This window comes from Lethenteron reissneri, chromosome 10, assembly GCF_015708825.2.
Source record: "Lethenteron reissneri isolate LAM-NWPU_2019-01 chromosome 10, ASM1570882v1, whole genome shotgun sequence".
In the NCBI taxonomy this organism is placed as follows: Eukaryota; Metazoa; Chordata; class Hyperoartia; order Petromyzontiformes; family Petromyzontidae; genus Lethenteron; species Lethenteron reissneri.
In genome coordinates, this window is record NC_083788.1 from 1,847,472 (window position 1) to 1,991,650 (window position 144,179).

General features: G+C 49.7%; 4 protein-coding genes across 9 annotated transcripts in view; 2 read left to right on the top strand and 2 right to left on the bottom strand.

Moving 5' to 3' along the window:
* The first annotated feature begins 15,839 nt into the window (after positions 1-15,839).
* Positions 15,840-67,703, top strand: LOC133340803 (serine/threonine-protein kinase Sgk2-like). Its single transcript, XM_061549211.1, is given in 17 exon segments — positions 15,840-15,857; positions 15,859-16,020; positions 22,011-22,094; positions 23,513-23,585; positions 32,067-32,142; positions 37,143-37,230; positions 39,782-39,828; positions 42,478-42,535; positions 43,429-43,512; positions 47,574-47,705; positions 50,186-50,298; positions 51,548-51,584; positions 53,531-53,617; positions 57,055-57,150; positions 60,036-60,191; positions 61,414-61,503; positions 63,214-67,703. Coding segments are annotated over 17 exon segments (1,572 nt in total). The 3' UTR covers positions 63,385-67,703.
* A 4,691-nt stretch (positions 67,704-72,394) lies between these two features.
* LOC133340804 (endoplasmic reticulum-Golgi intermediate compartment protein 3-like) lies at positions 72,395-91,730 on the top strand. The gene is made up of 13 exons (XM_061549212.1): positions 72,395-72,609; positions 74,977-75,047; positions 77,242-77,329; positions 79,023-79,142; positions 80,549-80,651; positions 81,385-81,550; positions 82,778-82,835; positions 84,152-84,183; positions 84,973-85,069; positions 88,657-88,721; positions 89,172-89,308; positions 89,557-89,612; positions 90,936-91,730. The coding sequence occupies exons 1-13, from the start codon at positions 72,528-72,530 to the stop codon at positions 91,013-91,015; spliced, it is 1,155 nt and encodes a 384-aa protein (XP_061405196.1). The 5' UTR covers positions 72,395-72,527; the 3' UTR covers positions 91,016-91,730.
* Positions 91,731-91,987: 257 nt separating this feature from the next.
* LOC133340805 (fatty acid-binding protein, heart-like) lies at positions 91,988-101,989 on the bottom strand. Its single transcript, XM_061549213.1, has 4 exons — positions 101,835-101,989; positions 96,790-96,962; positions 93,781-93,885; positions 91,988-92,969 (listed from the first exon to the last, which is right to left on the bottom strand). The coding sequence occupies exons 1-4, from the start codon at positions 101,905-101,907 to the stop codon at positions 92,916-92,918; spliced, it is 405 nt and encodes a 134-aa protein (XP_061405197.1). The 5' UTR covers positions 101,908-101,989; the 3' UTR covers positions 91,988-92,915.
* An 11,275-nt stretch (positions 101,990-113,264) lies between these two features.
* The window catches only part of LOC133340807 (zinc finger and BTB domain-containing protein 46-like), a 134,718-nt gene continuing 103,803 nt past the window's right edge, over positions 113,265-144,179 (bottom strand). For 2 of the 6 annotated variants that reach the window (XM_061549215.1, XM_061549216.1), the window contains exons 2-9: positions 137,831-138,101; positions 135,446-135,706; positions 133,538-133,793; positions 131,282-131,398; positions 129,233-129,715; positions 128,760-128,920; positions 128,571-128,672; positions 113,265-120,036 (exon numbers count right to left, since the gene is read on the bottom strand). In XM_061549215.1, coding sequence (XP_061405199.1) covers positions 119,539-120,036; positions 128,571-128,672; positions 128,760-128,920; positions 129,233-129,715; positions 131,282-131,398; positions 133,538-133,793; positions 135,446-135,706; positions 137,831-137,947 — 1,995 coding nt within the window. In that variant the 5' untranslated portion in view covers positions 137,948-138,101 and the 3' untranslated portion in view covers positions 113,265-119,538. Of the gene's footprint in view, positions 120,037-128,570; positions 128,673-128,759; positions 128,921-129,232; positions 129,716-131,281; positions 131,399-133,537; positions 133,794-135,445; positions 135,707-137,830; positions 138,102-140,603; positions 140,859-144,179 lie in introns of those variants that run through there. The other 4 variants (XM_061549214.1, XM_061549218.1, XM_061549217.1 and 1 more) reach the window with 4 other exon arrangements.

The following is a 144,179-nucleotide window of genomic DNA, read 5'->3' on the forward strand; positions in this document are numbered from 1 at the left end:
TCGTTCCAATTTGGTCGGGACCAGATGGTGCCAAAACCATCGATGTGCCCACCCACCCACCCGTTTGCCGGCCCCCGCATGCCCGCATACCTGCGCCCAGTCAGACGGCCAGCAGCGCCAGCATGCGCGTGACGCTCAAGAGCGCTGCGTTGACCTCTGCCGCGTGCGAATTGGTCTCAGCTGGTTTTTTTGCTTAATGGGACACGGATTCCGTTCTTAATACAGTAAGTCGACCCCCCCTCCCCACCCCCATGTCGCCCTCGTGATCTTCGTGAGAGGCTGTAGAGATGCGACATATTCAGCGGAGGCCCTGCGGCAATTCAAGGAGAAATCCGGCAGGGCGCAAAGTTAGCACGGTTGGTCACGTACGGTGCGAAAGAAGTTCAACATAGAAGGGAAATAATAAAATAATAAAAATAAAACATAATAAAATTATTCTCACGACGTTTCGGCCACAACGCAAGCAGCCGTCCTCAGGTGAAGACCAGGTCTGTTGTGACTTTACCGAAAGAACCAAGAAGATGAATCCCTGCAGTCACGAAAGCTTTAAATCGAAATTTAAGTTCAACATACACTGTACATATGAAGTATGGGAATTGACGGCAGGAACTTCTTGACGGGTAACACACTTTTATTAAATCCTTTAGGTATCACAATACAACGTGTGGTCTCTCTTCTTCCTCCGACACACTCCACTAATCTCGTGTAAGCTCTAGGCCTCTGGCTACACCCGATACCCTTGACTCGTGTAGACCCTATGCCTCTGGCTACACACAATATACTCGACTCGTGTAAGCCCTATGCCTCTGGCTATACACAATATACTCGACTCGTGTAAGCCCTATGCCCTGGCTACACATAGTACATTCGGCTCGTGTAGACCTATGGCTACACCCACTACACTCGCCTCTGGGTTACACAGAGTCCCGGTCCCCTTAGGACAGCGGGGCTAGGTACCGCAGGGCTCTAGGTCTTCATCCCCGTCTTCCTTCTTCGCTGGTTACACACTGCCCTTACGCCTGTGTGCATCCCCTTTTATAGCCCCTGCTCACGAGGGACGGAGCTGATGCGGCGTCGACGTGAGCGTCGTTCCTTAATGACCCAATCACGACGCACTCTCTCTACGATCCGCTTTCCCCAGCGCGTGTTAACATTACTCCACCAATCACACTGCGCTGCCACCTGATCACTCCCTCTCAGCGCGTCACCGCCCACAGCCAATCGGTACCCCGTAACCCACGACCCCGCGCTGACCCCTGATCCTCCACCGTCAGCGCGCGTCACCACCTACACAGCCAATCATCACGCACTGTGCCTACGATCCTTAATCCCCGCGCGTATCACCTCTACATCACCCCCTCCCACATAGCTTGCAGCCGGCCCGGCTGTTAACCTACAACACAACATAACGCAACGCAGTAATAAAGAACTCCACATCCCAGTGTGCCCCGTAACACAACAACAATAACATAACACAACCTTAAATATGAAGCAATATACAGCCCGACGAACAACACAATAAAAGCGAACACCGTTAAACGAACGCGCCAAGTGTCACTGTGACCCACGCAGTGCCGAGGCGCTCCGGCTGCCTCGACTCCGCACGTGGTAGGTTACACAAAGTAGCGCGACCTAGCGCGAGTCCGTCTGGCCGGTCCGTCGTATGGAACGGGACGTTGGCGACCGTCCGGTGTCTCCGGCAGCTCTAGACGGCACGGGTCTGGCCTGGAAGGACCGGCCCCGCCGTGAAGATCCGGCCGCCGGTGGTCGGCAGCAGTCAGTTCCGAGACACCTGGGAGCGGATCAGGCGGAGACATGTGAGGAGCAGGCAAGGACAATTCCCCCTCAGGGTCGTCGGTCACGTCACATGCTCGGCCCTCACGACACAAGGGGAGGCCATACGGAGGCGAGAACGGTTTCAGTCGGGAGGGGTGGACGTACCAACGGCGTTTCCCCCATTTTATCTGAACGCACTGGGGGCGTGCCACCCGCACGACCTCCACGGGTCCCCGCCACGGCTTCAACAATTTAGGCGACGTGGCCAAAGGTGCCTGAGGGCAATGCAGCCAGGCCTTGTCACCTGGTTCCCAATTGTGCACGGACACCTTCCGTGCCCGCAACCGCTCGTTCGCAATTTGGCGAGCCCGCGAATTAAGCCGTGCGGCCTCCCTTGCCTCTGTCAATTTATGAATATTAAATTTAATATGCTCTGCCAATTTAGAATTAGTTCGTGGTGCGGGCAGACCCAGCTGCGTTTCCATGGGCGGGTCGGCTTCCCGACCGTACATTAGAAAAAACGGGGAAAACCCCGTAGCTGCATGGGGGGCCATTCTATACGCGGCAAGGACCCCAGGGACCTGCAGGTCCCAATCAACATGCGACTCACACACCTGCTGGCACAGCATAGAGGTCAATGTCCTGTTAAGCCTCTCCACTATCCCGTCCGTCTGCGGGTGGTACGGGGAGGTACGCACCTTTTTGGTACCCAACAGGTCGCACACCTCCTGCAGTAATTTACTCGAAAAATTTTTCCCTTGGTCAGTCAGCAAGCGTTCGGGAGCCCCCTTGTCCAGGACGTAGCCCTGGACAAAGGCGTCCGTCACAGCCGCCGCCGACTGGTTGGCGAGTGGCCACGCCATAGGCCACCGGGTAAAATATTCGACCCCCACCAACAGGTACTTATTACCCCTAGGCGTGACCGGAAAGGGCCCCAGAATATCGAGTGCAACGAGCTCGTTAGTGCGCGAGACCTGAATAGATTGCAGCGGTGGATTAGCTGCCACGGGCGGTGGTTTCCGTCTGGCGCACTCAACACAACCCTTCAGAATATTCACCACGTCACCCCCCATTCCCGGCCAATAATAGTCACGCTGAAGCAGGGCAAGCGTTTTGTTAACCCCCAAATGCAAGAGGCGTTCGTGTGCGGCCAAGACAACCTTCCCCCTCACAGCAGAAGGCACCACAATCGCATGCCGCCGGGACAAACTGTCCCATCTCATCAACAGGCCCTGCTTAAGCTCGTAGGAGCCAGTTCGGTCGTGGCTACCTTCGGAACCCTCCGTCTTTCGGCGCAATGCCAGCAGGGAGCTGTCCGCCATTTGGAGACGGCCCCACTCAATCAACGACAGTGAGAGCAGCGAGTCCTGACCCCCTGGGGTAGCGGGACCATCCCCAATTGGTGTGCTCGCGGTCGCAACCAACGCCTCCCTACCTTCCGTAACCGGGGGTTTACAGCGCGCCGATCCCGATAAGCACGCACATTTGTGACAAGGCAACAACCGCGACAGGGCATCGGCATTCGTGTGTCGCAACCCTTTACGGTACGTAGTCGTGAACTGATAGTCCTGGAGGACTTCCAACCACCGCGACAATTGGCCCGAGGGCTGGGCAACCCGTAATGAATACTGGAGCGCCGCATGGTCCGTCCGGACCGTGAAATGACGACCATAGAGATATGGCCTGAATTGTTGTACAAAAAAAACAATGGCAAGTAGTTCACGACGGGTGACGCAGTAGCGCTGCTCTGCCGGCGACAACACCCTGCTACCATAGGCGACCACCCGTTCGACCCCTCCAACGACTTGGGACAGCACTCCCCCAATGCCCGTGTTGCTAGCATCCGTGTCTAGCAAGAAGGGACTCTCAAAGTCCGGATAGCACAAGGGTGGGGCCCTTACCAAGGCGTCCCGGAGGGAGCAGAATGCAGCCTCCTCCTCCGGTCCCCACCGGAACTTCACTCCTTTTGCCGTTAAAGCGTGCAAGGGCTTTGCAATGGTGGCGAAGTGCTCAACGAATCGGCGATAATACGAAGCAAAACCGATGAAACTGCGCACGTCTGACACTGACGTGGGCGTCGGCCACGAACTGACACAGTCCGTCTTCGCAGGATCGGTAGAAATCCCCGAAGAGTCGACAATGTGACCCAAGTACCTCACGGATTTACGAAAAAGATGGCATTTGGCCGGTTTAAACTTTAATTTAGCCGATCGCATTCGCAAGAACACCCCTCTCAATCGCTGGAGGTGTTCTTCGAACGTTTTACCGAAAACAATGACATCGTCAAGGTAAATGAGGCACGTCTCCCACTGCAAGCCCGACAAAACCAATTCCATAAGACGCTGAAACGTCGCAGGAGAGGAGTGAAGTCCCATGGGTAACCGGTTAAACTGAAACAGGCCCCCTGGAGTCCGGAATGCAGTCTTAGGCTTAGACTCCTCGTCGAGTGGCAACTGCCAAAATCCGGACAATAAATCAAGAGTCGAAAAGTATCGCGCACCGGACAATGCATCGAGAGACTCGTCCATCCTGGGGAGCGGATACGCGTCGGCCACCGAGATCTTATTCAGGCGGCGGAAATCGACGCAAAATCGCAGGGACCCGTCCTGCTTTTTAACGAGCACAATAGGTGCTCCCCAAGGACTGGAAGAAGGCGAAATAATGTCGGCTTCCAGCATATCGTTAACTGCCGACTGAACATGTTCCTTCTCAGCAGGACTCAGTCGGAAGGGATTTTGCCTGACCGGTGCCGCATCGCCCGTTTCCATGTGGTGGCGTAGCAGGTCCGTGCATCCGATATCATACTTATGTTTACTGAAGACATCTGAAAATTCAATCAGCAACCCGCGCAACGCACCCAACTGTAGCGCTGACAAATCGTCAGAGTCCGCGCACAGCATATCAATCCAATCTAGGTCCTCCTTTGATGGTACGCTATTCGTGGGGCTCGGATCAGCCTGCGCAACCAGCCTCTCCTCCGCAGGGACCCGTGCCGCGTGAGCCAGCACGGTGCCCTGCTGAATGACGGCCGGCCGCGCCCCAGCGTTTAAAACCATGACAAACGGATCCCTGTCTGCCCCAACCAAAGTGTGAGCCACCGATAAATCGAGACCTCCAACAGCCCTATTAGAAGGACCCAAAAGCATGGCCTGTTCCGAGGCCTCCTTCCCCCATGGCTTCCGTAACCGGAGGGGAATCAACATTTGTGAACCCGGGGGCACGTGCACGGTCTGTGTTGCTAACGCCTGAATGGTAGCGCACGCCGTCCGAATTACATTAGGGCTCGTCAAAAATGAAATACGGCGACCCGATGGTAGTTCAATGCAACGCTGATCAATGAGAATTTTGATGGGCATTTTCGCCAAAAAATCAGTGCCCAATAGGCAAGGAACCGCCAGGGAAGATGAAACGAAAACGGGTCCCGACAATTTGATATCACCAATGCAAATGGACGCCCTAATCTGACCGATAATGCCCAACGATCCCCCGTTAGCGGCGTAAAATGGCACATCCACCGGAAGAAGCGGACGACATTGTACCGGGAGAATATTATAAATGAGATCCGAAATAATAGTCGCCGATGCCCCCGTGTCCACTAACACCCTGACCTCGACCCCATCAATCGATCCGGTAACGACGGATGAACCCGCTGAGGCAGCCACTATTCTGTGCCCCAATTCCGACCATTTAATGTCTCCCCGGTCCCGGCCGAACCCCCCTCTCCGAACCGAATCCCCGAACTCTACTCGGCTCTCCCTCGTCGCAACGCGACGACCCATACGTGTCGAGTATGCGGGCCAAGCATGTGAGGTGCCGCGACTTGCCGGGGTTTGCAGTGATGACTTGGGGCCTTGGTCGTCGTCCAGCCGAGGTCCCATGGCGCGCTGACGTGGGGCGCGGCAACCGGAGGCCACGTGGCCACGAAGGCCGCAGTTATAGCAGGTGATGACAGTAGTCGGAGATCTCGGTTGCTCCAGCTTGCGGGCCGCTCGCAGAGGCGAACGACCCCCCGACCTCCAGTCCCCCGCTCGTCCCGAGATGAACGCGTCCTCTCGTGGGCTGACGACTTGGGGCACGGTGTCAACCGGACCCGGAGTTGAGGCCACGGCAGCGTTGCAGACGACCCCCTGCTTTCGTTGAAGGACCTCGTGCGCTTGCATGCTCGTGGCGACCCGTAATGAAGAAATATCGGTGTCGTCGGCCGTGTTGATGGGGACCCCCAGGTCCTGCGCCAACTTGAGCAGCTGCTCCAAAACCATCGCATCTTGGCCCTCCTCGTCCATACGAGGGAACGCGGCGTCAGCGAGAGCGAGCAACGCCGTGCGGTAGGCGAGCACGGTCTCCGTGTCCGCCTTCCGTCTTGCGTAGAAATGATGGCGGCACGCCGAGGGAGGACCGTAGACTTTGGCCATGAGAGCCAGCGCATCCTTGAGCGTGGAGCGGTCCGACCTGCGTGCGGACGTGAAGGCCGCGAGCGCGTTGTCGTCCAGCATGGCAGGCAGTGCCCGCAGTGCCGTAGCGTCGGACCAGGCGGACATCTCTTGATGCGCCAAAAATCTGCGCTGAAATTGGCTCCAATCCCCGCCTTCCGCCTTGAATGCTGACAACGTGGGAAGGCGCTGCTGAAAGATAAAGTCGTCCTCCTCCTCGTGCTTCCTCTCTGTTCCCCCGTCGGTGTGTAAGATGGCGGCCCCAGTGGCGGGTGTGTGATGGCGGTCCGCCGCGCGCGTTGGTGACGTCAGCGGCCGCGCATGGAGAACCGCTGCCACGTGGTGATGGCCGTTCCCGCCAAAAGTTGGAGCGGATGAAATGGCGGGAATCGCCAAATCGTTTTGGCGGGAATCTGCAGGGCGACCCTGTAGCACGTCGGCCGCCGTCCCCGCTCCTCCCGACGAGCTGATCTCCGCCAAGATGGACGCGGCGGCGAGCAGCAGCTCCCCCAGACGGGAGTGTGCCTCGCGAAGCACGGTGTCAGTCCCCCGTCGCTCGACCGGCGCCGTCGGTGGATCCTGCCCCGTGGGCAGCTCCTCTTCCTCACCCCCTGATGCCCGCTGGCCCGCGTCGTCGAGGTTGTCCTCGTGGTCAATCCCGTGGGTCCGACGGTTCCTCCTTGTATCCATGCTTGGAGGACCGTTTCACTTCTGACGCCAGTTGAAGTATGGGAATTGACGGCAGGAACTTCTTGACGGGTAACACACTTTTATTAAATCCTTTAGGTATCACAATACAACGTGTGGTCTCTCTTCTTCCTCCGACACACTCCACTAATCTCGTGTAAGCTCTAGGCCTCTGGCTACACCCGATACCCTTGACTCGTGTAGACCCTATGCCTCTGGCTACACACAATATACTCGACTCGTGTAAGCCCTATGCCTCTGGCTACACACAATATACTCGACTCGTGTAAGCCCTATGCCCTGGCTACACATAGTACATTCGGCTCGTGTAGACCTATGGCTACACCCACTACACTCGCCTCTGGGTTACACAGAGTCCCGGTCCCCTTAGGACAGCGGGGCTAGGTACCGCAGGGCTCTAGGTCTTCATCCCCGTCTTCCTTCTTCGCTGGTTACACACTGCCCTTACGCCTGTGTGCATCCCCTTTTATAGCCCCTGCTCACGAGGGACGGAGCTGATGCGGCGTCGACGTGAGCGTCGTTCCTTAATGACCCAATCACGACGCACTCTCTCTACGATCCGCTTTCCCCAGCGCGTGTTAACATTACTCCACCAATCACACTGCGCTGCCACCTGATCACTCCCTCTCAGCGCGTCACCGCCCACAGCCAATCGGTACCCCGTAACCCACGACCCCGCGCTGACCCCTGATCCTCCACCGTCAGCGCGCGTCACCACCTACACAGCCAATCATCACGCACTGTGCCTACGATCCTTAATCCCCGCGCGTATCACCTCTACACATACATAGGTTATGTGATAGGGAGACACCGTTGGTTTCGGTTCGCACGCCGCTGGAATCGTGATCCTGAGTTCGATGTCTGGATTTGGCCGTAGTAACAATCAACACGATTCTCAACGGGAACGTTTCTTAAATGGGTACACCAGGAGTGGCATAAGGAGTGTGGGCAGACAGGGGGTGCCTTGCCAAAGCTACAAGTTGGGACCCCTTGTCAACCACCATAAGAGATGCTTTCAACAACAGTGTAAAAGAAAAAAACGTATTTAAGACGCGGTTATTAATTTATTTGTATGAAAATGCTTAATAATGTGATTAGGGAAGAGAAGCCGCGATATATAATAGACCAGGTGCGGCCGTGCGAGACAAATCAAAAATTGGGGCCCCACCTGACCTAGTGCCGTACCTCCTGAGCTGATAATGTCGTCACTACGCCAATGGCGGTACACTTCGTGAAGTCGATCGGCCGGCCGTGTGTGGTGGGGTAATGTGTGGGTACGCCCACCGCTTCCAACACGTCTGGTCAGCGTGAAAGAGTAGAGCAAAACTACTCTGGAGCTCGAGAATAGCGAAACGTACGTGTCTCTCCAGGAAGTGGCAATCTGGCAGTGCCAATATACAATAATCTTGCTCGGAGATTGTGTGTTTTGCTGACCGTACAGCTCACGGATAATAAAGTTCGCTAAGTTTAGCTCCAATAAAAACCATTACAAGCCTTGCAGCAAAGGTATGTTTTATAGGCGCAAGCCAATCTCGTTTATGATCTTCAAATCACCTTGACACTTTAATTATTCAAAAGCCACTAAATTTATGAGATCAAATGCTGAGGTTTTTTTTCTGGGCAAGCAAAAAATGTCTTACCTAATGACGCTTTTATAGGCCCCATAGAGGAGCTCGCTTAGCCAACGTCTTGCTCAACCTCCATAGCTATCGGCCCTGCTGTGTGCCCAAATCCGCATTTACAATCTCTTTGCCAAGGCCGTGGCATGCTATGCAGAGGTAGTATATAGCCACGCGGTTCATGACCCAGCTTTCATTTTTCACACAGTTGTGGGGGCGGGGGGCCCCCCAAATCTTCATCCTCTGGCATGGCTCCTGGTGGCACTACCCACCCACCCACCCACAGGCCCCATGAGCGACACCCCATCTGCCCAGGTACCTGAGAGCTTTGGACCCACTCGGCTGATGAGAGAATACAAATACGTTGGCGTGATTGACACTGAAAATTTTGCACAGGATCAACAGGCAATCGTCGTGCGTAATTTGACACTTGTAACGCGGGTGTTTAAGACTCGGTGACATCACAACCGACGTGATTCATGTGCAAAGGAGATGCTAAAACAATAACGTGATGTAATTTCAGATAATTTTCTCCAGAGTGGGATATTTCGTGAGTATGGAACCTCGTTGAATAGCCTGGCTGTAGGTTTGAGCCGTCAGATACTGGAATCATGATGAAGAGCCGACACCTCGAGATTGTGCAGACTTAAATTTCGATTTGAAGCTTTCGTGACTGCATGGATTCATCTTCTTGGTTCTTTCGGTAAAGTCACGTAGAAGGGAAATAATAAAATAATAAAATAATTAAACATAATCAAATAAAATTCTCACGACGTTTCGGCCACAACGCAAGCAGCCGTCTTCAGGTGAAGAACAGGTCTGTCGGAAAGACAGACTTCAAAACACGCAGGGAGGTGTGCTGCCCAAAAATGGCAGGAAGTCCCGACTCCATTCTGCCTCGCATGCGTGTCATGTGACCACCGCATGACATGTGCAGATCAGTGTCGTGCGGTGAGGTCAATGGCTGGAGAGGCACTGGCTCGTGTCAGAGCCAGATTCACACACTGAGGGGGCGTGGCCTCGCTGAGGGGGCGTGGCCTCACTGAGGGGGGCGTGGCCTCGCTGAGGGGGCGTGGCCTCGCTGAGGGGGCGTGGCCTCACTGAGGGGGCGTGGCCTCACTGAGGGGGCGTGGCCTCACTGAGGGGGCGTGGCCTCACTGAGGGGGCGTATCCTCACTGAGAAGGGCGTGGCCTCACTGAGGGGGGCGTGGCCTCACTGAGGGGCGTGGCCTCACTGAGGGGCGTGGTCTCGCTGAGGGGGCGTGGTCTCACTGAAGGGGCGTGTCCTCACTGAGGGGGCGTGTCCTCGCTGAGGGGGCGTGTCCTCACTGAAGGGGCGTGTCCTCACTGAGGGGGCGTGGCCTCACTGAGGGGGCGTGTCCTCACTGAGGGGGCGTGGCCTCACTGAAGGGGCGTGTCCTCACTGAGGGGGCGTGTCCTCACTGAGGGGGCGTGGCCTCGCTGAGGGGGCGTGTCCTCACTGAGGGGGCGTGGCCTCACTGAGGAGGCGTGGCCTCACTGAAGGGGCGTGTCCTCACTGAAGGGGCGTGTCCTCACTGAGGGGGCGTGGCCTCACTGAGGGGGCGTGTCCTCACTGAGGGGGCGTGGCCTCACTGAAGGGGCGTGTCCTCACTGATGGGGCGTGGCCTCACTGAAGGGGGCGTGTCCTCACTGAGGGGGCGTGTCCTCACTGAGGGGGCGTGGCCTCACTGAAGGGGCGTGTCCTCACTGAGGGGGCGTGGCCTCACAGAGGGGACGTGACCTCACTGAGGGGGCGTGGCCTCACTGAGGGGGCGTGGCCTCACTGAGGGGGCGTGTCCTCACTGAGGGGGCGTGTCCTCACTGAGGGGGCGTGACCTCACTGAGGGGGCGTGTCTTCACTGAGGGGGCGTGTCCTCACTGAGGGGGCGTGGCCTCACTGAGGGGGCGTGTTAGACACGTCCCCCTCAGTGAGGCAGATGTGATAGCTGCCTCCCCTGGTGCTTTTGCATTGCAGTTTCATGACGAGACCAGCGAGCCTAAATATCTTTATACACATACGTGAAATAAGTTACCTGGAGTATGGAAGGCGAGGACTTGAAATGAAGGGGTCTACAAACATTACATTGGTGACATACTGAGATAGTAACAGGCACGCGCTTATTGCCCGCGCTCCATCCAGTTACTGAGGGGTTGCGCAATCAGAGGGGAGGCTGAGCTCGTCGCTGCCTCACCACTCGTCTCTTCCTGTATTTGCAGCGGAGCTCCGCAAATTTGGCGATTTTGACTATAAAAATGATTGTAATCGTACAGCAATGACATTTATAACACAGATCAGTGGGAAAATCGTAATATTTATTTAATTTGATTATTCTTTTTTTTCGTAACAGCTATTTTCATTGGAGTATGACAGGCGAGGTTCTGCCTCCCCTGCCTCCCCTGACCGCACGTCCCTGATGTACAGGCAATCCTCAACTTACGCACCTTTGTGGTACGCCATTTAGGAATGACACGCGATTTGTATTTAGACCTTTTGTTGACATACGCGAGGCAATTTTGGGAATAACATCATCCGCAGCGTGACACATGCCACCTTAGCCTGGCACCGCGTCTCAATGGCGTTGCCAGCAGCCAGTGCGGTACGATAACTCGTGTGCTATGCTGAACAACATTTTTTCCCTTTGTCTCGCGTCTCTCATTGTGATCGTGTGCTGTAAAGTTGTCTTGTATTGTTGTGTACATGTCCACGTGTTGCGTGTGTGTGTACACGTGTTCCTTGTGCGTGTGTGTACACGTTTTATCTGTGCGTGTACACATGTACACACACGCAGAACATGTGTACACACACGCACGGAACATGTACACACACGTGTGTTCATAGAGGCTAGGTGAATATAGGCAATTATATCTGCGAGTGTGAATGAAACCCCCTAACCCCCTCCTTTACCATTATTTCTTATGGGAAAATTGCTTTTGACGTCACGCAATTTTGAGATACAAGCACTTTTTCAGGAACGCATCTATCGCTTATGTCGAGGAGTGCCTGTGCAATGTTCTCAGCCTTGTCCAGAACACCAACTCAATGGAGCTGTACGAGTGGCCCGTCTTGTTGTTTAAGGCCACCAGATAAAAACAGAGTTGAAAATGTGGCCGTTCCCACAAGCAGCAGTGCAACAGACAACCGTAGACTTAGTTTTACAATCATTAGGCCTCATCACATCACTGCCACTCTGTGCCTATTGAGAGCCCATACATGGAGAGGGCTTACCTCGGACACCCTATAGGAACCCCCCTTAGCACTTATCCAATAGGCAACACTTTCCGCAAATGATGAGAAACTCATGAACACAGGATCACCTCACCCAGCAGTGCCGAGAAATCCCGTAACTCTTTCCGAAGCCGCTCAGCGAGCACACAGCGAGCAGCCCAGGTGGAGCCTGGAACTTCGGAAACTCACTGCTGTGCATTGTCCGAGGCAAAGTTGCTGGAGACTGGCAATTACATGCCCGTGTGTTCCACTGCTTGGATAGTTCACCTTGATAGTGCGGGACCCTGCTTGGCAACACATTCATGCACGTGCATTCTTTACTGGCAGGAACCTCCTGGTTCCACTAGCCCACAGGGGATTATTGTGTCCGTCCCTCCGTCGTGCAGGGAGGGGCTGGGTGGGGAGGGGAGGGTGAGGAGGGGCTGGGTGGGGAGGGTGGGGCTCGGTGGAGAAGGGAGGGTGTGGAGGGGCTGGGTGGGGAGGTGAGGGTGGGGAGGGGCTGGGTGGGGAGAGTGGAGCTGGGTGGGGAGGGGAGGATGGGGAGGGGCTGGGTGGGAAGGGTGGGGCTGGGTGGCGGGTGGGAGTGGTGGGGCTGGGTGGGGAGGGGCTGGTCACCCCGTGGTGCCCTTATAAAACTCAACGTTTAACCTACTCACGCCGGCTTGTGCCCGCCCTCACAGTCGGGCATATTTGCGGAATACACCACGCCGCCGTTGACCCTGCAGGCCATTGACCGAGCAACCCAACGTTCGTACCAGCTCCCTCCGCAGGAATGTGTTTACGAGAGTGGGCTTGTGTGTGTGTGTGTGCTTGGTTTCACCAGGCTGGATTGTGTGAGGAGCTCAAAGGTCCTTGAAATATCTGTAAACTGTCTCTCATCGGTGAGCTCCTCTGACAAGTGAGGCTGCGTTGGCTGGGTCATGTAGCCCGCATGCCCAGCCACCGCATGCCCAAGCAGCATCTGATTGGTCAGATTGAGGGAGCTAAACAGGTGCGGCACGATCTACAGAAGAGGTGGGCTTAAGTGGTACAGAAGGATGTGGAGATGAGTGAACTTGCCGAAGACTGGTACCAGCGGTGTCAAGATCAGCCTTCATGGATATGGAGGCAGTCGCCCTCTAACGACAGCGGAGGGAAGAGTGCTCACAACAACGAGCGGAGCCCTGGGTGTCTAAAGTGCAGCTAATTGTCACAGTAGGGGGCACAGCTGGTGCATCTGCCAATCATCTCAGTCAGTCAATCCATAGGACCTGGGTCTGTCCCATTCCTCTAAATTGAAGATGTAATTCTTTGGAACTGATTTTTTATCTTTAGTTTGTTGTCCTTCCCCCCCCACCTCCGATGAGCATGGTTGGCTACGTACGGTGCTAAAGAAGTTCAACATACGTACGTACATTATCTCCAACGAGCAAGCCTTTTACATCATGGGACCTCCTTTGCCAGTACCAAAATATGAGAATAGGTTTTCACCTCTTTGCTGGCAACAAAACAGGTGTTAAGATGTTAAAACACCAAACTGAAACCTTTTACAAGGAATCATGTCCGCATTAACCACAATACTTGTGGTCAGAATGCAAACCAAAAACATACTCTGATAATATATGCATTGTCTTTGAAACTGATCGGCCCACGCCAACCTATTGAGACAGACTGAGCAAAACCTGGCACATTCATGGGCCAATAATCCAAACAGGGTGACCTTTGAATTTAGAGAGAAATAAAAAAGAACACGTGACAAAGTCTGTCTCCGTGCCGGCGTGAACCCACGGCTGCGCGTGCGCTGTAGAACGCAGCGTTTTCTGTAGTCAGCAAATTCTCTCGCATCTGCGGTGGATTCCTGTGGCCCTGGAAACCCCATTTGACCCTTTGGGCTTGCCCACTCTGAAAAATGTTTTGGATGTTTTTCACCAATGATATCCTAACCGTGTCATCATCGTGATGAGAACAAATACATGTCCTAAAACTCGGCAGAGCATCGCACCATATCAGGGAATGGTCTCGGAAAATAACAACACAGTCTCACCGAACATCTGTTACTTAATGCTAGATGGCATTCCTTTACGTTTTGAAGAGTGAATGTCCATACATTGTTTTATGTGGAAGGAAATCTCTCACATTCTTTTTCGTGACTTGCTATCCACGATTATGTCCTCTGCACATGAGCACCTTTCAGTTATCCATGATGTTGTGGATAATAGGGAAAAGCAAATTGAGTTTTGGGCAGGTGCCAAATTAATCTCAAGATTAGACTTTGCGCCGACCGTGAGATCTAGCAGAACGAAGTAAGTGATGGCGAGAGGTGTGATCTCATTTCATTTCAGTTTTCATCTATTTGGTATCGCCCTGTGAACATTTCGGCTCTTGAATCGGGTGCAACCGCAACAAACAAAAAACAAAAACATGAACAAAAAACATCTTAAAGTGACTCTGTGACTATGTGCAAACAGAAAATCCAAGAAAAGACAGCAAAATATTGCAGGAAAAGCACCGTACACCAACGTTGTGTGCAAAAATCCCACAGCATTAGCTGTGATGACCTCAGTGGTTAAACTCGCCCCCTGCCATAGCAATGTGGAATTGCCACCGCTGGCTCAGAGCTGAAAATATGATATGAGCACTGCCCCAGTGCTCACTGGAACAGAAAACAACTTGGACTCTTGGTGCGCTTTGTGAAGGTGCACCGATGCGCAGGAGCTGAAGCTGGTGGATCACCCTTTCATGAAGGTGAATAACAATCATCCTCATTAAAGGCACCATCTTATTTAAAGATAATTTCTATGAAATGCATTTTAAACAAAGTTTACATAGGGCACATTTATTTCTCTTGTCGGGTAAATGGTTCCAATGACAATATTGAGGTCGATAATGGTTACGATGAAATAAAATGTTGATGACAATGCATACTTGCTGTACTGACAAACCCATACGCACACACACAACAACAACAGCAACAACAACCAGTATTTTCCACTGAGTGGCAGTGATGTCACCACAGTGCTTGTGCTAGTATAGTGGTGTCAAGCATAAAGTAGAGAGGACATTATATCCTGAAGCCTCATAAGGATGACAGCAGATCCCATGAGCACGTTTGCCAGGTGTGGAAACTCCTCCAACCTTCTTTACACTGCCGAATGACTCATGGAGAGTTGAGGAGACGGGGTGTTTGACGACACAAAGTACCCAAGTAGGTGCTTTGTTGTAATCGTGTTGACGGCAAGGCACCAACTCTTCTACATTCAGATGCAGAGGCTCCAGCGCCTCAGAGTGAGCAGCAATTACCAGGTTATCAGCGTACGTAACATGGCTGTCCAGTAAGGAGCCGTAACGTTGCCGCACTCGGCACATAAACTGGCCACGCATTTTATCAATCTACGATGGAATTCACTTGTAAATCCTTGTTACGCTTTTCAAACTACGTAATAAAAAAGCCGAATAAGGCTAGGGACAGAGAACACCCCTGTCCCACCACGATGTGAACAGGTATTTCCTTGAATGCTGTGCCCATGTAACTTTACCGAGGTTTGCCCACTATCATGAAGGTCTTTCTTGACCGTGAGCAGTGCACAGGGATTCTGAGAGCGTGAGTAAAAATGCAAGGTTCAGGCATCTGGATGTCCAGGTCAATGAGACAGTCGAGGCGTCCCTAGCAGACAGAGAAGCTAACGGAGGAGTGACAACCAAAGAAAGAAGCGTGCTTGAGAGGACATCGACAACAGAGATGGAGCAGTGAAATCTGCTCATGTGCAGGAGCTAAATGGATTGTTTGTGAGACCGCGAGGGTTGGCGTCGGCTTTGGGAGGCCTTCATCCCGCAGCGGATAGATCACGGCTCACGACACTGGAGGTGGCGCATCGCAATCAACGTGACGTCGAGAGTTTGTTTTACTGTTGTCAATTCCGTATCAAGTTCAGCAGCAAGTTTTACATAAAAGAGATGGGCGGGCGCCATGGAGAGCGGGCGGAGCACGCCGCACGCTCACCGATAAGGCAACGGTTTGGCTACCTCGGCCGGCCAAAGGTCGCTCCTCAACAACACCATGGGGGGGGGGGGGGCGGGTGAATGACAGAGCGGCCCCTTTTGCACCTGCGACCCACCGCCACCTCCTCCACGACCTCGGGGAGGCGGGTCGACACCACGGCGCACACCACCGCCGCCGGCCGCCGCGACAACAAGCGCCATGGGCCTCGCTGCCGAAATCCACAGCACAGAGGAGGTGTGCGAAGGCAGCAAGCGCTACACGGTAGGTCCCCGTGGGGTCTCACTGACTGGCGTCGGCGCTTGAGATGATGATGATGCGAGGTGAGGTGAGGTGAGCCGCGTTGGTTTCCACGCTCCTTGTTTCACAGCTCAGATTTCTCACCAAGTGTATTAGGTTTTTTCGGTAAAGTCACGTAGGTATTTTTACCTACGTGACTTTACCGAAAAAACCTAAGAGTATGAATTCTTGCTGTCACGAAAGCTTCAAATCTAGAATTAAGTGTATTTTGGGCTGCCGGTTGGCTGGAGTGGGCACGTGACCAGCAACCACAGCCACAGCAAAAGGTATACTGGATGTGGTGTGGTGGTGGTGTGCCGGGCGTGGGAATGTTTTACGGGTTGCTGATCCGGGACAGACACGGCTGAAAAGTTGGCCCTGACTTGTCTTCTCGAAAGGTGGCTGTGACCTGTGTCATATATTTGTGGGTTTGCATGCAGTGAGTGAAAAAAAAACCCTCTTACGTATGTTTGTTTGTTGAACTTCGTTTGCACCGTACGCTAATCGGAGTCGGTTTAATGCTTATGGATGTGTCGTTACGCGAATGAGGTTAACATGCTGATCCTTTCATTCATATGTTTGACCCAATAATTTGCCTAGTTGAGCTCATCGGCCCAAGTGCTGGCTTGCTTATCTGCTTTTTTCTATTGACAATAGCTCAGCACGTGTCATACGATGGATGGGTCTCGCATAGATGGGGGGGGGTGATTACATGCATGTGAGCACCGCTCTGGCTGAAACCCAGCACACACATCATTGATTTTCATTCACCTAAGATTTTGGCAGAAAGGGCCCTCGAAGTAAATTGATGGTCGTTAAATCCCCAAACCTCAACGGCGCTCGTCATATTGAATGTTCTTGTGAATGTTGGCCGAATCGGAGGCCGTGAATCCCCAGCACTGTGCTTGGGCCCAACGAGATCCTGCAATGTGACCCAGGTTTGAGTCCATCTCTGACAACGCAAGATGCTCGACCATGTCAGCCCCGTCATCACTATATGCGTACTCAATAACCACCGCGTTAATGCCACGTGTTTAACTTAATTCAATCTTGCCCTACTCACCCTACAGAGCACGATTGAGCAATTGCCGAGGTGGGTAATAAAATATCACAATAATTGTAACATTTAATAATAGTAACATAACGTAATTTACAACCATCTGTCAATCTATTGCTGGATGAATGCCTCCCCCACACTCTGTCATTCATGGCCGTTTGACCATACTTCACCACGCTGGTTCATGCAGGTTGGTGATGGGCGGGGGGAGTTTTGGGAAGCCCAGGACCAGTTCAGGTATCACCACTGATGTTTAGCCGTGGGTTCAAAGTACGGTGATCTAACCACTGCCCCACTGCTTACCTCCTCAAAACAAGGTCATAATCATCCGACAACTTGCAATTCGCAAGATCATAACAGCAGGCCGCCAGAATGACCCAGGGTATATCATTTACGCTTGTTCTGCCTTTGACCGAGCTGACTCTAAACAACGTAACTTGTGTGTAACCACAAACATTCCTTCGTGCGAAGCCGCACACTCTTGTCTGCCGTGGGTGACCGCGGGCACGAGGTCGATGTTTTGTTGGGCTCGGCAACTCTAAATGCCAAGAGTTCAAAGTGCCACGTCTCGAGGCAGGCCAAGAATTAGGTTCAGTTACCTAGTCAGCAACCCACCGATAATCAATTAGCTGTCTCATGCAGAACTGCAACATTGCCAATTATTTACATTACACAACTTTAGCACACTTAAATGTATGAAATAAAAATTATAGCAGACTAAAAATGCAAACGTCATAAACATTTTAGCATTCACAATTCACGGGCTGATTTCAAATCAAGTGAGAGGCCACCAATAAAAAATATTATTTGAATAGATTTGGTGTTCGTGCTGTTCTCATAGATAGACCAAGGCGATCATCATTGTCGGCAGCCGTCACACAGCAATGCATTCCCTACCGAGTAATTGCAGCTCATTGTTCAAACGTGGACCATGACGCTGGCACAAAAATGGCCTTCTCCCTTTTGAACCACATCGCAGGATCTGTTAACACCCACTGTGAGGCAGCCGGCGTGTATCTTCCTGCTCGTGAACGTGCAAATAATAACCAGGGAGGCCTGCCGGCTTTGAACTGGGAACCTCTGCAGCAATCAGCGAATGCGCTTTTCCTGGGTCATTTAGCGTTGAAATGAAGAGTCCGCTGACGATGATTTCATTGCCTGTATCGACTGTTTGACGAGAGAGTTTAGCCAAATGGGTGGAAATACACTTCAACAATTCAGATGCAGAAATAGCCCCCCCCCCCCCCCCGGTTTACGGTCAGGGATGCATTCTAAAAAGGTGCGAAGACGAATATCGAAACGCCGTCAATCAAAGCAATCACCAAAATACTGCACGTCAATAAGATATTGTACTCTACGTCACGGTGTATTTCTTCGTGCGCGATACGGAGTAGTTTGTGTACATGGAGGGGCTTGGGGGTGAAGGCTGAGAGACGACGGGTGACGGCGTGGGGGTCGAGGCGACACAAATCGTGTGGCGGTGTCAATAACAAAGTGACGCCGCATCTGCGAAATGCCTTCTTGGTGTTCTCTGGTCTGACACCGGTGAGACGAGGCCCTAGGGAAGGCCGCTGCCTCTGGTGTAGGAACAATCAGGTTCAAAGACAATGCAATTTAGTATCAGGGCATGTTTGATTTGCATGCTCACCACAAGTACGTGTGGTTAATGCCAACCCTGATATCTATTTGGTGCTTGCACATCATAACACCGGAAAGGGTAAATCTGTTCTTATTTTTACACGCTTTCTATTAACTCACTCTGGCTGTTGTTGTCGTATCCTCAAATCTTGTAACTCAATTTTAACCCACTTCCCAATGTGGTATCGACTGCACACTTGGTATACTTGTGTCATACTGATGACAATACTATATTCTATCATAAAAAATTTTAACAATCTTTTTTACGTGTTATGTTTCGGCTTGGGTCTAATTGTCCACGCTCAACTGACGTTGGCTGTAAATCACCACGTGCCCCCTTACGTTGTGGCAAGCTTCGGGGCCACTTCCTGGAGTCGTGGAGTTCGTCCATTACTAGTACGGTACATTTCATTAAAGCGTGTTTTAAAAAAAGGTTTTTTAAATATTACTTATTTCATACTTTGATACTGGCAAAAATGGTCCCATTATTGAGATAAACATTATTTTTCAACAGTCACCCTCTTTGATAATTGGTTTTTTACCCTTTAATCTGGAAGCAAAAATGACACCTTTATACAAGGAGTCATGTTTGCATAGACCACAATACCTGCAGTCGTAATGCAAACAAAAAACATAACTCTGATAATGTATGCACTGTCCTTGAAGTTGATTGGTCCACACCCGAGACAGCTTTCCTTAGAGCCTAGTCTCACATGGTGTTGGACCAGATGACGCCAAAAGGCGCACAACTCAAAGACAATGTACCATCAATGCAATCCTCATAATGATCTTGCAGCTTTTGGATTCCCTCACAGGATGCAACTTTTGTTTCAATGCTGTCCACGCAAACTTCCCCTTCAATGCAGGGCACGGGTTTGAAAGTGGCTGGGTGCCAGCATCTGGAGAATGGGCAGGACGCAGCGACGGCTCCTCACAGTGGCGGCACTCGACGACAATTGGGGCCCTTGGCGACTTGTGCAGTGCACGAGGCCTTGGTGGGGGTGGGGGGGCATTGTCATGCAGGAGCTGGTTGCCGCTCTCCGCCGATTGACCCGTGGAGCCGTAATAGAGGTTTCTTTGGGGTTAAATCACGTAAATATAAATGTGTCGTGAGAACCCGTCACCACCCGGCACAGCCAATTCGTAGGGCTTGTCACGTACGTAAACAAAACATGGCAATTCGTTACTAGTACAGCACACCGGTGTGTTGGAGAGTAAACCCACAACTTTTACAATTTTAGTACCGCGACGTTTCACCGGTAATTACAAGCAGTCGTATCAGGCGACATCCATATTTGTGGAGACATCCCCCTATCTTGGTCTTAAATAGAGGGACTAAGCGAGCCTGCGACATGGAGCTGCCACCATCCCCTTGCGTAGCATGAAGTAACCACGTGTGTGTGTGTGTGGCTAAAGCACAGCAAGTTGGCACAGTAGGGGGCATAGGTGGTGCATCAGCCAGTCATCTCGGTCATCTCGGTCAGTCGACCCGTGGCACCTGGGTCTGCCCCGTGACCTCCTGCCAGCGGGCGTTCGACACTTCACGTGGCCTCGAGATGCACATGGCCTGGCACAAGCGTCGTGGTGACGTCACCGCCACTTAGTGGCGAATGGCGGTTGTTGTTGTTGTGGGTGTGTGCGCGTGGCCACTAAACTGTCCCCTTCGTGAGCTCTGCGAGACTATTGACGCTGTAAACGTGGCGGAGGGCGGCCGTAAATCTTTGCCATGGGCCCGATCTGGGCCCTGGGTCTTCGTGACACCGTGAAAGCTCCTGGCGGCAGGAACTTGAGCTTCTATTCGTGCGGTTAAGTTGCCATTACAGCCACTCACTGGGTGAGACGGTGTACATCGATTCATATTTGCCAGGCGGTAATTACCACAGCACTCCGCCCACCTTAAGTGCTTGTGCGAGTTGCAAAACCTCGTGACATTGGAAGTTTCCCAGGCGCTGCAGTGAAAATGAATGTGGAGCGGCACTTCAGCATTCACGACGGGGGTGTATGTTAAAGGGATCTATGTATAAAAGGGAGATTTGTGATTATGTGTGTCTGTTCAAAATGTTTAGCGTACTTCCCGACATGCAACAAACTTGAAAATTGCCATGTGGGTACTTTGCAGACTGTACACCATGCAAACATTATAAAAATAGACTTTCGTATTTGGGGGGGGGGGGCGCAATAATGCATTTATTTTGCACGGCAAGTGAGCTGTGACGTCACATCTGTCATGTGACCCGCGTGCGAGCGAGGTCTTGCGATACGAGTAGTACGTGTAGACGCTTTGTCTGCCGAGCGTCACGTGATCACAACTGATATACGAGTGCTTTGGATTACAAACACATTTCCGGAATGAATTATGCTCGCAATCCAAGGTTTTACTGTAACTGGTGCGGTGTGTGAACATCGCCACTGGGGAGACAAAGGCGGCCGGGCGTGGTGAATCCAAGTCCCGGGCGAAGCCGGGTAGTAAAGCTCGTTTGTTATAATTATTTTTCAACTTGTGTTACCCGAGTTGCATTCCTGGCCTTTAGACATTGTCAACGTTGGCATCTGGGACTTAAAACCTTGCGTGCATGTGGATGGGGTGGGATGGTGTTGGCCTGATCCGTCGCGATGTGGACCATGCTATCGGGCGAGAGCTGTAGAAACTGCACGTGTGTGTGGTGCGTGCGTGCACACGTTCATGTGTGTGTGTGGTGCGTGTGTGTGTGTGGTCCGTGTGTGTGGTGCGTGCGTGCGTGCACACGTTCGTGTGTGTGTGTGGTGCGTGTGTGTGTGTGTGTTGCGTGTGTGTGTTGCGTTCGTGTGTGTGTGTGGTGCGTGTGTGTGGTGCGTGTGTGTGTGTGGTGCGTGTGTGTGGTGCGTGTGTGCACACGTTCATGTGTGTGTGTGTTGCATGTGTGTGTGTGTTGCGTGTGTGTGTTGCGTTCGTGTGTGTGTGTGTGGGGAGCGGTAGTGTAATGGTTAGCGCTGCGCTACGAACCCAGGGATGCGAAAACAATTCGCTTATCGTGGTGATTCCCACTCACGGTCAATACCAATAACGATTATCTGAACTGGTCCTGGACCTTCCCTGGGTCGACTGCCTCAAATGAGTAATTGTTGCGGTGTGTAAGCCTCGCCGCTGGGGAGACAAAGGCAGCTGGGCGTGGTGCTGACCACCCACCCCCTCGTGTGCCGTGCCGGCCTTCATAGGTGCTACTCGCTAACAGCACTTGCCCCAACAGTCTGTTAAGGCTACACGGGGGATCTTTGTCTTTGCGTGTGCGTGTGGCGGCAGGCGTTCAAAGTGGTGGTGACACAAGAGGGCTCCTCCTGGTCCGTCCTCCACAAGCACACGGAGTTCAGCCACCTCCACACCGTGGTACGCGCCGCACCGCCCTACACGATAGCGGTGTCCAGAGAGTCTGGCTTTGAATGGCATTGGAAGACAGCGACAGGGCCGTGGGTGGTGCCGCAGGTCATAAAGGTTGTTCAAGCTTAAATAAAAGCAGGCCTGGGGCAGGGTATGCGTTGGCTATCATAAAGGGATGATGACGATGGTAAGTACAAAAAAATTCGGAGTTGCAGCCGTTGAATGGAAGACGTCGAAGGGGGCGTACACTGAGGAGACGGAGCGATTCAATAATTTAATGTGCGGGTGGATTATTGAGGGTTGTTGGCGGTCACTTGCTAGTTTCAGTTTCATTCATTTGGTAAAGCCCTGTGAGCCATTCGGCTCTTGAATCGGGTGCAACCGCAACAAACAAAAAACAAAAACATTAACAAGAAAACATCTTAAAGTAAATATGTGACTATGTGCAAACAGAAAAATCCAGGAAAAAACTGCAAAATAATATTCCAGAAAAAGCACCGTACACCAACGCTGTGTACAAAAATCCCAGTGGGATGCAAGTCAAACAGCAACAACAACAACCACAAGACAACTTAGATTAAAGGATCATTGCTAGGCCTTCATCCATCAGCGGATTGCTCATGGCTGATGATAGACAGTATGCGGCCACCAGGCAGGTGGATCAATCCAAAGCATCGATTCTGTGTTCAATCGATTCCGAAGTTGGATAGACGTCATGGGAGAGATCCAGGTGTTATGGATTTTGTTGGTGGAGATAGCTGGCGGACGCACCACCTGTGCTCCCCACACCGCGCCCACCTCACTGTGCATGAGCGACTCTCATTAGCACCGGGTCGAGGGAGCGAAACAGCCGCCGGAGGGTGAACTTCACATCACTGATCAGTCCTCTGGGTTGGTGAATGTTGCAAGGATAGCGTGGACGTGGGAACATAGGAGTACAATGCAGCAGTGTATTTTGCTGCTGCACTGACCTCTGTAGCCTACAGCATGGGCCCCGCAGCTTGCAACACCGGCTGTGCATGGTAGTTGGCCCACCCAAGGCTCAAGAAGCCCTGCTGAGCTTCTGAAATACGACGGGAGTATGCACATTGCGGGTGCTGAGAACAATTTGTGGCCGACGAAGGGTTTCAGAATTGCACAGCAATGCGACTCGCTGGACAGATGAACACAAAACTACACAGTGTTGTCAGTACCAGTGTCAGCACTTCGTTTCGATGCTGACATCTCAAAGAAGCCCGCCAAGATGCCCGATGTTTATATTATTGCTACCTGCAGACCGGTATAATCGTGCCAATGTGGTTAACGGTGAACTTCAGTCTTTGGCGCTGTTCAATATGCCACGTGTTTACTCAGGCACTGTACGGCTTCGTCTTTGTCCATTGCCTTGTTTCGGTATTGATTGTCTTCTCCCTCTCTTCCCGACACAGCTGAAGAAGCAGTTTCCAGAGCTGAATGTGAAACTTCCATCGAAAAGCATCTTTGGGAACACTCTGGACGGAGGTGAGGAGACCTCTTGTGTCTTACGCGTGCGTGTGTGTGGTTAAGATATTTGTTCGACCGTCTGCTGTGGCGATATACTAACTAAACTAAACTTTAGATTTTTCCAGGTAAGGCCCACTGAGCTATTTAGCTCTTTTACAAAAGCGCCACAAATGATAACTCAACGAAGTTGCTTATCATCACGTGCAAAATGTAAGCAGCCAAATACTCTAAACGCATGTTTCTAAATGTGGAGGGGGGCAAACTTTAAATATACAGGCGTCAGAGTCGGATCGAACCCACGATCTCCTGTATACCAGGCGAGGTGGTCAACATCTCACCACCTGTTATTCAACAACTCTGAGGATGGATTGGTGGAGGGATTTTCCACCAAGATCTTTCTAATCATGCACGAGACACCAAACCTGCAGAGGCAGCAAGGTGTGTGTAGAAGACAGTGCAGTACAGCAAATAGGTTCCAAACTGTATAAGTTGAGTGTTCTCCCCTTGTGTTTCTTCCCACGTACGGCAAAAAAATTGTTAAGAAAGGAGTCATCCAGACTTCGCCAAAGCAGAACTCTCAAGAACAAGTCTTGAGACTTCATCGATTTCATTGTTCGAGGAAGAATTATCGTTGCCAGCGCAGCCTTGCTAATTAAGGCATCCAGATGACAACGAGGGCTGAGTCGTGCCAACACTGAACTCACCGAATTCGACCGTCGTAGGATCGCATTCCTCATTAGTCCGAAGGACACACGTAAACACACGCAATATGACGATTGTCGCATCTAAACGACGCAGCAGTAGTTTTATTGTGGCTGATGGCTTGTATAAAATAAACTTTTTTTAATGTGGGGAGATAAATATGGGAAAGCACTGTGATTGATTTTCTTGTTGTTATCCTCCGTAATCCATATTTATTTTAAATGTAATATCACCTCCACTGAAGGGAGTATATGAAAATATTTGTACACTAAAATAAAATGCAAATACAATAAAAACACATTCCTGTGGAGGGAGCTGGTAGGAACGTCGGGTTGCTCGGTCAATGGTCAGGGTCAACGGCGGCGTGGTGTATTCCGCAAATATGCCCGACTGTGAGGGCGGGCACAAGCCGGCGTGAGTAGGTTAAATGTTGAGTTTTATAAGGGCACCACGGGGTGACCAGCCCCTCCCCACCCAGCCCCTCCCCACCCTCCCCTCCCCACCCAGCCCCTCCATGCACGACGGACACAATAATCCCCTGTGGGCTGGTGTTCCTACCAGTATAATGTTTTAAGTAAGAGCCACGAGAAAATCGTGAGTCTTGCACTCCCTCCTCAACACACTGAGGCCCTGTCGCGTGCCGGATCACCGCCGGCAAGGCATTCCAGATCCTTGGGGGGCAGCGCTTGAGAAGACCCAACCTCCCCAGCGTCCAGCGCAAGAGCCGAGGCTGGGAGGGTAGTAGGGTCCTCCTCTCAAGACCATAATGCGATACTGAATGTCGATACTGGTCCTGAATTTGTTTGTGTTGAACTAATGCTGCTGCTAACATGGACTCCCAGAAGGCCTTGCAGCTAATGGCTTGTGTCAAAAGATAGTTTTTTTTTCTTGTAGAGAGACAAACGTGAAAAGGAGTCGTTATTTACATTGTTCGGCCAACCGCTAGAAAAGCCAGACTCTCGATCACGGCCCATGATCAGCATCAGCCTCCACCAGAGTAGCGTTGCTTCTGCCGTTTCTGGAGCGCCGACGCAATGAGTGCAGAACGAGTGCAGTGGGATGAGAATTCTGAGAGCATCGTCGGATGTGTAATTTGAGCCTGCGGAGACTGAAATTGTGCCCACATCTCACAGTGGACAACTGTAAAAACGATGAGGGGAGTTGGTAGAGAGAGAGAGGGGGACAGAGAGTTGTTAATTATTGACGAGAGGGGGAGCAGGGATATGTTTTTATCATCGCGTTCACCTTCCATCGATTTACCAGGGTCACGTTTGGTACCTGCGGTGGCACTCGTGAGGTGTGCTGGAGTGGCTGTGGTCGTGGCGATGTTCGTCATTAGTGCAGTGACTGAGAGGCCAAGATGTGGGGATGAGCGCCCTACATTGGAAGTTCTACCAACAACCGATGGTTGCAATGACAACGATTTGTTTTTGATAGAGCACCTTGACGTCTTGGAGCCGCGTGACACCACGATAAGCGAATTGCTGTGTGCAATCCCAATTGATGGTGATGATGGTGGTGGTGGTGAGGCTTTCAAAGTGTTAACGAAGTCAAAACGCTGCTTTTCATGAGCCCATTAGAAGCCCACCAGTCGATACAGAAGACCTCATGCTTCATCGATTAAAACCAAGCCTGAGATTTTTTACCTCAAGGTTGGTCCGCACCTGATGAGTGATCAGTTGCACAACCAGTTGCTCACATCGGAGACAGGCTCCAACCTTCAAGCGGCGATTTTGTCGTGAGGTATTTCACCATCGCTCTCATTTTTAAATAGCGACTGGCCATGATGATCCTGATGTTGGGGGCGGGAGGTGTGGAGATTGGCTTAGACACCTCCTCAACTGCTCGCTCAGCTGTGGGACAAAGCAGTTGAGGGCGATTAGGCCGAACGATTTTCGAGAGCGACGTTCTCGCGGCCCTGGGCCTGGCTGTTATCACAGCATGCCGCCACCCACACAAGAGACCCGCCGCATCGCAGGGCGACAAGTGTCTTTACACGCTTTTATTTAACTCACTCTGTCTGTTGTTGTTGTTGTCGTATCCTCAAATCTTGTAACTCATTTTAACCCACTTCCCAATGTGGTATCGACTGCAAACTTGGTATACTTATGTCATACTGATGACAATACCATATTCTATCATTAAACATAGAAAAAAATTACACGCTTTCTATTAACTCACTCTATTGTTGTTGTCGTATCCTCAAATATTGTAACTAAATTTTAACCAACTTCCCAATGTGGTATCGACTGCAAAATTGGTATACTTATGTCATACTGATGACAATACCATATTCTATCATTAAACATAGAAAAAAAAATTACACGCTTTCTATTAACTCACTCTATTGTTGTTGTCGTATCCTCAAATATTGTAACTAAATTTTAACCAACTTCCCAATGTGGTATCGACTGCAAAATTGGTATACTTGTGTCATACTGATGACAATACTATATTCTATCAAAAAATATATTTTTAAACATTCTTCTTTATATGTTATGCTTCGGCTTGGGTCTAATTGTCCACGCTCAACTGACGTTGGCTGTAAATCACCACGGCCCCTTGCGTTATGGCAAGCTTTGTGGCCACTTCCTGGGGTCATGGAGTTCTGCCATTACGAGGATGATACATTTCATTAAAGCGTGTTTTAAAAAAAAGTATTTTTAAATATAACTTGTTTTTCTCCAGTACCTAAATAGCGCGCGGTACGTATCGCACAATGCTCCCCCGGAGAAGCTCCAACGCCAATTCGCGTGCAGCGAATGTATTTGTTCACAGTGCCACTCAGGGGCGGGGGGGGGGGGGCTACGGACAGACACAGGAGCACAGGTAGCCTGGCATTGTATGCAGATAGGCAGAGGAGTCAACATTATCGGGCTGGAAACCCTCCAGCAGTGTTTGTAGGAAATGCTCGGGGTCAGCTGCTCCCCGTGAGGGCCCCGCTGCAGGGCATGTCGCACGCAGCCCGCTACGCGTGGTGACCCATGGGGGGGGGGGGGCACTATTTAATGCGAGCCTCGTTTGGGAACAGCTAATGATTAACGCACCGTGCGTTGGCCTGTCTGGGGAGCGCCAGGGCCATTGGCGGATTGAGCCGGGGGGGTTGGCGTTGGCCGTGGTGTTGTGCTGTGTCGGGTGGCTGGGGAAGGGAGGGGAGGGTGCTGTTTTTAATCGCATTGCGCCATGCCATTATTGCATGATCCTGATAACAGAGCTCTTAGAAATCTGCACATTCCACTCTGCTCTACTTTGCCGCTCGGAGCGGAGCAGTTCGCTGCTTCTTCTTCTTCTGTTTTAATCTCCACGGGTGTCGACAAAACTTCGCCGCGTCTCTGTTCCACCGGACAGCTCGCTGAGAACGTCTCGTGCTCCTTGGCACAGCGAGTCGATCTCGTGCACGGCCGCTGATCTCGGTAAGTCTCGGGGCGGGTGGGGGGAGGAGGTGACCGGGGTTCACGTTTGCTGCTGAGCGCTTTGTACTTTCAGTCAGTGCGGCTGAGCAAGGGCGACCGGCGCAGTTACGTAAGGCAAATATCTCACCGCGCTCGTGACTTGCTGTTGGACCTATTTACTCAGTTGGCGGACAATTTGTTTGTAGCCCGAATTCCCAAACTTATTTACACTGAAGTATTTTTTTGTTCTTTTGGCGTACTTTGACGAAAAAGGTAATGAGGAACCGATTGGATTGGTGGCTCGGAAGGCCGATGGTGTCACCAGGAGAGGTGCCGAACGAGCGCCGCCAATCCGAGATTCGAATCGAAGTTTCACATATTCGGGTCGGCAGGAGTTCAAAATAAAAAAAATATCGTTCGTTTGTCTAGGGCTTCGCAACGCGTGTACCACGGCAATTACGATGTTTTGCTTAATTCAGGCTCTGTATTAGCTCGGGGGAGGGGGGGGGGTGATTTTTGTCAATTGGCGTATGGATGACAAGTAAGATGTTTCGATTTAAAGCTTTCGTGACTGCAGGGATTCATCTTCTTGGTTCTTTCGGTAAAGTCACGTAGAAGGGAAATAATAAAATAATAAAAATAAAACATAATAAAATAAAATTCTCCCAATAATTTTATTTTATTATGTTTTATTTTTCATTATTATTTCTCACAATAATTGCATTTATTATTAATATTTTATTATTTCCCTTCTACGTGACTTTACCGAAAGAACCAAGAAGAAGTAATATTTTTTTTTGTATTTGCACAGCAATAAGAAATGGCTTCCACGATGTGTGGATGTGGCTGCAGAATTAGATTTGTATTCTTTTCCACGTTTGTTCTCCGTTTCTGCCGACTGAAGGAGTTTTCGATGTTTCTTCCCCCGATGATTGACGGGATGAATCAGGACGTATCGTGCAAAACAAAGCACAGACTGCGCGGTAAGACAGCAGGATGTTCAATTAATTATGAAGGGGTCAAAAAAAAAGCTGAGATGAACGATTGGCCGTGCTTAAGAATCTATAATAAGCGATAGAACCTTAATCATTATCGCCCGGGGCATCGCAATTTGCTCAGCAGTGACATGAAGGTAAATAATTGCATGACGGAATTTGTTACGTTGCAAAAATACCTTAGTTGAGTAAAATATGGAACGCAATGTAATAGATTCAAGAGGTGTGCGCGCATCGCTATTCGTTGTGACCCATCGGCTTTGAACACTGGGTCAGGCTTTTTCTCCTGCTGGATAGCATTTCATAACAAAGGTTTGTTTGGGTAAGATGGCGTATAAATGTGTCACGTGCATTTCCTGCGATCATTCTCTCGTGTTCATTCTCTATTATCTGTCAGGCGAGGCCAACCATTATCTTTCCCATTACCTACGTTTCCACGACGATTGACCCATCAATTTGATCATTTCTAACCCAATAGCAGGGAGGCGCGACGAAAGGCCCCGTGTTGATTGCCAGGATTACCTTCAGTGGATGGTGGACATCATACAGTTGTGGGAAACTTGCAATAAATAAAATATTTAAATGAACGATGTTGACATCACTCCCATTTCATTGAAGCAAATCACTCTCGTCGTCTCTTTTGAACGAATTATCGCATTTGCTTCCCCCCCCCCCTCCCTACAAGCGTTGTCACCCACGATCTTCCGTTGCATTGGCGGATACAAGAAGCTTCCTGCGGGTTGTTCTTTTCTTCTTAAAACAGTCAAGCAACTGTGGGCGAGCCACACCGTTCATTCATTTCAGTTTCATCTATTAGGTATAGCCCTGTGAGCCATCCGGCTCTTGAATCAGGTGCAATCGCAACAAACAAAAACTAAAAAAACTATTCATAACTTTCAAATTTCGATTTAAAGCTTTCATGACTGCAGGGATTCATCTTCTTGGTTCTTTCGGTAAAGTCACGTAGAAGGGAAATAATAAAATAATAAAAATAAAACATTATAAAATAAGACAGCGTCTTCCCGACAGACCTGTTCTTCACCTGAGGACGGCTGCTTGCGTTTGTGGCCGAAACGTCGTGAGAATTATTTTATTATTTTTATTATTTTATTATTTCTATTCATAACTTGTCCAAGATTGTATTTTTCTAAACACACGTTACTCAGATAGATTAATTCTACCTACTGCTTCCGTGTTAATGGATACAACAACAAAAACAACAACCCCAAGATCCTGTAAAGGGTTTCCCCTTCCTGCCTCTGCCATGTCGTCTTGCTCTGCTCTCCTCGCCCACGTCTTGTGCTCCGCTCACTTCAACTCGTACTCTCGGGGTGCACCCACCGCTTAGACAAGCCACGGACGCTCCCTTCTCTGCCGGTGGCTCTCTGCTGCTGGTCAAGACTTTTCTCAGCTACCTCCAATGAACTTGATCCTCATTTCACTCTTCTCTCTCATAAATATAATAACGAACTACTTATTTACCCACACCTGCGATCAGCTGGCTGCGTAGGCTGCGAAAGGAGTTCAACATACATGCATGCTGAGGATAGCTGCAATAAGTACAGAGATTATTTTTTTCAGGAGGCTCCTGCGTTGGGGTGTTTGGCCAACACCAATAACACTGCATAGTCTGAGTTGTGGGAGGACAAGCCAGAGAACCCGGAGGGAGCCGACGCAGAACAGGGGGAGAACAAACTCCACGCAGAAATCGCCCGAGTCAGGAATCGAACGTGGGCCCTCCTTGCTGTGAGTGCGTGAGTGCTACCACTGCAAGCCCTTTGTTTATCGCTCCACGAAGAACGTTGAACTCCGTTCGTGCCGTACGTAGCCAACCGCGCTAATCGGCGGTGCGGGGAAAAACGCCAAATGTTTTAGCCCATCAGCCTCTGGGCTTCTCAGGCCAACAATATTATCCGGCAACATTTGTTTAAACAAACAAACTCTGGCCCGGTTTTGACCTTCTGGGTGTCATCAGCAAAGTCAGACTCGTTAATCAAATGCTGCTCGTTAGCCAGATGTTGGCAAGAGTACTCTGTTTATAATACAGAGCCCCAGTCAACGTATGCTGTAATCATTTTGTTGCACAGCATCTTGAGTATATCGTCATCATGGTCAGCAGTAGCCATTATCTACTGCTGGATGGAGGACCCCTCGTAGCCCTGCTCTAAAAGCATTGCATCGTGTGTTGTTTCATTCTAGACGTTTCAACAAAGATCACAATTTGCCCTTGAGGCCTTGGCGATGTAGCGTGCTGCTTTTGCGGAGTGTTGAGCTTGAGGCAGGGTTCAATGAAATGAACCTTCACTTTACGTGCCAATATCGCCCCTCAATAAAGTAGCGCATCGGTGCGCGGGGAGGGGGGGGGGCACACGGAGCAACAGGAACGAGAAAAGAACCGCGTCACGACCTCAGCGGCAAGCACCGACTGAGCGGAGTAAAATCGCAACCGTGCACAACGAGTAGCATAAGAAAAACAAGTCGTAAAATTAAAAAAAATTTCAGTAAAGAAACAGGGGCCCGCTTCAATGTTTAGAATGTATGGGAAGGCGAGTTTGAGTCGACGCGTCTTGCGCGGATCGCGTAATCACGGGACGCTCGGCACGTTTCGGACGTCCGGTGACGGCGTACCAGATGGTTTGGGGGCTGCTCTCAAGAAAGCTTCGCCCCCCCCCCCCAACCGCCCCCAGCGCCGTCTTCGGTTGAACGATCCTGGGCTGCGTAAATTCCTCGCCTGTGCTGAGGTCCCCAGCTCCCAGTTTCCACCGTGACTGGCGATGGCAGAGCTCAGCTGGTTTACCGGTTCCGACCGCAGTTCAGGCCTCGTCTCTCGCGGGTCACGGGAACTCCCTGCCACGCGTTCCCCCCCACCTCCCCCTCGTGTGTGCGGCCGGTTTCAGCTGGGTCCTGGTAACGTCCCGCGCTCCTGTCACGCACACACACCTGAGCGACACGTGGGGGTGGGGGGGGGCAGGGGATGGGTAACAGGTGTAGCGAGTGTCGCGCTCCACAGACAGCAGCAGCAGCAAATATTGAGGTTCATCTGTGTGTTACTGTCAACAAGTTTTTTTTGCTGAACTTGACTTTGCGAAACATTGTTCGGTGGACTCCCGATAAGTTCGAGGGAGGGGAGCTGGTCTGGAGAGCGGGGTGGGGGGCGGGCGGGCGGGGGGGGGCTGGTCATGGTGACAGTGGGAGTGGACGCGGATTGTGATGAAGCTCGCTCTGAATCGCCGGGTGTTTTTGGGGCTCTCTTCGGTTAGTTAAGGCGCTACCCCCGACGCAGCAGTAACTTTACCTGTAAAATCACAGGCTCACTCGCACGCAGCAGTTGTGCTACGAGTTTATGACCGCCGTTGAGGGCGGCGACGGTGGTGCCGTGTGACGTTGGGCGCGTGTTGGTCTCGTTCCAGTTTTCATTAAGCAGAGGAGGAACGGACTCAACAGCTTCATCCAGAGGGTAGTGTCGGACCCGCACGTCTGTCAACAGTGAGTACGCGGCACCCCACCTGCTCCCGTCACACCGACCCCCCCTCGGGACCCGTTTGTGCGGCGCGTTTAAGCCGACGAACCACCCCGTTTTGGCAGAATAATTGCCGCTTTTGTGAAAAGTCTGGAGGCGTATCCGGCAGGTTACATACAGCCTTGCAACGATAGTTCAGTGTTAATATGCAATTGTATTGAGGGGCTGACTGTGTGTTGTCTTGCCCAAGCTTGGGTGAACTTATGAAAGGTTTACTTACATACTTGATCTATTTTACGTATTTATTTTGAGTGATTTTCTTTCCTTTCCTACACTTTGCACTCCTATCGTGTCTTTGTATTGTTTGTTGTTGTAACTTTCTGACTCAACTGGACATCTGTGGAATAAAGAGCTTCACAGCTCTTCAGATTTATCCAGGATAAATCAAGATTATGATTCCAACGCTGAGGTTGCGGTCCGGCCTCTTTGTCGGGGACCGGATTCCTCCGTGCCTCAGCGGGCACCGTGGAATGCGCCCAAGTAGGCGAGGCTGGACCTCAGATAGACACAGCGGCCCCAAAACACGAGGGCCTTTTCTTGCACCTGGAGGCATGGGCACGGCCAGGCTTCATGTAAACGGTGGCCTGGGCAAGTCCTGAACTTAGTGGGTAATCCTCCGGTAATAAAACGCGTCATTTATGAAGCACCACGTGATTCGCTCGTCTAACGCTTTCCCATTATAGGGCACAACTACTGATCGATGCGAACGCTTCGAATCGGTACGCTCCACACGAGGCTGATGATGCCCTACCCAAAGAAACACGCACGAGAGGAAATGTCAGGAGATATGGATGCGACCGTAACAAAGCCCCGACTTGGTGATGAGTAAAAGAGGCCAAAATGAAGTGAGATCCGGAACCCATTGAGTTATACCCCAACGTCATGACGAACAATTGCGGAATTCGGATAGAATCGGTGAACAAAAGATCTCCTTGTTTTTGGACTGGAAAGCGTGTGAGCACGTGTCCAAGCCAGTTGTGTAGCGGTTAGCACGCTGCGCTACAAACCCAGCAGCCCAGAGTTCGAATCCCGGTCACGGCCGACACGAGTTACAATTATCTGAACCGTTCATGGGCCTCTCCTAGGTCGACTCAGCCTCAAATGGGTATCCAGCGTGGTGTGTAAAACATCGCCACTGGGTAGACAAAGATGGCCGGGCGTGGTGCTGGCCGCCCACCCCCCTCTCGTGCGCCGTGCCGGCCTTCATAGGTGCTCGCTAACAGCACTTGCCCCAACAGTCTGTTAAGGCTATACGGGAGAAGGGGGATCTTTGTCTTTGTGCGCCCCTTGTGTGCCACCCAGTTGGGCCGTTGCCGGCAGTGGTGGCGATCTCAGGAATGGAAGCACCCTGGCTGAGGCCACCCGACACCCACCGAGAGCGCCACAAACACGGGGCGCTCCTCACAATGGGGCCCCATTGTCCCGCGAGATGGGTCTAGACTGGCCGTGGTTATGGCGTTAATTAGCGTCGGTTTGTAATAACATTCCACGCTCACCCCAGACACGGCCGAGGGGGGCAGAGGTTTGCTTTGCTCCTGTTTTTATGCGTGCGTATGTAATTATACACACATGCACGCACACACGCGCGCGCGCGCACGCATGCACGCACAGGCATACGCATCTCGAACTGGGTGGCTCCTCTAGCAATCTCCAGAAGTTCAAGACTGGGTCTCTGATCATTTTGTCACCCATTCCCGCAATTTATAGAGCTAAAAATTAGCCATGGGCCCTGGCACGGATTAATTTCGTCACTCATCTCCAAACCCGACCGTCGTTACCTGCGTTGTGGCCATTGCTCCACGACTTCTACTGGAGGCGCACTCGTGAATGCCGTCAGGCAATGTGATTGCGGCCGGAACTTGAAAATGTCATTTTTGGAAAGACTCTAAATTCAAGTTAAGAAGCGCCAATTTGTAAAACGTCGCCGCTATGCCATTTTAAGACACCTTGTCCGAGTTCCTCTCACTGCTGCCATACGTTATGTGGTTGTTGCGGATTGGCTTCCTAGATTTCACATTGTACATAGTTCTTGTTGTTTATTATTTTGTTATTTAATAATGATCATGTTTATAAAGTGTCCATGACTGCGTTCTACACGGCTCCTGTAAACCATCCCTTCCCATTTAACTGGCTGCCGTATTGTCTGCTTTGGCTCAGCCGCCATTGAAACAGAGCTCCTTGGCTCAATGGGCTCTCTCTGAAACACAAACGGGCTCACTCACTCACTCACTGACTTACTCACTCACTGACTCACTCACTCACTGACTCACTCACTCACTGACTCACTCACTCACTGACTCACTCACTCACTGACTCACTCACTCACTGACTCACTCACTCACTGACTCACTCACTCACTCACTGACTCACTCACTCACTGACTCACTCACTCACTGACTCACTCACTCACTGACTCACTCACTCACTGACTCACTCACTCACTGACTCACTCACTCACTGACTCACTCACTCACTGACTCACTCACTCACTGACTCACTCACTCACTGACTCACTCACTCACTGACTCACTCACTCACTCACTGACTCACTCACTCACTCACTGACTCACTCACTCACTCACTGACTCACTCACTCACTGACTCACTCACTCACTGACTCACTCACTCACTGACTCACTCACTCACTGACTCACTCACTCACTGACTCACTCACTCACTGACTCACTCACTCACTGACTCACTCACTCACTGACTCACTCACTCACTCACTCACTCACTCACTGACTCACTCACTCACTGACTCACTCACTCACTGACTCATACAAAGCAGCAACATCCCGGCTTACGCCTCCGCCTTTTACACTGTTTCGCAGATACGTCGTCGCTTTGTTGTGAACACCGCTAGCCGGTTTGCGTCGCCTCAACCCACGCTCAGGTCACTCACAGGACAGCATCAGCGGTCCTCTCTCATAATCATTCGCCTCCACCACCAACCACGACTACGACCCTGGCAATCGCTTTGATTGACGTTGTTTCAATATCTGTCGTCGCAACTTTCAGAAACGCATCCCCGACGTAAGCCGGGGGTGTTACTGAGCTATCAAATTCCCCAGCCACCGTCCCATGGTTCAATGCTGGGGGGAAATCGAGCTGGAAAGTTTCTGCTGAGACCTGCGTGGTTAAAGATTGGTACTCGGGGTGTTTGTTTCAAACCGACTGCTGATGATTCTGATGAGCATGACAATCAATGCCCCACGTGTTGCCCATTATGGTCCCAGTTGACTTAGATAGGCCTAAACTAGTTTGAGAATTTCAGACACAACTGGTTTTGTGTAGAGACAAACCAGTTCATATAGAACTCGCCACAATGTTTGTCCTGGTTGGGATTTGAACCGAGTAGGCCGGGTTCGAAGCACAATGTGCGAACTCTTCCCACACAACACAAGCGAGGTAATGCCTACACAAAGATAAAGATCCCCTCTATAGCCTCAACAGACTGTTGGGGCAAGTGCTGTTAGCGATCACCTCTGAAGCCCGGCACGGCTCACAAGGGGGGTGGGTGGCCAGCACCACTCCCGGCCGCCTTTGTCTCCCAAGTGGCGATGTTGACACAACGCACCAGGTACTCATTTGAGACTTTGTCGACCTCGGGGAGGCCCAGGACCGGTTCAGATAATCGTCACTGATTTGGTTATGAGCGGTAATGGAACTCAGGCTGCCGGGTTGATAGCGCAGTGCGCTAACCGCTAAGCCACCGCTCCCCACACACAACAGCAACACACAAACACGGGCCGACGAGCGTGTAAATGATCAGGACTTGCTTCGCCATATTGCCTGCGCAGTTCACGGGAACCGCCATGAACCCGCCGACCCTGCCCGGCATGGCCCTCTGCCCTCGCTGAGTCAGCCCACGCTCTTAACCCCCCCCCCCCCCCACATGCACCTCCCGTGCCTGCCCACCCACCCACCCGCCCCGGTGTTGGTGGCGGCTGCCCTCCCACCACCCGTGGGTGGCCCACGCCGGTCACAACCCCGCGCCGCGCCCTCACTGCTCCACGCGGAGAGGGCCCAGCAGCAGCCAGGGCGAGATCCGTGGCCAGCCTCGCGCCGAATGTCTGCGGCTGGTTCGCGTTCAGTTTGCTCAACTCCATTGCGGAGGAGGGAAGGACGTTGCCTGCCTAGTTATTTTGTTAATTCGTGTTCTCCGCAGCGACGCTGGTGAATATTCGCGACGTATTTTCGTTTGTTGCGTATCTTTGAACCCGTTGGTTATTCCCACACTCGCCATCCCTTAGCTTGTCTCCAAGTTATGTTCATTTAAACACAGAGAAACTTTTGTTAGAGATCAAAACATGTCATTTCAAAAAGTATATAAGCAATGGCTGATAATGGTTTCTTCTACATTTTAACCGATACTTTGTGTGCACGTGTGTCCGTGCATACCCACGTGTACCCATGTGTACCCATGTGTGTATGTGCCAGCGGATGTTCAACACTTCACGTGACCTTTAAAGTGCACATAGCCTGGCACAAGAGCCGTTTTGACGTCACCACCACATAATGGCAATTGGCGGTTGTTGTTGCTGAGCACGTAGTGGTGGTGGTAGTGGTGGTGGTTTAGAGTATTATGTGACAAGCCCAGCCACCTGAGTTTGATTCCTGGTCACGGCTAACATCAATGGTGCTCGCCATCAGTCTGTCTGGCTGTGCGGAATGTCTTTGTCTTTGCCTGTGTGCAAGTGAGCGTGTGTGCGGTACGAACCTGGCGACCCGAGTTCAATTCCCGCTCACGGCCAACACCAGTCACGATTATTTGAACCGGTGCTGGTGGTAGTGTGTTAACATCACCGCTTGGGAGACAAAGGCGGCCGGGCGTGGTGTTGGCCACCCACCCCCTCGTGTGCCATGCCGGCCTTCATAGGTGCTACTACTTGCTAACAGCACTTGCCCCAACAGTCTGTTAAGGCTACACGGGGGGATCTTTTCCTTTGTGTGCGGTGCACAGCCCCGACGTGCAAGCCTTCCTGCAAATGGACCACCGCGGCAAGAAGCGCTCTCAGCCGGCTGCGCAGACCAACTCAAACCACAATCTGGTGAGTGTCCATCGTGCTCACGTGCGCTTGCGTGCAGGCTGCAAGCCACTGCACGCAGCCGTCCCACCTGGGAAGGGGGGACGGTGCTGCCTGCTTCGCGTGTGGTTGGTTACTAGGCGACGTCAGGTGCGAAAGATGGATATTCGTGGATGACGCAGGGGCGAGGGCGATGATAACACTGGTCAACACACTTTTTCTGGCATAAGGTATTCCAACGGTTTTAAGGTAGTTTTGGGGTGCTGATTCCAAATCTGGCATCAGTATTTGTCTATCACGTCAGGTTTTTGAGATGTCAAATATTGCATTTTCAATAAAAACTGCAGAAGAAAAATATTAAATAAATGTGGATATCTACATAAAATGATATTATAAACACACTATCCTAAAAATACAGCACCATATTTTAACACTAAAGCAGTCACTGACTCGCAACAACTTGCAATCATAAGTGACAGAGTTAATTTCGGGTAAAATAAATGAAAATGGGGTATGCCGATAGTATAACATGAGATGTGATAGAGCAAATCTGAGATCAGATTTGGAATCAGCACCCTGAAATTAGTCTAAAACAGCTGCAAAAGTCCAGGCCAGAAAAAAACTCTTTTTTTGTTGTTAACTCCCTCTCCTGATATGCAGAAGGTTGTTGGTTCGAACTTGATCCTGACGATGCCTCTGTATTTGGAGTTTGCATGTTTCTTTCCCCATGGTCACATGGATTTTTCTTCAGGTCCTCTGGTTTTTCCCTCTACATTTAGAAACATGCGTTTAGAGTATGTGGCTGCTATTTCCACATCAAATGCCACTTCGTTGAACTGTCATTTGTGGCCGGATCACTTCTAAAAGTGGGCCTTACCTTGTAAAATAAAAAAAAGAGTTTAGTTTTTGTTTAAAATAAAAAAAAATTGTGTAGTTTAGAGACACAAACCGGACGTCTTTAGGAGATAGTACAAAGTAAGATTTACTTTTTTTATTTAATAAGCTACCTCTGGAGTTTGGTGCTTTATTCCTGTTGGCGTTGATTTTCTCTGGGCACGTGAGTTTCCTCCACACACACACGGTGATTAGTGGTGTCTGTAAGTCATGCACGTTTTCATTCTCATTCACGGCGACTGGAGCATAATAGACAATCGAACGGGCCTCATGCGGGGCGGTGTCCTGCGTTGTTTTCTTTGTCTAGTTTGGCCAAGGGCACGTTCGATATTTTAAGAGTCGCAGCACGAGCGTACGGCTTCAGCTCGTTTCCGTCCTCCCTCCCACCCACTCAAGGACATTAAATTGTTGATTCTCGGAGAAAGCTTTTATCAACATTTTAGTGCCTTTAAAGCACGTGCTTAACTAACCCTAACGCCTCCACCCAGCGGGTGCACTGTACTCTCGTGATGATGATAAAGTTAAATGAATTCCTCGTCGATTTTCCACCCTCTGCGTGAACCCTGCTGGATGACACTTCACTACACTTGTCACTGCAGGCGAAGCTGGACGGTTGGGCCAATGGGATGATTTGAAAGAGGTGGTCGACCTAATGTTTTTGTTTAAAATCCCATCCTTCTGAGACGTGGTGCCCTACGTAGATCACACTTTTGTGGAATTCTGGCATTAGGCTGGATTGGCTGCATTGGCTGCATTGGCTGTATTGGCTGCATTGGCTGGGTCACGTAGCCCACATGCCCAGCCACCGGATGCCCAAGCGGTTTCTGTTTTTCTGGACAAGAGGCGGTTAAACACGGGCTAGGTAAGAGGTGGGCTGGTGTAGTGCAGGAGGACGTGGAGCTGAGTGGACTTGCTGATGACCGGTACCAGCGGTGTCAGGATCGGTCTCTGTGGAGGAGGCTTGTGAAGGACGCTACTGGGCAGTTGGAGGCAGTCGCCCTTCAGCAACAACGGAGGGCGGAGGAGCGACGCTCACAATGAAAGGCGCGCCAGGCGGCTAAAACGCAGAAGGTTGACACAAGTGGGGTGCGTCCGCCAGTCATCGCAGTTAGGGAACCCACAACACCTGTCCCCCTTATCGCCCTTTCAAGCGAGCCTTTGGTAGTTCGCGGTGACATTAGAGTGCACACAGAGGTATGCCATCAAAATGTTGCATAAGAATTTGTAGGAACGGCTGCTGTAGAAATTGCACAATATTTCTGGGAGTCAGAACAAGAAGCGTGCGCGAATCGGGCCATCCCCCTCTGTGCGGGAAGAGCTTCATACGGAGCATTTTAAATCGGGGGTTTTACATCCATTGCTTTCGTTTGCTGTCAAGTAGCCTGTCGAGATAGAGGTGTTCATAGGCGGCATTTAAACACAACCGATGGGATAACGGTACCCACTCACTCAAGAACTGAAATCTAAACTCAGGCAAACGAACTTTGTCTCTACAGAGTGTTAGGAGCCAGGGTCACAGTGAACAGGCTTCGGTGACAGCCCATTTAGATGACCTCTAAACTTGTAAATATGCACTGCTCAGCACTGCCCGTACGTGTCTGGATATTTCCCTCCCACCAAGTGTGCCGGGTGTGTGTGGGGGGAAAAAAAACCTGAGTGACTTTTTTTCTTTTTTTTGCAGAATAATGACTCTGACACGATCAACCTCGGTCCGTCTGCAAACCCACAGTGAGTGTTTACCAGTTGGACAAAAAATATAATGTGAACTCAACACGAACCCAATAAACATGGACACCAACTGGCCAGCATGAAAACACTCAATCCAGTGGAACATTCACCCCGCTGACACAAACACTCACCACACTCGCACAAACACTCACCACACTCACACAAACACTCACCACACTCACACAAACATTCACCACACAAACACTCACCACACTCACACAAACACTCACCACACTCACACAAACACTCACCACACTCACACAAACACTCACCACACTCACACAAACACTCACCACACTCACACAAACACTCACCACACTCACACAAACACTCACCACACTCACACAAACACTCACCACACTCACACAAACACTCACCACACTCACACAAACACTCACCACACTCACACAAACACTCACCACACTCACACAAACACTCACCACACTCACACAAACACTCACCACACTCGCACAAACACTCACCACACTCACACAAACACTCACCACACTCACACAAACACTCACCACACTCACACAAACACTCACCACACTCACACAAACACTCACCACACTCACACAAACACTCACCACACTCACACAAACACTCACCACACTCACACAAACACTCACCACACTCACACAAACACTCACCACACTCACACAAACACTCACCACACTCACACAAACACTCACCACACTCACACAAACACTCACCACACTCACACAAACACTCACCACACTCACACAAACACTCATCACACTCACACAAACACTCACCACACTCACACAAACACTCACCACACTCACACAAACACTCACCACACTCACACAAACACTCACCACACTCACACAAACACTCACCACACTCACACAAACACTCACCACACTCACACAAACACTCACCACACTCACACAAACACTCACCACACTCACACAAACACTCACCACACTCACACAAACACTCACCACATTGACACAAACACTCGCCACACTCACACAAACACTCACCACACTCACACAAACACTCACCACACTCACACAAACACTCACCACACAAACACAAACACTCACCACACTCACACAGACACTCACCACACTCACACAAACACTCACCACACTCACACAAACACTCATCACACTCACACAAACACTCACCACACTCACACAAACACTCACCACACTCACACAAACACTCACCACGCTCACACAAACACTCACCACACTCACAAACACTCACCACACTCACACAAACACTCACCACACTCACACAAACACTCACCACACTCACACAAACACTCACCACACTCACACAAACACTCACCACACTCACACAAACACTCACCACACAAACACTCACCACACTCACACAAACACTCACCACACTCACACAAACACTCACCACGCTCACACAAACACTCACCACACTCACACAAACACTCACCACACTCACACAAACACTCACCACACTCACACAAACACTCACCACACAAACACTCACCACACAAACACTCACCACACTCACACAAACTCTCACCACACTCACACAAATACTCACCACACTCACACAAACACTCACCACACTCACACAAACACTCACCACACAAACACTCACCACACAAACACTCACCACACTCACACAAACTCTCACCACACTCACACAAATACTCACCACACTCACACAAACACTCACCACACTCACACAAACACTCACCACACTCACACAAACACTCACCACACTCGCACAAACACTCGCCACACTCACACAAACACTCACCACACTCACACAAACACTCACCACACTCACACAAACACTCACCACACTCACACAAACACTCACCACACTCACACAAACACTCACCACACTCACACAAACACTCACCACACAAACACTCACCACACAAACACTCACCACACTCACACAAACTCTCACCACACTCACACAAATACTCACCACACTCACACAAACACTCACCACACTCACACAAACACTCACCACACAAACACTCACCACACAAACACTCACCACACTCACACAAACTCTCACCACACTCACACAAATACTCACCACACTCACACAAACACTCACCACACTCACACAAACACTCACCACACTCACACAAACACTCACCACACTCGCACAAACACTCGCCACACTCACACAAACACTCACCACACTCACACAAACACTCACCACGCTCACACAAACACTCACCACACTCACACAAACACTCACCACATTGAACACTAAAGGCTTCTAGAGCTATGCACGTTGACATTTAGATTGAAAACTCGTTTATTGATTTTGTATTTAATTTGTGGTCCTTCCCCTGACACCTCCGATTAGCACGTTTGGCTACGTACGGTGCAAACGAAGTTCAACATACACAGACTCACACAGAGATTCGTAGACTCACATAGAGACCCACAGACTCACACAGAGACCCATTTCTTTTAAACTTATTTTTGTGTTCAGTTATCCTTCCCCCGCTCCTGCGATTCGCACGCTTGGCTCTGGTGCGAAATAAGTTCCACACACGTACATGCGACGAGAAAACACGGAGGCAACAGCCTTGTTGAACACAGCGGCCAGTTTTATTGGCGGGCCTTCTGACAAACATGCTGATGCCCCTTGATTTTTTTCACCTTGCAGAGCCAAAACCACGGACTTTGATTTCTTGAAAGTGATTGGGAAAGGCAGCTTTGGCAAGGTGAGTGCCACGTTTCGCGCGTCGCCGCCCTCAAGCATTGCAACAGGGACTCGACAAGTGTGGGGATGCACCATTGGAACCTCACTTGCCAGAAGAAAAAACATGATAATTGTTTTTTTACCCTTTTATCTGGCAACAAAACTGACACCAGATGAAAGGGTAAAAAAACAATTATCATATTTTTCTTCTGGCAAATGAGGTTCCAATGGTGTAAATGCTTACCCCGAGCTCTCATACTCTGATGGTGCATTGTCTTTGAATTGTGCGCCTTTTGGCGTCATCTGGTCCAACACCATGTGAGACTAGGCTCTAAGGAAAGCTGTCTCGGGTGTGGACCAATCAACTTCAAGGACAGTGCACATTATCAGAGTTATGTTTTTTGTTTGCATTATGACTGCAGGTATTGTGGTCTATGCAAACATGACTCCTCGTAAAAAAGGTGTCAGTTTTGTTGCCAGATATGTGGGGATGCATTCGACTCCAGCGCGAGCCGTCTCAGACTCATGGAGTCAAGAGTGAAGTTAAACGAGCTGCTAATCAGTGTCCATCCAATAGAGAATTATCGTCTCACCTACGAAAAAGGCTTCTTTGACTCGGGGCAATTCGCCGCCGTATTCACGTCGGTCTTGCGTCGTGTCCGGCCGTCGTTTCTCTCTCCTGTTGAGTTGTCGTGTTGCCCCCTCAAGCAAGCCTCATCAGCTGAGACGAGGAACTGCTGCGTTCGTCCCACCTGATGACGGTTGTTTGTGTTGCGATCGAAACGTCGTGGTCTGTTAATTTTCTTACCTACGTGACTTTACCGAAAGAAGCAAAGAGTATGGATTCGTGCAGTAACGAAAGCTTCAAATCAAGATGGTTTCACTTTTGCCTCACGCGGTTGCATTGTCACTCAGGTGCTGCTCGCAAAACACAAAACCGATGGGAAATTTTACGCGGTTAAAGTCCTGCAGAAGTCGGCCATCCTCAAGCGCAGAGAGGTGAGAGCTCGCGCACACACACACACAAGCACGCACGCACATGCACGCACACACACACGCACACACACACACGCGCACACACACACGCACAAAGATAAGACAAAGATAAAGATCCCCCGTATAGCCTGAACAGACTGTAGGGGCAAGTGCTGTTAGCGAGCACCTATGAAGGCCGGAACGGTACACGAGGGGGTGGGTGGCCAGCACCACGCCCGACCGCCGTTGTCTCCCTAGTGGCGATGTTTACACACCGCACCAGGTACTCATTTAAGGCTGAGTCGACCTAGGGGAGGCCCAGGACCGGTTCAGATAATCGTCACTGGTGTTAGCCGTGAGCGGGAATCGAACCCGGGTCGCCAGGTTCATAGCGCAGCGCGCTAACCGCTACACTACCGCTCCCCACACACACACACACGCACACACACACACGCACACACACACACACGCACTGGCGCACACAACAACAACAACAACCGCCATTCGCCACTAAGTGGCGGTGACGTCACCACGATGCTTGTGCCAGGCCAAGTGCACCTTGAGGCCACGTGAAGTGTCGAAAGCCCGCTGGCAGGAGGTCACGGGGCAGACCCAGCAGGTGCCACGGGTCGACTGACCGAGATGACCGAGATGACCGAGATGACTGGCTGATGCACCACCTGTGCCCCCTACTGTGCCAACTTGCTGTGCTTTAGCCACCCGGCGCTCCGCTCGTTGTTGTGAGCGTCGCTCCTCCGCCCTCCGTTGTTGTTGGAGGGCGACTGCCTCCAACTGCCCAGTAGCGTCCTTCACGAGCCTCCTCCACTGAGGCCGATCTTGACACCGCTGGTACCAGTCATCGGCAAGTCCACTCAGCTCCACGTCCTCCTGTACCACATCACTCCATCTCTTCTCCAGCCCGTGCCGCGCCCGTCTAGCCCCCTCGATCCGGCCGAACAAAAGCTGTTTAGGCATGCGGTGGCTGGGCATGCGGGCTACATGACCCAGCCAACGCAGCCTTGCCTGCCGGAGGAGCTCACTGATGGGACTTTGCCCAGATCTTTCAAGGATTTGTGAGCTCCTCACACAATCCAGCCTGGTTAAACCCAGGATGGATCGTAGGCAGGCCAGCCTAAATGTTTCCAACCGGCGAAGATGCTCCACCAGGGGGGTCCACGTCTCGCAAGCGTAGAGAAGGGAGGGAATGACCGTGGCCGAGAAGACCTGAAGCTTCGTGCGGAGCGACAGACCAGGTAGCTTCCACACAGCGTTACGCAACCGATGAAAAGATATTGCCGCTCGACTGATTCGGAGTGAGACCTCTGCTGATAGACTGGAGCCGGTCATAAGCACACTGCCCAGGTATGGGAAACTCTCCACTCTCTCCACAACTGCCCCATCACCAATTGGGAGTTGTGGGGGTGGAGTGTCCGATGGTACAAAATACCCAGGCAGGTGCCTGGTTTTGGTGGGGCTGATGGTAAGGCCCCACCTCTTAGTGGCACGCTCCAGTCTCAGCAGCAGCGCCTCCAACTCCTCTTCTGAATGAGCAGCTATTACCAAATCATCGGCATACATAACGTGGTTGACCAATAGGGAGCCATCCCTTGATCGCACCCGGGCGTCGATCAGCCTCCCATTATATCTGTACCAAACGGAAATTCCCCCGGTACAGCTATTGAAGGCTTCACGAACTACGCGGTCAAAATAGATGTTAAATAATGTGGGAGCCAGAGGACATCCCTGTCGCACCCCAAGGTGTACAGGGAAAGGCTCCGACTCCCGGCCACGTAGTTTTACCCGGGCCCGCTCACCATCATGAAGGTCCTTAATGATCGTGAGCAGAGGGTCAGGGACTCCTAAAGCACGAAGAACAACCCAGAGTCCAGTCCTACTGATGGTATCATAGGCCTTGACCAGGTCAATAAAGCAGAGATGTAGGTCTTTTTGGAATTCCCTACACCTCTGCTGTAGCAGACGGACAGAAAATATGGCATCTGTGCAGGACCGCCCTTTCCTGAAACCGCATTGGGGCTCCGCAAGCCCCTCCTCAGCGTGCCTAGCAAGGCGATGTTGAATAATCCTTGCCAGGACCTTACCCGGCACACTGAGGAGTGAGATGCCCCTGTAGTTGTTACAGTCTGTGCGGTCCCCCTTCTTAAAGAGGGGGACCACCAGGGCATCCTTCCAGTCCTGTGGAACCCGTCCAGTGGTCCAGACTGTTGTTATGATGTCATATAGGGCAGTCTGTGCACAAACGCCACCCTCCCTCAGCATTTCGCTTGGGAGATCATCTCTGCCCGGTGCCTTCCCTGGTCTCAGACTCCGGATCGCCCTCAGTACTTCCTCAACAGCTGGAACCTCAGCCAGCCACTCACAGGGGGTGACCTCTTCCAATATTTGAGGCACCGCAGCCTCAGCAGGGTTATCCCCACTTTGTGCCATGATGTTTTCCTGGCTGAGAGAATTTCCCTCCCCCAGGACCTCACAGAAATGCTCAGCAAATCTGCAAACCTGTTCCTGGGGGTCGGAGATTGGATCACCGTTTTTTCCTCTAATGATGGTAATAGGTGTGGCGCTGCAGGTTACTTTTTTGATGGAGTTAAATAGTGATTTGTGATCACGGGCCACTGAGGCAGACTCCATCTCCTCAGCAACCCGCGACCACCACCCATCCTTACAACGCCTTACGGCTCTCCGAACTTCCGAGCGAAGGCTGCGGTAAACCTCCTCATTCTCTGACGTGGGATGCTGTAGGCGATGAGAGTGGGCCTGTCGCTTTTTCTCAATTAACCTGAACACCTCCTCTGTCAGCCAGGGTTTCTGGGGAGGTCTGGACCGCGTACCCAAAGCAGCCATTGCAGCTGCATGAGTCACAGTCTTAAACCTCGCCCATTTACCCTCGACATCAGGTGGAGTGGGGGACGATGCCAACCCCAGCTGCAAGCGATGATGAAATTCTCGCTTGCAACTTTCATCAGCTAACTGAGACCAGGCCACTTTTGGTTGGAATGGGATCCTGGGTGTACACCCACCACCGGAGTGGAAGAAAGGCAGGCGCATCTTACAGATGACTAGTCGATGGTCAGAGGACAGATCAGCTCCACGGTAGGTCCTGGTGTCAAGGACATGGGTTCGCATCCGCTGGTCCGTCACTATGTAGTCCAGCAGATGTTCTTGCTTGGACCCGGCATGTAACCATGATGTTGTGTGGATGCGCCGATGCCGGAAGAGCGTGTTGGTAATTACAAGCCCATGGGCTGCACAAAAATCTAGCAGCCTCCTACCGTTATTATTGAGCTGATCTGGCCCATGCCTTCCAATCACTCCAGACCAGGTGTCAGCATCATGACCAACTCGGGCATTGAAGTCACCCAACAAGATGACTCTGTCCCGAGTGGCCACTTTAGCCAGCACCTGTGACAGGAGGTCATAGAAAGCGTCTGACTCATCGGCTTTGCTTGCATCCCTCCACGGATGTTCGTCTTCGGTGGGGGCATAAGTAACCACGACCACCACTCCTCGCCTCTGGTTGATGGGAAGGCGAGCCCAAAGTATCCTGGGGCTTACAGCTTCCCACACCTCACCGCCACGCTCCCACGCCCCCTTCATTCTTTTGTTCAGAAGAAGAGCCACACCCTGTTGTTTGGCAGTCTCCTGCCCCGAGTAGAGGACTGTCCACCCCTCATGGTGGCAGGAGCCAGAACCGGTCCACCGGACCTCCTGAATGCCACAGAGATCCAGGCGGTACCGGTCCAGCTCCCGACAGAGGAGTGGCAGCCTCTCCTCCGCAGTGAGCGTTCGAACATTCCACGTGGCCATCCGCAATGGTTTTTTGTTGTTTCTGGCGCACACACACGCACACACACACGCGCACACGCACACACGCACACGCACACACACACACACACGCACGCACACACGCACACGCACACACACGCACACACGCACAGTCGGTGTCATTCACAACCCCCGACCTCATCGCACCTGGGCCTCGCTACGCAGGCGCGTGGGCACGGGGCGCCCGTGCCCCACCACCGCGAGGCCGCCGTTGACGGTCTCCTCGACGCCTCGTGCCTTCGCAGCAAAAGCACATCATGGCGGAGCGCAACGTGCTGCTGAAGAACGTGAAGCATCCCTTCCTGGTGGGGCTACATTTCTCCTTTCAGACGGCCGACAAGCTCTACTTCATCCTGGACTACGTCAACGGCGGAGAGGTATGTGTGCGCACGCTCGTGCGTCCACCCACCCGCTGGCTCGCTCACGCGTCACGCGCACAGACGCTGACGCTCACACGCTCACGTTAGCGCACAACGCCGCCGCCGCCGCCTACCTGCGGGAAGGCACTTGTGTGCAGTGTCGCATTACACGCACACGCACGCAGTCGAGTGCCGTCAATTGCGCACACGAAGCACAAGCACGCTCCCACACGTGTGCCCACCTGGAGCCCTCACTCACTCGCACAGCTGCAAGGCACGAACGCTCGCCCTCACGTCCGTGCCCTTTGTATCCGAGCAATCGTTGTTGTCTCTATCGCCAGTTGTGTCCCGGTAAGTGCAATCTGCGGTGCGTCACGACAGAAGAAGCCCCAAATTCTGAACATTTGCACAGCAGTGCGGCCCTCCGTGCGAGAGAGCGGCCCACTGAAGTGGATATGACAGAGCTACCCTTGGCATCCCTTCTTCAAGTGACTTCTGGTCCAAACGCCGAGTCGATGGGGTGGCACTGCTCACTCGCATTGTGAGTGAGAGCGAGGTTCTCATACACAAATGATAGCGTAATAATCCTGAGAGCCGGGTAATTGGTGACCGAACGGAGCGTGCGCCCGTGCTGTGACGTGACGGCTGCCCACCGCACGCTGCTCACGCAGGCGGGTGGAGATCACAACAGGGGTACCAGGGCTCAGGGAGACACCAGGGTTGTAGAGTTTATTGAAACATGCTGTTTGGACAGGTTTCCATTGCACTGTTAATCCGTGAATGTGCTGGTGTCAACCTCCTTCCATATCCTCTGTTATGTACCTGAATCCATACCTGTCAACCCCTTATCAGTGCCCCTGCCTTATTACTGACTAATTCAGACCTTATTGGTCACCCCGTGCCCCTTATACATATCAACGTTCATCCTACAAAGTCCCATCGCAAGGGAGAAACACAAACAAATAGGCAACTTTTTTTGCTCGTATTGAAACGGCTGTACGCCGTATAGATCTGAAAACTCAATTTCCCTGTACGAGAATACGGGGCAAACCGTATGGGTTGACAGGTATGTGAATTGTTTTGTTAAAAAAAAACATTTTTTAAAAAAGATTACAACAGTGGTGTAGGAGGGGGGCCGGCACAACTCAAGATCCTGGGCTCTGGGCTCCATTCCAGGCACCTTGACCGAACCAGTTTTCACGTTGCAGGGAGGAATTGGATGGTTTAAACCTTCTTATCAGGCTGCAAAACATCCAATCGGCTAAATTACCTTTCTCACTTTTCCCAAACTAGTTTACCATGCACTGTAGTGGAGCATCCCTGGGTGGTACATTTGCCAATAGCAATACAAACGCCGGCAACATTTGTTTAATCCGCCTCCAGGAATTTTGCCCGCCAACACAAATGCTTCCGATTAACATTGACCAGGCTAAGAGCAACAGGCCAATAGACTTAGACGTGTTCATTTGTACGTGGCCATATGGAAAGGAAGGTGATTTATGAATGAATCTAGTTCGCCTCCGCTGGGTAAAGTTGACATACCTTTTGAAGTGATGTGGCACACATTCTTGCAAGGCCAACATTCTTTGGCAGGAAGAGATGCCATTGGAAGTGGCTCTAGAAATAGATTCGCAGTTGTTGCCGTCGTCGGAGTCGTTGCGCGCCAAGTGAGCCTGCTGACGATCGGAGTTCTGCAACGTTCCTCTGCCTCGGGAAACGGATTTTACGTGGCACAGTCGGAACACAAATGGTAACAAAATCCAAACAGAATCACTGCAAGAAACAAACAGCACGGGCCCGTTAGTGCGTGGACATCTGCACGTGCGTGCCTGGGCCCCTGTGGGAGCGGTGGCACACTGGTTAGCGCACTGCGATAACAATCCCCGTGGCCCGAGTTTGATTCCCGGCCAAGGCTGACATCATTGCCGAATGATACCTCGTGCTCCCCCACTTAGCTTGATATCAGTAGCTAGTGTGGTGGGAAAACAAGGAGCACTGGGGAAATAAAAGCAGCCAGGCATGGTGCAGGCCATGCAAGTCCCCTCATGTGCCATTTCAGCTTTAATAGGTGCTCACTAACAGCACTTTCCCCACCAGTCTGTAAAGGCTATAGGGGGATCTTTGTCTTTGGCCTGTGTGTTCCTGAATGTCTCTATGACTGTGCGTGCATCTACATGTCTGCTTGTGTGGGCGTGGGTGAGCAGTGGTGCAGCGGTTAGCGCACTGCGCTCACGGCCAACATTAGTGACGATTATCTGGACCGGTCCTGGGCATCTCCTAGGTCGACTCAGCCTCAAATGAGTACCCGGTGCAGTGTGTAAGCATAACCACTGGGGAGACAAAGGCGGCCAGGCGTCGTGCTTGCCATCCCGGCCTTCAGACAGCACTTGCCCCAACAGTCTGTTATAGGCTATATGGGGGACCTTTGTTGTTGGGTACCTGTATGACTGTATAACTGTGTGCGTGTGTGTGAACTTGCGCGTGTCTGCGGCAACCAGCTGTTCCTGCACCTGCAGAGGGAGAGATGCTTCTCGGAGCAGCGGGCTCGCTTCTACGCAGCGGAGATCGCCAGCGCCATCGGCCACTTGCACTCGCTCAACATCGTCTACAGGTGCTTGCCGCGTGCACGCTGCTGCTGCTGCTGCGCCGTGGACGTCCAGCGTGACTTGCAGGGTGGTTACATTGCAGCGGGCGAGTGCGTGACACCTTCTACGAGGGGCAGTAGCTAGTGGTGCGGGGTGGGGGAGCGGTGTCACGGTGGTTTGGCACACTACGCTACTAAGCGGGCAACCCTCTGAGTTTGATTCCGGGCCGCGTCTAACATCGGTCACGAGTGATTTCTGAACCGATGCTGTCAAACCCCCACCTCCCCCCCCCCCCCCTTAGCATTTCACCAGCATCAGCCTCAATTAGTATTTGTGCCAATAATGGGCAAGAGTGAGACGAGCAAATCAAGGCATGTTGACAAGTGACGGGGTTATTACCAGAGGATTACTCGCTAAGTCAAGAGTATTCGCCCAGGCCACCGTTCGCAGGAAGCCTGGCCGTGGCCGTGCCTCCAGGGTGTCAAGAAAGCGCCGTCAGGCTTTGGGGCCGCTCTGTCTGCGGTCCGGCCTCCAGCCTCGCCTACTTGCGCCCATTCCACGGTGCCGGCTGAGACACGAAGGAATCCGCTCCCCGACAAAGAGGCTGGACTGTAACCTCAGAATGGTCATCTTGATGTATCCTGGAGAAATCCGATGAGCTATGAAGCTCTTTTTCACAGATGTCCAGTCGGGGAGCAGGGTTCGAAAATTAGAAAAAAAACATTGCAAAAACACGTTAAGAGTGCAAACACCAACAACAGTCGTAGAACACACCAAGACAACAACACACAGTAGTCGCCCCCTACTCCGCACTGACCAGCGCGGTGAAGTACGGTCCAACATTGCCCATGACGCGCATAGCAGTGGACTGACAAAGAGCTGTAGATTATTCCGCTATGATTTACGTACGAATGACCCACACCCGGACTGCTGAAACATGAACTGTGTGCTGTTCGGAGGCCCGCCGCTGGCATGGAGGGGATGGAGACGCGAAAACGAACTGCACACAGACACAGAGATCACAGTAACACCGCGCAAAGCTGATGAGGGAACTCCTGGCAACATTGACTTACACAGCGCGCAACTACTCTCAGATTAACCACACACACACACACACGTAATAATACAACATGCAAACCCAAACGTAGAAAGACAAGACTCGTTCTAGCAAGTGACAAAATAAATGCTGTAGCCTTGATGAATGTGCACCTTTGTTTTGACCGTTTCATGTTTTTATATTAAATAAATCGCATCTGACACCCTTGACTTTCGCAGAGACCTGAAGCCAGAGAACATCCTCCTCGACTCAAAGGTATGTTTTCAGTTTTTCTTTTTTATTATAAGAGAAGATGAGCAAGTGTTGGGAATGATCTATTAAATGGACAAATCGCCTCGGACCAATTAAACTTCACTCAGACACATTGGATCATCGTCATTGCTATCCCATCCCTCCCAGGATTTGTTAAGGATGGGACAAAGCCTGCCAAAGGAATGTGCAATTTACACTTTGAGCTGTGGAGCGCCATGGTGGTGAAATGTTAACTACCTCACCTGGTATACAGGAGGTTGTTGCATGCATATTTGGTGTTTGCATATTTTCCGTGGGCGCATGGATTTTTCTCCAGGTCCTCCGGGTTTTCCCTGCTATAGATATCCACGTGAAAAGCCGCTTCATTGGGCTAACATTTGTGGCCAGACGCTTCTGAAAAAGAGCTATACAGCTCAGTCGTGGGCCTTACCTGTTAAAATTTAAATCGTAAAAATAGTTCGTGTATGTGGATAAGCACTACCCAGCGTCTCACAGTGGTGCGAGGCAGGACAGCAAACACGTTACAGACATATCCTCCACTCAACAAGCCGATAACTCATTGAGGCTTCAGAGCCTCGCTTTCAATGGTAAGCCGAGCCACAAAGGCGACTGCGTGGCGATGGAGGGATGACAGCTGCTTGACAACAAATGTCAGAGCAGATGTCCTTAAGCGTGACTCGTAAGCGCGGCTAACAAATTACCGAAAAACCCAAAACAGAATCTAGAATGCGAAGTAATAGTGACGTGGGGTGGAAGCTGACCAAGGGCAATTTCTATTTTGCAAACACACCCCCAGTTTCCTCATTGAGTGTTTCCATTGCTTGCACGATGAGGGCGCCACCATTCGCCGAGACTTTGCCGGGGCTGGGCCGTTGCATCTAAATTGAAAATGTATTTCTTTATCAACGGCTCTTTGGTGTCTAGTTTTACGTCCTTCCCCCGCACCTCCGATTAGCAGCGGCTGGTTGACTGCGTACGGTGGTGTGAAAGAAGTTCTACTTACAGTCGATCATCGATTATTATTTTTATCCGGCTTCCAACATTATCCGGCGGTCCCGGGCCAATCAGGCGAATACTGCCAAAAACCGCTCCCAAGGCTGTACCAATCCTGTGATCGGCACCACGTGCATCTCAAAAAAGTAGCTGTGCTTGATTTCAGGGTCCAATTTATGCACACCCTATCATCAATCCATGCACGGTCTTCAAGATTGGAGTGGCAAGTACAGTACAGTGATTATTACAGTAACTTTTTACAGGAGGATATTTGTTCTCGTAATTTTTTTAACGTTTATTTATTTCACGTAGTAAACACGTTAAAAACACTAAAAGAACGTATACACAGCACCTAAAGACGTAATGTTATCCAATAATTTGCAAAGATAAGCTATTTTAAATAATAAGTAGTGATTACCTGGCATTTTTTTAAATCTGGCGCTCCCTTTACCCCCAAAGGGGCCGTTCATAAATGACGTCACGTACCTGGGGGGGGGGGGGTCAGACATTTGTGACGATGTGTGACGAGGGGGGGGGGTTTGAGAAATGTGACGTCACATAGACAACACGTTCTACTTAATTAAATAGACTTTTTTAATAAATGTTTTCTCCTACAACATCAGAGTTGCAGCGGCACATTAAATACGCACTACAATGACAATAGTTTAAAGCGATTTGAAGCATGTTTTATTTTTTCTGGGGGGGGGGGCAGAGCTTTGTGACGTCATATTTGAGGGGGGGGGTCTGACTTTTTGTGACGCCGTGTGACGAGGGGAGGGGGGGTCAAAAATCCTTCAAAATCGCATGACGTCATTTATGGACGTCCCCAAAGCCGCCGGATCATTGATGACTGTACCTCTGGCACCACAGCGCCGCGCGTCTGCTGGCCGGGATGATGCGTGCCTACGGTTGAGCTTCAGGCTCGTGTCTCCGTGCGTTCTCCGTGCGCTGCGCAGGGCCACATCGTGCTCACGGACTTCGGGCTGTGCAAAGAGGGCATCGAGCCCAAGGACACCACCTCCACCTTCTGTGGCACCCCGGAGGTGAATGGCAGGGCCTCACCCCCCCCCCCCCCCCCCTCTGTACACGGCGGTAGTTTTCGTTGCCTTCCTGAAGAACAACGCGTTATTTTTGTATAGCTGCCATCGTTGAGTAGTAGCTAGATGTTAACAAAGTCGTAATTAATCGCAGTAACATTTCTATTTCTGAAGGTCTGAAATCCGTTTTAGCTAAAGGACTAAACTTTGCAGTCACACCTAGACACATACCAGTTAATGATATAATTGCTCGAGTAGATGTAGCTCTCAAGGGCTTGAGTCACATCGCTGCAGACGTAGCAAGATCTGAAATCTCTGCAACCCTCAAAAACGCTAAGATGCCAGCTAGCAACATTAGCAAAGATGAGCGTTTTGAATTAGCTCAATTAAAAAAGAGGGATGACATTGTCATCCTCTCAGCCGACAAAGGCAATGCCACTGTCATCATGGACAAAACAGAATACAACAACAAAATCCAAGAACTACTCAACGATGGCAGCTATACAAAAATAAAAAGAGACCCCACCAACAGCCTCGTCTCTAAAACCAAGCAAATCATTTCTGATTCAACCGCATTAATTGATCAGACCAAACAGTTCTCGTTGAAACCTTCTGCAGCCAGGCCACATAAAGAAGATACACCTCTTCGTCCCGTTGTCTCTACTATCAACTCCCCCACCTATAAATTGGCTCGTTTTTTGTCTGAAATCCTACGGCCTTTCACTGGAAAAACCACCTCTGCGGTACTAAACTCTACTGACCTGGTATCGACAATCAAGGGGATTGCCCTGTCCCCAGACGACCTGCTTGCCAGTTTTGATGTGGTTTCCTTATTCACCAAGGTTCCTGTACCTGACACCATCGCAATCATTGAAGACTTGGTTCATCAAGGACTGAATGCTGGGGTACCCCCCCTGGTGAGACACTGTTTAACCAATACATACTTCACCTGGAATGGAACTTTCTACAAGCAAACTGAGGGCACCCCAATGGGCTCCCCCCTATCTCCGGTTGTAGCCAACATCTTCATGGAGAAATTTGAGACTGACGCCATCCAGACTGCCACTCTACGCCCGACCTTATGGAAGAGGTACGTAGACGACACCTTTGTCATCTGGCCACATGGCCGGCCTGCTCTAGACCAATTTCTCTACCACATCAATTCCATACACCCAGCCATCAGATTCACCATGGAAGTCGAAAAAGATGGCAAGCTACCCTTTTTGGATGTCCTAATCAAAAGGAGACCTGATGGTTCAATGAGCCACTATGTCTACAGGAAAGCCACCCATACGGATTCTTACCTAAAACCGGATTCCCACCACCATCCATCCCAGAAGAATTCCCTCATCAAGACTCTATATCATAGAGCCCAATGCATCTCCGACCATGAACACATTGCCAGTGAACTCAAACACGTACGCCAAGCTCTTAAGGCTAATGGTTACTCCGACTACACAATCCGCAAAGCCATCACTCCAACCATCAAGAAGGATCCTGTTGAGGAGCCTTTCAAGACCATCACCTTACCCTACATTTCTGGGGTCACAAAAAAGATCTCCAAAATCCTGATTAAACACAAGATCCAGGTCCGATTCAACACAGTACATAAAATCCGTGATCTGGTACCGTCTGTAAAAGATGTGGTTCCAGACATACAGTACCCTGGCGTCTACAAACTAAGTTGCCTCTGTGGTAGCAGTTACATTGGGGAAACCAAACGACATGTCTCGGACCGCATCCGTGAACATAAAGCTGACCTGAAACACGGTGGGACAAACACCTCAGCCGTGGCAGATCACTGTTACAACTCAGTGGGCTCACATGATATTGACTTCTCCAAGACAGAGGTTCTCTGCAAGCCATCTGGCTATCATGAGAGATTCATTCATGAGGCGATCCACATATACAAACACAGAGACAATTTTAACCGAGAAGATGGATTCTGGCTTAGCAATCATTGGAAGGACGTAATAAACCATTTCGACACACATTAGGGTGGGTAGAATAATACATAGTGTTATATTAAATGTATAAGGTATAGGTTGGTTTACAGCAATACAGTATATAATTTAATGTTGGCAGTATATAGTACGGTATATGCTCGTGTGATGCAATAGAATAAAGTTTAGATGGAAGCATATTATATAATTTTTACGACGTAGAATTGTAATGTATTACTTGCTGTTAGTAACTCAGCTTATTGTAGAGTATAGTAAGTATACTGATGGTGCTATGCAATTTATACTTCAGTTTTTTATGTAGTTTATACTTTAGTTTTCTACGTGGTTGTTGAGTAACTGCAGCTACATATCATTAACATTCCTTTCCTTTGTTACTGCTAATCCCTGCACCCCCCTTGGTGCTGTTGATCCTGCATAATGCATGGGCATAATATGACTTTGAAACCCCCCCGCCCACCTCCTACGCATTTTACATGAATATGCTAAATTCCTCTTCATATGCACATTCTTTTGTTAAGGCGCTCTTCTTCCACCTCCAACGCAGCTTATATATAAGCTCCTAGCTTGGCAGTGTCTCATTCTTCACCTGAAGACGGCTGCTTGCGTTGTAGCCGAAACGTCGTGAGAATTATTTTATTTTATTATGTTTTATTTTTATTATTTTATTACTTCCCTTCTTCGTGACTTTACAGAAAGAACCAAGAAGATAAACAAATACAAATAAAATCTATGAGTACAATCGCAAAAGTTTATCAAGTCCTGCCGATTTCTCAACGTTAAATGCAAGCTTGGGCAAGGCAGCAAAACAACAAAAACAACAGTCCCAGACCACGGCAAGATAACAACACACCACAGCAGTAGTAGTACCTCAATAAAACGGCACATTGACATTGACCTATCGATACTGCACTGGTAAGGATCAAAGTTCAAAATCACATTTGTAAATGTGGCTGTATCCAGCACCAACCTTCTGCTTCAGTAAAACAAATTTTGAAGGAAGATTTATCATGTTCAGGGAGGAAACAAAACTTAGTGCTGCAACCGCAAAGGCCTTGTCACCTGTTCCAATTCTCATTCTTTGGATAGTTAAAAGGCAATTGCATGGATGTCTTAGCTTTCTCTACATGCCAGATAAAACCATACGCCACACACCATGTACGACACCATTAGGGATGTGCTCCTGATTTTCAGATGAATATGAAAAGTTGGAAAAATATGGCCTAGATATGAAGTTTTGGACGATCCAGAAAATAAATATCGTGTCGATTTGACCTGAAGACCATTTTTCCATCACCTGGCTCCGGGTGAGGTCCACCGTTGTTAACACGCAGACATGTTACACAAGTATACTGAATAAATCATCCAAAAATATCGAAAATTGTTCCCTAAAATCCGAATGCATCCCTCGGACACTGCACGTCGACAGTGGCATTTGCTGGCGCAGCGTGTGATTTATTTCTGGGCCTGGTGACGTTGCAGTACCTCGCCCCGGAGGTTCTCCAGAAGCTGCCGTACGACCGCACGGTGGACTGGTGGTGCCTGGGCTCGGTGCTGTACGAGATGATCCATGGCCTGGTGAGAACTACCCGCACCGTCGCCCTCCGCACCCTCTCAACCAGTTCGTCTTCTTGGTTCTTTCGGTAAAGTCACGTAGAAGGGAAATAATAAAATAATAAAAAAACATAATAAAATACAATTCTCTGGTAGAATAAAAATCGTTTTTAGTCTAGTTTTGTTTTATGGACAATTTTGTAATGCATACAATGTCAATTATTGGCCCCGATAAATTATGATGAAATTAGAATCCATTTCTCTGTAATGCTTAATATCGGGTTTAATTGTGATTGGTTATTCCTGTGAGGGTTATGGAACCTATTAGGGAAGTCGAGTCAGGTGACACGGTGACTCTGACTCCTGCTAAAGATGCTTTACGCTTGCTCAAGCAAAACGCTGCGCATCTCATGAATAGGCTTGATTGTCGAGGAAGAGCTGACACAATCACAATCGGGCGGTGGAGGGTTTATCACTCAGATTCGGTGAGATCACCGCCTGGCCTAACACAGCAATCACCGGTGTATTAACTACGTCCCGCGTACGCGAGTCGAGTCCTCGCAATGCACAGGCGTCACTACAAACTTCGTGCTGGCCGCAGAGAGGCATTTTAGCACGTAGCGATGGCAGCGCTGAAAATGAATGATGATGAGGCTGATGATGACAGCACAGAAATCGGGTCGAGGCTCAAAAGAAAGCCATCCCTTGGTTTGGACCAATCAGTTTCAAAGACAATGCATATATTATCATGGTGTGTTTTTGTTTGCATTTTGACTGCAAGTATTGAGGTGAATGCAGGCATGAATCCTTGTAAAAAGGTTTCAGTTTTGTTGCCAGAAAAAAGGGGAAAACCCCTATTATTATATTTTGGTACTGGCAAAGGAGGTCTGATTAAGCACAGAAATCATTCTGGTATCACATTTTATCTGCGCAATGAGTCCCTCAGAGCAAGGTGGAATTTCCTGCACAATCACTGCAAGTGCTCAACGCAATGCTCTTTGTCATATCTGAATTGAATATTCTTCATCATCATCTTCACAATATTCCACTCTTCCTTCACAACACGTGGCTGAACGCACAACCTCGTAAACACATTTTCAGACATGTTGTGCTTTTGAATCAGTGGCCGTGATATTTAAAAGTCATTCAGTTTAAAGCCACTGGGAGTAATTGAATGTTATCTGTTTATGTAATCAAATATAATATCAAGCGGCCACACCGTGTCAATAAAAACGTGTTGTTCACTTTATTCAAACGTTACACCTTTTTTTTTTACATCTTTGTGTGCACCACTGGTGACGAGGCTAAAGCCATACAACCTTTGAGACAGGAGAACCCGGCTCCATCGCGGATGGGAGTGCAGAGTTTAGCACAGACTAGAGCCAGCCATCATAGTCCCACGCGTCACGAGAAGCCTCGCCAAAGCGTTTCTTCTGTTTCTCACCAAGCTCCCTATTCCTTGCCTGGTGCACTCTCTCTCTCTGTCTCTCACCACTGCTCATCATCATTCTCTTCTCCTCTCTGTCATATACGGGGGGGGGGGGTCCCGATATACGTCGAGGTTAGGCACCGGAAAGTTGCGACGTTTCCCAAAATGGCGTATAACGGGGACTTTTCCCCCATAGGGATACATGTTAATGGGTGGGGATAGGGACCGTACAGTGCGTAAACATTGCCTTTGCAACGCAAAATGGGGAAGTTTCTCCCATTAGAAGCAATGGAATAAGGTAGGGATAGGGACCGCAACTTGGAGAAATGTTGGGTTTCATACCAAGCAACCGCAATACATACTGTACATGTACAGAAAAGCAGGTACTGTACATGCTATATTGTACAAGACGTACTGTATACAAACACACGCATTTATAACCAATTCTGAGTTCAAGAACCTTCAAACAGCATTGAGACTTGTCAAACAATCTTAAACGGCATTTTAAAAAATATTTTACCACTTCCATCATTTGTATGATGTCACCTTGAGGAGTGGATGAGTTGTGCTTGGTTGGAGAAGGTGTGGGCCACTTGTTGACTCTCCCTCTATGTTTACGCTCTTGAAGCAAAGTCGTGCCCGAAATCTGTGAAACCGTCGATGGGCGGCGCATATCGAGACGACGTACAGGCAGTCCTCTACTTACGATGGAGATGCGTTACGACGACCCCATCGTAAGTCAAAAATATCGTAAGTCAAAGATGGCCTCGCTTACCCAGGAGTCTTAAAGAATGGTAATAATTTAGCAAAACAGAGAAATGTACAGTACCGTACTGTATAAACTATATACTGTATGTATTTATTAATTACAATACTGTATTGCACAGTAAAATGTAAAGTAAAAACAAGGTCAATTCTCAGCCTACCGATATGAACTGCAAATTAAAGAAAGTTTTCTCAGGAAACAATCCTATCTGCTATAAAAACTTATAACATGCATTGAACGTATCGTATCGTGGTAACCCTAAAATGAAATTGCTAAAGCTACGTATCACACATGCATTGAACGTATCGTAACGTATCATATTGTCTTGTACTCACCAAGATTCTGTCCGTCGTCTGCGTACTTGAACGATGTTAGGTTGTTGATGGCTACATTAATTTAGTTATCGGAAGAGGAGGATGGCGATGATAAAGTGCAGTATCGTACCTCGTACGCTGCTGCGTTTGCCTGCCGCGCGAAATTTCAAATATTTTACAATTTTGTCGTATCGCTCTCACCATCGTAAGATCGAAATATCGTAAGTCGGGGACTATCTGTATATAGCGGGGACCTCCCTTGTACCACCCTTTTCTCCGCGTGCATAACTCCTCCGCCCACTTTCGGCCGCTCGCATCCCTCCGCTGCTTCTCTCCAAGTCCCGGACCCTTCGTCTAACGTCCCCTCCATCCCCGCCGTGCCCCCCCCCCCTCCCCGTAGCCCCCATTCTACAGCCGCAACACTGCGGAGATGTACGACAGCATCCTGCACCGGCCGGTGCGCTTCCGTCCGGGTCTGGCAGCGCCCGCCCGCGACGTCCTGGACCGTCTCCTGCACAAGGAGAAGCACCTGCGCCTGGGCGCCGTCGCAGACTTTGTACGTCCTGCTCCACAGCTCCTCGCCTCACCACCACCTACAACCTCACCAGCTCCTACACCTCACCAGCTCCTACACCTCACCAGCTACACCTCACCAGCTCCTACACCTCAGCAGCATCTACACCTCAACATCTACGTCTCACCATCTACACCTCACCATCAACACCTCAGCAGCATCTACACCTCAACATCTACGCCTCACCATCTACACCTCACCATCTACACCTCACCATCTACACCTCAGCAGCATCTACACCTCAACATCTACGCCTCACCAGCTACACCTCACCAGCTACACCTCACCAGCTCCTACACCTCAGCAGCATCTACACCTCAACATCTACGTCTCACCATCTACACCTCACCATCAACACCTCAGCAGCATCTACACCTCAACATCTACGCCTCACCATCTACACCTCACCATCTACACCTCACCATCTACACCTCAGCAGCATCTACACCTCAACATCTACGCCTCACCAGCTACACCTCACCAGCTACACCTCACCAGCTCCTACACCTCAGCAGCATCTACACCTCAACATCTACGTCTCACCATCTACACCTCACCATCAACACCTCAGCAGCATCTACACCTCAACATCTACGCCTCACCATCTACACCTCACCATCTACACCTCACCATCTACACCTCAGCAGCATCTACACCTCAACATCTACGCCTCACCAGCTACACCTCACCAGCTACACCTCACCAGCTCCTACACCTCAGCAGCATCTACACCTCAACATCTACGTCTCACCATCTACACCTCACCATCAACACCTCAGCAGCATCTACACCTCAACATCTACGCCTCACCATCTACACCTCACCATCTACACCGCACCATCTACACCTCACCATCTACACCTCACCATCTACACCTCACCATTTACACCTCACCATCTCTACCACCGCCTCACCATCTACACCTCGCCAATACATTATCACAACATCCTCCTCTCGCCATTTCCATCTTTCTACCACATCCTTACTTCCACTTCACCACCTCCATTCATGACATCTACCGCTGCACCAACACCTCTTCTCATTAGATCCTCAATACCTCTTCCACATCATCACCACCACCACCACTGCCTAATCACCTGGGTATTCTTACCGACTATCCCGCCGTTTGCTGGCTCTGACGTTTGCTGCTGCTGCGGCTTGCCCTCAATGCCCATTCTCTCTCTCGTTTTCTTTGTCGATGCAGCTGGAGATCAAGAACCACGCGTTTTTCTCCTCCATCAACTGGGACGACCTCTACGCCAGGCGCATCACGCCCCCATACAATCCAGACGTGGTATGTGTCCCAGCACAAGCGAGCGAGAAAAACGTCAGGCGAGCCGTTTTCTTTTATCGAGCCGGACCAGGTCTCGGGCTGAATAAGAGAACAACTCCATGCGTGTGGAAGCTGTCGCCACGCCCTCCCAACTGTGCCCACCGTCGTCCACAGAGTATTTACAGCTCTAGATTTGAAGTTTTCGTGACTGCAAGGATTCATACTCTTGGTTTTTTCGGTAAAAATTAAATGAAAAACAACTAAATTAAATCACGACGTTTCGGAGGCAACACAAGCTTCCGTCTTCAGGTGGAACCGTCACAGCTAAATTATTTGGTTGTTTTTTCATTTAATTTTTTACCTACGTGACTTTACCGAAAAAACCAAGAGTATTTACAGCTCCTCCGCAGCTCGGTGACAGCGACAGCCTTGGAATGGTTTTTTTTGTCACTGTAACTCTGCAGCGTCGTACTAAACTTGGCGTTAGCGTGCACTGCTTTCGCGATGAACGCCTCGGAAGGCGTCACGAGGTAATTGCGAGTACTTTTTTTTCCCTTTCTGGAATCTGACCCCGACAGAAGTGTCCCAGCTCCATTACAACCATCTGACCTCTCAGCAGTTTCTCGGTCAGAGTATGGGGGGGGCGGGGGCGGGGAGTCTTCATCCGGAGAAACCAAAGCTCTCGTGCGGAGTCTGTCAGGGTTTTGCCCTCAGTCTCCTGCTGTTTGCAACCTCCATGTCTCCTATCGGTCACCTTATGGAGCGCATTGGTGTTAAATAATACAAACTATAAAACTAAACTATTATTATATTACCAGGTAAGACCGACTGAGCTTGTATAGCTCGTTTTCAGAAGCGAGCTGGCTATTACAAATGATAACTCACCGAAGTGGCTTATCACGTGTCAATGTTTCGCAGCCAAATACTCTGAACGCATGTTTATAAATGTGGATGGAAAAATCGGAAATCCCGGAGAAAAATCCACGTGATTACGGGGAGAGAGAGACACGCAAAGTCCAAATATACAGGCGGTTTGGGTCGGGATCGAACCTACGTCCTCCTGTTTTCCCGGCGAGGTAATTAACATCTCGCCACCGTGATGCCCAATATCATAATTTATACTCGTGTAATAATATCTATAAATCTCTTTATTCGTCCAGGCAAGTCTCGTTGTGTCTTAGGACTTTTCAGGATGGTCCTCCATTGAGATGTTTGGCTTCTGGGAGGAAACGGTAGTACCCAGAAAGAACCCATGCAGACGAGAGGTGATAAACCCTCTAAAATCTGCACAGACGCATTCAAGTGCTAGTTGCTAAACTGCCACATCGGCATTCCTCTAAGTTATTTATGTAATACTTGGCAACTTGCGCGGTAGAGTTTTGGAATGTGCGTTCTATGTAGAAATACTGGTGTCATCTTCCGAATAAATGCCAAGGAGGAGGGAATTGGAAGTGAGCATGTTGGTCTCGTGTGTAGAGATGCAAAAGATGACGACGGACGGAGGGCCGCAGCTGGTGAATATCTTTGCGCGTCTTGACGCCCAGCCATAGCCGCCAAGCCTTCGGGTTCACGACCCTGTCTGCTTATCCACCTGGAGCAAAACAACAAACGGACTCTCCCCTGTGGTTCTTTTGTGATCGCGCTGTTTCGTTTAACTCCTTAGAGATTGTTTTCATTATTTTCAACTCGTAACGTGACGATGCGCGCATTCGTGCTGCCCACGTGGTTCAGGCGGGCCCATCGGATCTGCGCCACTTCGACCCGGAGTTTGTGCGGGAACCGGTGCCCAACTCCGTGGGACGGTCGCCGGACCCGGCCATCGTCAGCAGCAGCGTCGTGGCCGCTGGGGACGCCTTCCTGGGCTTCTCGTACGCCCCGTCGGCTGATGACACCTTCCTCTGACGAACGAACAAACGATGGCAGCTGCCTCCGTGTGACGAAGCTTCGATACTATTTAGCGAAGGGCGCTTTCCCCACCCAACGGTGATGTCTCGTTATAACAGGGCGAAGCCTCCAAAATACTCTCCTGTAACGGACAATGCGCTCCTTCAGTATGCAGCACCTCGCTAGCAGAGGACGCTTTGCTATAATGGGCTGCAGCCGCCCATGATAGACTGTGCCTCTTGATAGCAAGCGGTACTGCTGTAATTGACACCCAGCTGTAATGGACAATGATCCACGTTTGTCTCCTGCCATGACCCTTCGACCCGCCTCCTGTCAGATCACACCTTTGCTATACCATCACCCCACTTCTTTCACGAGCGCATCGGCCAACATAGCCTCCCTTTGACACATCTACCAATGCCTCTCTCTAGCTGCCAGATGAGGGTCAATAATGAACAAAACGTTCTATTTTGATTGATTCACATCGTGATTTCAAATGTAGTAGATGAACAACACCCAATCGACAGTGATGACATTATGAGCCTGCTTTTTAGTGTTTACTTCTAGTAGCTAAGATATATCAGTAATTGACTTATGTACACCTTAACCAATCTTCTTGAACGCGATTCACTCCCAATCGCACGGTCATTTCTCTCGTGAAGCGTGAACGGGAGAGAGGTCTGCGCGGAAGAGTGAGCGTTCTGACGCTGGCCAGGGCGCTCGGTTATGATTGGAGCCATAGATCCCCCACCCCATGTAACCCGAGGTGGGGGTAGTGGTGAATCAAATATTGCTGTCTCCGAGGGACAATGCGTTTAAACGAGTTCTAAAGAACAAAGCGAGAGGTCGAATAAGACCGTGTCATTTCCGTGACGAGTTTCAAGCCGGAAGAATGGTGACCGGCAATGCATTTGCACGGCCACGAGCGGTAAGCAGAGTTGGCCCTGGGCCTGGCCAACTTTGTTCAGCTGCGTTCAGCTGCGTTCAGCTTGGCACCGTGTTACAGGCCACCGTCAGGTAGGAGACTTGCAGGCCGTGACATCAACACCCCTGCCGATCACTAAACCATGTTTTATTGCAACACTGGAGAAAGTTCTAGTACATATTGATTTGTATTTACAAGGAAACCTCATCGATTTGCACTAATGCCTGGGGCCTTTGCAAATATTAGGAAGCTGACTTTTTTTTTTTCAAGTGGTTGAATGTTTGTTTTACACTTGAATGCACCCAGACATATGGACATGTTAGCACTGTGACTGATGAAGTCTTAACATAACACAAACAAAGTGCATTCGTTTTACAAAATGTAATATTGTGTAATATGCAAATGCAAGGGGATAAATGGCTATATTTTATATTTAGCATTTTATATTTTATTATATCTACACAGATACGTAACATTACTGTAAAGTAAAAAAATGCAAAGTCAGATTTCACAGTAGTTGGTATGTGAATCCATGAGGTTTGCCTGTAAATCATAATCTATGTGCCTTTTGCGGTAAATGTAATTGTAAAACATCACATCCACTTTCCAACCACTACCTCTCCCCAGGGCACCCAACAATATTCCTGCTGCAAGAATGCGCTCGCCTTCCCAGATTGGACGTCATCGCCATCATGTATTACTTTACGTCGCTTCACAACCGTCTCACGTGCTGTGAGGCGCATGCGATTTAGGCCTCGAGGGATAGGGTAAGGGAGAGGAGGAGGAGGATTTGGAACAGAGTTTAGCCGCATGGTGGAATGTACCGAAACTGATCACGGCGCTCCGTAGGAAAACTCTGCGTCTCGTCAAATCTGCTGGCAATTGTATGCTTCACAGAGCGACCCAAGGTGAGATGATCAACCATCTCTCCAGCTGAGGGTACTGACCCATGAGTCGTTAGAACTGGACGACACAACCCATTGTAAACGGGGCCTGGTGTCGTCATGCAAAGGCAAAATGACATGGCACCTTGTATTTGCTGTTCTTGGCATGGACTACTGGTGTCACGTCAACATGGACATCAGTTCACAATTGGGAAGAGTCGAGTGTGCCCTACGGGCGTCATGGTGACGAGATGTTCACTACCTCGCCTGATTTTCAGGTCGTGGTTTCGATCCCGACGCTGACATCTGCATATTTGGAGTTTGCATGTGTCTCCCCGTGGTCGCGTGGATTTTTAACCGGACCCTCCGGTTTTTCCCTCCACATTTAGAAACATGCTTTTATAGTATTTGGCTGCTATAAATTCCCACGTGATAAGCCACATCATTGAGCTATCATTTGTGGCCAGGCCGCTTGTGAAAAAACATGTTGCTCATTTGGCCTTACCTGGTGAAATAGAAAATAGGTTTTTTTGTTTTGTTAAAGTAGGACTCAGGTGAGGGGTAGAATTAGGGCTAAGGCTAGAAGCTACTATTGTGCCGAATAGCCATCCCAGATTTGGATCTGACCGAATATTGAATGCTCGAAAATGTTTCAAGCCAAGTGCCTGTTATCTCTGTCTGTCTGCACCTTGGCATCATCTGAATGTATCACTGCCCTTTTCCTCACGCTTGTAATTCTTCTGATATTTCATCTCGCACCTGATGTGAACGCCTATATTGGCTCTATGTCAGTATTCAATCATTGCGTGTCTATATTTGATGTTTCTCGCAATTTACACCTCTACCCATCTCTCTTCACCAATGTAACTCCCTTTGTCTCGTATCTATTTCATCTGCATCTCTCACTGTGGCTTCTCGCAAGTTTGTGTAGCTAATATCTCACCGCATGTGCCTGTAGCTCTCTACTCTCATTACATTGCCTCGACTTTACTATTCGGTTTGAATCCTGATGCATTTGAACATCTAATTCAGGTATTTAGTATTCAACGGGATATAAAAAGTGGCAATTGGTGCACGCCTAGGTGTAGCTTCAGAGATGGTGAAATCTATGGATAAGGGCTATAGTTATTATAGTCATGGCTAGTAGCTACTGTTGGAATTATAGTCAGTGAGGTTGGTCCATTCAATATAACTTTAGCACGATGATCAAGGTTAAGACTAGTATTGAAGCCAAGCTCGTGGTCAGAGATATATTTGACAGTTTAGGGTAATGATCAGAGTAAGGACTAGAGGTCAGGGTTGACGTTATAGTTTTCGCGCGGGCTAACGACCACAACTCATACATCCTCATTTTCCACAACATAATTTTGAGTTGTATCTCAGGCATCGCGTTCGCTGGCTCCAAGTCAGGAACCCATAGCCTATCGTATCTACTGAATGATCGTTGTCATGATTTCATTTGGCTCTACCCAGCGGGTCTTTACTGAGTTGACTCAGTCTGATATGGGCACCTGCTGTGTGTCAGGATGATTAGGCCAGAAATATAATGGCAGATGGTGGACTACCCCATTCAAGATTCTGAAAAAGAACCCTAGGTTTTACACTTTCTTGCAGTGAAACATGTGTTAGGATGTTGCAAACACCAAATAGATACATTTTGCAAGGCGTCAAGTCTGCATTAACCGCACAAACTTGTGGTAAAACATGCTAATGAACATGCTCTGATAATTATGCATTGAAATGCAATGGGTTTCAAAGACTGCGTATATTATCAGATAATGTTTGCATGTTTTTCCACAAGTGGATGTGGTTATTGCAGACTTGACGCCTGGCAAAGAGGTATCTATTTGGTGTTTGCACATCCTAACACCTCTTTTATTGCCAGAAAGGGTCACACCTAATCCTGTTTTTCATCATCTTGGACACTGGCAAAATGGTCCGATAGATACCCATTCAAGACTCGTGGCATGGACCCGTTGCAAGATTCAATGCAAGGGGCCAAATTTTGCTGAATCTCTTTGAACGTGTACATGATTTTGAAGTTGGGGATGTTTCATGTCTTACAATATTTCACGTGAATATCCTAACAAACAAAAAAACACTTTGCAAAGATCAAAAATGATGATAGGATGATGTAGGTTTTAGACTGTGTGTATTTTGTTAATTATTTTGATTGGTTTGTTCGTACAGAATTGATATCACTTATTCCAGTCTCATTCATCAGTCCACTTTAACCTTTGCATGAGAATTCGATTTCCTGTTTGGCTTTTGTAAACGTGGGTATGGATATGGAATTCAGGTGTAAGAGTAGAAGCACACGTTGAAGCAAGGGGCATTATTAACGAGCTCTGGAGGTTATTTGGGATTTTTAGAAGGCCAACAATTATAACAAGTGACCTTTATATAGTTACGGGTAAAAACAAGAATTATTTCATATTTGTTGCTGATAATTTTGGCAAAAAATATTGAGGCGCACACTGTGCCGGGAGCTGTTAATGACAAAAAATAAAAACATTTAAAAAAAGTAACCCGTGGTTGTGGCTTTTGTGGTGTTGGCAATATCGAGTGTGTTTCCTCATTGTCACGAGGTAGCAAAAGGGAGTATGCATGCGTAGGGCTGGTCCAGCTCGGGCACATTAGTCCAAGGGTTGGGCTGGTTTATTTTTCAAAACGAAGATATGATCGTGTGGCCAAAGCCATCGACACCACCACACTTTGCTTTCTACCCTCCGACAGAATCCCACAGAGGGTATTGTTTTCAATGAGCAATACATCGTCATTTGTGATGATTAAGTGGCTCTATCCAATGGTAATGGCTGGCAATGAGTTATGGGAGTGTAGCAGTGGCATTTATTTATCCTTTCGCGAGAATGAGGTAAAACGTTCAGGCCAGGGTCACCTTAGACATATCAACATTAAAGTACACCATTCGATACAGCGAAGTCAAAAGCGGTTATTTTGTGTCTTTGGTTACACTCATTCTCGCCGTACACATTTTGAATGTCTACAAATTGTTCACGGCTAACGCAGAGATCAAGCAAAGGCAGCAACACAGCAGCAATCCAGCCGCGTACACCAACTCGAGGCGTCACTCCTGGCGCTTCCACAAGTGGCGTTTCCTTCCCCATGCCGAGCTGCTGACAGGAGTAGCTGCCAATTGTAGCCAGAAGATTTGTGGCCATCCTATTGTATAAAGGTGTCAGTTTTTGTACCAGTTGAAAGGGTAAAAACCTATTACTATATTTTGCCACTGGTAAAGGAGGTCTCATAGAGCATCCTATTGGACTTTACCCACGAAGCATCCTAACAGTCAAAGAACCACGCCCATGATCAGCACGGCATGGGAAGGCCCGCATCCATCATTGGATTAAGGGCAGTACATTTATTTTATAATTAAGAAATGTACTGTGGTGCTTTTTTGTATATTGTATTATCATATATAGGGGTCAGCAAGCGGCGGCTCAGTACAAAGCCATTAAAGAAACAATTAAAACTAAGTCTTTAACATAATTTAACGTAAAGATAATGTATTAAATACGACAGGGGAATGGATCACCATGTACACAACAGTCCAAACTGTATTGTTAAAGAATTAACTAAAGATTTGGGGGGGGGAATAAATAGACGCAGTTTAATCCATCACATATTTAGTTTAAGTCAGAATTTGTTGGCCATCTGCTGTATACCTGCGAGATTTGGGGCCGTCCATAAATGACGTCACGCGATTTTGGACGAGTTTTGACCCCCCCCCCCACTCGTCACACGGCGTCACAAAAAGTCAGACCCCCCCTCAAATATGACGTCACAAAGCTCTGCCCCCCCCCAAAAAAAAACATGCTTCAAATCGCTTTAAACTATTGTTATTGTAGTGCGTATTTAATGTGGCGCTGCACTCTGATGTTGTAGGAAAATTTTTTATCAAAAAGTCTATTTAAGTAGAACGTGTTGTCTATATTTATTTAAAGTTGCGCATTTTGATGTGACGTCACATTTCAACCCCCCCCCCCCCCCTCGTCACACATCGTCACAAATGTCTGACCCCCCCCCCCCCCCTCCAGGTGCGTGACGTCAAACATGTTTTTTATTTCACCAGGTAAGGCCAATTGAGCTGAATAGCTCTTTTTTGAGAAGCCACAAGACCACTAACGATAGCCCAACGAAGCAGCTGATCACGTGGAAATGTATCGCAGACAAATCATCTCAACGCGTGTTTCTCAAAGTCGAGGGGAAACCCGCAGGGCCCGGAGAAAAATCCACGCGACCACGGGGAGAGCATCCCAACTCCAAATATACAGCAGCAGGCGTCAGCGTCGGGGTCGAACCATGACCTCCTGCATACCGGCAATGTAGTTAACATCTCTCTTTTTGAAAGGTTGGCGACCCCTAATATTATATATTTATATATAAACGAGAGGGCAGCCCGTCCTCCGTACACCAACACCAACAACATCAATCGCCACTAAGTGGCGGCGACGTCACCGCGACGCTTGTGCCAGGCTAGGTGCACTTTAAGGCCACGTTAAGTGTCGAACGCCCCAAGGTCACGGGACAGCCCCAGGTGCCATGGGTTGACTGGCTGAGATGACTGGCCGATGCACATTCTGTGTCCCCTACCGAGCCTCCACGACACCACTTGTGGACACTACACGCCATTTAATTGCACCACTTGACACGATACCGCCACAAGTGCACTAAACTCACTATCACGTGCTCACTTACCTCGCACATTCACGCATTCCTTCATTCACTCGTGAATCTCTCATTTACTCACATCTCTCTGATGAAGTCACTCGTACCAATCATTCATTTACTCAATCGCGCCTCTCATTCATTCTCACCCATTTGAAAATTTCTGCCTCGTTCACTTTCCTTCATTCATTCAGTCACGCATCCTTCATACTGGTAGGAACCTCCTGGTTACACCAGCCCACAGGGGATTATTGTGTCCGTCCGTCCGTCGCGCAGGGAGGGGCTGGGTAAGGAGGGAGGGGCTGGGTGGGGAGGGTGGGGAGAGGCTGGGTGGGGAGGGTGGGGAGGGGCTGGGTGGGGAGGGGCTGGGTGGGGAGGGTAGGGAGGGGCTGGGTGGGGAGGGTAGGGAGGGGCTGGGTGGGGAGGGTGGGGCTGGGTGGGGGGTGGGGGGTGGGAGGGGAGGGGCTGGGTGGGGAGGGGCTGGTCACCCCGTGGTGCCCTTATAAAACTCAACGTTTAACCTACTCACGCCGGCTTGTGCCCGCCCTCACAGTCGGCCATATTTGCGGAATACACCACGCCGCCGTTGACCCTGGCCATTGACCGAGCAACCCAACGTTCCTACCAGCTCCCTCCGCAGGAATGTGCTTTACTCACTAATTCTCTCACGTACACAGGTTTTGTGTTCTGACGAACAGCAAAACATTGGATTTTACACAGCACATTAGCGAGTTAAGGTCCAGATGTAGAATTACAACAGCGCATATAAGGAACACTGTGAGAGACAAAACGTTTTCGAGGTAAATTTATCTCATTCCTTCCAAATTAAATCTCTTATTACTCATCTCATTCATCGCTCAATCACCCACACCGCTAATTATCAATACTTAATTAAATAGACTTTTTAAATACGCACTACAATGACAATAGTTTAAAGCGATTTGAAGCATGTTTTATTTTATTTTGGGGGGGGGGGGCAGAGCTTTGTGACGTCATATTTGGGGAGGGGGTCTGACTTTTTGTGACGCCGTGTGACGAGGGGAGGGGGTCACAAATCATCCAAAATCGCGTGACGTCATTTATGGACGGCCCCTATGGGGTTGACAGGCGCTGTTGTCGTGCCGGTGACGTTCCAGATGGTTCGTAGCAAGGGACCCTCTTCTTATTCTCTCTTCTTCTAGATGTGGGGTCCTCGTTTGTACGAAAGCCACTTAAATTAACCACCTTTTAAAAAATGTTTATTTGTTATACTTTCGAATGCCGTAGTTTCTTGCTTTCATTTAGTTTTTTACCCCAAAAAAACCTCGCGTCTTTACGTATCACTTGTTTACCTTAACACAACAACATTTATTCGAAAGTTGGGGTGGGTGGTGAGTGAGAGAGCCGTGCACCCCAACAGAGAGCGAAGCCCCCCCACTCCACCCCCACTCCATCCCCCCGACTCACTCACTCACCCCCCGACTCTCCCCCCCACCTCCCCCCCCCCACCTCACCCCCCCCCCCACCTCCCCCCCCACCTCACCCCCCCACTCCCACTCCACCCCCACTCCCCCCACTCTCCACCCCCACTCCCCCCCACTCCCCCCCCACTCCCCCCCACTCTCCCCCCCCACCTCACCCCCCCACTCCCCCCCCACTCCACCCCACTCCCCCCACTCTCCACCCCCACTCCCCCCCTCCACTCCCCCCACTCTCCCCGACTTCCCCCCCACTCCCCCCCCCACTCCCCCCCACTCTCCCCCCCCCCCACCTCACCCCCCACTCCACCCCCCCCACTCCCCCCCACTCCCCCCACTCTCCACCCCCACTCCCCCCTCCACTCCCCCCACTCTCCCCGACTTCCCCCCCACTCCCCCCACTCTCCACCCCCACTCCCCCCCCACTCCCCCCCACTCTCCCCCCCCACCTCACCCCCCCCCCACTCCACCCCCCCCACTCCCCCCCACTCCCCCACTCTCCACCCACTCCCCCACTCCCCCCACTCCCCCCCACCTCACCCCCCCACTCCACCCCCCCCACTCCCCCCCCTCCCCCCACTCCCCCACTCCCCCCCACTCCCCCCCACTCCCCCCCCACTCTCCACCCCCCACTCCCCCCCCCCACTCTCCCCCCTCCCCCTCACCCCCCCACTCCACTCCCCCCCACTCCCCCCCACTCTCCCCCTCCACCTCACCCCCCTCCCTCCCCCCACTCCCCCCCACTCTCCCCCCCCTCCCCCCACTCCCCCCCCTCCCCCCACTTCCCCCCCACCTCACCCCCCCACCTCCCCCCCACTGCCCCCCACTCCCCCCACTCCCCCCACTACCCACCCCCCACCTCCCCCCCCCCACCTCACCCCCCCACTCCACCCCCCCCCACTCCCCCACTCTCCACCCCCACTCCCCCCTCCACTCCCCCCACTCTCCCCGACTTCCCCCCCACTCCCCCCCCACTCCCCCCCACTCTCCCCCCCCACCTCACCCCCCCCCACTCCACCCCCCCCCACTCCCCCCCCTCCCACTCTCCCCCCCCTACTCCCCCCCCACCCCCCACTCCCGCGTGTGGCAGTGGCGGTGCTGGTGGTGTCTTCAAGGCGCCTCGGGCTCGCGAGGTATTCGTGGTGAGGCACGGGCTCTGAGGCGAAGACCGCGAGAGAGGCGGGCGGCTGTGGGGGAGGCCTCGCCATGCTGTCGCGGCTGCGCCACCTGGACGCGTACGCGAAGCCGCTCGAGGATTTCCGCGTGAAGACGAGCGGCGGGGCCGCGGGTGAGTCCGCGGAGCCTGCGGCTTGCCTGAGCGCGCTGCCCGCGAGGGCGCCTCCTGGGCGGCGGGGCAGGGACGCCCCGGAACCTGGGTCATCGTGCTTTTCAGTTTTTTTAAAAAAATGGAATTAAATGCTTTCACCTGCATCGCGGATGGCGTGAGATGGACCATCTCGTTTGCAAGGGTGTCCAGGGTATCCACCGACACGTACAAACGACGTCGTGACACGTATACTAACATTTGACGTCTCAAGCCAAAGTGGTTTCCTGTTCGCTTTGAGACGTTACAATGAGCGTTGATGCAGCGCCTAATTCCCGTACAGAAGCCACGCAGAGCCACCTGGCCAGTGTTATGTAGGTATCAATTACAAGTGTAATGAAATAACAAAGTGGTTTACATGACCGTGTCAACAGCGGTGGGCAGAGGGGCGACGCTCACAACAACGAGCAGAGCACCGGGCGGTTAAAACGCAGCAAGTTGGCACAGTGGGGAGAGCCCATATATAAGGTTTCTCAGACAGGGTCATCCATTTAGTACGAAAGCAAAAAATCTGTCAAATCTTGACCCTTCCCCGCTCCCTGCACACACGCGGACTTTTTACCCCCCCCCACCCAATCCTATAGAACGGCCGGTGTTTAATCCACGCAGAAACGATCAAGGATGAATAATATTAACGTTTCGATTTAAAGCTTTCGTGACTGCAGGGATTCATATTCTTGGTTCTTTCGGTAAAGTCACGTAGAAGGGAAATAATAAAAATAAAACGTAAGATAAAATTCTCACGACGTTTCGACCACAACACAAGCAGCCGTCCTCAGGTGAGGAACAGGGCTGTCAGAAAGACAGCGTCCTAATGAACACTGCTAAGCTTGGCAGCGTATTTTTTTCAACTTCTTTGTCAAGGCTCTCTCCTCCTCCGATCCAGCTTAAAAAGAATAATATTAACGTGTTTAAGCAAACAGATAGTCCACCGCCGGCTGCATTAATTATTTTAGTTGCGTAACTTGGCCACTTATTTTGCTGAGCTGCGTGATAGCTGCAGTCAGGGGCACCTTGGCACACGAGTGACACACGAGTGACACCTCTCCCACAGGCCCACTTCTCCCGGCAGGACTTGTTGTCTGACAGCTGGAGACACTGAACTGTGGCTCATTTGAAGGCCAATGTCGACAAATTGTTATCGAGGCTTCACACCCCCCCCCCCCCCCGTTTCCTATGCGTACATTGTCAGTAGACCCCCCCATACGCAAGCTACGCATTTGGGTTAACCCCCCTCCATGCGTACGTACTAAATGGATGGCCCCAACTGCTGGAGGAAGTCAGCCGTGCATGATCCGCTGATTGACTCGACTCAAAGCCACTATTGTGTTGTGGCTTTAAACAGGAGACGAATAGAGATGCATAAAGCCTCAACGCCCAATGTGAGCTGGATGTCACTGTCTTTTGACGGCCCTTTCTCGATCCACTACTCGATGAAGGCCTCCACACGCGCTGCGTGTCAGTCGTAGGGGTGCTTTTGACCACACCTGAGTTGATTCGATGGAGCAACAAACATGTGACTGACCATGATTGATGACGATGGTTTGAAGACAAATTCAGTTAGTGGTGGAAGGATCATGGCTGGTGATATTAAGGTTAAGAGTTAGGGGGACCTGGACATAACTCAGATTTGAACTGGGACCCATGTCTAAATAAGAGGGTCCCTGTCTGTACACCAGCATTGGTTCAAGCAAGATTGCTGACTAGACAATGTCAGAACGGCTCCAGGGTTTGGTTGGGCTGAGCCAATGCTGCTGAAAGGATGCACTACTCCCACAGGCCGATGGAATGGGTGAATCGTCTTTTTTTTGTGGATTGTCAAATTTGGAAGGAGGCATGTTCTGTTCATGTAATTTTTACATGATGGACCTTCAAACATTAACAATTCTTGTACATTAAATAGGATGGTTCACTGCTGAATAGTTTGATATATTGTTAACATGAGATAAAGGGGAATACTGCTATTTCAGGTTTCTCATAGACAGGGTTTTTCAGCAGCTGCAGGGATCAATTAGTTAATTGGCCCTGCCCGATGCGTACCGATATTGTGATTTTCATTGCAGTGGGGAGCGGTGGCGCTGTGGTTTGCGCAATGAGCTCGGCCACCCGAGTTTGATTCCCGTCCACGGCCAACATCAGTGATGAATATCTGAAGGAAAACCTTGTACAGTGTGTAAACATCATGACTTGGGAGAGAAAGGTGGCTAGGCAATTTTACTGGCCACACCGCCTCCTCGTGTGCTGCGTTAGCCTCTATAGGCGCTAGCTAACAGCACTTGCGGCAACAGCCTGTGCCGGCTACACAGGGAATCTTTGTCTCTGTGTTGGCAGTAACGTTGGTGAGTGCCGTCATCATCCTGCTGCTGTTCGTGTCGGAGCTTCAGTTCTACATGAGCAAGGAGGTGAGACGTGCAGGACAACTGCCCAGGTGTCATCATATCTCCTTGACTCTTCGCGTTCTTAGATCCCTCACAGCCCCTTTCACGCATGTTCCACTATGCTGTGGTTTCAGTATGACTACAGTATTTTCCTTGCATAAAGTAAACTAGCAAATCCAACTCAATGGTAGGGTGAGCGGCTTGCAATCAAAAGTTTGAGTTCAAATCCTGGTTGTGGATTGAGTCGATAAAATGAGTCCCAGTTTATTTGTGGGAAATTAAATCAAGAACAATGTTTGTGTTATGAATATACTTGCCCCCGCCATAGGAATGTCAAACGTCCACAAATGGCTCAGGGCTGTAAACAGAATATAATCACCACCTTAATGCTGCTCATTTGAGCAGGAAATCATGTTTCTACTTTGAACCAATTTACCCTAGCACGAAGGGTTTTTAGTCACCAGTTTCGTATGATGACACTTTTACCATGACTACAACTAGCTGTTACAATCTGTGCATCCCGAATGTATCACAGGCAGTATAGTACTATAGTATAGTACTGTAACATCAAGCAGGGATAGCCCACCCAGTACACAGGCCTAATATACAGAAAATTCTGGGGAGTTGAAATTCACACTGAGCCGGACAAGGGTTTTAGGCGAATTAAAACACATTCTAGAATGTCTTTTAAATGTAATAATATAGTGTATATATATAACAAAGTAAATTGCATACGAAAATAAAATAGATGATGCAACACACTAGAACCTGTTAAATTGTATATAGTGTGGAAAACATCGCGTTAAAGTGGTATCAAATGCATTTAAAGTAATTCATTAGTACAGGAATTTCCTGTAATGCACAATGGATGCGTTCCTGGGAAATTGTACGTAACTATTAATTTCTTAAAGCCAATTCTAATTTCCCATAGACACAATGTTAAAATCAGGGGTTGCGTTCTTAGCTGACATTTGTAGAAAAAAAATTGTGTGACTATCTTAAAGTGTAAAAAAAAAATGCATATCGTTATAAGTTTAAATAAATTTTAACGAATAATAAATACAAATAATTAGTTACAACTTATCAGAGTTGCTTGAAGAACTTTGTCGTCCGAGGCCTCTGTGAGTGAACAGCGGTTTAGTTAAGCAGACGAAGGGGCAGGATCACCTGCCTCTTCATCCGACGATGAGGCTGGAGCCACAGGAACGCAGAGCATTTAAAACTTGTTCAAAGACAGCTGGCCAGCATTTTTATTCCTCTGCTGGTCCAGCTCCCTGTAGTCGTGATGGCCACTGTTTAATGTCCTGTTAACTCTGAAGCTGCATCCTCTGTTTGGGTCATCCTCTCTGATGATGTCTATTGCTGCTCCCCAATGAATATAATCCTCTTGACAATCTTTTTGAAGTTAATATTCATGGGTGGGGGTGGGATTGTTTCATCGGTCTCTTCCTCAAATCGTTGTTCCAGCTGCATTAGGTCCTCATTTGACAGATCCGTCACTATTGGACTCGAGCAACTCTACTTTGTTTGACTCGTCCACACTGTCAAGTCCAACTTCTGTCCTCCATGAGGAGGTAAATCCCTCCACTGGGTGGAGGGATTTTCCCTCCACTGGGTGGCGGTATTTTCGGTGTTACGCACTATACGTGTACAGTACGGTATTATATTGAAAAATAGTCTGATTTCATAGCGTGTGTTCCTGCAAAAAAAATGCTATTTTTTGAAAGAACGCTTTTGCAAAACATTACACATGTAAGGAAATATGTTCCCGAATTAATCAACAACGCATATAGCAAACGTCACATACTGCGGTAACTTATAGCGGGGATTCCTGTAGTGGGGGAGGGGTGGTGGGGATATCCGAGTGGAGTGATAGGGGAGGGTTTTGGGGAATTGGGGAGGAGTGGTCTCGTACAAGGGGATGGGGGGAGAGCGGCGTATCCTTTAATCGACGTGACATCACGACAGTATACAGCATACCATAACACACTACACACAATATATTACTGAGCCACACTTATATTGTACAGTTCATAGGGTTGATGTTGTGTTTTTTTTGTTAAGAGATGATTAATTGAAATCCCAGCTCCGCCAGACTTTTCCGCTAGCTGGTCCAGGGCTCTCCCTGTTCGTTCAGCTACCTGGGGTTTAACGCTCCATGTTCGGGCCTCCTATTGACTTGTGTTGTGTTTGTCCACTGCCTTGCGGCTGCCTGCAGGTTTATCCGGAGTTGTTCGTGGACACGACGCGAGGGGAGAAGCTCCGAATTAATATGGACGTCACGTTTCCACACATGGCCTGTGCCTGTACGCTATCTCCTCGGCCACTTTGTCCATTCACGCATGCGTGCTCACTCAAGGCCACACGCAGCCTTTCACTCCCACTGACTGCATCCACCAGGTTGGAGAGTGGTGTTTTGAACTAAAACTAAACTATATTTTATTTTAGCAGGTAAATTCCAATGAGCTTATACAGCTCTATTTCAGAAGCGACTTGGCCACAGATGACAGAACAACCAATTGCACTATCGTGTAGAAATTTATAGCAGCCAAATACTCTAAACGCACGGGGAGAACATAGAAACTGAAAATATACAGCAGCAGGCGTCGGGGTCGGGATCGAGCCCACGACCTCCTGTATACCAGGCGGAGTAGTTAACGTCTCCTAGCCTCCGTGAGTTCTGGAGATTAGGTACTTCATACATTAACATCCTGTCAAACACATGCTCCTTGTCACCAAGCCATTCACCACCAAAGCCATCATTAATCCATCAGTCATTTGGCCAAAGCCCTTAATGCCACACTACACTTTGCTACCAACGCTTCTCTTCAGCAGTTATAGCAGATGCTGCACAGTAGACATGCCACGCACAAGATATGCTGTGACAGTATCCCACCATCTGGCTTTAGGTCTCATCTTCCCCATGGTACCGATGCCTAATGTACAATTGGAAAGTAAAAGATTCTCCTTTGCGTGACTGCGATGACGAGCACCAAACCATGTACCATACAACTTGACGCTGCCTCAGATATACATTTTAAGGCAGTGTATCTGCAATTCACCAACTCTCACCAAGAGCGATTGAATGACTCAATTACAACTCCATCTCAGTAGTTGCTCTTGATTGGCCATACGATCATCATAATCATCATCTGCGTTGGTTGCCAGGCTCATGGAGGCGACTCCAATGCCTGCCTCGGCAATCGGCCCTCCCCCCATCACATCTGCAGCACTCATCGTGCCACGCTCTCTTCTGGACTTGTGCGTGGCTCCTCATCCTGGCTCGCCGCAAAGTCCCCCAGCGTCGGTCTCGGGGCACCTGCGCTCAAATGCCAACATCTCTTTTTCAAGCTGCTTAGGGTCCAGCTCTGATCTATACAGTAACATAACTGAACTTCCTCCTCAAATTTGCTTTTCTTTACGCTCACACTCACCTCTATTCTCTTCGGTAGCGGTGTTCGTAGCCCATAAAAAAACCTGCCTTAGCAAAGCAAGACACCTCTTGACCTCCTCACAGTTCCCTGCATTATTCAAAGCGACACATTTGCGTATCAACCTGCCCAAACTGTCTCACTGAATCGCAACATGAAACTAAACTTTAAACTAAACTTGTTTATTTTACCAGGTAAGGCCTACTGAGCTATATAGCTCTTTTTCAGAAGTGACCTGGCTGCCACAAATGTACATAGCTGCAAGATACTCTGAACACCTGTTTCGAATTGTGTAGGGAAAAACCGGAGGACCCGGAGAAAAATCCACGTGACCACAGGGAGAACATGCAAACTCAATAAACACAGGCGTCAGAGTTGGGATCGAATCCACGACTTTCTGTATACCAGGTTAAGTAGTTAATATTTCGCCACCGTTAGCACCCACTCTCCACCGTAGCACCCACATTATCAACACGGCCACACGCCAGCCTGCCAGGCAGAGACCATGAGACGGCTGATATTGTCATTTGACAAGGAAACATTCCATTTGTGTTTGTGACATTCGCAGTCTTGAGCATCGACTCGATGGATGTGTCCGGGGAGCAGCAGATTGACGTCTCGCACAACGTGTACAAGCAGCGGCTGAGCCCAGATGGCCAGCCTGTCGCTCAAGGTGCAGAGAAACACGGTGAGCTACCCCCACCACCCAGACAGTGAGCCTCCATCACCACCGCAGAGGAGTCTTCTGTACAGGGCAAGAGTCCCGCGTTTTGGACTGCCCTCCCTAATCTGCAGGTAACCATGGTAGCGATTCAACTATTACCCTCTGATTTTACGTGTCAGGTTGGCCAGGAGTCACTGGCGAATCAGACTCATCCTGGTCTCATAAGTTCTCATCTTGTCAAACAAAATGTTCTTGAAATATGTCATGTTTACCACACTGTGCTTTGACCCCTAGCGCGACATGGGTTCACTTCCTGACCGCACACGACACCAATGGAAACTGTTGTAATCAAATGGTGACTATATCGTGAAGTGGTGTTGTCAACATTTTGAATCGTGTTTCATTTGGAAGATTTCTAGAGATTAAACATCTCATTGGCAAAGTGTGTCCAGGGTGTCGATATAGCAAATAGGTAATAACACGTACTAACACTTTTAATCGATAACTTATATGGAATGCATTCAGTGAATATCACACCAAGTAAAATAAATACATAATTAAGCGGTGTACACCGCCGGTTCATGTACAATGTACTGGAGCTGTAACAGCTCTAAATGTTGTGGGAGTGAGATTTTTTTTATTAAAAGTGTAAATCAGTTGAGGCTGGCGACACATTGTAGGGTGTGTGTGTCTCTCTGGGAGACGGTTCCACGTTGAAGCAGCTGCGTCTGAGCGAGAGCGCTTCTTCTGATCTGTGATTTTTGGACTGAAGAGCATAGGTTTTTTTTATATTCTTGGTTCTTTCAGTAAAGTCACGACCTTTCGACTGCAACACAAGCAATCGTCATCAGGTGTGAAATCCTGGATTTCACACCTGATGTTGATTTCACACCTGATGATGATTGCTTGTGTTGCAGTCGAAACGTCATGAGAATTTTTATTGTTTTATATTTATATTATTTTATTATTTCCCTTCTACGTAACTTTACCGAAAGAACCAAGAATATGAATCCCTGCAGTCACGAAAGCTTTAAATCAATAGCATAGGTTTTCTTTTCTTTTAACAAAACGCGAGCCCGTTACAGCCCGTCGCGCAGCTCGCAAATCCGGCAATCGAAGGTCGCGGAGAATCATCCCGACGCAACTGAGACTAGGCCGGAGTCGCTACCAACACATTGTGCTTGCCACCAATGAACCAGAATACCGTGCTGATCTCCACGACGCCACTGGAGATATGCAACGTTGAAATCATCAAGATTGAAAATATTTTTTTTGAACTGCTTTTTGTGTTTAGTTTGCTGTCCTTCCCCCGCTCCTCCAATACGTACACAGGAGTGGTATATAGTGTCGAAGAGCACAGTGCATATGAACAACGGGGAGACGGCTTGGCATGACCGTCGACGGTCCCATCGTGTTTGTCGATACTGCAGAGGTGGGGGGCAAGCTGGAGGAGGCACTGCCGCCAGTGGAGACGGGCGAACTGGACCCGGATCGGTGCGAGAGCTGCTACGGGGCCGAGACACCAGCCATGCTGTGAGGGCACCACCGTCACCGCACTCGCCTCATCACTACTCGCCCCCTCGGCACTGCGCCTCGCCAAAGACAAATACCCCCCCCCACCTTAGCTTTAACAAGCTGTTGGGGCATTTGCTGTTAGCGAGTGGCACCTATGAAGGCCGGCACGGTACATAAGGGGGGTGGGTGGGCGGCACCACGCTCGACCGCCTTTGTCTCCCCAAGTGGCGATGTTTACACATTGCACCAGGTACTCATTTGAGGCTGAGTCGACCTAGGGGAGGCCCACCACTGGTTCAGATAATCGTAACTGTAGACCGTGAGCGGGGAATCGAACACGGGTTGCCAGGTTCACAGTGCAGCATGCTATAACCGCTCACCTCATCAGCACTCACCTTGGCACTTTACCTCACCACACATACGCACCTAAACACTCACCTTGGCACTACGCCTCACCGAGATGGAATCGAACAGTCGACCAGTGGATTGCATTGTGCTGACCGTTACACCATGGCAGCTCCTCGGGTGAGCTTTGTCTTTGCTACGCGTATTCTTGTGGGAACACACACACGTTTGCATGTGCGTGTGGGGGAGTGGTGGCACAGTGGCTGGCACAACTTTGCCGCAGACCCATCGAGCCAAGTTCCAGATTCCCGCTCACGACCAACAACCGGCCGAGGGCCTCCCCTAGACTGATGTTGCTGGGGCTCCACATGGGGGTGGGGTGGGCTGTGTGCGGCTGCGTGTGCAGCTGCTGCAACTCGTGCGACGACGTGCGGGAGGCATACCGACTCAAGGGCTGGGCCTTCAAGAACCCGGACTCCATCGAGCAGTGCCGACGCGAGGGCTTCACGGACAAGATGAAGGAGCAGGCTGGGGAAGGCTGCCGCATCTACGGCTTCCTGGAGGTCAACAAGGTCAGCTTCCCAGGGCATCAGATGTCTCACTTAAAATTAGTCGAGTGGCACTTTTTCTTTTCATCAGCTACGTGATGCTGTGTGGAAGTGACCTGGTCTGTCACTCCACACGAAGCTTTGGGTCTTCTTGGCCACAGTTATGCCTTGCCTTTCGGCTTGCGAAATGTGAACCTCTGTAATGGAACATCTGCGCTGGTTTGGAGCATTCAGGCTGGCCTGCCTACGGATATTCCTGGGTTTAACGAGGGTGGATTGTGTGAAGAGCTCACAAATCCTTGAATGATCTGGACACATTCCCTTCAGTGAGCAGGCAAGGGTGCATTGGCTGAATCACGCAGCCTTCATGCCCAGCCACTGTATGCCCAAGCAGCTTTAGCAGCTTTTGTTTGGCCAGATAGAGGGGGCTAAACGAGTGCAGCTTTGGCCGAGAAGGAGGCTTGTGAAGGACGCTACTGAGCAGTTGGAGGCAATCACCCTCGAACAACAACAAGGAGCTGAGCGCCAGGCGGCTAAAACTTAGCAAATTGGCACAGTGGTCAGCTAACTCTTGGCCCCTGGGTCTGTACCCATGACCGGCTCGCGAGCCTTTGACGCGTCATGTGGCCCCAAAGTGCACCTAGCACGGCATAAGCGCCTTGGTAATGTCACCACCACTTAGTCACACTCGGCTTGTTGATGCCCAACTCACAAACTAACGCAGAAGATCCCTGGTTTTGCTCTTCCACAAAGCTCATGGTTCACCCTAAACTGCATCTGCGTAAACTAAAGCAGATGTGGGCACAAATGGAAAATTAAAAACTGTTCAATGTGCGACTGGTCATCCAGAACAGACCGTACAACATATAACGACACAGTGCCTAGTCCACAAATAGAAAGGAGATATGACAACGATACACTCTGCTGCTGCTGCCACAGTTATCTGGCTTGACCACATCAATGTGAAATGTTGCTATTCATCTAAATCAGCCATACGAAAGAAGAAGAAGTGGTGGTGAATGGCCGTTGTTGTGTTGTGGTGACCTGCATTGTGGTGGTTGAACACAGCTCAAACGGTCAATCTGCTCAGCCGAGGCCCTCCAGCCGCTCGCTCTACCTCTGAGCCAAAATTGGATTAAGTCCTTAATTTTTATGCGTGGCTTCTTAGGCCTCCACTGCAATGGAAAGTTTACGTAGAACCTTCGGTCCACGCCAAGTGATGTTAACAACTGCGCAACATCTTTTTCACAGGTTGCCGGGAACTTCCACTTTGCTCCGGGAAAGAGTTTCCAGCAGGCTCACGTACATGGTGAGACACCCCCCACCCCACCCACCCCACCTACCCGTCACCATCCCTGCATCCCTCCACCCTGTATCTTATTTACACGTAATTTAAATATGCCAATTATTTACATTTCTCATTAGTATCTAAATGCGGCCAGGTGGCTCAACGGCAGAGAAATTGGATCGCAATTGGAAGGTTTCCAGTCCATGTACTTGTTGGGGCGGTTTGGCACATCTCATCATGCCTCCTCAGTTAATCAACTAAGTACTACATTGGTGGTGAAGTCATATGTAGAGACTCGCCCCCCCCCCCCCCCCCCGCCATAGGAATATAGAATTTCCACGACTGTGATGGGCTGTAAATGGGAGATGAGCATCGTCACATTTGTGAGCTGTGCAGAAAATCACTTTTTTCACTTTGACAAGCCTCTTTTTATCTTGTTGCACAGTGTCTCACTCTCGTGTCACAAACTCAGGAAACGGAATCTTTTAGCCTCCTTTGTTTACCCATCAGCAGTTCACCAGCATGGGTTCAAGAAAGCCTGGCTCTGCTGGCGAGGCACTGAAAGTCAAAACGGGGCCCGAGTTTGCTTGTGTTAAACCAATGCTGCTGAAATTGTGCACTTACAGAAAGGGCCACATTGCTTCTGGAATGTGTAAACATTTTTGTTTTATGTCGAGAGAGATAGGGGAAGGAGGCAAATTGTTTGTTTATCTATTTTATTGCTTGCGTGCTTATGTTGTGTCTTTCATTCGAGTTGCATTGTAAGTTGTGATACATTGCCATTACAAACCTAAACACATTCCTGCGGAGGGAGCTGGTAGGAACGTTGGGTTGGTCGGTCAATGGCCAGGGTCAACGGCGGCGTGGTGTATTCTGCAAATATGCCCGACTGTGAGGGCGGGCACAAGCCGGCGTGAGTAGGTTAAACGTTGAGTTTTATAAGGGTACCACGGGGTGACCAGCCCCTCCCCACCCAGCCCCACCCCTCCCACCCCCCACCCAGCCCCACCCTCCCCACCCAGCCCCTCCCCACCCAGCCCCTCCCCACCCTCCCCTACCCACCCAGCCCCAGCCTCCCCACCCAGCCCCACCCTCCCCACCCAGCCCCTCCCCACCCAGCCCCTCCCCACCCAGCCCCTCCCCACCCTCCCCTACCCACCCAGCCCCAGCCTCCCCACCCAGCCCATCCCTCCCCACCCAGCCCCTCCCTGCACGACGGGCGGACGGACACAATAATCCCCTGTGGGCTGGTGTAACCAGGAGGTTCCTACCAGTATTAAAGTTTCTGTGTCAGTTGCTTTAATGGTAATGATGCCCTTGTGTTCCCCTTCTTTCAGTCCATGACCTGCAGACGTTTGGCTCTGAGAAGGTAAGTTGTGGCGAGGTTTGGGTTGGCGTGTTCCCATAAATGTCCAAACTTAAGTTGAATCAAGTAAGAGAGCAGGGCATGAGCCAGGCCTGCATGAACATTACCTCTTGACCAGCATGGTGGTAGTGTGTCCCCACTCTCTGCTGCCAACCTCTTGAATTCTAGACACTAGAGTGGTTAATGTTGGTGTTTTTGCATCAACGGTAACTGCGTAAAATGAAATAAAACAAACCTCAGTCGATTGACACGCATTTACAAAAATGTCTGCCAATAAACGATATGTTTACCTATTCAACTGAGAAATTATCAGGCTTGCCATGGTCCTACAAGGAAGCACAGGCCAATTACATTCTAGAACTCTCTCTTGTGCAGGCCCTGCTTCCAGCAGTTGTGTGAGCAAGCAAGCGCTGGAAGGGTTGCAACGTTTACTTTCCAACCGAGAAGCAAGGTTGAACGTACCATGCGGTGATGTGAGCCGCTGTGCCGTTTGTACGTTCACGTGTCACCAATCGGTGCCTTTTATTGTGAACAATTCCACTGGAAACGGTGATCCCACATTTGACTTTGAGCACCGGTAACTCTTGAGAGCTCTAGCCTGTTTACCGGTTACAGTTTAAAAACAACCCTGACGTACACCGTACTCTTAACCGTGGCGGCATACCAGCTTCAAACCACAAACCTCTGCAACGAGCGGAGAACGCAATGCCGCTGTGTGTTAACCGTGTTGCTCAATCACAGCTTTTCACTGTTTGTAACTTAACTCCCGTCGTCACCGCTTCTCCCATGCAGTTCAACCTGACGCATCACATCAAGCATCTGTCCTTCGGCCAAGAGTATCCGGGCATAATCAACCCCCTTGATGGGACGAACGCGGCTGCGGTGGAAGGTGGGTTCATGCTGGCGGAGAGCAATTACACATGGGAGGTTTGTAACGGGAGGAATAAGGTTTGGGTTGGAGCCAGGCCTACATGAACATAGCTTATCGATCAGCGTGGTGTTGGTGTGTACCCGCTCTCTGCTGCCTACCTCTTGAGATCTAGACACTCGAGTAATGGTTCATGCTGGCGGCGAGTAGTGGGATGGTCAGGTTCCAGTGGCAAGTTCAAGATGTCACAGCGAAAGCTATTTCTACCACCGCACCTTTCTACCAACGGTTCTATGCTCGGTCAGATTTCACAGCTATTGCACAGAAAACGCACGACATGCAATATCTGTCTCTAACAGAATCCCACAAAATGGTTTTAGGTCTTCTCTTCCCTTTGCTTGTCGGACTCGTAGAGACCACTCCGGTGCCTGTCTCCACAGTCGGCACTACTCCCATCCTGTCTATTCATATTTATAGCACTCGTCCATATATGTACTGGGTTCACAAGCGACAGAGACGGTGTAGTCGAGGCACACTATTTATTATAACTTTACACTCGGCACAGGGCAACGTACACAACACTCGAAGGGGTAACGGCCCCTTCATCCGTACTGGACTGGGATACACCCCTCGGCTATCTGCCCAACTGGTCTGCTCCCAGGTCCTCCACTAAGGGTGCTAGGGGAGGCTATCTGACCCGGCCCTGGTCAAGGCACGGGTCACGACACAGCCAGACAGACCCGGCTCTTAGAAGAACATCGTCTCTGAGGTTCTGGGGCCGCGCCACTGGCTTGCCCTGCTCGGTCCTGAGAAGGATGGCGAGTCAGAGGAGTTCCAGGACCTATCTGCCGGTCTTCAGTCTTCACTGGCTCTTTGCTCCTTAGCTCCCCAACACTAAACCACGAGCCCTCTCGCTCGCCGCCTTTTATACCAACTTGCCACCGAGGGGTGGGGCTGTGTGGGATACCAGCATCCCCCCACAGCGCCCCAGGGTGGTAACCGTTTGCAGACGTGGATGTGGACACCCCTGTGTGCTTGTCCGTTTCCCTCCCGTAACACCCCGACACATACATAGACTCCCTTCCCAACCTCCTAGTTTGCCTACTTTATCCTCCTCCATCCTTAATTTGGAGCTTTCGTGACTGCAGGAATTATTCTTTGGTTCTTTCGGTTAAGTCACGTCTAAAAATAAAAATAACACGTTGCCGTACACTCATTGATATGCTAATTTTCTCTGCCCCCTCCCTCTCTCCGTCCCCGCCCCCCTCTCTATATTTAAGGGACCGTCACAGAAACGACCCCTCTCTCTGTGCCGATATGTCCTCTCTCTGTGTGTCCTTGTGATGTCTGTCTGCTTATGTCTGTCTATAGTTTTCTATTTCGATTTTTATTGCTATTTCTTTTATGCCTGATGATGATTGCTTGTGTTGCAATCGAAACGTCGCTATTATTTTAATTTATTATTTTATTTTTAGACGTGACTTAACCGAAAGAACCAAAGAATAACTCCTCCATCCTGCACGCTTGTCCCAACCAAGCACAGCGGCCTTGCCTCATAGTATCGAAAACACCTGGCTGCAACGTTCTCTTCCCAAACCTCCAAGTTGCTTATCCTACCTTGCCACGAAATCCCCAGTATTCTGCTCGGAACAAACCTGCGCTCAAATGCCCATTTCTCGTACGGAACGCCCTTGCCTATAAAAGTCTGGCATTCACCAGCATTGGTTTAAGGAAGCCCGGCTCTCCTGATGAGACAATGGGTGTCAAAACAGGTCACAAGTGTGCTTATATTGGACCAAAGGTGCTGATATGCACTTCTAAAAGGCCCTGACCGATGGGAAGTGGAAAAAATACTTTTTTATATATATAATGTGCAGAGATATGCAAAGGAGGTGCATTCTCTGTTTATGTTTATATGAGCTGCTTTGGGGCCAGGGGTCTGAGTACAAAACAGCGTACACAGTTCTAGAAATTAAATGAGCTAAGACTCCATACGGCATTTACGCCACATTAATCGTGGGGAGGTTGAGACCACCTGTAAGTCCACCATTACTCAGGCACAAAGACGCACGCGCGCGCTTTGACAAACACAAACACACAAGGACACACACAAGGACACACACAAGGACACACACAAGGACACACACAAGGACACACACAAGGACACACACAAGGACATCCCTCTGACCTTAACAGACCGCAGGGGGCAAGTGCTGTTAGCGAGTAGCACCTACGAAGGCCAGAACGGCACATGAGAGTTTGGGTGGCCAGCACCACGCCCGGCTGAATTTGTCTCCCTAGTTTTTGGCCTTTAGGTCTGTGCTCCGCAACTGTGTAAACATCTATATGACCTGATGTCATCGCTAAATGTCCTCGGCGGACTTCTGCACGGACGCGTTCCGATCCTCGGCCTTGCACTCCGTCATTATTCTAGACCAGCTGCCATCGTTCCGTCTCGCCGTGACTTGTCCTGCCCGAGCCCACCGACCTTGACAAATATTTTGTACGATGTGATTCACCTGCGTGCGTTGTTTGGTCCACGTGTCCCCCTCTCTCGGTGTAGTTCCAAGCATGTCTCTCGATGCTTTGTACACTTTTCAGTTTTAGTTTTCCGTGTTTCGTCCATGACCATGCTGTTTCTGAACAATGTCATACGAGGGAGTACCTATTGATTCAAAGCATTATTCAGTATGCACACTGCTCTGTTACTTTGCATTATCAGTTCAGCTTTATAAACGCACTTCAATATGCTCTGCATGTCTTCGTGATGCGTTGGACTCTCCAACAGCAACGCATGGCAGGGCAGCGATGCTCACAACGGAACGCAGAAAGTTAGCAAAGTCATCTCCGTTAACCCCATAACACCTGGGCCTGTTTTGGGATCTCCTGTCAGTGAGCCTTCCACACATCGTGTGATAACCTCAATGGGTTTTAACCTGTTGCAAGCATCCTTGCAATGTGGTAGGCTGTTGTATTTATGTATACAAATGGGTGTATGGGAGCGGTAGTGTGGCGGTTAGCGCGCTGCGCTACGAACCTGGCGACCCGGGTTCGATTCTCGCTCACGGCCAACACCAGTGACGATTATCTGAACCGGTCCTGGGCCTCCCCTAGGTCGACTCAGCCTGAAATGAGTACTTGGTGCGGTGTGTAAACATCGCCACTGGGGAGACAAAGGAGGTCGGGCGTGGTGCTGGCCACCCACCCCCGCGTGTACCGTTCCGGCCTTCATAGGTGCTCGCTAACAGCACTTGCCCCTACAGTCTGTTAAGGCTATACGGGGGATCTTTGTTTTATATGGGAGCGCTGGTGCAGAGTGGTTAGCACACTGTGCTATGAGATTACATCCCAGCCGTAGCTGACTCCAACAGTAAGGGGCGTCTGAACCAGTAATTTACATCTCCTAGGTTGACTTAACCCTAAATGAGTATATTGTGCCATGTGTATATATAAACATTGGGGAGACATTAAAGGCATCTCTGCATGGTCCTGGCCACATCACCCATCCCCATGTTGCACTGTGCCAATGTTATTATGAACTAACTCGGCACATGCCCCGGCAATCTATGAAGGCTCGCGGGGCGTCTTTGTGTTTGTGCGCTCTGCAGGCTCCATGATGTTTCAGTACTTCGTGAAGATTGTTCCAACCGTGTATGTGCGAGTGAATGGGGAGGTGAGTCATGCCACGTATCCTGGATATTCAAAATACATTCGCAAACCATACACATCATTTCCATCTCGCCTGACATGTATGTATTTTTTTCACTTCCCATCGGCCACACGGCCTTTTTGGGAGCGCATAATTTCAACCTAACATTCCTCCCTTACGTGGGGAAGATCAAGAGTGGTCATCCTATGGGTAAACTTGCCCCTGCCAGAGGAATATGTAACATCCACCACTGGTTCTGCAGGGTTATGAAATGCTCATTTGAGCAGAAAATAACTTTGACCATCTCATAATAAACATTTGGTTCTAAAACTCGCCTTGTTTCGAATTAACAATGCCTGATTGTCTTGATGGGGTGATGCTGTTAGTGATCTCTGGAGCACTAGGTGGTGATGGGTGGTGATGGTGTGTGGCACGCTAGGTGGTGATGCTGTGGTGATGTGTGTGGCACGCTAGGTGGTGCGAACGAATCAGTTCTCGGTGACGCAGCATGTGAAGGCCATTGGCAGTGGATCGGTGGAGTCGGGGCTGCCCGGCGTGTTCGTCCAATATGAGCTCTCGCCCATGATGGTTCGGCTCACCGAGAAGCACCGGTAAGGAGCCGGGGCGACATCAACATCGCTGCCATCACCGTCGTCAGAAGTGATTTTAAACAAAAAACATTTCGCCAGAAAAATGAATCCCCTGAGATGGAACGTCGTCTAACTTGCAATGGTGCACAGAGGTGTCAGTTGGCACTTGTGGCGACGTGACGACTCGTGATGATGCACGCATACATGTGGACATTCCCCGATGTGGGAAGGAGGTGCATTGTCTGATGATCTGTTTTGTGCCGTTGTAGGTCGTTTCTGCACTTCCTGACTGGCGTCTGTGCCATCGTGGGGGGCGTTTTTACAGGTGCTGCTCACTCCCCCTTCAAAACCTCACAATAGCCCCCCCCCTCAAACACTCACAATAGCCCCACTCAAAACAAAGATTGTTTTTTACTTAATTTTTCGTTACTTAGTTGCTGCGAACAGGTGCAAAGTGTCACGCGGCCAGCAACAAAACAAATTGTCCTATCAAAGTTGCAGCAGGGTGACGAGCCGATGCAGGTCTCGGATTGAGCAAGGCTTTTGTGAGAGATTAGGGGAACCAGATGGTGGCCGATTGAACGCCACAGGGGAGCGGTGCGAGGGAAGAGGCAGAAAGAAGAGAAGTGAGGTGACCTGCGGTGTGGCGGGTTTGGTGGGTGAGGAAATGAGCGAGTCAGTGGGTCGGTGACGGAAGGATTGAGGGAATGAGTGGGTGAATGAGGGAGTGGGTGGGTGGTTGGTTGATTGGTTGAGGGAGGGAGTGAGTAGGTTGGTGAGGGAGTGAGTGAGTAGGTGGGTGAGGGAGTATGCTGTTGCAACCTGCATATTACGGTGGGTGAACAAAGTACGGATGAGATGAAACAGTCGACTGAGTTCTCAACGTGAGTGGTGGAATCAATGAGTGAATTTCACAGGAACGGTCACCATGGCAATGCAGAGTGATAAGAAAGTGACTGCCAGAGAGCAACTGACCTGGAGTGAGTTAGTGGTCTGCACACCAACAAAGCAAGTTGCACATTGTTCTGTTAAAATATCATCACAACATTCAAACGAATGTTTTGGAAAACCCAAAGGTGCAGCCCTGTAGTTACTCGCTCGGACAACTGCTTGGACAAGGGCCTCCCAATTCGAGCAAACGCTGCCGGGTGTTTAGTCCACTACTCGAAGGCCTACCCCACACTTTACCCCATTGTTTCAACTGCTGTGCCGGGAGACGGCATTTTACCATCAACGTCTGCATCACGAGTCGAGCGCAATAACCGTGGCACCACGGCACTTCTACGTTAAGGTGTCTTACTCTTTGGTTTTTTCGGTAAAGTCACGTCGGTAAAAAATTAAAATAAATTCAATCACGACATTTCGGAGGCAATACAAGCCTCCGTCTTCGAAACGTCGTGATTTAACTTATTTAAATTTTTTACCAACGTGACTTTACTGAAAAAAACAAAGAGTATGAATCCTTGCAGTCACGAAAATTTCAAATCCAGAGTTAAGGTGTCTGTCTGTAATTTTCAGTTTACGTTTCCTAAGACACCTCCGCCATGATGTGCTATGCGTGCCCAGCATTTCTTACACTCCAGTGGCTCGCACATGAACATCTCGTTTCTGACCTCCGTGTCTCTTCCCCTCCCATCTTCCTATCCAGTGGCTGGGTTGATCGACAGCTTCATCTACCACTCAACACGTGCCATCCAACAGAAGATGGAGCTTGGCAAAGCTTCCTGAATTAGCGCACACCGAGGGCTTTGCCTGGTCAACAATCTGAGCAGCTAAGTCCAACAAGCAGGCCTGCCTTTTCTAAACGTCCCTTTTTTATTTGAATTTATTTTTTCCTGTGGAAAGGTTGCACTTACGACCAGAACAGTGCATTTGGTGAATGTCAATAAGCAGTCAGTACACCTCCTCCTCCACGTATAAACCCGCATCTCCACATAAAACAAGTATAAAATGTACACATTCCATTAGCCACGTGGCCTTTTTGGCAGTGCATTATTTCGGTAGCATTGGCTCCACGCAAAAAGCAAACTCTGGGCGGGTGTTGACACTCCGCTTCCACATCAGCAGGTCAGGCTTTGCCTGCTCCAATGCTGGTGAACTGCCAGATGTGTTTCGGCAAACGACCCTCTGATATGGGTCCTCGTTCGGCACAACATTGTATAAATACACAATGCCGCAAATGACCATTAGCGCCGTTGTGGAGATCATAAGTAACAATAAATAAGCAGACACGATGATTATAGACTGGCAGGTCTTTATACACCAACATAATTTATTGTAAGCAAGATGTTATATTTCATACCACAATGAATATGGGTAATGATTGTGTGCAGAGCAGAAATAAGTTGGGTATATTTTGTGTTAAATTATGGCCATTTTGTTCTGTAACATTTGTTGGGGTGGCTGGAATTTTAAAAATGCATTCAGTGCAATTTTCCTGCAATGTCGCGTGCAACATTTTCATTCGATGAGTTCTGCATTTGCTTTTGGGCTGCAGCGCCGGGGAATAAAGTTGCATTTGCAGACGCTGTTGAAATCGCTTATTTTCGCATTTGTATTTGCAAACATCACTCCGATCGGTTTGAATTAAATCACAAAACCTTTTTTTTTTAAAGGAACGGCAATTGTTTAGGGTTGTAAAAAATGTGTTTGTTGTTTTAGCATTTCTGCATGGAACCTGCACGAATAAAAAAGGGGTTACCGATTTGCCACATGCGTTAGACATGTCCAGCAACGAGCTTTTGACATTTTTACCTTTTTAACTGTACAACGAAGGTAGCCGCCGTAGGTAACGGTTAGCGGCACACTGGGACCTGCCACGCAGAGGTCGGTGGTTCGACTCCATCTCCTGGCCTGACAGTTGAAACAACGGGGAAAGTTTCTTAAATCTCTCGAAAACCGCTCCTTCCGTTCACCCAGCAATACGCATTGCCAGACGTGTGTGTGTGTGGCCTGGCACAAGCGTCGTGGTGACGTCACCGCCACTTAGTGGCGAATGGCGGTTGTTGTTGTTGCAGCAACCTGGCAAGTGTGTCTGTTAGTTTAGTGCAGCTATTGGTATCGCATGAAAGCCATCTCGTGTGTATCCACTCGACTTAAGTTGCCTTGTTGGTGTAAAGTCCTTCTGGGATCTGGCGGAGGATCGCGAGGTGCTGCGGCTTTGATGGCTTCAGGGAGTTGTCTCGATCTTGATTTCTGTTCATGCTACTCAGCAGGATTCCTCAAGTTTGCGCTCGACTGGGTTCAAGTGCTTTACTAACCAGTCACAATTACTAAACTCGCAATTCGCCTCCTCATATCCATAAAAAGCTTACAGGCAAGAACCCTCTTTGGTTACAATTTTGTTTTATCTGGAGGGACGTGTAGGAAGCATATTGTACCCTTATTTAATATTTTCCGGAATGACACGTGATTATTTTGTTATGTAACATGTTAACGGTGTCCCAATCAAGAGCACCCGGAGCAAACTCTCGCGTGAGAGAGAGCGAGGGAGGGGGGGGGAGGTAACACTCCGTTTACATCGGTCGCCCAAAGCTCTGCTCCTATATTGGAATGTTTGCATGAAGCAGGCTACAGCTATTCGAATAGGTCGGGCAGGCGTCTTGTTGGTGATGGGCTGCTGCAGCAGCTACGCTGCCCTGTGGTAGGTGCGCGTAGCCACCACGTTGCCCATGGTGCATGTCTGTAACGAGAAATACAACATCTCAATATTTAAAAAAACGTATGTTACGTAGTGTTATTTATGAAAAGTGCATTCCGAAAGACCGCAGATTTTGTCATGCGCGCAGGTTTTATTTTATTTTGCTCAGGGTTCCGGGACGCCAGACAAGCGGGAAGGCAACCAAAACGGGTGCCAACAACCGCCCAAGTTCTGGGGTCCTATAATTGGGATATTCTTGGTTCTTTCGGTAAAGTCACATAGAAAACAAAAATCTAAATTAAAAGCAAAAAACCCACGACGTGTCGATCGCAACACAAGCGGTCTTCTTGCTTTTGATTTTTGTTTTCTATCTACGTGACTTTACCGAAAGAACCAAGAATATGAATTCCTGCAGTAACGAAAGTTTTAAGTCTAAACCTTTATTGGGATGTTAATAAGTATGCATTATTTTCGACTATAACCTGAGTTTAACTCCATCACACATTCATAAATGTAAGTATGTATCTCAGGAATGTGCATGAGTAGGCAGGAAGGTAAATTTGTGGGGAGATGGGTGTGGGTAGGTTTGTGTGGGTATGTGTGTGGGTTTGTGGGTGGGTATGTGGGTGTGTGTGTGTCTAGGTTTTTGGGTGGATGTGTGTGGGTATGTCTGTGGGTTTGTGGGTGGGTTTGTGGGTTTGTGGGTGGGTTTGTACGTGTGTCTGTGTGTGGGTGGGTGTGTGTCTGTGGGTGGGTTTGTGGGTGGGTATGTGGGTGTGTGTCTGTGGGTTTGTGGGTTTGTGGGTGTCTGTGCGTGTGTCTGTGTGTGGGTTTGTGGGTGTGAATATGACACCAGGATAAGCTTGTCAGGCCCTGAGAGCTCTCTCACAAGGCGCGTCTCCTTGCCATCCCACTTCTGCACCTGCACGAGTTTCCCCTCCTCCACGGTGACCACACTCTGGGGGAGGCACGCAGCACACACACAAATGTCCCCCACGGGCCTCGGGTGCCTGGCGCGGGAGCGGTGCGTGATGCGGTCAGGCGCGACCACTCAGTCCGCGTCTGAAGGCTCCTCGAGGAATCAAAGTTTTTGCGTTCCCCAGCCACACCGTGAGTTGGGCGAACCCCTCCGTCTGGCTTCTTTCTCTTCACGCGCTTACCCCCGGCACACCGATGCTATGCAGGAGGTCGTGGGTTCGATCCCGACCCTGACGCCTGTAATATTTCGAGTTTTCATATATTCTTCCTGTGGTCGTATGGATTTTTCTCCGGGTCCTCCAGTTTTTCCCTACGTGACTTTACCGAAAAACCCCAAAAAGTATGGATCCTTGCAGTCACGAAAACTTCAAATCTAGAATTTAAAATCAACGTGCATTTCGAGGATAGTATTTGGCTGCTATACATTTTCACGTGATAAGCCACTTCGTTGAGCTATCATTTGCTGTCAGGTTGCTTCTGAAAGAGAGCTGTGTACCTCAGTGGGCCTTACCTGATAAAAATAAATAAAAATAAAAATTGGCCACTGACTTTAACCGTGAGCGAGAATTTATAATCAAACGCGAGTCGCCAGGTTTGGAGCTCGCGGTGCCACCACGGTGCCACCAGCACTCAAAGGGACCAGGATATTCTCATTTGTGAGAGTCACTTGGGTCATCAACATTACAAAAGAGCATGTGTGTTGTGTACGTGTCATTTATACGTTCGCTTTGTGTTTTAACTGTTGTATACGTGTCTGTTGTATACGTGCCATTAGGCGTCATTACATGTTCGCTGTGTGTGTGTGAACTGACACCCTGGACACTGTTGCGAGCGAGACATATCCATCCCAAGGGATTCATTTTCCGGGTTGAAATTGTTTCAATAAATGATTACGGTGGGTGCTCCCATCTCCGCTGCTGTGTGAACAGAGGCCGGAGGAGCAGGGTGAATTTGACAGACGTGCCCCATTTGGACTGCAGCACCGGATAGATGGCATTCAAGTGGTGATTTCAGGATTTCAAGCCTAATGCGTGTTACGCGTTGAACTTCTTTCGCGCCGTACGTCGCTAACCGTGCTAATCGGAGTTGCGGTGGAAGGACAACAAACCGAACACAAAAAGCAGTTCTTAAAGACATTAATTTCAATCTCGATTACTTAAAAGTGCATAGCTTCCGGTGGCTTCTCAATAAAAAAAGAATTCCCCACGCTGTGCTCGCCACTGAGGCGATCGCCCCCCTAGTGATGTCATTCCATTTCCATCCTTGGGGACGACGCAATGAGTGAAGAGAAGAAATTGTTCATTTATTCAAAGCAACTCCTCACATTCATAAAAGCCCTCTCCTTTTCCAGTGGCCATAATTTTCATCCTTCTTCAAACGTTCCCCAATCCTGCTCCCTTTGGTGCCTTGCCGAACATCGTTGGCTGGCTCATATTTGAGATGGCCAATGATTGGAAATTGCCCACAGTCGAGCCGCCTTCGCTGTCCAAGCGAACCGTGGGACTGAGGTCAGCGTCAGAGGTCGCAATCGGGTACCCGATGATGCTGGATGCAATTACCAGCGAAACGTCGTACTCAAATTGTAAATTGTTGTGGTTTCACGCTTCAACACACCGGTGGGCTAAAGCAGTGAACTAATTCTTTGGTTCTTTCGGTTAAGTCACGTCTAAAGATAAAATAATAAATTAAAATAAAAGCATATTACGACGTTTCGATTGCAACACAAGCAATCATCATCAGGCAAAAAAAAGAAATAGCAACAAAAATCTAACTAGAAAACTATAGACAGACATACAAGCAGACAGACATCACACGGACACACAGAGAGAGGACACATATCGGCACAAAGAGAGGGGTCGTTTCTGTGACGGTCCCTTAAATATAGAGAGGGGGACCGTCACAGAAACGACCCCTCTCTTTGTGCCGATATGTGTCCTCTCTCTGTGTGTCCGTGTGATGTCTGTCTGCTTGTATGTCTGTCTATAGTTTTCTAGTTAGATTTTTGTTGCTATTTCTTTTTTTTTGCCTGATGATGATTGCTTGTGTTGCAATCGAAACGTCGTAATATGCTTTTATTTTAATTTATTATTTTATCTTTAGACGTGACTTAACCGAAAGAACCAAAGAATAATTCCTGCAGTCACGAAAGCTCCATAATTAAGATTCAGTGAACTAATTGTCTTTTGTCAACGTGACACTTTTTTACTGATTGGCCGTGTCGGGTGGTGGAGGGTTACGACACATTTATAAATAACGCGATCTAAACCCAAAAACGTTGATTATGGACCCGTACCCTACCCGATACCCGGGTACGGGTACAAGTAGGCCGTGAGTCACTGGTGAGTAACCGTTTGTCACTCATTTCGGGTAGGGTATGTGTAGGGAACGGGTACCGGCCGGGTACGTGTACCCATTTGTGACCCTGGTGCGGCCGGGTACGGGTAAGGAATCAAAACCCGTTTGCGACCTCTGGTCAGCGTTGCAGTCAGAGCAATGTGCGGAGGGTGTGAGAGTGCATGAGGAAGGCTCGTGAAGGACGCTGCTACTGGGAAGTTGGAGGCAGTCGCGCTCCAACGACAACGGAGGGCACTGGAGCGACGCTCACAACGAGTGGAGTGCCGGGCGGTTAAAATACAGCAAGTTGGCACAGCTGCCCGCCATCTCAGTTAGTCTACCCATTGCACCTGGGTCTGTCCCGTGACCTGTCAGCGGGCGTTCGACACTTCACGTGGCCTCAAAGTGCACCTAGCCTGGCACAGGCGCCGTGGTGACGTCTCCGCCATTTCGGTGGCGAATGGCGGCAGTCGTCGACGATGTTCTGACACTACAATATCATCAGCACTGTCAACGGGTCATGGGCCCATGTGCAGCACACAGAACCCACCTGCACCCTCCTGTCATCAGCCGTGGTCTCCTCGAACGGCTCCCCAAGGCGGATCTCCACCTCCGTGTTCTTGAAGGTGCTCAGAGTCTTCAAGCAGACGCGGTCACCGCTGCCGCTGATGATGGTCGTGGGTTTACTCATCCCGGCCACGTGGCGGGTAGCAAACCCCACACCTGCACGCAAACGGGTGTGGGGTCAAGCGAACACATCGCGAGAGAAGCCACGCACGAGTAAGGTGGAGGCTGCCGTGGTGTTTAGCACACGGAACTCGGAATTCACAGAGTTCACGGGGTTTGATTGTATGTATGTTACACTTATTTTGCACCGTATGTAGCCAACCACGCTAATCAGAGGTGTGGGGAAGAACACCAAACTAGACACAACAAGCAGCTCGAAAGAAATGAGTTTTCAATTTAGAGATTCAAAATCTCGAAATTGAAAACTAAACTTTGTATCTCTCGGCGCGGCAATTAAAACAACGGAGCAAGTTTCTCAAATCCCCTCCCGCCCCCCTGCACCGCCTCTGTCCACCCATCACTACAAATGGATTCACCAGATCACGTGTGGTGGAGTAAAGTGTGGGTGTGCCCACACACACACCTTTGGGGCCGTCCATAAATGACGTCAGGCGATTTTGGACGATTTTTGACCCCCCCCTCAAATATGACGTCACAAAGCTTTGCCCCCCCCCCCCCCAAACCATATTTCCATTTTAAAAATAAAACATGCTCCAAATCGCTTTAAACTATTGTCATTGTAGTGCGTATTTAATGTGCCGCTGCACTCTGATGTTGCAGGAGAAAACATTTATTAAAAAGTATATTTAATTAAGTATAACGTGTTGTCTATATTTATTTAAAGTTGCGCATTTTGATGTGACGTCACATTTTTCAACCCCCCCCCCTCGTCACAAATGTCTGACCCCTCACCCGAGGTGCGTGACGTCATTTATGGACGGCCCCTTTTTTTTACACCGTCTGTTCCACGTGGAAAAGAAGACCAAACACCCCCAAAGGGGTTCGCGCGAGTGTACGAGGCCCTTCTGCCAGCAGGTTGCACGAGCGAGCAGTTGCAGGGCTGTGGTGAAGCAGCGTCTCGGGGTAGCGCGCGTTCCATGGCCACGTTTGTTTGTTGTAGTACGGAGTTAGACTGATGGCCTTAATCTCAGTTGGCTTGTGGTTGTTGTTGTTTGACTTGCATCCCACCGGGATTTTTGCACACAGCGTTGGTGTACGGTGGTTCTTTTGCAATATTTTTCTGTTTCTTGGATTTTCTATTTGCGCTTAGTCACATAGTCAATTTAAGATGTTTTCTTGTTCATGTTTTTGTTTGTTGTGGTTGCACCCGATTCAAGAGCCGAATGGCTCACAAGGCTATACCTAATAAATTAAACTGAAATGAAAACTGACGCCATTCTAATGCAGCGGCTTGCCCCGGGATAATAGTTATCAATGATGGGTGTAGTAGCCGCAACGATGTCATCATCTACTTCACCACCAGGTACGCATTACACGATCCTCCCTGACGACATTCGCATGAGTACAGGCCATTGTGCAGTCGACAGGGTCACATTGTGGCCAAATTACAGATTTGTGGGTGACAGTCCGTGGCGGGGAGTCGGCTCCAGAGTGTCGTGTGCTCATCATTGCACACATGTTTCACCACGTACCAGCACATGCGCTGCGATATGTAGTCCAAATATAATCGTGAGCGTCGTCGGGGAGGATACAAGTAGGATAAACAATCGAACAATTCGTCTCCATCGTTTGCTGCCCTTCCCGGTTAGCCCGGTTGGGTACGTATGATCCTAAAGAAGTTGGACGTAGCATACAAACATAAATATCTGTTCCTCCAAATAAAAAAAAGAATCTTGTATTTTGACATCCCAATCGGTCACTTCATTATTACTCCTCCTAGATCATTGAAATGAGCACACTTTATTCCATGGATACTCAGGCTGCTTGGTGATCCAGCATTCACCTCTATCTTGTTCAACCACCATTCTGCACGATCACAGCAACACACACAGACACACACAGACACACCTAAGTCACCTAACCACTAACTCACCCATTCATTCACGCTCACCCGCCCATCCACTCAACCACCACACTGATTCACCTTGGGATGTTCCTCTTGTTTTCGCTCTTCCCAAGCGTCTATCATAGCCTTGCTCCATACCAGGGATGTGTGTTGAGTCGCATCATCGATTGCAGCGAGTGGCAGACGGTATAGCAGCCTTCACACTGGTCACCTGTTGAGTGTCGTCTCAGCCGCACGACTAAGACCATCACTTCGGCCTCTCTTGTCATATTCGATTTCAAGTAGGTGTGTAAATCCCGTCGATAAAAAAGGTCCCGTAAAGGGGTGAAAGAAGAGTGGAACCCAGCACACGAGAAGTACCGACATCACGTGGATGCACTCTCAAGTGCGTGGTGTGACGTGCCCGCAAAAAGTGTTCACCGCAATTAAACATCACCGCTGTTGTGCTCTCGGAACCCCATGCCGAAGACTCGATGAGCCGAAGTGAAACAGAAACACCGCTCTCACGGTTGCCTGGTTCCAGGATACTGGGTTGATGGGAAGTAATCAGAACAGGCGAGGTGAGGGTGAGCAACGCAACGGGGCATGTCTCGTGGCTAACACATTCCTGCGGAGGGAGCTGGTAGGAACGTTGGGTTGCTCGGTCAATGGCCAGGGTCAACGGCGGCGTGGTGTATTCCGCAAATATGGCCGACTGTGAGGGCGGGCACAAGCCGGCGTGAGTAGGTTAAACGTTGAGTTATATCAGGGCACCACGGGGTGACCCACCCCTCCCACCCAGCCCCTCCCCACCCTCGCCACCCAGCCCCTCCCCACCCTCCCCTATCCACCCAGCCCCACACCTCCCATTTTTGGATGCACGACGGACGGACACAATAATCCCCTGTGGGCTGGTGTAACCAGGTGTTTCCTACCAGTATTAACGTTATGTAATATTGACGGAGTCCACGCTGTTCACACGCATCGCGTCCACAGTCCAGCCGGGCTTCAAACTCTTGACTGATTGCATCCTATACAGTTGCCCGATGGAACTAAAAAATTAACCCGTAAAAACTATTTTTTTCACTATAAATCCTTTATATGCGTGGCATCGGTTTTATTTTATTATTCATTTCTGTTTTTCTTGAGTAACAGTTTCATTTTTATCACATTGGTATTTTAAATTAAATATGAAAAAAAATGTCCTAAAAAGTGGACGAACATTAATTGTCATGCACAACGAGTCTGTGTGCAAAATGTCAGCTCGATTGGATCACGGGAAGTGGGTTAAAAAACGACCGAAAGATTTGCACGGTCGTAAGCGCGCAAGCAAGCAAGCAAGTGAACTTAATATAAAGGATTTTTAAAAAATCGTTGCCCTGCTGAAACCTGGAAAAACCAGGTCAGGTCTCGAGTTTATCTTGTCCAAATATCCATGCGCGCTCTGCAACAATTCAATTCCTGGGGCCGTTATCCAGAAGCCAAAGCCGACCAGCAGTCACCCACGTTCCACAATCATCGAAGCGGGAGATCGTCACATGAACCGGACGTCCCGAACAGAGGGGCAGTTACCACTCTGCTCGATGGAGCGCGACCCATGCCTCTGCATTCTCGGCCCACTCTCAGAATCAGTTGCCACTGCTCCCCAAGCTCTCGCGTGGCTCACAAACGTGAACCGGGGCGCGTATTTGACACCCACTTGCCACATGCTAGAACAATAATAACATCATATTACACCTGTGATAGGCGGGGCCTGTAGCATATGTTATAAAGGGGCCCTAAATAAATAAAAAACACATAAATATTAAAACACACATTTTTTACATGCATAGTAAAGTAATTGTATTTTTAAATCCTTTATATTAAGTTCGCGTGCTTGCTTGCTTAGGACCGTGCAAATCTTTCGGTCGTTTTTTAACCCACTTCTCGTGATCCAATCGAGGTGACATTTTCCACACAGACTCGTTGTGCCAGACAATTATTGTTCGTGAAAAAAAATTCCCAAAATTGTACACTTTTTAGGCAAAACAATTTTATTTTACATATATTCAAATATAACTAATTCATGGCTTTGGCTGAACGTCAGAGTGTAAGAGCCAAGAGCGTAACCCCTCCACAGGCCGTGGCGGAGTAGCGCAGTTGGTAGCGCCCTCGCTTCCCATGCCAAAGGTCGCGGGATCGATCCCCGCGTCCTCCACAGGCGAATATATTTTTAAATCCTTTATATTAAGTTCTCTGCCACGCATATAAAGGATTTATAGTGAAAAACTTTGTTTTTACGGGTTATACTTATTAAATCCTTTATATTAAGTTCGCTTGCTTGCTTAGGACCGTGCAAATCTTTCGGTCGTTTTTTAACCCACTTCCCGTGATCCAATCGAGCTGACATTTTCCACACAGACTCGTTGTGCGTGACAATTAATGTTCGTGAAATTTTTGTTTCAAAATTTTACACTTTTTAGGACAAAAATATATTTAATTACCAATTGCTTAATGGTGCAATGCAATCATCTGACCCATAGGTGGCAGCCATCTCAAGCCAGAGGACGAGAGGACTCTAGCCGCCACGCATATAAAGGATTTATAGTGAAAAACTTTGTTTTTACCGGTTATACTTATTTCATTTGCTATACAAGCCAGATAATACGACAAATCGCTAACCTTAAACACCCAGTCGTTCATAAAAGTTGAAGGCAGTCTAGTACTACAGTAATAGAGCAAGTGCAGAATCACTGAACCGGAATTGATAGCTTGAAAGCATTTAGCGCGGGGCCCTTGAAAGTGCGGGGCCCGTAGCTACCACATGTGTAGCTACTACACGTGAGTAGCTACTTGTGCTACTTCTACATATGTAGCTACTACACATGTAGCTACTTTTGCTACGAGGATAATCCGGCACTGATAGGCGCGTGCCTTGCAACTGCTCGGGCCACGGACCGACATGGATAACCGAACGCTTCAGAGACGGTTTTTTATTTATAAAAAAATAATCACGCCCAGAACCCAACGACGACAGCTCTTACCGATCGCCTTCATGTATTCGTCGAAGTTTCGGCTTTCGTCGAGATCCCACGTCCCGAAGAATTGCTCAGCCATCGTCTCACGAGCAACGGAGATGACCGAGGAGATCGGAGGGAAGAAGACGAGCAGAGTGATGACACTGCAAGGTCTGCGGCATGATTCTGATATTTATATTCGTGTGTTGTGCCCTCCCTCCCTCTCTCCCACATAGATACCACAACCCCCCTTATTGGCCAACACATGGTGAAAATGCCAGCTCTATGGACACCACCCACAGGCATCAATGTATTCCAGTGCGTCACTCAAAAAGTCAAAAACACGAAGGGCACATACCACAGACACCCACCACCACCAGCCATCATCATCCTCACCACAATAACACGCCTCACAGTCAACACTCAATTCTCACCAAACACCAACACCACCACCACCACCAAACGCCCACAACAAACCAATACCAATCACCCGGCCATTCGCCACGGCGCCTGTGCCAGGCCAGGTGCACTTTGAGGCTGCCACGTGAAGTGTCGAAGGGTCGCTGCTGACAGGAGGAGGTCTCGGGTCAGACCCAGCAGGTGCCATGGGTTGGCTGACTGAGATGACCGGTAGATGCACCACCAGCTGTACCCCCCTACTGTCCCAGGCTAGGTGCAGGAGGTCTCGGATCAGACCCAGCAGGTGCCATGGGTTGGCTGACTGAGATGACCGGTAGATGCACCACCAGCTGTACCCCGCTACTGTGCCAGGCTAGGTGCAGGAGGTCTCGGGTCAGACCCAGCAGGTGCCATGGGTTGGCTGACTGAGATGACCGGTAGATGCACCACCAGTTGTACCCCCCTACTGTGCCAGGCTAGGTGCAGGAGGTCTCGGGTCAGACCCAGCAGGTGCCATGGGTTGGCTGACTGAGATGACCGGTAGATGCACCACCAGCTGTACCCCCCTACTGTGCCAGGCTAGGTGCAGGAGGTCTCGGATCAGACCCAGCAGGTGCCATGGGTTGGCTGACTGAGATGACCGGTAGATGCACCACCAGCTGTACCCCCCTACTGTGCCAGGCTAGGTGCAGGAGGTTTCGGGTCAGACCCAGCAGGTGCCATGGGTTGGCTGACTGAGATGACCGGTAGATGCAGCAGCAGCTAACACGAACCATTGCCTCCACCCACTTTGTTGACACACTTACTGGAGCACAGGCCGAAAAGCTCAATGCACTCAGCAGCCAGCAACAAACAGCACAATTAAGGCTGTAATAGACACGAATGAACGCGTCTCTGGAATTGAGCAAGCTTATTATCATGACCTTGAAAGGCAATTCCAGAGTGGATCACTGCAAGGGAAGAGCTGGTTAGCTTCCAGAGTTCTGATCCGCATTCTAAGTTACAGGTCATACACCTTCTCAGGGGCCATCCATAAATGACGTCACGCACCTGGGGGGGGGGAGTCAGACATTTGGGACGATGTGTGACGAGGAGGGGGGGGGGGTTGAGAAATGTGACGTCACATCAAAATGCGCAACTTTAAATAAATATAGACAACACGTTCTACTTAATTCAATAGACTTCTTAATAAATGTTTTCTCCTTCAACATCAGAGTGCAGCGCCACATTAAATACGCACTACAATGACAATAGTTTAAAGCGATTTGAAGCATGTTTTATTGGGGGGGGGGGGCAGAGCTTTGTGACGTCATATTTGACGAGGGGGGGGGTACAAAAATCGTCCAAAATTGCTTGACGTCATTTATGGACGGCCCCTTATGACTGAAACTTCACGTAAATAAATGTTATTTTTTACATATCCATCGGCCACACGACCTCGTGCATAATAACAGAATGTGTTCCAACACAAGAAAAATCCGGACCAACTTCGACATTCAGTGGATGGTTAGCAGTCAGGCTTGCTTCAACCAATGCTGGCAAACAGTTTAGAGGCAACGACCCCTTCTGTTGGATATGGGTCAGAGTTGAGAGGTGGGTGGTGTGGGTGATGGGAGTTGTGGGTGGGAGTTGCTGTTGGCAGTGATGATATAGCTTCATATTCATCGAGTATAATTGAAGGCAGATGGAGGCAAGAGGTCACAGGGCCAGACGTGAACTGGGTTTCAATTCGGAATGTCGACTAACACGACGGCCATTTTCGTCTGTGCCACACAGTCCACTCACTCATTGTGCAGGAAAGCGTCATTTGGGTCTCAGAATGGCATGATAGGTATGTTTGTAAATTTCCATTTACAGCTTTCGTGACTGCAGGGATTCATTTTCTTGGTTCTTTTGGTAAAGTCACGTAGAAGGGAAATAATAAAATAATACAAATAAAACATAATAAAATACAATTTTCACGACGTTTCGGCCACAACGCAAGCAGCCGTCCTCAGGTGAAGAACAGGTCTGTCGGAAAGACAGCGTCTGAATGAACACCACCAAGCTTGGCAGCGTAAATTTAAGCTGGATTAGAGGAGGAAGGGCGCCTTGACAAAGGAATTTGCATATCAACAGAGGAATTTAGCATATTTATGGGAAATGCAGATATGGGATTAGTCACTACTTGTGGAATGCGTAGGAGGTGGGGGGGGGGGTCTCAAAGTCACATTATGCCCGTGCATTATGTAGGATTAGCAGCAACAAAGGGAGGGAGTAGGGTTAGCAGTAACAAAAGGAAGGAGTTTGAATAGTAAGGAGCTGCAGCAGCCATGAGCAAGGTTGTAATAGACGGGAGTGTCAACACATTTCTTCAATCTAGAAGGATATTGTAAGAGCTTTGGTCAATACGGTTGTAGTGGTGATAAGTACTCGGTGTTCGCAAGCTGTGAGAGAGCAGTTAGTAAACAAGGTTTTCCCACTCAATCTAACGGTTAGGATCAAATGGAGTAAGGTAGGATCCAAACGCCAGATTGGGAAGGACCAATCGGAGGGGTCCACGAGGTGGCCGGGGATTGGTCAACCCGGCCACAAACAGGTATAAAAGCCGGAGCGCTGAGAGCTCTTGGTAAGTTCTGCTACACGAAGACCCAAGTCGGCTGAAGACAGCTAGGACCCTGGACCAAGCCTTCCAGCCCTTGTCAGGGCTGGGGCTCAGTGTAACCAGTGTTCAGGGGAGACAGGTCCTGGATAGGGCCCTGGCTCCCAGCCTTCCCGCCCTTGTCAGGGCGAAGGTCTCGAGCGACCAGAGGTCGGGGACCCGCCGGGCCAGCGGCGGGTCAGTGTGCCTCCCCTAGGTCCCAGCCGGAGGACGCTAGGCTAGCGGGGAGATTAGATAGACAGCAAGTCCGAAGGCTGTACCTTCGTAGAATAGGAGCGAAGAGTGAGTGTGAGCTGTGCAGGGTCAGGAGACTGTGTGTCAGGATAATAAACAGTGTGTGCCATAAAGAAGTTTAGAAGTCCGTCCTTTACAACACTACACGTTTATCGCGATCCAAAGATGGGAAGTGGAAGGGGTATTTGTTTGTGGATCTCGGGGCAAATTAGAACGGGCAATCTCGATTTGAAGCTTTCGTGACTGCAGGAATCCACACTCTTTGGTTCTTTCGGTAAAGTCACGTGGGTAGAAAGTAACAGATCACGACGTTTCGATCGCAACACATGTAGCCGTCGTCAGGTGAGGCAATCACAGCAGGGACACAGCTGAAGGTCGTCAGGTGAGGCAATCACAGCAGGGACACAGCTGAAGGTCGTCAGGTGAGGCAATCACAGCAGGGACACAGCTGAAGGTCGTCAGGTGAGGCAATCACAGCAGGGACACAGCTGAAGGTCGTCAGGTGAGGCAATCACAGCAGGGACACAGCTGAAGGTCGTCAGGTGAGGCAATCACAGCAGGGACACAGCTGAAGGTCGTCAGGTGAGGCAATCACAGCAGGGACACAGCTGAAGGTCGTCAGGTGAGGCAATCACAGCAGGGAACAGCTGAAGGTCGTCAGGTGAGGCAATCACAGCAGGAAACAGCTGAAGGTCGTCAGGTGAGGCAATCACAGCAGGGAACAGCTGAAGGTCGCCAGGTGAGGCAATCACAGCAGGGGAACAGCTGAAGGTCGTCAGGTGAGGCAATCACAGCAGGGGACAGCTGAAGGTCGTCAGGTGAGGCAATCACAGCAGGGAACAGCTGAAGATCATCAGGTGAGGCAATCACAGCAGGGAACAGCTGAAGGTCGTCAGGTGAGGCAATCACAGCAGGGAACAGCTGAAGGTCGTCAGGTGAGGCAATCACAGCAGGGAACAGTTGAAGGTCATCAGGTGAGGCAATCACAGCAGGGAACAGCTGAAGGTCGTCAGGTGAGGCAATCACAGCAGGGACACAGCTGAAGGTCGTCAGGTGAGGCAATCACAGCAGGGAACAGCTGAAGGTCGTCAGGTGAGGCAATCACAGCAGGGAACAGCTGAAGGTCGTCAGGTGAGGCAATCACAGCAGGGAACAGCTGAAGGTCGTCAGATGAGGCAATCACAGCAGGGGAACAGCTGAAGGTCGTCAGGTGAGGCAATCACAGCAGGGAACAGCTGAAGATCATCAGTTGAGGCAATCACAGCAGGGAACAGCTGAAGGTCGTCAGGTGAGGCAATCACAGCAGGGACACAGCTGAAGGTCGTCAGGTGAGGCAATCACAGCAGGGAAACTGCTTCCGCAGTTTGTGATGGTCTCACCTCATGACGGCCGCTTGTGTTGCGATCGAAACGTCGTGATCTAGAACGGACACTTACATAAGGGGCCGTCCATAAATGACGTCACGCATCTGGGGGGGGGGGGGTCAGACATTAGTGACGATGTGTGACGAGGCGGGAGGGTGTTTTGAAATATGACGTCACATCAAAATGCGCAACTTTAAATAAATATAGACAACACGTTCTACTTAATTCAATAGACTTAATAAATGTTTTCTCCTACAAATTCAGAGTGCAGCGCCACATTAAATACGCACTACAATGACAATAGTTTAAAGCGATTTGAAGCACGTTTTATATTTGGGGGGGGGGCAGAGCTATGTGACGTCATATTTGAGGGGGGGGGTCTGACTTTTTGTGACGCCGTGTGACGAGGGGGGGGGGTCAAAAATCGTCCAAAATCGCGTGACGTCATTTATGGGCGGCTCCTAAGCAAATCAAACGGTGCATAAAGCGCGAGCCGCGATTGGCTCATTGCGGATGGGCGGTACATCAGGCCCCGTCCATTTCCTCCGGACACGGTTGGCGGTCACATGACCCGTAGCACGCGGTGCGCCGAGGATTCGTGTTGTTTACGGAGCTCGGATTTGTTGTATGTTTAATCGATAGCCATCCGCAGTTGAGGACGATTGTCTTCCATCAGTATCTTACCTGTGCGTCCGCATTTGGCTGACGAGGGCTACCCGGGAGTGACGGCCTCGCAGTTCGGGCACATTGTTTCCGAGAGGGATGGTTGGCCCGAGTTTGTTGATTCGGTCTGTGACACGCTGTGTCTGCTGCTGGGGACTATAGTGCCCGGCAGGTATGATGGAAACAACCACAACCAGTTAAGGCTTTAGATTTGAAGCTTTCGTGACTGCAAGGATTCATATTCTTAGGTTTTTTTCGGTAAAGTCACGTAGGTAAAAAAATTAAGTTAATAAAAGTAAAATAAAATAAAAATCACGACGTTTCGGAGGCAACACAAGCTTCCTCACTTGATACAGCAATCGTGCTGTGACAGTTCCGCCTGAAGACGGAAGCTTGTGTTGCCTCCAAAACGTCGTGATTTTATTTTTATTTTACTTTTATAAATTTTTTACCTACGTGACTTTACCGAAAAAACCTAAGAATACTTAAGGCTTTACCTGGTTAATAACATCCTTCCAATGATTGCTCAATTTGTATCCATCTTCTCGGTTGAAGTTATGTCTTTGTTTATATATCTGGATGGCTTCATGAACAAATCTCTGATGATAGCCAGTGGGTTTGCGGAGTACTTTCGTCTTGGAAAAATCAATTTCATGTGTGCCCACTTTCTTACCCCCCCCCCGTGTCCCCAGCTGCCCACTTCTAGCCCCGCCTACTCCCCCTCGCCTCACTTCTTCTCCCCCGAGTGCTCACGCAGCCCCCCACCCCACACCCTCCCCTCCCTCGCCCCCCCTCGCTCCTCCCCCCTTTCTTACCTATGTAAGGGTGTTAGAGAGAGAGCCGTTATGCATGGCAGCTTATGGGAAACAAACACAGTGGGCGGGGCTACGTGAGTGCACGGGGGGGTGCTCTCAACGACGTCTGCACCGGGCAGCCCGGGGCCCCACCCCTCAGCGGGGGTTGAGTATAAAAGGGGATGTGTCAGAGGGCTCGGAGGAAAATGTTAAGCTAACGAGAAGACTGAAGACATCTTAGCTAGAGCCCTGGACTCCCCTAGTTCGACGTCCTTATCAGGGCCGAACAGGATCGAGCCAGCGGCGTGGTTCCGAGAGCCAGAGCCGGTGCTCTTGTCAGAGCAGGTCTGGGACTCCGGGTACCGGGCCCGACTTACCAGTGTCGGGCCAGATAGCCTCCCCTAGCCCGTTAGTGGAGGACTAAGAGGCAGGCTAGGGTAGCTAGCGTGTGTATACCCAGCTAGCCGGGTGAGGGGGCCGATACCCCCTCGAGTGTTATATGCCCACTGTTGTGCTGTGAAATGAACCCGTATGCCTCCAACTCCGGCGTCAAGAGTCGTCAACGGTATTACACATATATAACCTCTTGCCACGGCAGCTCTCTCGCCTACTTGAGCATTTTTTTCTTGCTGTGGTTGTTCCACCTGATGAGGATTGCTTGTGTTGCGATCAAAACGTCGTGATTTATTTTACTTTATTTCTACCTACGTCACTTTACTGTAAGAACCGACGAGTGTAGATTCCTGCAGTCACGAAAGCTTCAAATCAAGATTGGCACAACAATCTCTTCTCACCTGTCAATTACGATAGCTAATCTCTCGAAAGACACATCAAAGCTTGGTTTTCCGTTCTTTGCAAAAGTCGCCTGTAATTCAGAACAATTATCGCTGTTGCCATACAAAGCACAAATTTGTCCAAAGCTGGAATCCTGTTGTCATATCTGTGGTGGAGCACCCAGTTCCAACTTCCCTGCATGTGGCCTGCACAGTGGCGAGATGTTAACTACCTTGCCTGGTATACAGGAGATCGTGGGTTCGATCCTGGCATCTGTATATTTGTAGTTTGCATGTTCTCCCCGTGGTCGTGTTCATTTTTTTTTCTCTGGGTCCTCTTGGTTTTCCGTCCCAACGTTTAAAATCATCATCACGCGTCTAGATGATGTGGCTGCTAGAAATGCCACATGATGTGTAACCGGTGCGAGCTTACCTGTGATCAATCACACGTATTCTTGCGCACTCTGCAGCGTATGGAGGAAACTATCTTGTCTTAAATCTCATAGCTGTAATAGCTACGGGTGGTAGCCGTTGCGCGTTTTTATTTGAGGTGAATGCAACGGTGATCAGGGATTGGACCCCGAGCCCCACGTGCACAGTAGAGTACGATGTGCTTCTGTGGCCGTCTGGAACGCTCTTCTGATATTAGGAAGCCACTGGAGCTATGCACTTTAAAATCATCTCGATTGACAAATATCATTTCTTTAGAACTGTTGTTTGGATTTAGTTTCTTGTCTCTCCCCCGCACCTCCGATTATCACGGTTGGCTACGTACGGTGCGAAAGATGTTCAACATACATCCCCTGCCCCGCACCCACCCAGAACACACGGTTAACATAGCACAGCTGCTGAGCAAAGATCGATCAAATGCGCCCCGTGTTGCCACGGGACGCATTTGATCGATCGGTTTCCGCTCATTATGCGAACATTTTCTCCGTCTTTTTTTTTTACAACTTTGGCAAAATTCAAATTGCTTCTGATAATGAATTATCGTAAAAGGATACTCGTTAAGTGAGACACGCCTACACTTGGACGCTATACATTTCCACATGATAAGCCACTTTGTTGAGCTATCATTTGCTGCCAGGTCATTTATAGCTCAGTGGGCCTTACCGAGATTTTAAGTTTTCGTGACTGCAGGGATCCATACTCTTTGGTTTTTTCGGTAAAGTCACGTAGGTATAACATAAAATAAATTAAATCGCGACGTTTCAATTGCAACACAAGCAATTATCATATAACCTCTTACATCGGCATCTCTCTCCCACTTCAGCAAAACAAATTCTTGCTGTGGTTTTCCCACCTGATGACGATACCTGTTGAATTTAGTTTTATTTCATGATAATTTAATGTTTAATTGTATTTAATGAGAATGTGGCGCTGTAATTCCATCAGCCTTCTTGTTCTTAATCTGTTTGAGGGCTTCGTCAAGGGTCAGAGGGATTCTGAGCTCATTTCTAACGAGGTGCTGCAGGATGGAATTGAGAATACTCTTGTCAACGAGTCTTGATTCAGATCTTCAAAATGACCCCTTCAGCGACCATAAGATAACCCTTCGTCCTTAGGTCTTAAGGGGGCTTGTCACCGAGTCTTTGAACCCATCAATTACTTTGGCAACAATTAAAAACACGCGCACATCGTGCACATCAGCGAGATGTTGGATCTACTTTGCGCTTCTCCCACAATGTTCACATACAACAAAATAACACGTGTAACAACAATAGAGCCAGCATGCGGTGTGAGTGGACTAGTGGCCACGGCAGGTAATGACAGAGGAGTCAGCCTGCAGTGCGAATGCACTAATGGCCACGGGAGGTAATTACGGGCATCAGTTGTGAGTGGGAAGGGACTGGTGGCTACGGGAGGTAATGACAGGGGAGTCAGTTGTGAGTGCGAAGGGACTGGTGGCCATGGGAGGTAATGACAGGGGAGTCAGTTGTGAGTGTGAAGGGACTGGTGGCAACGGGAGGTAATGACAGGGGAGTCAGTTGTGAGTGTGAAGGGACTGGTGGCTTTGGGAAAGTTCGAGAAGGGAGCGTGGTCAGGTGACGGAAGAGGACGGTGGAGTCTGCCGGTGGAGCGAGCGTGCAGAGTTGGCGAGAATGATCGAGAAGGGGGCGTGGCCTCGTGTCGGTATAAAAGGGGGCGATGCGCGGGAGACTCGGGGCTGTTGCGGTGGGGGTCTCTGCCTGGTGTCAAGTGATTGTGTCTTCACTAAAGTTCCATCTCAAGAGAAGTGTGTCTAGTTGTCATTACACTTGTACAGGCAGTCCCCAGGTGACACTTGTACAGGCAGAGGCAGTCCCCAGGTGACACTTGTACAGGCAGTCCCCATGTGACACTTGTACAGGCAGTCCCCAGGTGACACTTGTACAGGCAGTCCCCAGGTTACACTTGTACAGGCAGTCCCCAGGTTACGGAAGGGTTCGGTTCCCGAGAACGATCCATAACCCGAAATTTCCATGTCGGAAACTGAAGAATATTCCCCCAAAATCAAGATAAAATCCCATAGCCGTAAAAAGTTGTGCCTCCCCTACCGTTTTCTCTCAGTCCTGCATGGCGCTGTCATCCGTTTTCTATCGCTACCTGTTCCATTTCGCTGGACATACGCTCCGCACTACCCGTGATTCTTTCATTTAATCGAATATCTACCCGAACACTCCCAATTATTAAACTAATGGAGCATATACTGTGTCCAATTGTTTATAAATACCACGAAACATTTTTATATGAAAGCAGTCACTTCCGAATGTTCGTTGACCGTGCACTAGGCTCGGGCGCTGGGCCGAGACCTCTCCGTCTGCTGTATGCTGAGACCACGAGCAACCGAAATGTAACTGTGAGGTACAGTTAATAACTTATGAAATATACTTAAAATAAAAAAAATCTAGCAATAGGAGCACGCGGGGAAAAAGTGCTAAGCATAGAAAGCAAACAATTGCGTGACGTTACGAAAAATTCCATTTACAGCACCTTAATCCTGGTGTATCTCGGGCTGGGTCAAGGTGGCCTTCTGGTGGAGGGTAATGCGCCGGGGCTTATGCTTCACTCCACGGTATTCATCCTCAACCTCACCGCGATGCACGATTAGCGCTTGCACAGAATCGATGTTATACTCGTAGGAACCACCTGGTTCCACCAGCCCATAGGGGATTATTGTGTCCATCCGTCGTGCAGAGAGGGGCTGGGTGGGGAGGGGCTGGGTGGGGAGGCGCTGGTCACCCCGTGGTGCCCTTATAAAACTCAACGTTTAACCTACTCACGCCGGGTTGTGCCCGCCCTCACAGTCGGGCATATTTGCGGAATACACCACGCCGCCGTTGACCCTGGCCATTGACCGAGCAACCCAACGTGTTCCTACCAGCTCCCTCCGCAGGAATGTGTTTTAAGAATGCAAAAACAGGATACTTGTTAACTTGACTGAGTTTATTTTGAAAATTTTGAAGAAAGTCGATGAAATTTTAATGGGCAACCTGTTACCATGTTTCAAGACTCTTCAAGAATCATGGCCAGTTTCTGTGTATGATTTAATTTGGCGGTGTTATTTATGTACGCAGTGCATTGTGGCAGGAACGGAGAAAAAAATGTTTTGTAAAAAACACGGAATCTCATTACATGAAGTAGCTTCTCTTATAAACATGAATGGGCTTTACAGGGATGTATCTGGATAATTTGTTGGCCATAGCTTTGTAGTGGATCTCAGAGCCGCTGTTACTCACCGATGTAATTTTTGGCCTAAATGGTCAAAATTTCAGCCTTAGTGTAAAAAAAGTGAATTCGTCCATTGTCTTTGGACTTAGTATGTTGAATGTCAAACAAAACTTAGGACATTTTACAATAACAAATCTACAAACTAAGCTGTCGTTTTAACCAAAATTGGCTAAAGTTGCATAGCTTTCATTTAGTAGTGGATTGAAAAAAGCTGTTAATTAAATTCTCACTGCACGCTCGTCGCAACTGAGATATAATTACCGTGCGTTATTATGAGAAGCTGTCGCTTCACCCAATTGCCAATTTCCGCTCACGCTATTGACACGTGTCGCAATGCGAACCCATTTGGTTGAATCCGGAGGCATTGGTTGTCCCCCTCTAGACACACAGAACCCAACACTGCCTCCCACATTCCTCTGCCTCACGACTCTGGTTCTTCAAATCGTTTTCACCCCACCCGTTTAATACGGGGGGTGGGGGGGGCAATCGATTGCCAGGGTTCTTTTGCACTTGTGGCTGGCTGGTGGACATGGCGTGGTGGCGGGGTTCGGCAATAGGGCATTGGACACGTGTTGGAGATGTTCGAATCATGGAGGCCGCCCTGGTTATTACTGCATTTGTGCATTTGCCATTAACGATTCTCCACAATGAAGCCGGTTTTTATTGTTACCTGTTGAACTTCTTTCGCACAATATATGGCTAATCGGAGGTGCTGGGGAAGGACAACTTAACACAAAAATCAGTTCTAAAGAAACGAGGTATGTCTGAAGAGGTAGTTCATTATTGCTATCCATGTTTGAATTAGTGTATTAATGTATCATTAGAGGGGTGTCGTGGGTGTAATGAGGGGAGAGGAATTGAGGCTGTGCAGCTGCACATTAATTCATCGGTGGTTTTAATTCATATTTTGAATTCAATCACAAAGAAAGAGAAATAATAAACGAGTCGGCCAATTAATCTTTCATGCTCCTGCGAAATTAAGATTTTTGTTTTTACAATTTTTACCATTCGACATAATTCCCCCGAAACATTGCATTCACTTGAGAATGATTCGCGGCAAAACGGTGACTCTGGTACAAAAAACTCACACGACGCCATCAAAACCCACACGCCCAACGAAAACCAAAACCTCAAAATAAAAAATAAACATCTCAGATTTTCATTCATTCGTTTAAAAAAAACACTCCCCTAACAGCTGTTATCTGTCAGACTACAATAAAAGACTTGGGTAACAAACTAAAGTTTAAATAGATTATCCTGTACACTGTGAGCTCAAACGCTCAAGAGAGCGTCGTTGGGGATGGCTGGCAGGGCTGGGGCCTCACTTATTGAGGGGCCCAGTCTCAAGTTGATTTGAGGAAATCTTTCGGAACCAGGTGGTTGAGTGAGCAACAGAAGAGTTTCTCAAAATCAGGTCGCCGGTTCACATCCTGGGTGAGGGTGGTCACCTCCCTCTTCAAAGTCGACACATTGATTACTACGTTGTGGGTTGTCACCGGTAGTTGTTTTATGTTGACTCGCACCTGCCATGGGAACGTGGAATTTCCACCAATGGCTTTGGGCTGTAAATGGGGACATGAGCACCACCTCAATGTCCATTGAGTAGGAAATCAATGACTTGGGCATTGAGGTCCAGAATCAGTGCTGGTGAATCACTCCAATCCACTGTGTACTGCAAGGCTGCACACACAATGTTAACTGGACTTGAGTATTCAAGCTGGCCTCATTATCGCCGAATTTTGTTCCAAACATGTTACTGTGAAATAAGCAACGCCAAGCTGTAAAACTGATGGTGGTGTATCCATGCACCATGGCATGCAATGCAACAGAGCTCGATTAATATCAACAGCACAAATTAATTGCAACAGTGCTTGGTGAATGACAGCGCTCCAATTCCAACAGCTCTGTTCATGTCAAAAGGGCTCTATTACATCAAATGCCACACATTTCACGAGAGTTAATCAGTCCGTTTTACAAATATCGGTGACGTAGGTTCGAGTCCTGGACACGGCTAACATCAGTAGCCACCCTTACATGTTCCACTTCACACCGACCCATTTTGAATGGTTTTGCGAATCAAGACCAGTCAACCGCCTGTAATTGACATGGCATGGGGAGACCTTCATGCAGCAGTGGAAGAACCGAGGATGTACAAGCAGCCTGAGTAATAACAATCCCGTGTATGCAGCAAGATGTTATCGAGGTGGTTCACTCGGCAATCATCACAAATAAAGTGTCGCTTTGTAAGGAATATTAGCAGTTGTCCCATGGCCACACTCGCATATCCTATAGGAATGTGGAATTTGTCCACACTGGCTGAAGATGAGCACTGCCTCAATGCTCATTTAGGCAGGAATTTACTGTGAATTTTGACTTGACTATAGCATTATGGATAGAGGTGCATACTGAACAATGCACCCAGGGACCAAACGAGTTGATTGGCTCTGGACACAGCATTAATGACCGACAAAACATGGCAGTGGCCTGCTGATATTAACTGGACTCGAGATGAATAGTTCATTCAGAATGATCACGCACGAGTCGTGGATTACATGCTCCGTGTTGAGATCTTCATCCAGGCTACACTGAAAAGTCGAAAGCGATCCAGTTTGCTTTTGTTGAACCAATGCTACCGAGATGTAGCCCCCGTGGTGTGCAATACTTTTATTAGTTGTTAGGAGGGGACAACGACGTGGAGGAGGTATCGTCCGCTTCTTCATCTGTAGGATCTATGTTGGTCATTGGCTATAATTTGCGGTAACGCCAACAAATATTGATTATTAAGAAGTTCGAAATATTAGAATGTATTTTAATGGTATTAATTTGAAGAAAAGCCATTCACCAACTATCTAAATAAGCCCAAACGGTTTCGCATTATCCTTCTTCCACCCTTGGCTGGCAATTTCACTGCATATGCAACATCAAAACAATCGACGGGAAAATAAAAGTAAGAAAATGTGATCATCGCTTACAATGTAGAAAACTTAATTGTGCCTCAACATACTTCAAGGCAAAGCAGTCGGTGGAGGGGGGAGTTGACCGAGGATCCAGAACTCACTCCAATCACTCGCTCAATCGATGGTGGTCCAGTCGCCTCCGTATCACTCTTCTGCTTCTACCAATCCCATGTTTGTTATGCTTACTGCGAACTCCCACCCACGCTGAGGACTCCCACCAAACGTTCGTCTCATTCACAGTGTTCAACTACCGTACTGCAGGTGACGACACTCATTCACCAGCCCACTCACCCACACATCCATCCAGCAGCTCACTCACTCAAAACTCACCGCATTAAAGTCACACCCACTTTTCTACTTCCTCACTCAGGACTGATCAACATAGGAATTCCCTGCCTTTATTTTCTCAATTCAAAGAAATAACCTTTTGCTCAATTCAAGAAACGCGTTAACTCTCGTCTGTCTGTTACTGGCCGCTGCACGTTTTGGGGCTCGGGGTCTGTGCTCAGCAATCATTTAAAAGAAAAACATTTGACAAAAACAAAACTTTCACAAATGTGGTACCCTTTAACATTTTCTAACACTACCGCAGCAATTTACAAGCCTTTCATCCAACTGGAGATATCAATAATTATTGCTACAAGCATTTGTATATTGGCATTATCATCAGCCGTGATCAATCCACTGCTTGGTGGTCTCCCCAAGATGCCACCATCTGGTCACGATGATCTGATTTAATCGCTCCATCTCCTTGGTCGGACGCACTCACAAATGAATTTCCTTCATTATCCAGCCGTTGTCGCTGCTAGCGGTGAAGTGTCCTGCCTAAGCCCACTTACTTTCTTAAGAGTCTGCGAGAAGTATTATCGAGTTTTTGAGAGAGAAAAAAACCCCGGCAATTAACGATTTAAAAAAAAGTCGATTCGATCCCAGTGGAATTTTAGAAGTGCACCAATCAGCGGGCACGAACGTACGAACGGGCAAGGCGACCAAAGTCACCGCGTACGCTCACGCTCTACATTTGCCCTCGGCCTTTCTCAAATTCAAATGGTGCAGCCCAGAAATTTCTCACCGGCTCACGCCCACTGCTGCTGGTGTGGAAGGGCCTCCAACTAGAGGGAGCTCCAGATGGTGATTGTGAGTGTGCCCACGCTCCGTTCAGCCCGCACGCGATCTGCCGATTGACTGATGTGCCCATTTATACTGGCAGGTGTACAGAGACGAAGGGGGGGGGGGGGGTGACACAGGGAGGGTTAAGAAACTTACCGAATGTTTCAACTGCCGCACCACCAGGAGGTGAACCAGAGACCTATGGTTTGCAAGTCCAGTGTGCCAACTATTTTCATGGCAGTTCCCTTCAATTCTCAGTTAAAAAGGAAACAATTGTTATGCTTTGTTGCTGCCCATCTCTACATGTGCAGAAAACTGGTAACCCGGTTATTTCACGAGAATAATGATGCTGCAAAAAAAATACACTTTTAACAAGCCGAGGTCAAATCACCTTCAGTTCCAGGAGCCTGCTTGGGTTTTAGGCAATGGATAGGAAGTAACATTTTGAAAGAAGGAGACGGTCAGTACCGATCCAAATACGTGGCCACACCTCACAAGTGTCAATTGCCTGCATGCAAGGTCATCTTTTTCTACCGACTCAGAAAATGTGTTCAATCGTTGCAGATGGAACGTAAAAAACTGAATGTATGAAATGTGCATTACACCACCAGCCAATTAGTAATGTTGCGGGGTGACCTTCTGATATAATTTCTCAATGTCAAGAGAATTGAGGACGGGCTTGCTCGAGATATATACCGCTTCCGACAACCATGTGTGAGAATACCACTGTCATTTTTTGGATTATGCATTGATTCGAAATGATTTTGAAATCAATGGGGTTTTTTTTTCTCAATTTAAACATTCACATGTGATAGATGTTCTCCTCCAGCCACGAGAGGGCACTACATTCACCACTATTTAAATAGACAAATGATCCTGCATTGAATCTGGTGCATCAGTAAGAAGGACATTTGGTAATATTCCAACATTGCGACAATTACTCCTCAAGTTCAAGGGCATTTCCTCACACTTTGTGTTATCTTTGGTAGTCCTATGCAGAGATTGTTCCAAAGGAGCTTGAAATTTCCACCACTGGATGAGGTTAACCAAGCCTCAATGCTTACTTGAGTAGGAGTTTGAAGACGTTGTCACTTATCGTACGTAAAATTCAGTTTAAGGGGGGGCAGTGTTAACAGCTAAAAATGTTCAGGTCATTAGTTGTAACACAGGCAGACCTCGCTTAGCACCACCTCGTGAGAACGTCGATTCGTGATGACAGAACCCTCTGTCCTGGAGAAAGCAAAGATAAAGTGAAATAAAATAATCTAAAAGCAGCCCCTTGCGAGTGACAACCCACGTTTAGCAGCATTGGCTCGAAAAACGACCCGCCCCCGCCCCCCAATGTTTGCTCAGCCAATAAGAGCGATGCATGCCTCTGAGCCGACCAGACCCCACCTCCCCCCCACAATTGGATGATCATAATTGGTAGCCAGAACGAAATTTTGAAAAAAAAAAGATATTTTTTTTCGATTTCGACTTTTTTTTTTCAGATCGCCAGGTGAGAATCTGCGAGACCAGAGTCCCTCAGAGCTCTACCTAAACGAAACCTCACCACAGGAATTTAGACTTGAGGCTATCACTCCAATCACAGAGGTCCTCAACTCCCACCGCTGCCTTGTAGGGAGTACAGTAGAATGCACTCGTGAGTACAGTACATAATACTTACTGATATAATAAATTATATTCTTTTATGTATGAAATAATGTTTCCCATCCGCGTTACTATCAGCGCTATTACCGACACCCCAATTAAGCTCCCCATGATATTGCTCGTACGAAAGAAAAAATTCTGTCCGGAACGCATCCCCATATGTACAATGGTTAGAATGATCCCCCCCCTCCACCCCCGCCTTCAGCGCTAATTCGTTTAGCGCTCACTTCTCCGGTAACAACGCATCTTGAACGCAAAGCGAGGTGTTCCTGTCCAGTACAATCTCTTAAAAAAGGTGTCCGTCAGCCTCCACCATCCATTGCGTACAATTGAAATCACTTCACCAGGAACTCAAACCCGAGACACACAAGGAATGAATGGGCGGTAAGATTTTTGGTGACATTTCTTTTCACTGCCAAAATACCTTCATAGCCTCCTGGAACGTGGTTTCATGCCACAGTTAATTAACAAGGCTAATTTAATCGACGAGACTCTAGGGATGACCCTGGTGGTAGGCGTAGGCTCGTAAATCCTGGGTGTGTACGATATCAGCATAAGCAAAATAATGGTCGTGAAAGTGTTGCCTCAAAACCAGCGAGCTCCTGGGGATGTTTTGCTGTCAAGTATTGGATGAGACATTGGTAAAATTGATAAAGTTTTTCCCCTGAGCAACCAAACACCAGTTCGTTCTGCTGCATGCCAGAATAACTGGGTGACCCCACTCTTTCCTAGCACAGATTATTTTTTAATTAAAATTATCAGCACAACAAAAAAAATGTGGACAAAAAATTTTCGTATAAAAACTTACGACCGGTAAACCCTTCTCTGCGCGTACAACACATGAAACAAGGATTTCATCCCAACCGGGGTTGCCACCTTTTCCACTGTTGACTAAATCCTGGGCATACTATTCAGTCAGCCGAAGTCTATCAAAACTCAGCAGTACAATGCTATAAAGTTCAACACAATACCCAATAAACGAATCAAATTCCTGCTGCCTAAACACAGATGCCAATTCCTGCAGGTGGCAGCCAGAGTCCCCAGCGAACAAGCACGTTGCGTCGCCACGCACAATCGGCGCCTAATTGCGGGAGGTGGCGGCGGTGTCTAGAGGGTTGAGTGGGAGGAGGCAAAGGTGGCTTCTCATCGTGTGCTCCTGGAATGTGTCAGGGTTGACCACACGAGCCGACGGGTTTTCCGTTGACGCTGCAGTGAGGCAGCAGGATCCGGCCGATTATGCTGGTGTCACCAAATCCGTGCGACTCTGGGTGTGACCAGCTCTCTCAAATCCACGTGTCCTCCCACACGGCTCCGAAAAAGAAAGGAGAATAATTCAAAATAATTGAGAAAGGAATGAAGAGGTGGGGTGGGGGGGGGCACATTCGGGGAGGTGGCAGGGGGTGGGAATGAGGGAGGGGGGGGGAAGAGGCTGCTATCAGAAGGCCCCTGCCGGTTTGTCGCAGCTGAGCGGGGGGTCGCCCCCCCCCCTCTGGCTCCAGTCCTCCTCCGAACCTGCATCTGGTTCCATTTTGAAAACAACGCGTTCCAGGCTGGCTCCTCCGTCCGGCACAGCCGCCATGTCTCCGTCTCCATCTCCTTCCCCTTCTTCTCCGGCTCCCCCCCCTCTTCCTCCTCCTCCTCTCCCCGAAACCACCGCCTCCACCGCCGCCGCCATCGCCGCCCGCTTCTCCGCCGCAGAGCTGCCCCCCGCGCCGAGGCGGCTGCCCCCCCTGCTTCCACGCCCTCCCCCCCTGCCACGGCCGCCCCCCCGCCCGCCCCCCTCCTTCTTCAGGGGGGGGTCGCGCAGGCCGAGCACGGAGCACTCCTCGCACACGCCGTACCGCCGCGTGCCAAACTCGATGCCCACCGAGTTGGCGAAGACGAAGAGGCGGCGGCAGCGGCGGCACACGAACCGGCGCTCCTTCTGGTGAACCTGCCGCCCCCGCCGGCAACGAGGGTCACATGGTCACATGGTCACACGGCCACAATGCTCTCCCTGTTCGTTTGCGTGCGTGCGACGTTGTGTGTGCGTGACGTCTGTGTGTGACGTGTGTGACGTGTGTTCGCGTGTGCGAGGTTGAATTGTCAGTTGTTTGTGTTTTCTGTGTGGTAACTTTACTGCCAATTGTATTTGACGTAAATCCTTGTTTCTTTACATAGCGGTCCTATTCCAGTGCAACACCAGTTCAATACCAGTTCAATACTAGAGGAATCCCAGTGCAAAACTAGAGCAATACCAGTGCAATACTAGTGCAAATCTAGAGCAATAGCAGAGCAATACTAGACAACGCTGAGGTAGGCAATGGATTCATCGTTCACATCGCGCCCCCCTGGGGAAGCTAATAATCCAGCCGGCGGCGATCAAATTCCGCAAAATCCAACTCCACGAATCTCGCTCTCGAACACACACGAGAAATAATGAAATAGCACAAAGCTCGTTAAATAGCAGCACCAATACCTGAGCAATAATCACCCTAAACCCATGCTGATCTTCCTAGAACTGCATTTGACTATCACTGGTTTATAAATGTCATTTAGACGTAATTGGTCTGAGCCGACTTTCATTGCTTTACTCAATTCCGTTGTGTTGCTTCCTTGCTGTACTTTGTGTATTCATGTTGTGCCTTTTGTTACTTTTGGCGACTCGGCTCGCTGTTGCAAATGAGACCATCATGGTGGGGTTTTTTATTTAAGTTTTGAATTAATTGAGTTTGAATAAATGACTTTCGTAGTTAAGTCAACTGCATGCAATGTGTTCACGTCAAATACACAGCGTTGCACGTGGCATTGTGCTTATCAATTCAAAAATAGTGTCAATCATTTGAATTGAAAGCTTTGTATTAAACTAGGACCAATATTTATCAGTTTACTTGTGTTAAACCAATGCTTTGGAAATCTTACACTTATGGTATGTGGACAAAATAAGTAATTATATGTTTCTATATATTGTCTACTTATTTATTTGACAATTGTTATGTATCATTACTCGTGATGTTGTTATCCGTGTATCTCAGTGCCGACACGTTCTGGCTTTGACATTTTAGAAAATGTAATTTTTTCTTCACAATTTGAGGGATTTTTTGAGAAAATAACTTACGGCGTTATTTAATCAGTGCGAAAGTTTAAATGTGACGAAATTTATTTAGATTTTGCCGCTTAAAACGTAGCCGAAGAAATGTGCATCCTCCAGCGCCACCTACAGCACAAGAGGTGGGAGTGTGTTCTGTAGCTCCATCTGGCTCCACGTAGCCCCGTCTCTCTCTCTAGCTCCATGTAGCCCCGTCTCTCTCTAGCTCCATGTAGCCCCGTCTCTCTCTCTAGCTCCATGTAGCCCGTCTCTCTCTCTAGCTCCATGTAGCCCGTCTCTCTCTCTAGCTCCATGTAGCCCCGTCTCTCTCTCTAGCTCCATGTAGCCCCGTCTCTCTCTAGCTCCATGTAGCCCGTCTCTCTCTCTAGCTCCATGTAGCCCCGTCTCTCTCTCTAGCTCCATGTAGCCCCGTCTCTCTCTAGCTCCATGTAGCCCGTCTCTCTCTAGCTCCATGTAGCCCCGTCTCTCTCTCTAGCTCCATGTAGCCCGTCTCTCTCTCTAGCTCCATGTAGCCCATCTCTCTCTCTAGCTCCATGTAGCCCGTCTCTCTCTCTAGCTCCATGTAGCCCCGTCTCTCTCTCTAGCTCCATGTAGCCCCGTCTCTCTCTAGCTCCATGTAGCCCGTCTCTCTCTCTAGCTCCATGTAGCCCCGTCTCTCTCTAGCTCCACGTAGCCCGTCTCTCTCTCTAGCTCCACGTAGCCCCGTCTCTCTCTCTAGCTCCATGTAGCCCGTCTCTCTCTAGCTCCACGTAGCCCGTCTCTCTCTCTAGCTCCACGTAGCCCCGTCTCTCTCTCTAGCTCCATGTAGCCCGTCTCTCTCTCTAGCTCCATGTAGCCCGTCTCTCTCTCTAGCTCCATGTAGCCCGTCTCTCTCACTAGCTCCATGTAGCCCGTCTCTCTCTCTAGCTCCACGTAGCCCCGTCTCTCTCTCTAGCTCCATGTAGCCCGTCTCTCTCTCTAGCTCCATGTAGCCCCGTCTCTCTCTCTAGCTCCATTTAGCTCCGTCTCTCTCTCTAGCTCCATGTAGCCCCGTCTCTCTCTCTAGCTCCATGTAGCCCGTCTCTCTCTCTAGCTCCATGTAGCCCCGTCTCTCTCTCTAGCTCCATTTAGCTCCGTCTCTCTCTCTAGCTCCATGTAGCCCCGTCTCTCTCTCTAGCTCCATGTAGCCCGTCTCTCTCTCTAGCTCCATGTAGCCTGTCTCTCTCTAGCTCCATGTACCCCGTCTCTCTCTCTAGCTCCATGTAGCCCCGTCTCTCTCTCTAGCTCCATGTAGCCCGTCTCTCTCTCTAGCTCCATGTAGCCCCGTCTCTCTCTCTAGCTCCATTTAGCTCCGTCTCTCTCTCTAGCTCCATGTAGCCCGTCTCTCTCTCTAGCTCCATGTAGCCCCGTCTCTCTCTCTAGCTCCATGTAGCCCGTCTCTCTCTCTAGCTCCATGTAGCCCGTCTCTCTCTAGCTCCATGTATCCCGTCTCTCTCTCTAGCTCCATGTAGCCCGTCTCTCTCTCTAGCTCCATGTAGCCCCGTCTCTCTCTCTAGCTCCATGTATCCCGTCTCTCTCTCTAGCTCCACGTAGCCCCGTCTCTCTCTCTAGCTCCATGTAGCCCGTCTCTCTCTAGCTCCATGTAGCCCGTCTCTCTCTCTAGCTCCACGTAGCCCCGTCTCTCTCTCTAGCTCCACGTAGCCCCGTCTCTCTCTCTAGCTCCATGTAGCCCGTCTCTCTCTCTAGCTCCATGTAGCCCGTCTCTCTCTCTAGCTCCATGTAGCCCCGTCTCTCTCTAGCTCCATGTAGCCCCGTCTCTCTCTAGCTCCACGTAGCCCCGTCTCTCTCTCTAGCTCCATGTAGCCCGTCTCTCTCTCTAGCTCCATGTAGCCCGTCTCTCTCTCTAGCTCCATGTAGCCCCGTCTCTCTCTCTAGCTCCACGTAGCCCCGTCTCTCTCTAGCTCCATGTAGCCCGTCTCTCTCTCTAGCTCCATGTAGCCCCGTCTCTCTCTAGCTCCATGTAGCCCCGTCTCTCTCTCTAGCTCCATGTAGCCCCGTCTCTCTCTCTAGCTCCACGTAGCCCCGTCTCTCTCTAGCTCCATGTACCCCGTCTCTCTCTCTAGCTCCATGTAGCCCGTCTCTCTCTCTAGCTCCATGTAGCCCGTCTCTCTCTCTAGCTCCATGTAGCCCCGTCTCTCTCTAGCTCCATGTAGCCCCATCTCTCTCTCTAGCTCCATGTAGCCCCGTCTCTCTCTAGCTCCATGTAGCCCGTCTCTCTCTCTAGCTCCATGTAGCCCGTCTCTCTCTCTAGCTCCATGTAGCCCATCTCTCTCTCTAGCTCCATGTAGCCCGTCTCTCTCTCTAGCTCCATGTAGCCCGTCTCTCTCTCTAGCTCCATGTAGCCCGTCTCTCTCTCTAGCTCCATGTAGCCCGTCTCTCTCTCTAGCTCCATGTAGCCCGTCTCTCTCTCTAGCTCCATGTAGCCCCGTCTCTCTCTCTAGCTCCATGTAGCCCGTCTCTCTCTAGCTCCATGTAGCCCGCTCTCTCTCTAGCTCCATGTAGCCCGTCTCTCTCTCTAGCTCCATGTAGCCCGTCTCTCTCTCTAGCTCCATGTAGCCCGTCTCTCTCTCTAGCTCCATGTAGCCCGTCTCTCTCTAGCTCCATGTAGCCCGTCTCTCTCTCTAGCTCCATGTAGCCCGTCTCTCTCTCTAGCTCCATGTAGCCCGTCTCTCTCTGTAGCTCCATGTAGCCCTGTCTCTCTCTAGCTCCACGTAGCCCCGTCTCTCTCTCTAGCTCCATGTAGCCCCATCTCTCTCTCTAGCTCCATGTAGCCCGTCTCTCTCTCTAGCTCCATGTAGCCCCGTCTCTCTCTCTAGCTCCATGTAGCCCCGTCTCTCTCTAGCTCCATGTAGCCCCGTCTCTCTCTCTAGCTCCATGTAGCCCCGTCTCTCTCTCTAGCTCCATGTAGCCCGTCTCTCTCTCTAGCTCCATGTAGCCCGGTCTCTCTCTCTAGCTCCATGTAGCCCGTCTCTCTCTCTAGCTCCATGTAGCCCCGTCTCTCTCTCTAGCTCCATGTAGCCCGTCTCTCTCTCTAGCTCCATGTAGCCCCGTCTCTCTCTCTAGCTCCATGTAGCCCGTCTCTCTCTCTAGCTCCATGTAGCCCCGTCTCTCTCTCTAGCTCCATGTAGCCCCGTCTCTCTCTAGCTCCATGTAGCCCCGTCTCTCTCTCTAGCTCCATGTAGCCCGTCTCTCTCTCTAGCTCCATGTAGCCCCGTCTCTCTCTAGCTCCATGTAGCCCCGTCTCTCTCTCTAGCTCCATGTAGCCCGTCTCTCTCTCTAGCTCCATGTAGCCCGTCTCTCTCTCTAGCTCCATGTAGCCCCGTCTCTCTCTCTAGCTCCATGTAGCCCGTCTCTCTCTCTAGCTCCATGTAGCCCGTCTCTCTCTCTAGCTCCATGTAGCCCGTCTCTCTCTCTAGCTCCATGTAGCCCCGTCTCTCTCTAGCTCCATGTAGCCCCGTCTCTCTCTCTAGCTCCATGTAGCCCCGTCTCTCTCTCTAGCTCCATGTAGCCCCGTCTCTCTCTAGCTCCATGTAGCCCGTCTCTCTCTCTAGCTCCATGTAGCCCGTCTCTCTCTCTAGCTCCATGTAGCCCCGTCTCTCTCTCTAGCTCCATGTAGCCCCGTCTCTCTCTCTAGCTCCATGTAGCCCGTCTCTCTCTAGCTCCATGTAGCCCGTCTCTCTCTCTAGCTCCATGTAGCCCGTCTCTCTCTCTAGCTCCATGTAGCCCCGTCTCTCTCTAGCTCCATGTAGCCCCGTCTCTCTCTAGCTCCATGTAGCCCGTCTCTCTCTCTAGCTCCATGTAGCCCCGTCTCTCTCTCTAGCTCCATGTAGCCCCGTCTCTCTCTCTAGCTCCATGTAGCCCCGTCTCTCTCTCTAGCTCCATGTAGCCCGTCTCTCTCTCTAGCTCCATGTAGCCCCGTCTCTCTCTCTAGCTCCATGTAGCCCGTCTCTCTCTCTAGCTCCATGTAGCCCGTCTCTCTCTCTAGCTCCACTGTAGCCCCGTCTCTCTCTCTAGCTCCATGTAGCCCGTCTCTCTCTCTAGCTCCATGTAGCCCCGTCTCTCTCTAGCTCCATGTAGCCCCGTCTCTCTCTAGCTCCATGTAGCCCAGTCTCTCTCTCTAGCTCCACTGTAGCCCCGTCTCTCTCTAGCTCCATGTAGCCCGTCTCTCTCTCTAGCTCCATGTAGCCCGTCTCTCTCTCTAGCTCCATGTAGCCCGTCTCTCTCTCTAGCTCCATGTAGCCCGTCTCTCTCTCTAGCTCCATGTAGCCCCGTCTCTCTCTAGCTCCATGTAGCCCCGTCTCTCTCTCTAGCTCCATGTAGCCCCGTCTCTCTCTCTAGCTCCATGTAGCCCGTCTCTCTCTCTAGCTCCATGTAGCCCGTCTCTCTCTCTAGCTCCATGTAGCCCATCTCTCTCTCTAGCTCCATGTAGCCCCGTCTCTCTCTAGCTCCATGTAGCCCGTCTCTCTCTCTAGCTCCATGTAGCCCGTCTCTCTCTCTAGCTCCATGTAGCCCGTCTCTCTCTCTAGCTCCATGTAGCCCCGTCTCTCTCTAGCTCCATGTAGCCCGTCTCTCTCTCTAGCTCCATGTAGCCCCGTCTCTCTCTCTAGCTCCATGTAGCCCCGTCTCTCTCTCTAGCTCCATGTAGCCCGTCTCTCTCTCTAGCTCCATGTAGCCCGTCTCTCTCTCTAGCTCCATGTAGCCCCGTCTCTCTCTAGCTCCATGTAGCCCGTCTCTCTCTCTAGCTCCATGTAGCCCGTCTCTCTCTCTAGCTCCATGTAGCCCGTCTCTCTCTCTAGCTCCATGTAGCCCGTCTCTCTCTCTAGCTCCATGTAGCCCCGTCTCTCTCTCTAGCTCCATGTAGCCCCGTCTCTCTCTAGCTCCATGTAGCCCGTCTCTCTCTCTAGCTCCATGTGCCCCGTCTCTCTCTCTAGCTCCATGTAGCCCGTCTCTCTCTCTAGCTCCATGTAGCCCGTCTCTCTCTAGCTCCATGTAGCCCGTCTCTCTCTCTAGCTCCATGTAGCCCCTCTCTCTCTCTAGCTCCATGTAGCCCGTCTCTCTCTCTAGCTCCATGTAGCCCTGTCTCTCTCTAGCTCCATGTAGCCCGTCTCTCTCTCTAGCTCCATGTAGCCCGTCTCTCTCTCTAGCTCCATGTAGCCCGTCTCTAGCTCCATGTAGCCCGTCTCTCTCTCTAGCTCCATGTAGCCCGTCTCTCTCTCTAGCTCCATGTAGCCCCGTCTCTCTCTCTAGCTCCATGTAGCCCGTCTCTCTCTCTAGCTCCATGTAGCCCGTCTCTCTCTCTAGCTCCATGTAGCCCGTCTCTCTCTTAGCTCCATGTAGCCCGTCTCTCTCTCTAGCTCCATGTAGCCCCGTCTCTCTCTCTAGCTCCATGTAGCCCCGTCTCTCTCTAGCTCCATGTAGCCCGTCTCTCTCTCTAGCTCCATGTAGCCCCGTCTCTCTCTCTAGCTCCATGTAGCCCCGTCTCTCTCTCTAGCTCCATGTAGCCCCGTCTCTCTCTCTAGCTCCATGTAGCCCCGTCTCTCTCTCTAGCTCCATGTAGCCCCGTCTCTCTCTCTAGCTCCATGTAGCCCCGTCTCTCTCTAGCTCCATGTAGCCCCGTCTCTCTCTCTAGCTCCACGTAGCCCCGTCTCTCTCTCTAGCTCCATGTAGCCCCGTCTCTCTCTCTAGCTCCATGTAGCCCCGTCTCTCTCTCTAGCTCCATGTAGCCCCGTCTCTCTCTCTAGCTCCATGTAGCCCGTCTCTCTCTCTAGCTCCATGTAGCCCGTCTCTCTCTCTAGCTCCATGTAGCCCGTCTCTCTCTCTAGCTCCATGTAGCCCGTCTCTCTCTCTAGCTCCATGTAGCCCCGTCTCTCTCTAGCTCCATGTAGCCCCGTCTCTCTCTCTAGCTCCATGTAGCCCGTCTCTCTCTCTAGCTCCATGTAGCCCGTCTCTCTCTCTAGCTCCATGTAGCCCGTCTCTCTCTCTAGCTCCATGTAGCCCGTCTCTCTCTCTAGCTCCATGTAGCCCCGTCTCTCTCTCTAGCTCCATGTAGCCCGTCTCTCTCTCTAGCTCCATGTAGCCCGTCTCTCTCTCTAGCTCCATGTAGCCCGTCTCTCTCTCTAGCTCCATGTAGCCCGTCTCTCTCTCTAGCTCCATGTAGCCCGTCTCTCTCTCTAGCTCCATGTAGCCCGTCTCTCTCTAGCTCCACTGTAGCCCGTCTCTCTCTCTAGCTCCACGTAGCCCCGTCTCTCTCTCTAGCTCCATGTAGCCCGTCTCTCTCTCTAGCTCCATGTAGCCCGTCTCTCTCTCTAGCTCCATGTAGCCCGTCTCTCTCTCTAGCTCCATGTAGCCCGTCTCTCTCTCTAGCTCCATGTAGCCCCGTCTCATGTAGCCCCGTCTCTCTCTAGCTCCATGTAGCCCCGTCTCTCTCTCTAGCTCCATGTAGCCCCGTCTCTCTCTCTAGCTCCATGTAGCCCCGTCTCTCTCTCTAGCTCCACGTAGCCCCGTCTCTCTCTCTAGCTCCATGTAGCCCCGTCTCTCTCTAGCTCCATGTAGCCCCGTCTCTCTCTCTAGCTCCATGTAGCCCCATCTCTCTCTCTAGCTCCATGTAGCCCCGTCTCTCTCGCTAGCTCCATGTAGCCCCATCTCTCTCTCTAGCTCCATGTAGCCCCGTCTCTCTCGCTAGCTCCACGTGTAGCCATCTCTATATACAATAATTCGTTCCGGAAACGTGTTTGTAATCCAAAGCACTCGTATATCAAAGCACTCGTCGTATATCAGTTGTGATCACATGACGCTCGGCAGACAAAGCTTATACACGTACTACTCGTATTGCAAGACCTCGCTCGTTTATCAAATTAATATTTACTTTAAATTTTTGCTCATCTTGCAAAACACTCGCAGACCAAGTTACTCGCAATCCAAGGTTTTACTGTAGCTTGTGTTTTGGACAGTGTGAACACACCTCAATGGTGAGTACAGTGAAGCACAACACTACGTAAAAAAAAACTGATTGCGAAATAAACTAGAATAATCTTGTACCTGGACGTGAACCCTTCCATGCACCTGTGTGCACATGAATGATCATGCATGCCTGCGAGTGTGCGTGTGAACCTGCATGTGTAAATGACCTCGCAGGTGTGTGCCTGCTTGCACGTGTGTACCTGTGTGCGTGTGAATGATCGTGCATACTTGTCTGTGTGTGTACCCATGCCCACGTGCTTATGTACCTGCACGTGCACCCGTGCTTGCATGTGCCTGCGTATACCAGCATGCTTGTGTGTAATGTACCTGTGAGCGCGCGTGTGTGCGTGTGCGTGTGTGTGCCCGTGCACTGCGTGTACCTGCGTATGCCGCTGCAGGTGCTCTCTGCGGATGAACCGTTTCCCGCAAGCCTCGCAACCGAAGGGCCGCTCGCCGGTGTGCGTGCGTGTACCTGCGTGTACCTGCATATGCGTATGTGTAAGCGTATCTGTGCGCGCGTGCGTGCACCTATGCGTGCGTGTGTGCGTGAGCCCGCGCCTTGCGTGTACCTGCGTGTGCCGCTGGAGATGCTCCCTGCGGATGAAGCGCTTGCCGCAAGCGTCGCAGCCGAAGGGACGCTCGCCGGTGTGCGTGCGGATGTGCCGCACGAGCTTGTACTTGCGCATTGCGGCGAAGTTGCAGTAGTTGCATTGCAGCAGCCGCCGCTTGCCTGCCGGGGACGGAGAGGAGAGCATTTCAAATCCCCTCCAAACCGTCTCTGTGTCAAGCTGCAATGGCATCCTCACCTCTTACATCTTAGAAAGTGCTGTTTGTTGCCAGTCACTTGGCATTTTGGGCATTTAGACTTCCCTCCCATCACCTATTTTCCTAAGTTCTAGTCATAGCTATGGCTCAATCCAAGAAACCTGGTACCACTTTGACAATGCTGCTTTGTTGCCGGCCAAAACAAAAGCAAAAATCTGACCCACATATTGTCTGGCGAGACTATGGCTGTGCCGGCAGCCCTACCCCCACCCCGTACCGAACATCCTGCCGGTGCCGCCCCCCTCTCCGGCGGCGGTTAGGTTCTCCGTCAGGATGGTGTAGGTGAAGCAGCCGGGGCTGCCACCGGCGTGTCCGGCGTGGGCCCCGGCGCCGTCTCCCTCCTCACCGTCCTCTCCCCCGTCCTCCTCCTCCTCGTCTCCGACTCCTCCGTCGAGCGGCACCGCCATGCCCGAGACGTCCATGCCGTCCACGTCGCCGTAGCCGTGGAGCGGGGGGGCTCCGTCGTCGTAGTCCGGGGGTGCCGCTCCGTCGTCGTAGTCCGGCGCCGAGCCGTCGTAGTCCACCGTGGGGTCGTCGTAGTCCGGGGCGGCTTCCTCGCCGTAGTCCTGCGCGGCGTCGCCGTAGCCCGGTGTCGCGTCGTCGTAGCCCGGCGTGCAGCCCCCGTAGCCGGCCCCCGAGTCGTGGTAGCCCGAGGAAGGTCCATCGTCATAGCCGCCAACGGGACTACCAAACTCAGCCCCTAAAGCGGAAACGCACCGGAGGTCGGGAGGTTAGGAGTCACCTCCCAAAGATTGACGGCTTCTCTTCCCCTTGGTCGCCGCACTCGTGGCGACCACTCTAATGCCCGTGTCGACAACAGGACCTCCATCAGCCTGCCTAATCATCAACGACACCGTGCACCTGCCATGTTATATTCCCAACCAACAAGTTGATTACCCCATTTTTTGCCATTACATTTCTAGCAATGGTCGCAGACACCTGTACACAATTGCCAGCAATTTATTTTCAAGATGCTCAGTTTTCAGCTTTACGATCCTTCACAGTAACACAAAACAGCTTCCCATATCCGTCTCTCCACATAAAAGATAAATGTATTATTTTACACATCCCATTGGCCACACGACCTTCTGGGAATGCATACATTCAACAGAATTGGTTTAAAGCAAGCATATCTCTCGACTGGTTTTGACATCAGCAGTCAGGCTTCCATAAACAATCCCCATGAGCTACCAGATTTTTAGAGGCAAGGACACCCTCTCTGTTAGGGTGAATGGATCACACAGATTCATCAAACTCTAGCTGTGAGCATTGAGGTCGCTACACCTAGCTGGCCAAGGTATGGCAGCACATAAAGCGATGATTTTGCCTCTGTTCGACGATTGTCACTCCCCTCGCAAGCATGGGTTTTCCTCTGGGAATTCCTGTTTGTTCCCACATGTGTAAATACTCAAGGGAGTCGGCCAAACACCTCAAAAGTAGTGCTAACAGAGCTTGGACAACTGTCGGTGCCCGCTTCTGGGTGCCTTCCCGCTTGCGTATCTATCTTAAACTCTGCAGCGTTTTCAGATGCCGTTTTCATGAATTAGGCTATATTGAAGCACAGTTGACCAACAATTATCCGGTGTAGGATTATCCGGCTTCAAAAATGATTCGGCAGTCCCGGGCCGATCTGACAGCAAAACCGCTTTAAAGGCTTTACCAGTCCGGCGATCGGCACCACGTGTGTGACAAAAAAGTAGCTACGCTTGATTTCAGTGTCAAATATTATATACAGTGCATTATACACTACATACAATAACTTTAAACAACGAAAAGGCTGCAAGGAAATACAATTTTCACGACTAATAACGACAGTAATAAAAACATAAAATAAACGGTGGGATGCGGCGAAAAACGCATATTTGGCGTTAGCATCAATCCGGCGATCGCTAAACACATGGTTGTTGAAACAAGAGCGTCGTACGTACATTACCTCATACTGAGTCTTCGAGATTGGAGTAATAAGTACACTAGAGTAAATTCAATAACTTTTTACAGGAGGATATTCTGCCTATTTTGTATGTTTTATTTATGACAATTTCATATCGGAGACACATTTGAAACACTAAAACAACATATACACAACATATAAACACAATGTTATGCAAGAATGTGCAAAAAATAATCTATTTGAAATAATGATGTGATTATCCAGCGTTTTGAAAATTTAGCACCCCCTTCCCCCAGAAGCTGCCAGATAATCAATGATCCACTGCATAAGATTATCCTTAATCATTTGATATGACATCATGCCCTCGCTCCTTACCAGGGTAGAAATCGATCGTGTTGCCAGATGCGTCGATGATCCTGTCCTGTTCGCTGTCCAGCAGCCCGTCCCTATCCTGAGGTTCCATCTTCACGCGGTTGGGATCGTATGCCACTGCTGAGGAGACACATACACGGGTGGTCACACAAAACAAAGATCCCCCGAACACAAGACAAAGGGGATTGTGTAGCCAAAGCCACACCCGATATTTTATTATTTTTCTATCCATGTGGCTTTACCGAAAGACCCACAAAATAAAAATAGTATTAGTTAATCTGGGCGCTCATCCTTCTTGAGATGTTCTTGGATAGACAGACTCGTGACTTTACCCAAAGAACCAAAGAGTATGGATTCCTGCAGTCACGAAAGCTTCAAATCAAGATCAAATTGTAAATGTTGTGGGTTTGCTCTCCAACACACTGGCGGTGTGCTGAAGTTGTAACTAATTGACACGTTTTGTTCATTGGCTGTGTGCAGGGTGGAGGTGGCTTTATGACACATTATAGACACATTTACATGTATGCGATCTAACCCAAAACACTTGATTATTAACTCAAAACTACATTCCGCAGTTGATGGCAATCAATCTGATAACTTCATCATTTTGGCGTTTCACAACAATCTGTTTTTGTCTCTCACAGAATGCGTTTTCTTTATTTTTGACATTGCTTGCCATAATGTCAGTCTGTTTACATACTAGTGCAATCACCTCTCCTTGGACACGTGTCCATTCACTGATGAGCGCTCACTTAAGCCCACACGCAGCCTTTAATTCCCGCTGACTACATCCACCAGGTTGGAGAGTGGCATATTAAACTAAAACTATTCTTTATTTTACCAGGTAAAGCCTACTGAGCTATGCAGCTCTTTTTCAAAAGCGACTGGTCACAGATGATAGAACAACCAAGTGACTAATCACGTGGAAATGGCTACCAACAGCCAAATACGATAAATGCATTTTGATTCTAAACGTGGAGGGGAAAAAATCGGGGAAAAATCCACACGACCACGGGGAGAACATGCAAACTCCAAATGTACAGGCGTCAGGGTTGGGATTGAACCCACGACCTCCTGCATATCAGGCGAGGTAGTTACCATCTCGCCGCCGTGGCACGAGCATCATCCACAAGTGCAGTGGTGCATGCTGAGGAAGAACCCCTCCAGAGTCCTACAGACGGTGGCGACGCTCTCCCTCGTATACTCCGCAGCTGAATATTATGGTGGTAACATGGAGTTGCAGTGCACGTACAAAATCTTGGACGTGAAACTGAACATGGAATGCATACCGTCGCCGGAGCACTGAAATCTGCGCCAAAATCGCAGCTCCCAGTGCTGACGGGCACTACACCACCCCACATTCACCAAGCAGCAGCAGCAAGGACGCAAATCATGAAAGGGCCAAGTCAACCCCCGTCCCCGCCATACTCGCTTGATATCCCACAACACTTTCAGGTTAGCTACTCAAGATGCCGGGCATAGCCAACAACCTTCACACTGATGGCAAACAGAATGGAGAGACGCACAAGTGACCAACAGAGACCTCATTGGCGACCCAACTAAACCCATACTGTGGACCACAGTGCAAAATTGCTGATTTGCTCACCTTCCACAAAAGTGGATGGGGAAACAGACAGTTCCACAGGGGCAACCGTGGAGTGGAAATAAGCAACAGAGCCACATGGTCACCTGGCTGAGTGGCCATCAAGACAAGTGAAATGTGATGGCACCGGAGCAATCCACGAACTCACAGGCTGAGTCGTCTAGTCACGCCCTCCCTCTCCTCGCTCTCATCATCATATCTTGACGTAATTAATAGAGTGCCTTAACCACGGCGGCACTTTACAGAGAAGTCAGAATGGTACAATGTGTGAACGTAATGGTGGAGAAAAGGTCAATAAAATGGGGTAGCAATGGGCGAATCTGTGATGCGTAAATTGATGACAATACATGATAAATGGATTCAATGAATGGGGAATGAGTGATAGCCATATAATGAGATAATAAGAATATGAAGGAACAGTAGATTAAGGGGTCGTTGGGTGAGCTCAGGAAAATAAGTGAGTTTTGAGTGAGGAGCGGAAACTAGTGAGCGAAGGCGACTGCTTAATGTGGAGGGAACTTTTTTCAGTGAAGCGGGACGAGAATAAACAGAGAGGGAGCGCGTGGATTGAGCACATCTTCGTCAGAGGAGTGGGCGGGCATGTTTGGCGATGCCCATGCCGTCTCCTCCCTCCCTCCCCCAGGTTCCCCCTGTACCGTGCTCGCTCTCGTCGTTGTCGGAGGAGTGGGCGGGCGTATGCTTGGTGACTCGCACGCTGTGCCGTGACTTGCGTGGTCGCCCCCTGCCCTTGCGCACGGGCGGGACGGGCACCGGCTCGGGCCCCACGGCTTCAGCGTCGCCCTCGGCGCCAGCCCCGCCATCGGCACTGACCCCCTCGGGCAGCTCGGCATTTGGCAACACCGGGGCAACGACCGACAGTCCAAGGGACTGCTCCGTCGGCACACTGCCGTCCTGAGACGAAAACAATAAAGAGCGGCAGAAAACAATGAGACAAAATACATTGGGGTGAGTGAGTGGGTAGCTGCATGTGGGTGGGCGAGTGGGCGAGTGTGCGACTGGGTTAGTTCTGCTCTTTGGTGGTTAAAAACAACATGGATGAGACAAAACAGTCAGTCAGATAAACAGATTCCTCAACATTGGTGGCTGAATCAACCAGCACAGTTCTCACGTAAAGTAGCCATGGTACAGTCGTAGAGTGATAGAAAAATATGGAGTTGTAATGGTAAAGAGACTGCCAGATGGACAGTGCGTGCGTGCTGGGAGCGATGAGGCTTATGTCTTGATGGTGGTAGATGTTGGGTGATTAGTATGTTGGGTGGTGGTGGATTTTGGGTGATAAGTAAAACATGAATAAGCATTAGTACAATTTGAATAAGAGTAGTCAAACATTAATACGCAGACACATGCCTGCTTCCCATTATTCAGCAGCATTCGATTAAACACTTGCAAACTCTGGATGAGTATTTACATGAGTTTTCATATTCAACGTCTCATCAGCAGTCAGGTTTATCGACACAATGTTGGTGAACTGCAAGCTAGCTGTGTGTGTACGTGTGTGTATGGCCTCAAGGTCCACATGGCCTGGCACAAGCGTCGTGGTGATGTCACCGCCACTTAGTGGCGAATGGCGGTTGTTGTTGTTGAGCTCCCTACTGGTTCAACCATGTTATTAACTGCTTCTTCTATTTAGTTTGTTGTCCTTACCTCACACCTCCGATTAGCACGGTTGGCTACGTACGGTGTGAAAGAAGTTCAACATACATACATGTACTCTGATGATCTGGTGGTTGCTGCTCACTAAGAGAAGGAGGTTCTGCTGCTGCACCTGGAGTGTACTACTAAGAGGTGGAGCTTTACCATCAGCCCCACCAAAACTAAGCACCTGCCTGGGTATTTTGGATCCTCCAATACTCCACCCCTCAACTCCCCATGAGTGATGGGGCAGTTGTTGAAAGAGTAGAGAGGTTTATGTACCTGGGTAGTGTGCTCATGACAAACTCCGGTTTGGCAGCAGAGATCTCACTCTGAATCAGCCAAGCGGCATTGTCTGCATATCGCTGCGTGGAGGCTACCTGGTCTATCGCCCTACACGAAACACTGGGTCTTCTTGGCAATAGTCATGCCCTTATGCCTTCTCTTTGCTTTTGAAAACGTGGACACTCTAATGGATCATCTGCACCAGTTTGAAACTTTCAGGCTGGATGGCCTATGATCCATCCTGAGTTTAACCAGTCTGGATTGTGTGAGCAGCTCACAAATCCTTAAAAGATCTGGATACATTCCCATCAGTGAGCTCCTCCAGTGGGCAAGGTTGCGTTGGCTGGGTCATGTCGCTCGCATGCCCAGCAACTGCATGCCAAACGAGTTTCTCTTTTGCAGGATAGAGGGGGTTAAACTCTAGCTCGAGAAGAGGTTGGCTGGTGTGGTGGAGGCTATACGGTGGAGCGTGGTATACCAGTGTATGCGTGAATGACTATTTGTGTGTGGGTATAATTGAGTACGCTCACGACTACATACGCATGTGCATACCCGTGCATGAAAATGCACGCGCATGCTTGCGTACCTGTGTACCTACGCGTCTGTGTATACCGGTGCGCGCGTACCTTGAAGGAGGTGCGGATGTAGTGGTCGCACAGGCGCACTAGCTCGGTCATCTGCAGGTAGCTGGCGGCCGACATCACCTCGATCATGTTGCGCGAGGAGAGTATGACACGCCCCGAGTACATGTAGTCAAGGATGGCAGCGAACCCAGCAGCCGTCACGATGTCCAGGTGGATGACCACGACCTGGCCAGGGCGCTCTGCCTGGCCCCGCAGGAGCGCACGGACGTGCGGACTCGCCGCAAACAGCACGTTGCGGTGGGCCTGTCAAACCGGGACAGAGAGAGATGTCATCTGGGATATGTTTGTTTTATTTTGCTTTACTTCAAGCCTAACAGCAACAAACAGTGCTCGCAGGGTTGCTGGGTTTAGAGGGAGATGGGTAGGGGTCCATGGAGTGTAATTCTGTGATGTTGAGTTACCTCTGTATCATTCTTGGACGAGATTAAGCGGTCAGTGTGTTAGACAAGAGTCCTCAACATGGGTGGAGGAATGGACAAATAAGCGTTCACGGGAACAGCAATCATTGCAGTAGCGATAAAAGAGTCAAAAGGAAGCAAATAACGGCGGGTGAGCAAGGGACACCAGTGACTGGAGTGGATCAGTGAGTCATCAATCGATCCGACTGCTTAACATTAAATTATTTTAACTATTCTGCATTTTACCACGCAAGGCCCACTAAGCTATATAGCTCTTTTTTCAGAAGCGACCGCCACAAATGAAAGCTCAACGAAGTGGCTTATCACGTGGAAATTTATAGCAGCCAAATTACCCGAAAAACATGTTTCTAAATTTGAAGGAAAAAACCAGAGGACCCCGAAAAAGATCCACGCGACCACGGGGAGAACACACGCACTCCAAATATACAGGTGTCGGGATCGAACCCACGATCTCCTGTATACCAGGCAAGGTAGTTAACACCTCGCCACTGTGGAGGCCACATGCAGGGAAGTAGAAACTGGGTGCTCCATCCCAGATATGACAACAGGATTCCAGCTTTGGACAAATTTGTGCTTTGTAAGGCAACAGTGATAATTGTTGGAATTACAGGTGACTTTGGCAAAGAATGGAAAACCAAGCTTTGACGTGTCCTTAGAGAGATTAGTAATTGTAATGAATTGACAGGTGAGAAAAGATTGTTGTGCCAATTAGATGAATGGTGTTACTATGGATAAGAATTTCATTGTTAAATGCGATGGGAGGAACTGTGGAATAGCCAGCCTTGCATAATTATCATTGAGGAACTGTGGTATTGGTGGACCTGTGTAATAAAATCATTGACTGAGTTTTTATAGTTGAATGTGACCAGGTTTTTGCAACCCCAATCAAGTACAGGCATCCCCCGCTATAAGTAGCCGCAGTATGTGTTGTTTTGCATATACATTGCTGATCAATCAGGGAACACATGTCCTTATAAGTTTAATGTTTCGCATATGCTTTGTTTAAAACAAATGTGTGCAACAAAAATATTTGCACAATTTTTTTTACTTTAGCAGCGCACATGGTAAACACGGACTCTCTTGCGGTGTAACCGCACGCGCGCGTCGTGTGGACTGACTAATTTCCCTCCGCCACGTGCTCTGCCTCCGTTTCCCAGCCTGCCATTTTGCGTGGTCGATGCGTACGTTAGGTAGAAATATAGCACGAGGTTTAGGTAGAAATATCGCGTTAGGTTTAAAAAAAAAAGTACAAAGGGTTGAGTAAGATGGTTTCCAAAATGCGCAGTCAATGGTGATCGTGCCACTGGCAAAAAAAGGCAAAGGAGAAGCAGCCAAAGAAGAAGCAGAAGTATTAATTGAGAGGTTAAATTAGAAGTTTTAAAGCATTTTGGAGCAGGTGAAAAGGGCAGTCGATATTGCCAGAATACTAGGGCTACCCACGACCTCGGTGAGAATTATTGGGAGCTAATACAGGAAAAAGTCTAGAATGTGCTCAAAATGTGGCACCTTTAACTGCCACTAAACTAACTCATATAGCAGTTGTGGAATTCTAGAAAGCGTGTCACGACTTTTAAGTGTCTGGATTGAAGATCAAAATCGGCGTAGCTCTTCAACCATCTCTGGTAGGTTTGATCAAATTACGCATATTTATTATTAGTTAAAATGTATGTTATTAACTTATTACTATTTTTTTGTATACTTCATGAAATGTAGTCACGCATTTTTTTCTCTCTCCAGATACGCCAGCTCGGAACGCAACCCCAGATTTTACATAATATATATAGCGTATTAGAAATCGCTTTAAGTAATTTCGAGTCAAGTAGCGTATCCCATGAACGCTTCCCTTACGTATAAGTGGGAGATTCCTGTATTGTACTGTTGAGAAAAGTGCATCAACAAGGTGAGTTTGGCGAGCGCGGTGTCGTGAGTGTGGCAAGCAACGACTCACCTTGAAGGTACTGCCTTGAACAACGACATGGCAATCGCAGTGCGTGCCGTTCTTGCGTTGCAGGTTCAGCTCGCTGGCTAGCGCTCGCAGATAGCACAATTCGGGCTCCTCAGCCATTTCAATCCCACACAGGAGCAACTTCCACAACACCCCGACACCTGCTGTAATGTACAGGTGTGTCCTGTGATGCTCCAGTATCTTGCGGTGTCCCAGAATCTCATCACCTCCTGTTGCAGATCATCTTGCACACCTTCCACCACCAACTGGAGGACTGCAGACATTTTGGAAACAGCATTGACACAGTATAAACACAGCATAACCACAAATAATTCTTCAAAAAGCAATCAAGTTAATTTACTGTATAGTGCACAATTAGAATTGATTCCAGGTCTGTGGCATGCTTTCTTTTTAGAAAGTTGCTGAGCACAGGCCCAAAGGTCAAAAATATCAAGTGGAAAGCAACCAACATCACTACCTAACTTGCAATAGGTAAGTTACCACGTTTCCAGAATCGAGCAAAATTATTCTAAGAGTTTGGTCAAATAAAACACATTGAGGGAATTCCAACGTGAAGAAGTGTGAGGGAAGAACGAAAAGTGTTGTGACCTGCAGTGTGGCGTTTGAGTGGGGATGTGAGTGGCTGAATGGGTGAGAGTGTGAGTCGGTGAGTGTGAGGAATCAATGAGTGAAGTTCACAGAACAGTAACCATGTTAAGTAGCGATAGAATGATGGGCACATGGGCAGCGTGGGTAGGTTGTGAGTTGAGAGGCGAATGAATTGATTGATGGTGCATGTTGGCTAATAAGTAACACGATTAATTAACTTCATCACGATTTATTCCCATATCCGTCCCTCTACATAAAAACATTTTTTGACACATCCCATTGGCCACACAACCTTTTAGGAGTTATTTTCAACGGTTTTATTTAACTTGACTCCTGTCTGTCGTGGTCAAATCTTGTAATCAAAATTTAGTCTACTTCCTGTTGTCCAATCAATTAAAAATTTTGCACACGTACTCCGATCCGGTGACAATGCATGCCTGTATCAAAATCGGCATCAATTCATCAATTGGCTCCTTTCAAGCAATTGCAATTTTAGTATGGACGCCTTATATTAATTATATAGTTTTGTGCAGGTCAAAAACGCCGCGGTCCCTCAAATGTGGAATCGCCTCGCACAAGAAGCAGGAGCCGCGTGTCTCAGGCGCGCCTGCTCCGTGTCAACGAGTAGAAGATTCATTATAAAATAAATCAATTATTGCAAGTAAGCGTTTGATGTGCGAGCAGGCACCGCATCATTGAAGTACTTCTCGAGGGTGAATTAAACAAAAGTTGTTAATAAAACCGTTGAAAAAAAACTTTTTTTCTCTTCGTCGGTTTGATTTCCCCCCAACGGAATCGGTGAGTACAGATTCTGGATGGGCTTGACATTCAACGTCTCATCACCAGGGCCAGGACTACTTGAGCCAACGTTGGTAAACTGCAATATATTTCCATAGTAGATGGGTTTTTGTGGGGATTAGATCGCGTAAATAAAAATGTGTCTGTCGTTAAACGCGCCACCGACCGACACAGCCAATTTAGTCACGTAAACAAAAACACGCCAATTCGTCAGTTCAGCACACCGGTGTGTTGGAGAGTAAACCAAAGAACATTTACAATTCGAGTACAACGTTTCGCCTCCAATTACAACCAGCCTCGCCAGAATAATATTGGCCACGAAAGCCGACAAAGATGTGTATCGGCAAGGCCCCTCTCTATGTGAGGTAGTAAAAGATCTTCATGGTGAGTGGGTGAGTGGGGTTACCGTGGCGCAATCCGAGTTCGATTCCCACTCACGGTCTAGACGATTATCTGAACCGGTCCTGGGCCTCCCCTAGGTCGACTCTGCCTCAAATGAGTACCCGGCGTTTAAACTTGGCCACTATGGAGACAAAGGCGGCCGGGCGTGATGCGAGCCACAGACCGTGCTGGCCTTCATAGGCGCTCGCTAACAGCACTCGTCCCCGGCAGTCGAGTTAAAGGCTACGGGGCGAATCTTTTGTGTACAAGTGGCTCACAACAACTTATGCTTCACTCAGTCTCACACAAAGTATACCACAAGCAGGCTCACACACACACACAGGCCTCATCCCACTCAACACACAAACTCACTTCGCATCACACCACACGCGGCTTCAACTCGCACACTACTCAAGTCTTTAGGGGCCGTCCCAGTGGCGTGGTGGTGGTGGTGGTAGGGGGTAGGGGGGGAGGCGACCCCCATATGCGAGGAGGAGTCGGGTCGGCTCCCTCGCCCACGGAGGAGGAGGGGGGGGCGATGCCGAGAAGTCGGGGGGAGGGAGGGGGCGCTCACCCCCCAACCTACCTCCTCCTCCTCCTCTCACCCCCCTCACTGGGGGGGGGGGGCGGTGCTCTCACTCGCCCGGGGAGGGAGGAGGGGGCTGCTGCTGCTGCTGCTGGGAGAGGGGGGGGGGAGTCGCGCCCTCGGCCACGTCAGCGCCAGGAATGCGGGGGAGGGTCCCCCCCCCACCACCACCCCCCACCGCACCCCCCCCTACACACCACCCCTAGCCGCCACTACCCGCGGCCATTACGGGGCCACGCGGGCCCTCGCCAGACTGCCCCCCCCCCCAAAGCCGCCTGAGTCTCACTCGCACCCCCCCCCCCCCATCTCCTCTCGCTTCCCCCTCACACGCGCCCCTCGCTCGCCTCGCGAAGCCGCCGCTGCACCCCCAACACTGAGACCGCCATCGGTGGCTTCACTCACCGCGTGTTCCCCCTCGGCGCTGGGGGGGGGGGGTGTGGGTGGGGGGCCCGTGGCAAATGAGGGCTGATGAGGTCGGCAGGCGAAGGGAGTCGTCGTTGAAGAGGGGAGTCGACGAGCAGTGGCCGAGAGGCCGCGGGGGGCTCGGGGAGCGCGCGGGGAGTCCGAGGCGCGCGTCTCCCTCTCGTCACCTTCGCGCCGCGCTCCCCCCGCGCCACTTCCAACACGGACTCTGCTCACTTCCGGCTCCGACCGGAAGTCGGGCGGCGGGAGGGCGGGCCCCGTGGGTGGGGGGGCGGGCGTTGGACGCGCGTGACGTCATCACGTCGGAAACGGACACTCCGGCGGTTTAACTTTTGCGACGCGGTGACGTCATCGCGTACGAGGACCCTGTGAGACGTCCGTGTGGATGGGGCGGGGGGGTCGCAAGGTGTTGGTGACGTCATCGCGTAGGACGTCCGGGGGGTGGGGTGGGAGAGGAGACGCCAGGTGGGCGCGTACGTCATCGCCCATCAGGATGTGTATTGTCACTGGAGGGAATCCGAAGAGCAATGAAGCTCTTCTTCACGTGTGTCGAGGAGGGGCGGGTAGGAAAGTTGCAACAACAAACAATATTAAACAAACAAAAAAACGAGCGCAGTGCAAAGTAGAGAAAAAGTTAAGCATGTCACGAAATAAAAATACATGCAAATAAAGTGCAGTATATAAGTCCGATTTTTTTAAACACTAAATGCAAGCTCGGGTAAGACAACACAGCAACAAAAACAGCCCCAGACCACACAGAAAGACAGCACACAGTCCCTAAAATAATGGCACACTGCAATTGAACTATCGATACACAAGAATCAAAGTTGCAAGTAACATTTGTGGCTGCAGCCAGCACGAATCTTCTGCATCAGGATTTTGGAAGGCGCGCGGCAAAAAAAAAACAACCCAAAAACGGACCACACTATTCTGCAATGAAATCCCCTGCTGTGTGATGGTCTCGTGTGCGGTAGGAATAAACATTTCATTGCGGAAGGTGATGGTTTACAAAACCAAAAGAAAGGACGAACGGGTTGAGAAAGATGAGTTCCAAACGCACAGTGAATTATTGTCGTGCAACTGGCAAGAGAAAGTAAATGCAAAGTATTAATCGCAGGCGGAGTTTGACTTCTATATTTGTGGGAGGGGGGCAGGGGTTCACTTTGTCCCTCACATTAGGAATCGAGGGTGCGTACAATGAATGAATTAGTTTTAATCTAAATCGTAAACTCCTAAATGTAAATTAATAAAGGTGTCAATTTTGTGCGGGGCATCGCCCCCCATGCCCCTCCATACTCCGCCTGCGGTATTAATCTAGAGGTCAAATCAGAAGTTTAAAAGTTTCTTGAAACAGGTGAAAGGGTAGTCGAAATTGCCAGAATGCTTGGCCGACCCCCGATCTCAGTGAGAACTATTCGAGTTAATGAAGGGAAATCTGGAGAATGTTTGCTGTACTAGAAGCGGATGCCAGCAATACTTTATTTGGGTAGAAGAGATGACTGCTCCAGGTTTATAAGCAGCCAAAGATCACCTCACTCTTCTGCTGGGTGGAAAAACTTCAGATTTAAAGTTCAACCCTTTTTTCGATTACCACTTGGAGACACCAAAGTTCATTCCAGACCCGTATGCCTGCTGTATATTTGGAGTTTTATGTTCTCCCTGTGGTCGCGTGGATTTTCTCCGCCCCCCAGGGTTTTCCCTCCACATTTAGAAACTTGCATTGAGAGTATTTGGCTGCTATACATTTCCACATGTTCAGCTACTTCGTTGAGCTATGGTTTGTGGCCAGGCCGCTTCTGAAAGATATCTCTAAAGCTCAGAGGGCCTTACCTGGTAAAATATATTTTCTATAGTATTATAGTATTTTAATATATATAAAAGAACATCTCCATTTTGTTTGGCGATCGAACAAAACAAGCCTGGGTCACAAGGTAAGTTTATCAAGAATGGTTTAATTCGCATTTCTGCCCAGCTGTTAAGGAATATTGCGACGAAACAACTGGCATTGCTTCTCCTGGACAATGCCCCAGGTCAGGACGCGGCAACCAAAATAACAAGAAGTGACATTTATGTCGAATTAATGTGAATACGAGACTCTGGTCCTTAATAAAATAACGGCACGAAGCAGTCCTTGAAGAGCCGCATGCGGCTCTGGAGGTGCAGGTTGTCGACCCCTGTCCCAGGTCATTCAACCTTGACGACTTATCCGAACATGTTCAGGCGATGATTCTGCCACCCAACACGACGTCATCGCTGCAACCTACGGATCAAGATGTTCTCGCCATATTTAAGGCTTATTTTCTATACCACACCTTCTCCCAGCTCATCAGGGAAATGACGTGTGGTGGAAAAGGTCAGCAAGGGACTTTAAGCGTGGCTACAATGCCCTGTCGGCCATTGGCAGCATTAGGGGAGTCGTAGCAGGAAACACGTGTCAAATATGGTGTGTGGCGAAAAATACGGCTCAAATGTGTCACCAACTTCAAGGCATTCAAGGAGACAGTGCCAGAAATTATACGTGACATTGTGGGAGTGGCCAAAAGAAGCTGACTGGCCTCGACAATGTGGAGGAGTCAAACGTGATGAGGACCTGTCAAATCAGGATCTGATGTAGCTGGAACAACGATTTGAGGAAGAGGCCGATTAAACAATCCCACCACCACCACGAATATTAACTTTAAAAAGATTATCTGAGGGTTTAATTCATTGGGAAGCACAAAAATACATTTTCAGAGAGGATGACCCAAAGGACGCAGCTGTCGAGTTAACAGGACATTGACCAGTGACATTCACTGCTAAAATGAGATGTACCAGCAGAAGACAATGCTGTCCAGCTGTCTTTGAACAGATTTTTAAATGGTCCGCCATTGAGCCAGAAGGTCTGTAGAAGAGCCCAGAAGAGAAGCAGCTTCCTCTGGTGAACGTTCCTGTGGCTCCAGCTTCATCATCATATGAAGAGGCAGGAGATCCTGCCCCTTCGTCTGCATAACTCCCCTACTGCTTACCCCAATAAGCCTCGATCAGCAAAGTTCTTCAGCCATCTCTGGTAAGTTAGAACTAATCAAGTGTTTATTATAAATTATAATGCACATAAACTGATAATCATATGCATTTTTGTACACTTCCTGAAATTTAGTCACATTTCTTCGACAATTCGCAATTGGGCAACATCGCATCATGCTAGAGGGATGCTAGTACAGGGTGACACGGTGGCAAGATGTTGACTACCTCGCCTGGTATACAGGAGCGGGTGGGTTCGATCCTGACCCTGACGCCTGCTGTATATTTTGAGTTTGCATGTCTCTCTGCCCTTGGCCGTGTATTTTTCTCCGGGTTATCCAGGTTTTTTTCCTCCACATTTAGAATCAACATGCGTTTACAGTATTCGGCTGCTATAAATGTGCACGTGATAAGCCACTTTGCTGAGCTATGATTTGCAGCCAGATCGCTTCTGAAAAAGAGCTACATAGCTCAGTGGTCCATGTGATTACCAAAACCATTGTATCAGTTGTCCCACGATCCACATGCTGAAGTCATTACTGTTCAAGTGCCGTT

Bases quoted from the DNA above. Each gene is read 5' to 3' on its own strand.
- LOC133340804 (XM_061549212.1), top strand. From the start codon at position 72,528: ATGCTGTCGCGGCTGCGCCACCTGGACGCGTACGCGAAGCCGCTCGAG. The intron at 72,610-74,976 runs GTGAGTCCGCGG...CTGTGTTGGCAG, and splicing joins GACGAGCGGCGGGGCCGCGG to TAACGTTGGTGAGTGCCGTC. The intron at 77,330-79,022 runs GTACGCTATCTC...TGACATTCGCAG, and splicing joins TCCACACATGGCCTGTGCCT to TCTTGAGCATCGACTCGATG.
- LOC133340805 (XM_061549213.1), bottom strand. From the start codon at position 101,907: ATGGCTGAGCAATTCTTCGGGACGTGGGATCTCGACGAAAGCCGAAAC. The intron at 93,886-96,789 runs GTGGGTTCTGTG...TGCCTCCCCCAG, and splicing joins CTGATGACAGGAGGGTGCAG to AGTGTGGTCACCGTGGAGGA. The intron at 92,970-93,780 runs GTGTCATATTCA...TTCTCGTTACAG, and splicing joins GGCCTGACAAGCTTATCCTG to ACATGCACCATGGGCAACGT.